Source organism: Triturus cristatus, chromosome 1_1, assembly GCF_964204655.1.
Source record: "Triturus cristatus chromosome 1_1, aTriCri1.1, whole genome shotgun sequence".
Classification (NCBI taxonomy): Eukaryota; Metazoa; Chordata; class Amphibia; order Caudata; family Salamandridae; genus Triturus; species Triturus cristatus.
In genome coordinates, this window is record NC_140579.1 from 883,306,391 (window position 1) to 883,450,569 (window position 144,179).

The following is a 144,179-nucleotide window of genomic DNA, read 5'->3' on the forward strand; positions in this document are numbered from 1 at the left end:
TGGATGTGGTTGTGGACGTGGTGGATGTTGCTGTGGTCATGGTGGATGTGGCTGTGGACATGGTGGATGTGGCTGTGGACGTGGTGGTGGAGGTGTTGGACGTGGTGGTGGTGGTGGTGAACGTGGTGGTGGCTGTGGACGTGGTGGTGGTGGACATGGCGGTGGTGGTGGACATGGCGGTGGTGGTGGACGTGGAGGTGGTGGTGGATGTGGTGGTGGACATGGTGGAGGACGTGGTGGTTGTGGATGTGGCGGTGGACGTGGTACTGTTGGACGTAGTGGTGGACATGGTTGTGGATGTGGTGGACACAGTGGTGGTGGATTTGGTGGACATGGTGGTGGATGTGGTGGTGGATATGGATGTGGTGGTGGTGGACATGGTGGTGGATATGGTTTTGGATGTGGTGGTGGACATGGTGGTGGTTGTGGACATGGTGGACATGGTGGTGGTGGATGTAATGGTGGTGGAGGATGTGGTGGTGGACATGGTGGGCGTGGTGGTGTATGTGGCTGTGGAAATGGTGGTGAACGTGGTGGTGGTGGACATGGCGGTGGTGGTGGACATGGTGGTGGATGTGGTGGTGGACGTGGTGGCAGCTGTGGATGTGGTGGTGGTGGACGTGGCGGTGGTGGACGTGGTGGTGGTGGACGTGGTGGATGTGGTGGTGGATGTTGTGGTGGTGGACATGGTGGTGGACATGGTGGTGGATGTAGTGGTGGTGGACATGGTGGTGGATATGGTGGTGGTGGACGTGGTGGTGATGGACATGGTGGATGTGGTGATGGTGGACATGGTGGTCGATGTGATGGTGGTGGACATGGTGGTGGTGGACATGGTGGTGGTGGACATGGTGGTGGTGGATGTGGTTGTGAACGTGGTGTTGGATGTGGCTGTGGACATGGTGTTGGTGGTGGACGTGGTGTGGTGGTGGTCGTGGTGGTGGACGTGGTCATGGTGTTTTACATGGTGGTGGACCTGTTGGTGGACGTGTTGGTGGTGGACGTGGTGGTGGACATGGTGGTGGACATGGTGGTGGTGGACATGGTGGTGGTGGACATGGTTGTGGTGGTGGTGGATATGGTTGTGGTGGACATGGTCATGGTGGATGTGGTGGATATGGTGGTGGTGGACGTGATGGTGGCGGATGTGGTGGTGAACGTGGTGGACGTGGTAGTGGTGGACGTGGTGGTGGACATGGTTGTGGATGTGGTGGACATGGTGGTGGATGTGGTGGTGGTTGTGCTGTTGGTGGGCGTGGTGGTAGAGGACATGGTAGTGGTGGACATGGTGGTGGTGGACATGGTGGATGTGGTGGACATGGTGGTGGATATGGTTTTGGATGTGGAGGTTGATGTGGCTGTGGACATTGTGGCTGTGGATGTGGTGGTGGTGTTCATGGTGGTGGTGGAGGACGTGGTGGTGGTGGTGGTGGATGTGGTGGTGGTGGTGGTAGACATGGTAATTGTGGATGTGGTGGTGGATGTGGCTGTGGACATGGATGTGGTGGACGTGGTGATGATGGCTGTGGTGGACATGGTGGTGGTTGTGGACGTGGTGGACATGGTGGTGGATGTGATGGCAGTGGACGTGGGGGTGGACATGGTGGTGGACGTGGTGGATGTGGTTGTGGACGTGGTGGATGTTGCTGTGGTCATGGTGGATGTGGCTGTGGACATGGTGGATGTGGCTGTGGATGTGGTGGTGGAGGTGTTGGACGTGGTGGTGGTGGTGGTGAACGTGGTGGTGGCTGTGGACGTGGTGGTGGTGGACATGGCGGTGGTGGTGGACATGGCGGTGGTGGTGGACGTGGCGGTGGTGGTGGATGTGGTGGTGGACATGGTGGAGGACGTGGTGGTTGTGGATGTGGCGGTGGACGTGGTAGTGGTGGACGTGGTGGTGGACATGGTTGTGGATGTGGTGGACACAGTGGTGGTGGATTTGGTGGACATGGTGGTGGATGTGGTGGTGGACATGGATGTGGTGGTGGACATGGTGGTGGATATGGTTTTGGATGTGGTGGTGGACATGGTGGTGGCTGTGGATGTGGTGGTGTTCACGGTGGTGGTGGTGGATGTGGTGCTGGTGGTGGACGTGGTGGTGGACATGGTAATTGTGGATGTGGTGGTGGATGTGGTGGATGTGGTGATGGTGATGTGGTGGTGGTTGTGGACGTGGTGGACATGGTGGTGGTGGATGTAATGGTGGTGGTGGAGGATGTGGTGGTGGACATGGTGGGCGTGGTGGTGTATGTGGCTGTGGAAATGGTGGTGAACGTGGTGGTGGTGGACATGGCGGTGGTGGTGGACATGGTGGTGGATGTGGTGGTGGACGTGGTGGCGGCTGTGGATGTGGTGGTGGTGGACGTGGCGGTGGTGGACATGGCGGTGGTGGACGTGGTGGACGTGGTGGTGGATGTTGTGGTGGTGGACATGGTGGTGGATGTGGTGGTGGTGGACATGGTGGTGGATGTGGTGGTGGTGGATGTGGTGGTGATGGACATGGTGGATGTGGTGATGGTGGATGTGGTGGTCGATGTGGTGGTGGTGGACATGGTGGTGGTGGACATGGTGGTGGTGGACATGGTGGTGGTGGATGTGGTTGTTAACGTGGTGTTGGATGTGGCTGTGGACATGGTGTTGGTGGTGGACGTGGTGTGGTGGTGGTCGTGGTGGTGGACGTGGTCATGGTGGTTTACATGGTGGTGGACCTGTTGGTGGACATGTTGGTGGTGGACGTGGTGGTGGACATGGTGGTGGACGTGGTGGTGGTGGACATGGTGGTGGTGGACATGGTTGTGGTGGTGGTGGATATGGTCATGGTGGTGGTGGACATGGTCATGGTGGATGTGGTGGATATGGTGGTGGTGGACGTGATGGTGGCGGACGTGGTGGTGAATGTGGTGGACGTGGTAGTGGTGGACGTGGTGGTGGACATGGTTGTGGATGTGGTGGACATGGTGGTGGATGTGGTGGTGGTTGTGCTGTTGGTGGGCGTGGTGGAGGAGGACATGGTAGTGGTGGACATGGTGGTGGTGGACATGGTGGATGTGGTGGACATGGTGGTGGATATGGTTTTGGATGTGGTGGTTGATGTGGCTGTGGACATGGTGGCTGTTGATGTGGTGGTGGTGTTCAGGGTGGTGGTGGAGGACGTGGTGGTGGTGGTGGATGTGATGGTGGTGGTGGTAGACATGTTAATTGTGGATGTGGTGGTGGATGTAGATGTGGCTATGGACATGGATGTGGTGGACGTGGTGATGGTGGCTGTGGTGGACATGGTGGTGGTTGTGGACGTGGTGGACATGGTGGTGGATGTGATGGCAGTGGACGTGGGGGTGGACATGGTGGTGGACGTGGTGGATGTGGTTGTGGACGTAGTGGATGTTGCTGTGGACATGGTGGATGTGGCTGTGGACATGGTGGATGTGGCTGTGGACGTGGTGGTGGAGGTGTTGGATGTGGTGGTGGTGAACGTGGTGGTGGCTGTGGACGTGGTGGTGGTGGACATGGCGGTGGTGGTAGACATGGTGGTGGTGGTGGACGTGGCGGTGGTGGTGGACATGGTGGTGGACATGGTGGTGGACGTGGTGGTTGTGGTGGTGGATGTGGTAGTGGTGGACGTGGTGGTGGACATGGTTGTGGATGTGGTGGACACGGTGGTGGTGGATTTGGTGGACATGGTGGTGGATGTGGTAGTGGACATGGATGTGGTGGTGGTGGACATGGTGGTGGATATGGTTTTGGATGTGGTGGTGGACATGGTGGTGGCTGTGGATGTGGTGGTGTTCATGGTGGTGGTGGTGGATGTGGTGCTGGTGGTGGACGTGGTGGTGGACATGGTAATTGTGGATGTGGTGGTGGATGTGGTGGATGTGGTGATGGTGATGTGGTGGTGGTTGTGGACGTGGTGGACATGGTGGTGGTGGATGTAATGGTAGTGGTGGAGGACGTGGTGGTGGACATGGTGGGCGTGGTGGTGAATGTGGCTGTGGAAATGGTGGTGAACGTGGTGGTGGTGGACATGGCGGTGGTGGTGGACATGGTGGTGGTGGACATGGTGGTGGATGTGGTGGTGGACGTGGTGGTGGCTGTGGATGTGGTGGTGGTGGACGTGGCGGTGGTGGACGTGGTGGTGGATGTTGTGGTGGTGGACATGGTGGTGGATGTGGTGGTGGTGGACATGGTGGTGGATGTGGTGATTGTGGACGTGGTGGTGATGGACATGGTGGATGTGGTGATGGTGGACGTGGTGGTCGATGTGGTGATGGTGGACGTGGTGGTGGAGGACATGGTGGTGGTGGTGGACATTGTTGTGGAGGACATGGTTCTAGGCATGGTGGTTGTGGACATGATGGTGGTATATGTGGTGGTGGTTCTGGATGTGGTAGTGGTGGACATGGTGGAGATGGTGGTGGACGACATGGTGGTGGATGTGGTGGACATGGTGGTGGTGGACATGGCGGTGGTGGTGGTGGACGTGGTGGTGGTGGACATGGTGGATGTGGTGATGGTGGTGGTGGATGTGGTGATGGTGGAGGTGGATGTGGTGATGGTGGACATGGTGGTAGAGGACGTGGTGGTGGTGGTGGACATGGTGGTGGATATGGTGGTGGAATACATGGTTCTGGACGTGGTGGTTGTGGACAAGGTGGTGGATGTGGTTGTGGATGTGGTGGTGGAGGTGGAAATGGTGGTGGATGTGGAAATGGTGGTGGATGTGGAAATGGTGGTGGATGTGGTGGTGGTGGACATGGTGGGCGGTGGACATGGCGGTGGTGGTGGACATGGTGGTGGTGGACATGGTGGTGGTGGACATGGCGGTGGTGGTGGACGTGGTGGTGTTGGACTTGGTAGTGGCAGACATAGTAGTGGTGGATGTGGTGGTGGACATGGTGGTGGTGGATATGGTTGTGGTGGATGTGATTGTGGACATCGTGGTAGATGTGGCTGTGGACATGGTGGTGGCTGTGGACGTGGTGGTGGACGTGGTGGATGTGGTGGTGGACGTGGTGGTGGTGGATGTGATGGTGGTGGACATGGTGGTGGTGGACATGGTGGATGTGGTGGACATGGTGGTGGTGGATGTGGTGGACATGGTGGTGGTGGATGTGGTGGACATAGTGGTGGTGGAGGATGTGGTGGTGGTTGTGCTGTTGGTGGACGTGGTGGTGGACATGATGGTGGATGTGGTGGTTGTGGACATGGTGGTGGTGGACATGGTGGATGTGGTGGTGGTGGACATGGTTTTGGACGTGGTGGTGGATGTGGACTTGGTGGTGGTGGAAGTGGTGGTGGTGGATGTGATGGTGGACGTAGTGGACATGGTAATTGTGGATGTGGTGGTGGATGTGGCTGTGGACATGGTTGATGTGGTGTTGGACGTGGTGGTGGTGGTGGATGTGGTGATGGTTGTGGACGTGGTGGACATGGTGGACGTATTGGTGGTGGTGGACATGGTGGTGGACGTGGGGGTGGACATGGTGGATGTGGTGGTGGTGGATGTGGTTGTGGACGTGGTGGTGGCTGTGGTTGTGGAAATGGTGATGGTGGATGTGGTGGACGTGGTGGTGATGAACAAGAGACCAGGGACAGTCTTGCAAAGGAACACTTACCCTCTACAACTGATGCTGCGCTTCAGATTCCGGTAGTCGGCTGGCTACCTCGAGTTGGTGACCTGGTCTGTGAGAAGGTGGAGAACAAGAAAGAGCTCGGCCCCTCTTATCGTGCTCCAGTACCAGTGCTTGGTGTGCAGGGTACACGAACAGTCATTTTGCCTCTACTTCCTGGTCGCAAGGATAACAGGTACATCTCCATTGACAATGTCAAACTACAGCGAGTGGCCGATTCTTCTTAGTATGACTCCAGCGGTCTCTTGTCCAGCGATGCTGAGAAATTCGGTTTTGGCTCCGGCAAATACCAACAGGCCTGACATTGCCATCGAGATGCATACAGTTACTAATCCTTTGTTGCCGCCACCGGCTGGTGGTCGATCTGAAGATGCTGAGTATGGTTATCCCACCGATGTATCGTTGCCTGGTTTACCATCAACTGCAGTTGACCAGTCACGATTTTCATTTGATACTAACTCTATGACTTCCAGTCCCCCATCGAAAGTTTCTATTTTTCGGTCGAGCCTAGAACAGCGCATGCGCTGTTGCTCGACATTTAGTATACGGGTTTCCAAAGTGCTACCTACCAGACCTTGCTGGCCTAGCGCTTGCGTTCACGCGCGCAGCCACCAATCACTGCTGCGCGTGCACCACTCGTGTGCTAGACACACAGCGCGTCCCGTCCTCGCGATCGCTTTCGCTGTGATCGCGATTTCTTTCGCCTTCACGGCCGCGCGGCCGTTACTTTTACGGCCGCGCGGACAATGCTTGTTTATTCATTAATTCGGAGCTCAGAATAAATATACTTATATTTTTAATTTTACCCACCGGATAATGTGACATCATGTTTCAGTGTTTGTGAGAGAAGTGCAAGCAGTGACGTCCTATAACAGCTCTCGAATGCTTTGGATATTTCTGTTCTGTGATGATTTATAGTGAAAGGAAGCGGACCTGACTAGATTAGAAACACTGCTCACGTTTGGTATGAGATTAAGGTACGCACTTCATTTGTAAAGCGCCACAATACTGCTGTGTGTTGTAGGCGCTTCACAAGCGGCATGCTTTATCTTTAACTTGCAGTTTCAACACTGCATCTCACTGTGGGGTGCCTTCCCTCCCACCACCAAAGAAATGCCTGTAATGCAGCAGAAACAGCCCTCTGGTGGTCTAACAATGCTCCGCACAGGTCTTCTGGAACTTTGCTCCCATTCACGTTATAAACCCTCCCCCACCCTCCCAGCACAAACTCAGCAAAAACACTCCTCCAGTGGTCTGTTCATGCTCCAAGCAGCCCTCCTAAAACGTGGCTCCCAAGCTCTACCATCTGCTTCACCCGGTCCGCAGATAGTCAGCTGCTTTGATGGGTGTCTTTATGTCACTTTAACAATCATTTCCACCCCTCGAGGACACTGTATGCTCAAATGAAAAAGCTGCTCAAAAAATCCTAATCTTCTTTAATGGGTTACGGGCGCGTTTTAGGCAACAGGGAGGTTTAAAATCCCCTTTACTTTCTGATAAAATACCAGGTCCCTCCCCCACCTGATCCCTTCCATTTCACTCTCCAGAGATTGGATCTGGAGCAGGAAAGAACACGCTAACCCCCCTCTTCATTACCCTGGCGGGGGGGGCAACCCACTCCCCACAGGTTACTCACCTCCCAAAAGGGGCTGCAGTGGAGCCCCTTTGGACCGCCTGCCTCCCAAACCCCATAATTCTGCTGATAAACACAGTATTACCACTTCAATTTATTTAAAAAGAGATCTGAAGGAGAATAACAAAAGCAATCAGTGGAGATGGAAGGTGGGAGGAGGTCTTCAGTATTTGTGTGGAGCCTTCGTGAAAGTGCCTGTCACAAGATGCACTTCTCACAGTCTTTTGTCATGGGTAGAATGCGAGTGAGGACTAATTTAGGGCTATGTTGGTAATTAGCACCTGTATCACGCCCAGACAGGTATTAGTGCAGCATCGCGATGCCATTATTTAGTGCACATTATCACTTCCAAGCGTTTGTCATAATTGCAGTGTGCTTCGGGTTTGTTCTCTTGTGGCCAGCCAAGCAAAAACCATGCTCAGCTAAGGCCTCCTGGAACTTCACTCCCCGTCGCATCTTCAGCCTGGAACTTTGCTCCAGGCTGTACCATCTGCCTCACCCAGTGCGCAACTAGTCGGCTGCAAAAGACATTCATTACAACATTACGGTAAAGTTTTATGGTCTGTAGCTAGAGGGACAGAACATTAATATGCGTAGCAACACTCTGAAGTGGAATTTCCCTGCCTGAGTTGAGAGCGCGGAGTAACACGCCTATCATAAGTGACATGCAGCGAGAAGCGCTCCTTCGGAATAGGGATAACGTGCAGAGAAATATGTCTGCTGTCTGCGAAGGTTAATGAGCTGATGCAGAACATGTGTCTGGAATTAAAGTTAGTATCTAGTACTCCGAGCTATCAAACTGTCAAGGAATGTTGTGCACAAAATGTAATGCTTATTCTCTTCTGTTTTCTCCCTTGCCACTCTTCCTTGGCCCTCTTTCATTTTTGTATCCACAACGTTACTTCTCTCTCTCTGTCTTTCTCTGTCGCACACACTGTTATCTTCCCTTGTCCCTAAAGCAAACCCAAAACCATTGCTCATTTTAACAAGCATTTGTAATGCAATAAGTCTCACATTTACGCAAGTTTAAGCTATTGGCATTGTAAATGACAATGCTTTTTATTTATCTGTTTTAAAAACCAAAACCTAAATAAAAGGCATTGTCACCTACAATGCCAATAGCTCAAACTCAAGTAAATGCGAGACCTATTGCATTGCAAATGCTTGTTGTTACTTGGTTTAAGAGACATTTTTTAATTGCCCCCTGGACTTACATTTGGCTGTTGCTCATAAATATCTTTTTGTTTATATCCATTGGATTTGTGGTGATATTTTTTCGTCTTGTAAATGAACACTATCTCACCGAAAGATCTGCAATTAGACTAGTTGATGGAACTTTGGCCCCCCCACTCCTCATCGCACATCATGAAAAGGGACCAGACATTTTTGAATATTACTGCCTGGCCTGTGTTGGATGGGATTGTGTGGGATGCTGTTAGATTCCAAATTCATGGTCCCACAGAAGTGATTAATGTCCCAAATGTACTTCGTGTTTCTATGGGAGATGTTGTGAAACAAAACATCCGCTCTGATGATTGGGACGTCCAGGCCATAGAGGCACAGTTTTCTGATCTAAAATATTATGCTGCCTTTGATGCTGAAGATTTGTATTTAGACACAGCTAATTATGGGGAGCTATTTTGCTACCAACACTATGGTAATCACTTCTTACATTAAGCCAATACATTTAGAAATTTTGTTAATTACACGCAATGGGAACATTGTCCGGCGCCAATTGAAGGCAGCTCTAAAAACTTTAGTGAACAAATTTACATATTTTACGGATTTCAGTGCATTTAACCCTGAAGCATTTTATTTTAAATTCGCTGCGGAGCCAGCTTCTAAAGTTAGACTGACTTCTACTAAATTGTTATATTCCAAATCCTTTATGGATCAGTTGACTATAAGGGGTTATGAGCTGTGGAAAGATACCATTGATCTTAAATCACTTTGGGGTTCTAAACCATAGCAGGCACAAGGAACTGAGGCTCTGCATCGTGCTTGCCTTATCCCAAACCACATGTTATTTTTTAATTCTACCATTTTTCCAACCACCTGCTTTGGATTGGCTACTTCTAAAAAGATTAATTTCCCCTCCATTCCTGATCTGGGTGCTTACCCAAAGTGGGATAATCACACAGATCTTTCTCTTGAGGCATTGCAGTCATATATTACTAATACATCCTTCAACATTTCTAATTTAAATCGTGAAGGTTGGTTGATATGGCAGAAGAGCTCAGATTCCTGTCAACATCGTTTTCTGAGTCTATACCCTGGTTATACACAGGTTAGGGTGGACCCACGCTTGGACTCTTCCCATTCGGTTACTACCTATTCTGTAGGGAAGTTATGTCAGACCTGGCTGCAACATTCCACCTTGGCATCTGTTAAACTTCATTTATCAAAATTGCATGACAAAATTGATTTGAATGATTTTGTTAAGGGTCCTGTGGGTGGCAGGTCCAAAAGATGGGTATATGCTATTTATAACGAAGTTCGGAAATTATCGTAAATTGAAGCGGCCTCCTGATTGAGAGCTATTGATCAAGCAAATTTGGAAAAGCGCTAGCTGTTATCGATAATAGCATTAACACCTTTTCTTCCAGAATTTACACATTAGATAATATCGTTTCATCTGTTGTGGATATTGTACAGGATGATATGTCTGTTTTATCTCATGGCCAAAATCAATTGCGTTCTATAATGCAGTTTGCATGGACTTTGCAAACGTTAAAGGCTGGGAAAGTTCCCTGGACTACATGAATACATCCTCTTTATTCCTGCTGTTTAATCTGACTGCAAAACAACAGTTCATGTCCATGAAAGATGCTATATACTCATAATTGCATATTGAAAAGTTGGAACCTTTGCCTTTCTCTGTGGCCGAATTGAACTCTGCAGTGTGGCTTATCCACGGGTTAATCACCTTGCCGTTTCCTTTGTTTAAGTTCAGTTCCTGTATGAAACATTATGCGCTAGGCAGGTATGAACAATTGGGTACTGCTTTTCTGCATGAGGTTTGGTCACTCTCATTTACATACAGATGCATGAGAGAAGGTAAAGAGGTTTATTTGAAAGGTGAGGACTGCACTTCCACACCTGATCACTCAGTAGTCTGTAGGCACATCCAATTGCATGGTGCATGCAACATTCAGGCACCGAATTTAGCTTGCATTCTGAAAGGGATTCCTGTGCCAGCCATTACGCCCACTTTTACATTGTTAGCTAACGGTAGTTATTTGCTTTTAAATAATGAGGCTTGCTGCGGGATGCTAGTGGGAATTCCCTGCATTGTGACTGTCTCACAACGAGTAGTCTGCTGCAAAAATGTCCTTTTCCCGCCCCCGCATGGGAGGCTGGATGTATCCATCTCGCCTTCCATCCCAACCTTGAAAGCAGAGTTCAACAAGATGAGCAGAATAAGGGCTCTATTGTCTCAAAAAGAAGTCGCTCTGACTTCCTCCCGTGAAACATTTGTCCTTCATGTAGCAAACACCCGCACCGAGGTGCATGCACTTTTGAATACTGATCTCCCCTTCATTTCGGTGCTCTAATTCACACTATATTCAATGCCTCGTCAACAACTGGCTTGGCTCATTTTTTAAAGTTGTGGGCTCCGGCCTCGTGACCTCTTTCCAAACAATTTTTGGTGTGATACCGGCATTTTTTCATTCTATTTTTTCCAGCATCTTCGGCGGGCTCACGTTGATTCTTGCCCTCGCGGCTGGTGTGCTCCTGTTGGTCTGCTTGCTGCGCAATGGCTGCACAATATGTGCCACACGTCAGCCTTCCCCGGCTGCTCCATCTTCGTAACCGGATGCTTAAATTTTATGGGACGTTGCCACTAGCCACCTTAAGCATAGCCTATGGATTGTCCTTCCGGTTTTCTTACTTTACTTGCGTGCAACCTGTTTTTCATTGCATAGATTGTCCCTTCGAATGGGCTCTGGATTTGTGCCTGTCGAACTCTGTGTCTCCTGCCCCGGATTTTGATCGACTGATTAGTCCCTTAGTGGCTCATGAGTTGGACTGTTCTGGTATCAGGATTATGGCCTGTGGAGCGGCACATGGAGTCCTAGGGAATTGGGACATCTATACGGCAGCGTATGACTTCTTGGGGAGAAGTTACATTAAAAGAACACGCAAGTTGCCCTCTGATTGTGCTAGAGGCTCCAGTTATCGAGGAACACGTATGTTCATTTACTTTGTTAGACTGGATGGCGGACACTTTTACCGATCATTATAATGACTTCCTCTTGGAGGCTGTCGCTACTTATTGTGCTTACACGTTGATGGATTGACTTGGAAGTCGACCAGCTTCCGTTATTTACACCTTTTTTATTTTTTTGGAACTTTTTTTCCTCTTCTTTTTTTGACTCGCTATTTAGGCTCTGCTGAGCCTTTGCGAGATATTACGTCAAGCGTTTTTTCTTTTTTTTTCTTTTTTCCATTTTTTACGCTGATTTTTTTAACTTTCACAGCCATTTATATGGATTTGCAATACATGCTCTTGGTTCTGTCACCGTTAAACTTGAACTCTGCGTTCCTGAATTGTATCCCTATTTGTTCGTGGTCCGATCAAGGGGGGGTGTAGTGGAGACGGAAGTCCAGGTACACACATTGCTATGTTAGCATAAGCGTCTTAGAAGTTAAAACGCCATCTTGCCACTTTTGCTGCTTTTGCACATGACACTGCTGATAGATGTTATTATATGAAATCTGCTTGCTTGCCTTTTCTTCACATGAGAACGGTCAGTTGTTCACATCCCTAGATGTCCACCGCGACCTTGGTCTGAACATTGTGTGCAAACACAGTCAGGGCCAACAAACAATGTATGCTTTTGAATTCAGGTTGATCGGCCCACGCTCTAGCCATAACACGCACACAGCTGCAAATATCTGAAATTCGAGCGCCTTTAATATTGCAGTTTGCATGCATGAGATATGCACTTTGGAGAAGACTTTTTCCAGACACGGAGCAAAGTTGATCCTGTGATGTGATTCACCTAAGCTGATATTTACGGTATGGGGTTCCCCATTCAAGCCTAGAGACCTTCTATTAGTCTAATAATACTAGCTTACTGGTGAAGGGAGAGTGGTTGTGTTCCACTATCATTTGTAACAAGATTTCTCCCTTCATTTTCTATGGTATTGTAACAATGCTGATGGTTTTATTCTTAATCATTTGTCTGCTTATGTTAGTCAAAGTACTGCATCTTAGGACACGTAGTTTATAAAGTAAACATTGTAAACTTTACTGTGTCTCTGATTACTCTTGTTGTGGACTGATATGAAAATAATAACGAACAGGTATTTCTGATTCCCACCATTCCTGAGAGTACTCTAAGTCGCATGTTCTGCGTTGTCTAATCACTGGTAGCTTCGAAAGGATACGGAGAGCGAATGAGACACTGATGCTAGTCGGATAGGGGTTCTGGGTACTGAGGTGAGTTTTTGGTACACCGCAATTCACTGAGTTCCTGGTTTCCTGCGCATAGTTCTGTGTATGAGCAGAATCCCTGCAACAGGACATGGTGGTGGACCTGGTGGTGGTGGTGGACCTGGTGGTGGTGGATGTGGTTGTGGACATGGTGGTGGATGTGGCTGTGGACATGGTGGTGGTGGACGTGGTGGTGGTGGACGTGGTGGTGGACCTGTTGGTGGTGGACGTGGTGGTGGTTGTGGAAGTGGTGGTAGTTGTGGATGTGGTTGTGAATGTGTGGTGGTGGTTGTGGACATGGTGGACGTGGTGGTGGTGGACGTGGATATGGTGGTTTTGGATGTGGTGGTGGGCGTGGTGGTGGTGGACATGATGGTGGTGGATGTGGTGATCATGGATGTGGTGATCATGGATGTCGTGGTGGTGGTGGATGTGGTGATGGTGGTGGACGTGGTGGATGTGGTGGTGGTGGATGTGGTGGTGGACATGGTGGACATTGTGGTGGTGGATGTGCTGGTGGTGGTGGAGGACATGGTGGTGGATGTGGTTGTGGACGTGGTGGTGGATGTGGCTGTGGACGTGGTGGTGGTGGACGTGGTGGTGGTGGACATGATGGGGACATGGTGGTGGTGGATGTGGTCATGGTTGTGGTGGTGGACGTGGTGGAGGTGGACACAGTGGTGGTTGTGGATGTGGTGGTGGGCGTGGTGGTGGACATGGTTGTGGTGTTGGTGGACGATATAGTGGTGGTGGATGTGGTAGTGGCAGACTTGGTGGTGGTGGATGTGGTGGACGTGGTGGTGGATGTGGTGGTGAATGTGGCTGTGGAAATGGTGGTGGACGTGGTGGTAGTTGTGGATGTGGTGGTGGTTGTGGACATAGTGATGGACATGGTGGTGGAGGATGTGGTGGTGGATGTGGTGGTGGTGGACATGGTGGTGGTGGAGGACATGGTGGTGGTGGACGAGGTGGTGGTGGACATGGTGGTGGTTGTGGACGTGGTGGTGGAAATGGTGGTTGTGGAGGTGGTGGTGGACATGGTGGTTGTGGTGGTGGTGGACGTGGTAGTGGCGGTGGACATGGTGGATGTGGAGGTGGTGGAGGACATGGTGGATGTGGTGCCTGTGGATGTGTTGGTGGTAGACGTGGTGGTGGTAGAGAACATGGTGGTGGTGGTGGTGGACATGGTGGACGTGGTGGTAGTGGAGGACATGGTTGTGGTGGAGGACATGGTGGTGGTGGAGGACATGGTGGTGGTGGAGGACATGGTGGTGGTGGAGGACATGGTGGTGAGGAGGACATGGTGGTGGAGGATGTGGTGGGGGTGGAGGATGTGGTGGTGGTGGAGGACATGGTGATGGTGGAGGATGTGGTGGTGGTGGATGTGGTGGTGGCTGTGGATGTGGTGGTGGACATGGTGTTGGTAGTGGACGTGGTAGTGGTGGTGGACATGGTGGTGGTGGACATGGTGGTGGATGTGATGGTGTTCATGGTGGACGTGGTGGTGGTGGTGGCCCTGGTGTTCGTGGTGGACATGGTGGTGGATGTGGTCGTGGTGGATGTGGTGGTGGCGGACGTGGTGTTGTCAGACATGGTGGTGGATATGGTGGTGGTGGACGTGGTGGTGGACATGCTGGTGGTGGTATACGTGGTGGTGGTGGACGTGGTGGTGATGGAGGACATGGTGGTCATGGTGGACATGCTGGTGGTGGTGGAGGACCTAGTGGGCGTGGTGCTGGTGGTGGACCTGTTGGTGGATGTGGTTGTGGACATGATGGTGGATGTGGCTGTGGACGTGGTGGTGGACATGGTGGTGGATGTGTTGGTGGATGTGGTGGTGGTGGACATGCTGGTGGTGGTGGTGTACGTGGTGGTGGACATGGTGGTGGTGGATGTGGTGGTGGTGGACATGGTGGTGGTGGTGGACGTGGTGGTGATGGATGTGGTGGTGGAGAACATGGTGGTGGGCGTGGTGGTGGACCTGGTGGTGGTGAATGTAGTTGTGGACATGGTGGTGGTGGACATGGTGGTGTACATGGTGGTGATGGATGTGGTGGTGGAAGACATGGTGGGCGTGGTGGACATGGTAGTGGGCGTGGTGGTGGACCTGGTGGTGGTGGACCTGGTGGTGGTGGATGTGGTTGTGGACATGGTGGTGGATGAGGCTGTGGACATGGTGGTGGTGGTGGTGGACATGGTGGTGGTGGTGGACATGGTGGTGGTTGTGGATGTGGTGGTGGTTGTGGATGTGTGGTGGTGGTTGTGGACATGGTGGACGTGGTGGTGGTGGACGTGGTGGTGGACATGGTGGTAGTGGTGGACGTGCTGGTGGACATGGTGCTGATGGTGGATGTGCTGATGGATGTGCTGGATGTGGTGGTGGTGGTGGACATGGTGGTGGTGGACGTGGTGGTGGACATGGTTGTGGACATGGTGGTGGTTGTGGATGTGGTGGTGGTGGACATGGTGGTGGACTTAGTGGTGGACATGGTGATCATGGATGTGGTGGTGGATGGGGTGGTTGTGGACGTGGTGGTGGATGTGGCTGTGGACGTGGTGGTAGTGGTGAATGTGGTGGTGGTGGACATGGTTGTGGTGTTGGTGGATGATGTGGTGTCGGATGTGGTGGTGGTGGATGTGGTGGTGGTGGATGTGGTAGTGGTAGACATGGTAGTGGCAGACATGGTAGTGGTGGATGTGGTGGTGGTGGTGGTGGACGTGGTGGTGGTGGATGTGGTGGTGGATGTGGCTGTGGAAATGGTGGTGGTGGACGTGGTGGTGGACATGGTGGTGGAGGATGTGGTGGTGGTGGATGTGGCTGTGGAAATGGTGGTGGTGGACGTGGTGGTGGAGGACGTGGTGGTGGAAGTGGTGCTAGTGGACATGGTGGTGGTGGACATGGTGGTGGTTGTGGTGGTGGTGGTTGTGGACGTGGTAGTGGTGGTGGACATGGTAGTGGACATGGTGGTGGTGGATGTGGTGGTGGTGGACATGGTGGTGGATGTGATGGTGGATGTGGTGGACGTGGTGGTGGACATGGTGTTCGTGGTGGACGTGGTGGCAGTGGATGTGATGGAGGAAATGGTGGTGGTGGAGGACGTGGTGGTGGTGGAGGACGTGGTGGTGGTGGACATGATGATGGTGGACATGGTGGTTGTGGACGTGGTGGTGAATGTGGTGGTGGATGTGGCTGTGGACATGGTGGATGTGGTGGTGGACTTGGTAGTGGTGGTAGTGGAGGACGTGGTGGTGGTGGATATGGTGGTGGACGTGGTGGTGGATGTGGTGGTGGATGTGATGGACGTGGTGGACGTGGTGGTGGACATGGTGTTTGTGGTGGACGTGGTGGTGGTGGATGTGGTGGTGGCAGACGTGGTGGTGGTGGACATGGTGGGGGACGTGGTAGTGGACATGGTGGATATTGTTGTGGACATGGTGGCTGTGGTGGTGGTGGCGGACATGGTGGTGGACATGGTGGTGGTGGATGTGGTTGTGGACATGGTGGTGGACATGGTGGTTGTGGATGTGGTGGTGGTGGTGGACGTGGTCGTGGACATGGTGGTGGTGGACATGGTGGAGGACGTGGTGGTGGACTTGGTGATGGTGAACATGGTGGTGGTGGATGTGGTGGTGTTTGTGGACTTGCTGGTGGATGTGGTGGTTGACATGCTGGTGGTGGACATGGTGGAGGACATGGTGGTGGTGGTGGACATGGTGGTGGCAGACATGGTAGTGGTGGTGGACGCGGTGGTGGTTGTGGATGTCGCTGTGGACAAGGTGGTGGTGGATGTGGTGGTGGTTGTGGACATGGTGGTGGTGGTGGACATGGTGGTGGATGTGGTTGTGGACATGGTGGATGTGTTATTGGACCTGGTGGTGGTGGATGTGGTGGACATGGTGGTGGACCTGGTGGTGGACCTGGTGGTGGTGGTGGACATGGTGGTGGTGGAGGACATGGTGGTGGTGGAGGACATGGTGGTGGAGGACATGGTGGTGGTGGAGGACATGGTGGTGGTGGAGGATGTGGTGGTGGTGGAGGACATGGTGATGGTGGAGGATGTGGTGGTGGTGGATGTGGTGGTGGACATGGTGTTGGTGGTGGACGTGGTGGTGGACATGGTGGATGTGGTGGTGGTGGACATGGTGGTGGTGGATGTGATGGTGTTCGTGGTGGACGTGGTGGTGGTGGCCCTGATGTTCGTGGTGGATGTGGTGGTGGTGGATGTGGTGGTGGCGGACATGGTGGTGGCGGACGTGGTGGTGTTGGATGTGGTGGTGTCGTACGTGGTGGTGTCGGACATGGTGGTGTCGGACATGGTGGTGGATATGGTGGTGGTGGACATGGTGGTGGTGGACGTGGTGGTGGTGGACTTGGTGGTGGACCTGGTGGTGGTGGATGTGGTTGTGGACGTGATGGTGGATGTGGCTGTGGACGTAGTGGTGGACATGGTTGTGGATGTGTTGGTGGACATGGTGATGGTGGTGTATGTGGTGGTGGTGTACGTGGTGGTGGTGGTGGTGGACATGGTGGTAGTGGACGTGGTGGTGGTGGACGTGTTGGTGGGCGTGGTGGTGATGGATGTGGTGGTGGAGGACATGGTGGTTGTGGTATACATGGTGGTGGGCGTGGTGGTGGACCCGGTGGTGGTGGATGTGGTTGTGGACATGGTGGTGGACATGGTGGTGTACGTGGTGGTGGTGGTGGTGGTGGTGGAGGACATGGTGGGCATGGTGGACATGGTGGTGGGCGTGGTGGTGGACCTGGTGGTGGTGGATGTGGTTATGGTCATGGTGGTGGTGGACATGGTGGTGTATGTGGTGGTGGTGGTGGATGTGGTGGTGGAGGCCATGGTGGGCATGGTGGACACGGTGGTGGGCGTGGTGGTGGACCTGGTGGTGGTGGATGTGGTTGTGGACATGGTGGTGGATGAGGCTGTGGACATGGTGGTGGTGGACATGGTGGTGGTAGTGGACATGGTGGTGGTGGTGGACATGGTGGTGGTTGTGGATGTGGTGGTGGTTGTGGATGTGTGGTGGTGGTTGTGGACATGGTGGACGTGGTGGTGGTGGACGTGGTGGTGGACATGGTGGTAGTGGTGGACGTGCTCGTGTACATGGTGCTGATGGTGGATGTGCTGGATGTGGTGGTGGTGGTGGACGTGATGGTGGTGGACATGGTGGTGGTGGACGTGGTGGTGGACATGGTCGTGGTTGTGGACATGGTGGTGGTTGTGGATGTGGTGGTGGTGGTGGTGGACGTGGTGGTGGACTTAGTGGTGGACGTGGTGATCATGGATGTGGTGGTCATGGATGTGGTGGTGGATGTGGTGGTTGTGGACATGGACGTGGATGTGGCTGTGGACATGGTGGTGGTTGTGAATGTGGTGGTGGACATGGTGGTGGATGTGGTGGTGGTGGACATGGTTGTGGTGTTGGTGGACGATGTGGTGTCGGATGTGGTGGTGGTGGATGTGGGGGTTGTGGATGTGGTAGTGGCGGACATGGTGGTGGTGGACATGGTAGTGGCAGACATGGTAGTGGTGGATGTGGTGGTGTCGGTGGACGTGGTGGTGGTGGATGTGGTGGTGGATGTGGAAATGGTGGTGGTGGACATGGTGGTGGACATGGTGGTGGAGGACGTGGTGGTGGAGGACGTGGTGGTGATGGATGTGGCTGTGGAAATGGTGGTGGTGGACATGGTGGACTAGGTGGTGGAGGACGTGGTGGTGGAGGACATGGTGGTGGTGGACGTGGTGCTAGTGGACATGGTGGTGGTGGACATGGTCGGGGTTGTGGATGTGGTGGTGGTGGTTGTGGATGTGGTAGTGGTGGTGGACATGGTAGTGGACATGGTGGTGGTGGACATGGTGGTGGATGTGGTGGTGGTGGACATGGTGGATGTGATGGTGGATGTGGTGGACGTGGTGGTGGACGTGGTGGACGTGGTGGCTGTGGATGTGATGGAGGAAATGGTGGTGGTTGAGGACATGGTGGTGGTGGCGGACGTTGTGGTGGGGGACATGGTGATGGTGGACATGGTGGTTGTGGACTTGGTGGTGGACGTGGTGGTGGATGTGGCTGTTGACATGGTAGATGTGGTGGTGGACTTGGTAGTGGTGGTGGTGGATGTGGTGGACTTCTGTAGTGATCAAGTCCACTCAGTTGAGATGGTTTAAGGAGGTTTTATTGGTGATGGTACAGGATCACAGGAAGATTAGAAGTAGACCAGATAAAGACCCCACCAGGAGCAGCCAGCAGGCAGCTCAGCCCAGTCAACTGTCATTACTCACTGCAGATTCCCAACATTCTGACAGCATCATCACATTAACATTCCACTGGTGGTAGACTGGCAATGCATTAGCATTAGCAGGATATAACATATCCTCCTTTCTTATACGGGAAAACATAAAGCCAGAAACATAAGAGAAGAACTTGAGAAAGTGAAAGCAAAACAACCATCAAAAGAAGAGCAGTATGAGCACAACCATTACAAGAAGAGCAAACAAGAGGGAAATCAAAGAACAGAGAAGAAAAGACATAGAAACCATCCTCCCTTCTTACACAAAAGCGAAGAAGAGTCAACTTAAGAGAAAAGGACAACAAAAAGCACAAAAGACTTCCTCCAAACGCACCCACTGGCCAGAACAGGAATGAAATGGGGCTGAAAATGGAAAACAAACAGTACACAGGCAGCGACGAATGCAGAGGAAGAAAACACGACAGAAAAACAAAGGGTCAAAAAACTCGAATACATGGGTGAGAACCCACGACTAATCTCTAGGGATAGAGATGAGTAGTGCACAAAACTGGAAATACTCACCATACATATAAGTGTAAGGACAAACTTTGTGTTGAAAAACGACACCGTGCACTGTACTAATGTAACTGCGATAAAACAGCACATATGAGTAGGTACTCATGACAAATTCCCAACAACGATAGGAATATTTGGGTAAGAACCCATAGTAATGCAAAAAGGACTGTAACCTTTGCATGAATCATGACAAATTCCCAACAACGATAGGAATATTTGGGTAAGAACCCATAGTAATGCAAAAAGGACTGTAACCTTTGCATGAATTCCCTGTAAAAGGGTAGAACTGACAGTGTTCAGATCGGAACCCGCACTTGTGCAATAAGACTATAACCTTTGCATGGGTCCTCTGTGAGAGGGAACCAGAATAGTGCACACTTGAAAATTGTATAAACGTAAAACAATCTTCTCCTTCTAAAACTTCAACATACGCTAAAAACACAGGTTCTCATAAGTTCAACATATCACCATCAAACTAGATCTATAATTGGAAAGTTGTTCAAGACCTATACGACACAATGTATAAAGCAGGCTTAACCAGGGTAGTGAGCGATCCCTCACCCGAGTAGTGTGAACGGAGCACACCCCAAACTGCGCATCCAGATATCAAACCTGTAAAGCAAACAGTCAAGAATAGTAACATGTAGCCCCTGTATAGCCCCACAAAAAAAATGGCAAAAACACACCAGGTGGAGAAATGTCATTAAAGATGTGTCCCAAAACCTTCAAATTTGAAAGCGGCAGTTGACACTGAAAACATCAGGTCAAAAGAAACAAAAAAAATGACCAAAAATCAAAGTTAAAAACAATGATAAATCTCACCTGACGTTGCCCATCGTAGTACTGCAGTAGAAATGCCCTAAACAAGCGCTGCCACCCAACAACAGACACCCAACCAAAATGATGGGAAATTCTTACAACAGTAGCTTGTCCTGAGACTCTGTGCTAAATCCAGAACTCTCCGTCATCCACAGCAGACAAAATGACTTTTGTGCAAGATGAGTGTGGGGTCTCTATCCCTGTAGTATGAAAGGACAAAATGTACCAAATAAATGAACGTTGGTAAGAGGGTATCCCCAAACCTAGTGTTGACTAGAGGCTCTGTAGACATTCGTTGTATAGGAAGAACATCTGTAATACGTAGACAGCATTGAGACAGGCTGTTGGAACAGCATGAACAGACTATTTGGGACGCTGTAGGAAAAGCAATAACAATTCTTTTGAGATTCTATGGACCAGCAATAACAGACCTTTTGAGATTCTATAGAAACAGCAATAACAGACCTTTTTAGATTCTGTGGAGAGTACATCACAAGAAACCTAGAAAAGCATAAAATATCCATTAGAACGACGTAGATGGGTGACCCACCCACTACCAACACATGGGACTTAAACCCATAAGAAACGACGTAGATGGGACTAACACCCACTGGAAACACATGGGACTTGTACCCATAAAAACAAGGTAGGTGGGACTAACACCCACTACAAACACGTGGGACGTGTACCCATACGAACCACAAACACATGGGACTTGTACCCATAAGAACCAGGTGGAACTAACACCCACCACAAACACATGGGAATTGTACCCAAAAGAACAAGGTAGGTGGGACCTACACCCACTACAACCACATGGGACTTGTACCCATTTGAACATAAGTGAAAGTACTGCACAATAAAAAAAAATGCGTAGGAACCCATGATATAGTGTGCAAAAATAATACCCATGAGGTGATTTCATGTGCACTGAACAGATGGGAAAGTGACCCATGTGACACCCAGTGTGGAGGTAAAAATGTTGTGCACCGTAGAGATGAGACTGAAACCCAAGAACACAAATATAAATGCAAAAGGGACTGCCACCCTTGCATATGTCCCCGAAGGAAAACAGACTAGAATTGTATACTCCATAGACACCCTATGTAGGGTAAAAACATCCCCTTTGGCCAGTCACCCCAAAGGTCAAGTAATATACAATGCACAAAAAAAACTAACAACCATTAAAACATTGCAAGCACAAGATAATGTACAATAGGCTACACGCTGTTAAAAACAATAAAATAAAATAAATAAAGTAGTCACCGTAGTCATTTGAATGAAGGGAGACACGTAGCGTATGCGTGTGAGTAGTTCTAAGTCCAAAAGATGCATGAAACCACAAGTTCGTTAGATTACACTTTCCGTGTAAAAGAATTCTACATGAGCCTAAGCTATAATAACAAAAAAAAAATGTTACAGGTGTACCTGCCAATGCAATGGTGTTGAACAGGCAGTCGAAAGACTCCAAGGAACAAGGAAATTTCACGCTGCTCAGAAAACGCCGACCGGAAGCCAACGGGAACTTGAGCATTGCTGGAGGACAACTCACACAAGTGCTCTATAATGAAGTTTGTCGTTGCCCTCTTGACCTCGGGAGAGGACAAGAGATTGTACATTGCAGATGCGTGGACTGAAACCACACAACGCGTGAACTAGATAGATGTGCACTGAAACAGAGGTGAAACATAAAAAAATAAAAAAAAATAAAACACCTCATAGAGAGGTCAGCGTTGTGTACCAGTAGGAGGACAAAACCCTTGTAATACACCTCTAGAGAAGGTATATAGATTGTGCACGATTTTACACTGTGTAGTAAGTTCAAAGGTGTGCACTGTGACCATATTAATTCACTTGTTGAATATAGCTCACTAGAAATTAATACGTCATTGAGCAATGACATGCCATGCACTAGAAATGGAAAACCTAGTAAACTGTAAACGAAAATAACATCTTAATACATTTGCCAATGAAGCTTTGAGTTTAAAATGTGAGACATAGACACTAGATGGCAGCATAGGTCAAAAAATTAAAGCTGCGTAAACACAAGATATTGACAGACAGTATTGTACATTCCTAAACTGCACTTGATGAAGCAACAAAGCAATGAAAATGTTTTGAGTCACCAGGAAGAAAAAAATAGCACACTGAAATGTCGTTAACACATCGTCGATCCAAAAATCCTCACAACAGTGTGCAGTACGTTTCAAGAATGTTCACCTCCAGACAACATAAAAAAAAATATTATTTGGTAAATCGTGTGAATTCCATCCGACCCTGACGAACCAAAGGTGGAAATACCTCGTAGTCAATTCACCCCCTGGCAGACTTGTAAATAGACCGGTGACATGCTGGAGGCACATAAAACTTTATACTGGAAATTCCCGTTGTTTAAAGTGAGAGAATCGGAGAATACCTTGCAGTCTGCAGCATGAAACGTAAATCAGCTAAGATGGCGGCACGTATTCAACGCGGAGCAGGATGGCTCACCGCACGTCCTTGCTGCAGAGCGTCCCTCATCAGCTGCCAATTATGACGTAGGAAGAGGTCCGAAGATTATGCCAAGCAGGTAAGATCGCGTGCACAAGAACGAATGCGCGCTCTTTCTTTTTTTAAAAAAAAACAAAAAAAAATAATGTTAAACTGCCCAATGAAGCAATGGCTTACCAGAGGCCCATCGATGCAAATAAAAACATGGCTAACCTCCCAAAAATTAAGCATTTCCATAGGCAGCGCAGGGTAAAACACGGGGAAGACGAAAATAATGACACTCCCCCCATAGCGCTTGAAAGTTGCTCCTCAGCATGTCAGGCAGTAACACAAGGACAGAAAAGTTTCTCTCACCCAACTTGAAGTTCATCACAGGGAATTAGTAGCTCTACTCACACGGAGAGTTCTTGATAGAGTTGAAGCGCTCAAGCTTTACCAGAGGAGATGAGATTAATTCCATTAATACCATTGTGAAATGAGGTTGCCGCTTTTGAAATTTGAAACGCCACACAACAGGTATAAAATATTTCCCTCGCAGCAAACAACCATTGGTAGAAACAAATTTGAATGCGCTCTGCTCTGATTTCCGCGTATGTCCCCACACTTACTACATTTAAAAAAAAAATGTCACACATCCAATTCCACAGAAAGGCAATGTTGAGCCTAACAGACAACACTGGAGGCACAAACTGAGATAGCCACTGGTTACCTTAGTCAATGAAACACTGTGAATTGTTTCTGAGGCAATGTAGACATAAGTAGTTGCAGCGTGACTTTGTAAGCAATAGTTGAGAAGTAATTTCTTGTGGCACATGTAGAAAACTTTGATAATGAATTACAGCATGCTTGGAAAAGAGATATCTGGTGAAAAGCAGGACAGCAAACAAAGCTTTTGAGACAGGAACTGGCACTTGTGATGCTGTAGGAACAGCAAGCAGAGGCAGGAGCTGGTTATAGACTTGAGCTGGCACTTAGACGTAGAGTGTAGATGTAGGTAGGCTTACCCTCTGAAGGCACAGCACAGAAAAAAAAAACGTAGTAAAGTGTCAGGCTTACCCATGTTGAAGGCATAGCAGTTTCCCAGACGTAGGAAAGCTTGAAGTAGGCTTACCCTCACATGAAGGCACAGCACAAGACGTGTAGCAATAGCTCTGGAGAGTAGACGCCCAAGACTGAATGGGCAGCTGCAGAAGTAGAACTCCCAGACGCTTTTCCTCACAGGAACAACTGGCAGACTGGTAGTAGTGGGCGACCGATGGGAGGTCACTGGTGGGGTCAGGATGCCAGTTGAGATAACTTGAGTTGAGTTGCTGGAGGTTGATGTATTCTTGAAGTTGCTTGAAGTTGAAGTTGCTTGAGGTGACAGAAGTAGGTTCTTTAAGTTTAAAATCGTCGCCAAAATCCTGTAGTGATCAAGTCCACTCAGTTGAGATGGTTTAAGGAGGTTTTATAGGTGATGGTACAGGATCACAGGAAGATTAGAAGTAGACCAGATAAAGACCCCACCAGGAGCAGCCAGCAGGCAGCTCAGCCCAGTCAACTGCCATTACTCACTGCAGATTCCCAACATTCTGACAGCATCATCACATTAACATTCCACTGGTGGTAGACTGGCAATGCATTAGCATTAGCAGGATATAACAACGTGGTGGTGGACATGGTGTTTGTGGTGGACATGGTGGTGGTAGATGTGGTGGCGGACGTGGTGGTGGTGGACATGGTGGTGGACGTGGTAGTGGACATGGTGGTGGATATTGTGGACATGGTGGCTGTGGTGGTGGTGGTGGACATGGTGGACGTGGTGGTGATGGATGTGGTCGTGGACATGGTGGTTGTGGATGTGGTGGTGGTGGTGGTGGATGTGGTGGTGGTCGTGGACATGGTGGTGGTGGACATGGTGGAGGACGTGGTGATGGACTTGGTGATGGTGAACATGGTGGTGGTGGATGTGGTGGTGGACGTGCTGGTGGATGTGGTGGTTGACATGCTGGTGGTGGACATGGTGGAGGACATGGTGGTGGTGGTGGACATGGTGGTGGTGGACGTGGTGGTGGTGGTGGACGTGGTGGTGGTGATGGACATGGTGGTGGTGGACGTGGTGGTGGTGGACGTGGTAGTGGCAGTGGTGGATGTGGTAGTGTCAGACATGGTAGTGGTGGTGGATGTGGTGGTGGTTGTGGATGTCGCTGTGGACAAGGTGGTGGTGGATGTGGTGGTGGTTGTGGACATGGTGGTAGACATGGTGGTGGATGTGGTTGTGGACATGGTGGATGTGTTAGTGGACATGGTGGTGGTGGACATGGTGGTGGACCTGGTGGTGGTGGACGTGGTAGTGGCAGATGTGGTAGTGGCAGACCTGGTGGTGGTGGACCTGGTGGTGGTGGACCTGGTGTTGGTGGTGGACATGGTGCTGGTGGATGTGGTGGTGGTGGTGGAGGATGTGGTGTTGGATGTTCTGGTGGTGGATGTGGTGGTTGACCTGGTGGTTGACCTGTTGGTGGAGGACATGGTGGTGGACGTGGTGGACATGGTGGATGTGGTGGTGGATGTGGCTGTGGAAATGGTGGTGGTGGTGGACGTGGTGGTGGTGGACGTGGTGGTGGTGGACACGTGGTGGATGTGGTGGTGGTGGACGTGGTGGTGGAGGACGTGGTGGTGAAGGATGTGGTGGTGGGCGTGGCGGTTTACGTGGTGGTGGTGGATGTGGTTGTGGACATGGTGGATGTGGTGGTGGCAGCTGTGGACGTGGTGGTGGTGGCGGCTGTGGACAATGTGGTGGTGGTGGACGTGGTGGTGGACATGGTAGACATGGTGGTGGTGGTTGTGGACGTGGTGGTGGTGGACATGGTGGTGGTCGTGGACGTGGTGGTGGACGTGGTGGTGGTGGACATGGTGGTGGTGGTGGACATGGTGGTGGTGGACGTGGTGGCGGTTGTGGTCATGGTAGTGGTGGACATGGTGTTGGAGGATGTAGTGGTGGTGAACGTGGTGGATGTGATGATGGTGGACGTGGTGGATGTGATGATGGTGGACATGGTCGTGGTTGTGGACGTGGTGGTGGATGTGGTGGTGGTGGACATGGTAGGGGTAGTGGTGGATGTAGTGGTGGTGGAAGTGGTGGTGGTGGAGAATGTGGTGGAGGACGTGGTGGAGGACGTGGTAGTGGTGGTGGTGGACGTGGTGGTGGTGGACGTGGTGGTAGACGTGGTGAAGGACTTGGTGGTGGTTGACGTAGTGGTGGTGGTGGAGGACATGGTGGTGGTTGTGGACGTGGTGGTGGTGGACGTGGTGGTGGTGGTGGACGTGGTGGTGAACATGGTGGTGATGGTGGACATGGTGGTGGTGGACGTGGGGGTGGTGGACGTGGTGGTGAAAATGGTGGTGGACATGGTGGACGTGGTGGTGGTGGACATGCTAGGTGATGGTGGACGTGGTGGTGGTGGTAGAAGACGTGGTGGTAGACATGTCGGACGTGGTAGTGGTGGTGAACATGGTGGTGGACGTGGTAGTGGTGGTGGACGTGGTGTTCAAATAGCTAGCACATTTGCTGTTAGGATTCATACAGAATGGTGATACAGGACATTATCTTCAACAAAACTTCCACAGTATGAGTGAAATATCAGATGCTATTTAAAAAGACACATACAAATGAAACGTATTTCAAATATTTTGACTGAAAATTAAGGGCTTTCACTTTTAATTTCCCCAAAGGAAATTGATTAAATAGTGCTGTCAGTAATAAAGTTAAATCGGGAAATCAGGGAGATGAGTTATCTGCAAGGTGACAAAACAAGGAATGCGCGCGAGAGAGAGGGGGAGCAAGAGGTGAGCCCGGGAGTGGTGCATGCATGCAGTCTGCTCATTTTCAAGCACTGCACTCGTGCTTGTGGCGCGCCCCTGCTTGCTCCATCCCGCAAGGTGGATGCCGCCACAAGCACGAGTGTGTGCTTGAAAATGAGCAGAGCGACGGCTAAAGGCCCTCCTATGCAGCGCATGCACGCTGCGTAGGCAAGACCTGAAAAGATGTGGAAGATCAACTAACATCACATAATACTAACTATCACCTACAATCTGTTTTTGCAAGGGATGCAGCACAGAAGCTTCAACCTTTACAATCCACAATGCCATAACTCAGAATATTGGTCAGTGTCTGTCACCTTTTTCATCTCAATGTATTTTCCCCATGGATTCCACTGACCAATGTTTGCTTTGCCTGTGTCTGGAGACCCACATATGCTACAGTGGAGCGGTTGTCAGTTAGTTGACCTCTTTCCTCACCAACTGCAAACATCTGGTCAGGATGGGCACAAACAAACCCTTCCAACCCAACCCCAGTCACTTGTGGTGTGCATAGGGGTATAAGATTTGCTCCTACACTTTTGAACTTGTAGTTGGAGCCACTGAGAAATCTATATGGGAAATTGGCCAGAGTGCCAAAGACACCCTCAACTATCGGGAAATAAACTCTGTCAAACATTTGTTGACTGTTAAGGGTTGTTTGAAAATTTCTTCAGACTCCTCACCAAGAAAACTGATTTCATTCTTATTCGGAGAAACCATTAATAAATAATTTAACAAGAAATAGCTGAATGAATTGGTGTGACTGCTTCAACCCCTCTTTTAGCAATGGAGTAAAGTTAATATATCTGATCACTCCCTCTCATCCTTAAAATGGACTACACTGAAACACCAGCTAAAACCACACTACTTTCCATTTTTTTTTAAAAACAGAGATACCTTCCCTGACACTACCTTATTTTTGCCTAGTGGTCAAAGTTCTAGTATAGGGAATGCTGCCTTCTCAAGAGTCCCCATTTCCACCACACTTTCTCCTCTTTTTTGTTATCTTGCTTTCCATAACAGATTGGTGTCTGGTACCAGAATATTTGATCATATCACTTAAGTACTACCTATAAGAACCTCAGTGCCTCCACCCTGAGGCCAAAATGAAGTGTACACTAGCCAGCATAATGTTCAAACCTATTCACTGTGCCCTGTCCTATTACCTTCAACGCATCTTAAAATTATTAGAAGTAAATAAACGCCTAGAAATAAACATGCACCCAGGCTCAAGTTAAAAAAAACTGAAATCCACGCAGGTGTCAAGAACACCTTTTCATGTTTTGTAAAATTCAGAAAACATTCCTATTCAAAGGCCACTTTAGTAGGGAACCAGTAAACTCCTGGACATTCAATACGGTCTTATTGCTTTTGGGTCATTAACCTACCCTCTATCCACTACTGTTGTACCTCAATGACATGCTGCACTGCGTCTTACACCCTCCACTATGCCCCTTATCATCCTCCTTTCCCCCAGCACCACTAGAGACTTAAGTCCCTATCACCTCTGCCTTCCACAGTCAGACCAGTCTTAAAGAAGAATATTCTAATTGCCCAAGTAAACTGTTTTAGGAACCAGTTAAATGAGACCAAACGCAGATCTGTACATTTTTGTTCCAAATGTTTAACCAGTTATACACACAACTGACTAAACAAAAAATCAGAACAGACAAATGTGACAAACCTGCCAACAAAATAACTTCTATCAGATCGGAGTTTTGCTCATCTGATACAAAAATCTCCATGACCAAGAAAGCAAATGCATCATTGATCAATTTCAATCCATTATTATAGGATTCAGTCAAAGATACTTAACAACACGAAGCCATGATGTGAAACCAACCCAATTCCTCCAGCTCTAGCATAAAAAAATCAAGTCAGACGAATATACCAGATATACTAAGATTCTTCAACTTATCTCATCCCCTGAACAAGTCACAGTTCCTTGGTCCCTTAAAAATTTGAAATGTCAGACATCTGCTCCAAAACTGCCAGTGGATCAAAATCGCCTGGAAATGTTTTCTTCCTATTTCAGGGCTAGACTTTTTCATGAATCTCTTAAGCAGTATGGCCTCTCAGTTCAAACAATTGTTCGAAGTGTACTACCTCCTTGGTGACTTTCAATTAGGTTTAAACTCGAACTATTACACCAAAACCTCCAGGGGCAACTGTGTCATCCGCCCTAAACTATTTTCGAAAAGGCGAGCACTACTTATTAATTCTATCAGGCTTACAGCTCTGTCTTAGACATGGTGGATCATGAAATCCTCCTACGTACATTCAGACAGTCTTATGAATGCTACATCTCGAAGAAATGTAAGTCTTTACAAGTTGACAAAACTGTCCACGGAGATAATACCATTCAATCTTGTCTTCCTGTCTATCCAAAATACAAGAAAGGCTGAAAGGTAGACACTTTAACCTTAATGACCTTAAAATGGAACTTCGACTCCCCTCACCAAACCCAGTTTTCCACATGAATGAGAACTGGAATAATGCAGTTCAGTTAGCGGGTTTCATACTCAAATTGCCACCTCTCTAGCTGTGTACTAGACCAAACATAATTTTGAAGGGCAAATTAAAAATTCTGCCAAGGGGACGTTTTTCCAGCTTACACTACTTCGTAACTATAAGCATTTCAATCAGTATATTTTCATAGCTATGGCTCTCTCTGTTCTTGCCTGGTGTTTGCTTCTACAGATCGATTTAAGTCCACATACATTGTCAAGTCTGGTCGACAATTTGTTGTATTCTATCTATTGCATATCTCTATGTTTGCTTTTACCCACTCAATGCCCTTCTAGTGGAATGCTTCTGCACTATGATGTACTACGGAATGTTGGGTGCTGGTTGAAGATAAACCACAGTTGTGATGGGGCTGAGCTGCCTGCTGGCTGCTCCTGGTGGGGCTTATTCCAGGATACTTAACATCTTACAATAAATCCTCTTGAAATACCTCAACCTGTCTGGACTACATTACTACATCTTTTTGGCGACGAGTTGATCTTACCTACGTTGGCTACTAATGGAATTCAAGTTTCAAGAAAGCAACTAAAGAAGTCAAGTTTCAAGACGGCTAGAGATTCAAACCTCATCAAATATCAAGCAAAGACTCTGGCTTCAGAGCCCCACCAGTGACCATCACACCGGTCGCCCCAACCTGCGCATGCCAGATTCTTTTTCAACATTTCATCAACAACTTCAACTTCAAAGAATATTTTCACTTTTTCAACGATCCAACTATTTCAAGAGGGAAGTTAAAGCAGAGATTTATTTCTACAATCTATGCTGTATTTTCAACTGCTGTGGATGTGCCAGATCCCACTTCACAAGCTTGTCTCAATTAATGGATTTTTTTTTTTTTTTTCAATCACCGCACAAAAACATTGTGGGTCTATTGATGGTCTGCCTTCAAGCGCCTTTCTATATCAAAGCAATCCCTGTGCGTTTTATTCAACTTCAAGTGGCCACATCCTCTCTATCTGAGCCATGTGTCAAAAAAATCTATATCAACTGTGTGGCATCTACAATTTACATGCATCTGGTAAAATATTCAAGACTCAAGGAACATTTACATTAATTAAGCTGTGGTATCTACAAACAAGTAAATCAACGCCCAGTGGATGCCCAGATACTACAGCTGCCTACATTGAGTAACGCGTTAAAATATTCAAGTCTCAAGGAACAGTGACATTAATCAAGCTGCAAACGGACTAATGAAACTCAATTTAATCATATTCAGCCCAGCTGTTGCTATTCGGTGTTCCTCTTTTGCTGTTATGAGAAAATCGGCAATGTGAGCTGTGGTATTCGAACTCGTCCGATTTAACCGTGAGTCAATTGCTGATCTGCCTCTATCTGTATGTGCGTGGCCTCACTCACCGTTTGTCAGTTGGGCGATCCTTTTGTCAGCTGGGCGATCCTTCTTCGACGCTGTCGTTTTTAGACTGATGACGTCGTCGAATCTCAAAGTATTCTTCCTACGAGCCTGTCATCGATCCTCTGTGACGTTTGTTTCTCCTGGGTGCTCTGGATGTTTTGGTGCATATTTGTGCCTCTAGCCACCCGGCGCAACGTGATCGACGTGCCGCCATTTTATGACTGTCGATTGTCAGTACATTTGCTAGTTCTCTATTCCCACCTTGCCAGCCACGTTTTCGTCATTTGAGTTGGTTTAAATAAAGTTATTTCAAGTTTTTTTTTTTCTGTCAGCAGATCTTTCGTGGGAGCAAAAAATTTACATGCTCTGTCTGTCATTTTGACTGCTCGTGGATGTCCATGAGGATGGAGGTTTGAGCTCAGTCGGGTGACAGTCTATATGTCCTATCAACATTTTACGTAAGTCCAACTTGAAGTTATTTCTGTATTCTAATGGGCAAAACATTCTTGGAAAGTTTATCGAAGCACAAGGATTTTTAAATAACAACTGTCACTTGTTTGCATTGGAGGTGGTGTTTTTTACTGGAACTATCTTTGAGCACGGAGACCTATCAATTTCTGGTTTCAACACGAAAACAGTATCAAGCAGTAACGAGTTCGATTTAGGTTTTTCAATTATTTCAAGAGTGCCATCTAGTGGTTGTTTTTTGTAATTCTTTTGTAAATAATTTTGCAGTTGTCTGAGACTGTCACAGTTTGATCAGCTTGTGCACAACGAAGATACAAGTCTCTTATTTCGTCAATGTACTCAAGTTCAACTGCTATATTTATTTTGTTTGCTTCTATTAAGACAGCTCGAGTTCTATGTCAACTAAGTTTCTAAGGAGCGTGTTGATCTGTATCTATGTTTTTTGGGTGCACATTCAAGCTTTCGATCACACGTCTAGTCTAGCATGATTTTGGTGTTTTTGTTTTAAAGTGTCTGCTTGGTGGTATTGATGTATTTCTATTTTTGTTAATGGGGTGTTTATATTTATGACCCTAGTGACATGCTCTCAAGAAATCGATTGTTCAATATTTTTTTTTTTTTGATCAAAATACTTGCAGGTTCACTGTGATATATTAATGCACTGTTTACGTTCCATTTACAGTTTGCATGTTTCCAGGTTTTCAAAAATTCAATTTCTCAATTTTTCTCTAGTTTTCAATTTGTGCATGGAAAGTTTCCTGTACAGAGTTGCATGGTTAACTTTAACATGCGTGCAGCATTCCCTGTAGGAATTGCACATATCAATTTATGTACTCAATTTTCAAGGTATATGCATGCGTCCAGTATTTCTGGGTAAGAAATGTGTCTCTATCGATTTATCAATTTGCATGTGTTCTAGTTGTTTTCAAAAGGGCAACATTTCAATGTTTATCAATGTATATGCATGCATCCAGTATTTCTGGGTAAGAAATGTGTTTCTCTATCGATTCATCAATTTGCATGTATTCTAGTTGTTTTCAAAGGGCAACATTTCAATGGTTTTCAATTTGATTGAGGTTGTCAATATGTGTTGTTGCTTCCTTTCAATTATTCAATGTTTTTCAATGTTTTCAAGGTTGTCGATTTGGGGTTTAACCCTCTCAAGGTTTCAATGGAATTTCTATCGAGCCGCGTTTTTTCAATGTGTAGTCATTACGAGGTTGTCTCTGTATGGGTTATATCTCTTTCAAATGTTCAATAATATTCAATCTAATTTTTTAATGCTGTTTCACAGGGCGGTGTGAAGGATCTATTGCTTATTCTTCTGCCTCTCTGTTTTATATCTTTCTACTCTCTTTCTCGTTGAATGAAGAAGGGAATAAGAGTACTTATTTGTGTTTGTACCTTTAGGTGGTTTTCTCTAAGTCTTTCTTTCTTCCGGTTCTTTTTGTGTATTCGTTGGAGAAGGGAAGAAGAGTACCTATCCTCCCAGTCTAACTATTCTTTTTGTTCCTTTTATGTGTTGGTTTGATGATGGACTAATAGTGCCTTATTTTTGTGTTTGTACTTTTTCGGTTTCACTTCTCAAGTTTTATTGTTCTATTTTCTGCATTCTGTATTGCATTGTGTTCTCAGAGAAGGAATGTGTCTGATTTTATTCTATCATTTCTTTTCTGTATTTTCTGCATGCTGTGCATTGGCTTCTGTCACATCTGTCTGGCCAGTGGGTGTGATAGAGGCTAATGATTGGTACGCTTTCTCCTTCAGGTGTTTCTATGTTTCTATGTTTAGTTTTCTGTTGTGGAAGGAAAGGAGGTATGTTGTATTCTATCTATTGCATATCTCTATGTTTGCTTTTACCCACTCAATGCCCTTCTAGTGGAATGCTTCTGCACTATGATGTACTACGGAATGTTGGGTGCTGGTTGAAGATAAACCACAGTTGTGATGGGGCTGAGCTGCCTGCTGGCTGCTCCTGGTGGGGCTTATTCCAGGATACTTAACATCTTACAATAAATCCTCTTGAAATACCTCAACCTGTCTGGACTACATTACTACACAATTTCAATCCAATATTGTAGGATTCAGACATAGAGACTTAACAGACTTAACTACTGTGAAACCAACCCATTTTCTCCAGCTGTAGTATAACAAAATCAGTCATACAAAGATACCAAATACACTAGAATTCAGCAACTCATCTCATCCTTTGAACAAGTCACAGTTCTGGGCCCCTTAAAAATTGGAACAGTTGGAATAACATTACTTGTATTGATCAGACTGTGTTACAAGGATGTTTTGTCCTTCAACGCCTGTGTTGACCTTGTGCTTAGTAACAAAGAGAAATATCCATAGTTTTTTCAGTTATTTGTAACCCACTTTGAATTTTTTTTAAAGTTCTGCTTTCCAGTCACAGTGATCTAATTATTGATCAACCATAAGAACAGCTCAGATGCATCTTTGTTTTAGGACAACATCGGCACTTTTCCATCCACTGTGCTGCTTTATGTGACAGTTGTCTGTGTTCCAGATTAAACCAATATTGTGTTCGACAAAATAGTGGTGGTGGAAGGACGTTTAATCTATTGTCCTGTAATAAAGCTGCACACAGGCGATTTAATTTACTGTTCAGTTGTGACTTAAAAGTTGATGATTGTGACTAAATGTTTTCAAAATAGTAACAAGGGCTCTGTCTACCTCATAGATATCTTGATCTTAATACTGAAGCCCTTTACACTTTTTGCGGTTCTGTCCTCATTGCATAGGCTTGTCACTAGAGAAGCTGTGTCATGATGAGAGATCTTCTTCTAGTTATGGAAGTTCCTGACATCATTGCTGACAGTCCTTTCATTGTTACACAGTGTCATGCCAGGATTAGAAAAGGTGCATAGCAAAGAGTTGTATCTCAATTGAGTGGTGTCCTTTCCTTCTCGCAAATTTTCGTCTTATCACCAAGTTGCGCTCTGAGAGTGTCATACCTATTATTTCATTTCCTCTTCTAACTGATGCTGTCCTCTGTCTGGTCCTCAGGCATCAGGGCCAGTGGAACACTCTCAGCGCGAACTATTCACTGCAGTGCTGCAAACCAAGCTGGACAAGAATGGAGAGTAAAGTAAGTGAATGTGTCTGGGTCCTCAGCTTCTTTACATTTCAGGAAATTTCTTTCCAGCCTCTTGAGGTTTATAAATATCTTTCTCTGTTATCCCTTTCAAGATCCCAGTCCTACATGTCATGTCTATAATCCCCTACTTTCTATCTCCTCCCTCTTTAAAACCCATGTTTGCTTGTGCCTCTCTAGCTCTTCACCCTCTACCTCCTGCTCTTCTAAATCCATAACCCGCTTTCTTGACTTTAATGAGCTTAGGTCTTTCTCTCCTCCCTTGTCCCTCTCTATTTCTCTTTCTTGTGCCTCTCTAGAACTTGGGCTCTGTTTATTCTGCCTCTTTTCCTCCTAGCCACTTCATAGTTAGTCTCTAGATCTCAATCTCTTTATCTGTGATATTTCTCAAGCCATAGCCATGTGTGTCCTACCTTACTTGATCCCAAGCGCTCAGTCTCATTCCTTTTTAGATTCCAGGGTCGTACTGTCTGCCGCTATCTGGAGACTTTTGTTTGAATACCTTTCTGTATCCCTGATTCTCCCTCGCATGCTTTTATAGATCTAAACCATTTATTTTGCCTAACTAGACCCCTGCCCCTTCTAACCTACTGCTGTATTGCAAGTCCTCTTTTTCGTACTTTTCTATATCCCCTAACCTTCATCAACGTTCTGTGGCCTGCCTGTAAATATTGTCGCACATTTGCCTCTTCTTTCCAGACCCAGACCTTTATAGAAACATGATGAATGATATTGTGTAAAACCCTTGATTCTTTTCTCTTTAGACATGGCCTAGCTGCTGGTGGCACACAATATGGACCCCTCACAGATCTTCCTGATTGGTCCTTCGTAGGTGAGTAGCATGACCTTCAGCCTGTTGTTATTGAAAACATTTACGCAGTGCATCAATATGCATGTAAGTCTAGCCTAGGAGGTCCTTTTCACAACCGTGTGTACCTTCCTTTGGATGTATTCCTGAAGAAAGATCTATTGAGCGATCACCTATTTCTGGTGTGTATAACCATATTTGTTTATGTATCCAGGAGATAAATTGCCTTCGAACATAAATTATTTAGCCAATTGGTTGTATCATGTTCTTTTTTTTTTCTCCATAATTGCTTCAACAATCACAATAATTTGCAATTTTGGTTCTCTTTCTAAATCTTGCGATCCCTTCTGACTCAACATTAGTTATATGTATAATTACATCCCAATAGACTGCATGGGCTGCAATATGCCACCACTGGCAGATCATTGAAGCCAAAATTTAGTTTTTCATTTAGGCACAGCATATGTGATAGAATTTGTGCCCTGGATTATTACATTTGGTCTGTAGCCTTAACTGCTAGGTTCCCTCTGTGTTACCCCGTTTTGGCATTGGGCATTTGAAGGGTACTACTAACGAGCGAACCTTCTTCCTTTAGATTATGACCTGATCCTGACTAAATGATAGCACTGTGATGTTAGAGGGCACTATTGTAATAAAATGGTGGTTAATCTAGTAGATTTATGTGAGATCAAAGTACTATCCTCACATACAATCGTGGTTAAGAAGGAGCCTCATCACCAAAGTGTGCTCTGTGCCAACCTATGTTTTGTGAACAATAGGCGCTTTATCAGTGTCTCCAACAAATCCATAATAGACTTAAGTGTGGGGCTTTACTATAAAGTAAAACAAACGAAAGAACAAGATGTATATCATATCAATGGCCTTCTGGTTGGAAACCCTGATCTAATGTAACGCCCAAAGGGATTGGAATATTGTCATCTGCTTTACCACATTTTCTCAGTAACTGTACATTGGTGAAGCTGAGAGTAGCAGAATTAATTTGTCTATTTACTGTTCACTTTTGATGTGATATACTCATTGTTCTTTTGTTCGTAAATGTCTGAGTACTAAACCCCTACATGCCAGTGCATGGGTACACGTTGACAGTTTTCACAATTCATGTGTTTTGGCATAGATGGGAGGCCAGCTTCACCATGGAAAGGACAGGTGCGCAGAAAATTGGAGCGGGAGGAATTTGCTGTAAGTATGTGATAAATTATCTGCAAAGCAATCTCTTGGGTGCTCTTTCTGTCACTACTTCTCTTAGGTCTTGGCTCACTCCTTTTTTTCCAACGTGTGATTATCTTGTTACCTTTTGGTGTAGCGAGGAACTTCTCAGTTGTCGGCAAAAGATTTGCCTACATGCCCCATACTAGCGGACTCATTCCTGTTTCCTACATTTAGTAGAGGATCCCCCATCCACCTCATTTCCATTAATCGTCCGAGACTGTGAACGGTTCCATGCTTAGTTTAAGGGAGAGCATCTCCCTGAGAAGTGATTAACCTTCTTCTTGTTACGGTCAGACCACTCTCTTCTTTGTTGTTTTTTCTTGATGTAGGTACAGGCGGTTTTAGCTCTCTAATGCTGAAACCTTTGACCCAGATGAAAAGCACTGAGTGTTTATGAGGATCACGGCAGCTTCTTTTGTATCCAACCAATAAAACCCCGAGTAGAATAAACGAAAAATATTTCACCAAATGTCATTTCCGTTTAGGTTGTGCCCAGCCTGGGAATGTTACTGGTGGGTGGTGCTCTGTGTGAGAAAGTGGCTCTGTATATACTGTTCCCAAATAGGTACAGGGTGTACAGAGTCCACAGTCCCCAGAGGTTTGGCAGAGGTTAAAGTTAGATATAACCTTACTCTCTAAAGTGGTAGCTTGGTCGAGCAGTAAGACGGTATCGGAGGACAGTGTAAAGCATTTGTTGCACACACTCAGTCAGCAAATGGTCTCACACACTCAATAACTGAACTCTAGGCCAATGGTTTATATATAAAAATATATGCTTGTTTTATTTTAGAACCAACAATAGGGATTAAAATATACTTTCTCAGAATGAGATGCTTTATATAAATACTTTTGCAATATGCAATTGGCTTTTGTAGAAAGTTACAAGTGGTTGCAATAGGCAACACAATTTTAATCATAATAATGCATTGAGTTCAATGGAAGTTTCAAGTTATTTGCAATAGATTACTTTTAGGATTACTTTTGGGATTCCAAGACTGGATCCTAGATTCAGTCCTGGGTCAGTACTTAGAAACAAGTGATAGAAGTCGACTTAGTTACTGTTATGATTTTTAGACAATATTTTGCTTTTTTTAAAGTTGACACTTAAAAAATATTTCGTAGAAAACAGTCAATGATTCCTTATGGAAGAAAATTCAAGTTGCAGGTATAGTATGTTCTCGTTACTTTTGTAATCCAGTACTGGGTGCCTAGACTCAGTACTGGGACCTTTATCCAAAACAGGTAAGTAATTACGTTTTCACAATTTATACGATTTTTAAAGAACATTTAAAGTTTGCCGAAATCGACACAGAAGAAATTTCACAGAAAAACAGTCAATGGTTTCCTAAGGAAGAAAATTGGGTTACTGGTGAGTACGGTTATGAATATTTTTCAGTGTCCGTGCTGGGCACCAAGATCCAGCACTGGGAGCTCACCTAAAAGCAGGTGAGTATTTTCGTTTTCGTTGCTCGGCTGATTTTTGGTGAATATTTTAAGTTTTGAAAAGTCCACACTTAAAAGAAATTTCAGGAAAAAATAGTCACTGTTACCCTATGAAGAAAATTGAGTTATCGACTTTCAGGTAAGTACTCGACTGGCAAAGTTAAGGTTCTGGGCACAGACTCAGGGGTCTCCCAGGGTCAGGTAGGTACAGTTGTTACACCCTCAGCGGCACAGAGGCAGCCGAGTGCAGAGGGAGTTAGGCCCAATGTTATCCTATGGGAGGCAGGAGGGCCTTGGTTGGTGGCTGCTGACTAGCAGGCCACGCAGCTGTGGGAGCTGGGCTCCTGGTCAATTGCTCAGGGCAAATGGGGAAGTAGATAGGTGCAAAGGTTACACTACCAGGGCCACTCGGGCGGCTGGGTGCAGGGTGCTTTTGAGCCTTCGGGCACTCAATTGATTTCAATGGGAAAGCTCCGGTTTAGAAAAAGACTGCAAGCTCAGGGACGAAGATTCTTCAGGTGCCACCACCACTTCGAAAGGTAAGTTGGGTAGTTGGAGGATAGGTAGGTACCCAGGAGTTGGGCACAGGGGGCCGTGGGGCGCCAGGTGCAGGGGTGCCTTTTGGTGTCGGGAAATCTTTCCCTCTGTTGATCGCGGTTGGGGGGGTACCTGGTTCTGAGGCTGCAGGCGTCGTCAGGAGCATCGAGGGAAGTCCTTGGGTGCCGGACTCGGGGTCACAGTCGCCGTGGGGTCATCCTCGTGGTCTTTGTTCACTCCGGCACAGGCCAGGCTTGGCGGGTGCAGAGTGTGTAGGGTTTGCGGTTCCTGGCTGATGCCAGGGATTAGAAGCTGATTTTGAGTAGAGCCTCTACTCATGGGAGTCCCAGGTGCTTAGAGCCAAAAGGTAGCCAGGTCCTCTGGGGTTTGAGAGGTAGCTGGCCACAAGAGATGCCGGGTTGGAGCAGGAGCAGGTTCAAGGGTCGACAGTCCGGTAGGGCTCGGGCCAAAGCAGTTGGTGTCTTCCTCTTCTTAGCAGCTGCAGGGCAGGTCTTCTTTCTTCTTGCTCTTCTTTGTATTTCGGAATCTGGAATCTTGGGAAGGAAGGTTCAGGGTTCCCCTAAATACTAGATTTAGGGGTGATACAGGTAGGTGAAGGGCAGGGACCAATGGTTCCCTGTCCTGGGGTGGGTACACCCTCTATCCTGCCTCTCTCCTGTGGGAGGGGGGCAGTAGCCTAGTCCTGATTGGGCAGGGCTTCCCATCTTCAAGATGGCGAGAGCCTGGAGATGTGCTTCACCTCGCCTCCTCCAGCTGAGGGGTGGGGTTGGCAGGCTGGCACATCCCCTGTCCTTATTTGGGGTTTCCGGCAAGGCTTCCCTCCAGAGTGGGAGCTGCCAGTGGTCTGGGAAGCTCACAGAGGTGGCATGCATTTGAAGCTTCCCCCTGACCATCCTGGGGGAGGAGATCTAGCACCTCGCCCAGGATGTGCATTGTCGCAGGCCCAGGAGAGCAGGGGCTCTCCTACCCAGGGGTCCAGCCACATGTCTGTTGTGTGGCAGCCTAGGCAGCCTCCCAGACCAGACGTGGAGTGTAGGTTAAGTTTCAGGGGGCATCTCTAAGATGCTCTCTGGGGTGCTTGGTACATTAAATCCCACACTGGCATCAGTGCGGGTTTAATGTGCTGAGAAGTTTGATACCAAACTTCTCAGTCTTCAGTGTTGCCATTATGGTGCTGTGGAGTTCGTGTTTGACGAGCTCTCAGCACCATGTACTCTTAAATAGCAGCACTGCACTTACAGTGCCCAGGAATGGGCCTGGGTACTGTAGGGGCACAGGGCTCATGCTCCTGTGCCCACACCACTGGCATAGGGCACCAAGCTAGAGGGGTGGCTGATGTTTCCCATGGCAGTGTAGGTGGTGGGCATGGCACACAGGGATGTGTGCCATGTCGACCCTTTGTTGTGTCTTGTACCCAGACACCCAGCCTGCAAGGGCAGTGTGAATGTGTTAGGGTACAGGGCCTCTAAGGGTGGCACAATGAGTGCTACATCCCTTAAAAGCCTTCCCTGGTCAAAAGGCCCTGGGTACCTAGGGTACCATTTACCAGGGGCTGACATGTGGCCAGGGTTTGCCAATTTGGATTTTAGGTTTTTAGGGAAGGAGCATAGGCCCTGGGCACCTGATTGGCAGGAGTCCAGGGCACACTCAGTTAAAGTACATTCACCAATTCAGCAAAAAGTGGGGGCATACCATGTGTAGGAGAGTAGGATCTGCAGTTATGTTGCCCCCACTTTTTTTCTGATGTTTACACTGGTTTCTGGCTATAGACTGGCTGGGTCCCTGCTAATCAGGGCCCCAGTCTCTCTGTTCTCTCTAAACAATTTGGAGTGCATATTAGATGCACTAGTGATTGGATACTGTGGTACCTTATGAGCCCCTAGTATATGGTACCTTAGGTACCAAGGGCATAGGTACTTCACAGGCCTACCAGGGGCTGAAGCATGTATTATGCCACCCCTGGGAAGCAGACTAAATCTGACACCACAGGCCTGCTACTGCAGCCTGGGTGAGGTAGTGTTAGCACTCCTCACTGAGATATAGGTTCCCTATATCTCACCTTACCCACAGATATATACCTATCAGTCACCCCTAAGGCAGGCCCTATCAATCCTGAGGGCAGGGTGCTTGGTTCACAATGGGAGGGGGTGCCTCTGCATGAGACGGGCCCCTCTGCAGCTGGCAGTGTCTATTCTCTGTGGCTGTTTGTGGATGCGGTTAAACCATATACTCTTAAGTGCATTATAACCTGGCGGTAAATGCTAACTTTGGAATGGCTGCATCAAAACATGTCGTGTTTGGTGTCAAATGCCTTGGAATCATAGTATGCTCCCACCCTTCTAGAGGGATAGACATGTACCTACTGTGGAAACACGGTAGTAATCTGAAAGAGCCTGGCATCACAAAATGGATGCCGCCAGCACAGACACTGGTCTGCCCTCCTCCTGCTGACTGAAACTCGCAGTGGAGGAGGCTCAACAATAGGCTTCCTGTCACAGGGAGGTGTAACCACCTTCCAGACAGGATTTAGTGTATTGGGGCTGGGTGGGTGCACTCCTAGAGTGCTTTGAAGTCCTGCACTGGGGGAGCAGTAGGCTCCTCTGTGCATATGCCAGCTCAAACCGGTTCAGGGGCTACCTGCCCCTGCTCTGCGCGAAACTGGACAAAGGGAAGTGGGTGTAACCACCCACTCCCCTAACCCTCCCAGAGGAGTGGTCATAGAGCTAGTCCCTCCCTTTCCTTTAGTATAAGATAGGGAAACCTTGCCATTGCAAACTAGACATCCCTGGACAACGCTCTACAAGAAGAATCCTGGACCTTCGATGTTCCGCTACCTTTGGAAGACTGAAGAATCTCCCTTGGAGTCAAGGAGTGACTCCCCTGCTTGGCAGGCACCAAAACTTTGAATCAACGGTGGCAAACTTTCTCCGCTCCCGCCAGAGTACGAAGTCCCTGCAGCCCCGGAAGTGGATTTCCTGACTTCTCGACGGCCATTGTGAGTCCCCAGGAAAACTGAGGCGAGTGGACCCCACGAGTTACGAGGAACAGCAATACCCGAGTACCGTGCACTATTGTCGAGTGCAACCCCTTCACGACGCTCTACGAACTTGTGCATTGGACCACGTGTGGTCCGAGCCTCCAGCAGGATTTCCCTCGAAAATCAGAGGCCTACCTCATCCCGAGTGACCGTGGGCTCCTGTGAAGTGAATCCTCACGAGGCATCTTTGCGATCCCTTGTTGGTTGACTGGTGGGTCCCCTGAAGACTTATTCATCAAACCAAAGGGCTCCCCTGGTTGCTCCAGGCCTGCCCTGACTTACCCTCGCTGGGTGAGTCCCTCAGACCTTGCTGGTCTGCACCGCTGACTTTCTTCACATTCCACGAGACTTGCTGTTGCCAAGGCTTGTTGGCTCCAATCCGGTTGCCGACACCTCAGTAAACTGCAGACTTCGTGGGACACTCAGAATCCAGCTCCTGGTCATCGTCGACGCCTCCTGGACCTCGTGGCTGAAGAGTCAAGACATCCGTGAATCACCTGAAATCACCCGACTACCGTGGACATCCATCTTCCTGGCCCCGGGTCACTGGCAAGTGACTGTGAACACTGTCCCTTTTGCTTTCAGGTCTTCCTTCTTCTGAATCCAGCCTTGGATTCCACCAGACACTTCTCCAGTCTTCACAAGCAGCAAATCTTCTTCGGCTTCCATTGAAAACGACGACGCGACCCAACACCAAAAGACACCTATGCACCCGGCTTCCCTGGGTGAGGTAACTCGTGCACTCCGGTGCTCCTGTGGGTGTTGGCCCTTGAAGTACTTACCTTGTAAGTGGCTTGTAGACTCTTCCGAAGTACCCTAAAACTTTAAAAATCCAACCGCGACTTGCTCCATTGAAATCAATAGGGAACCCGCGGCTGTGTTCTCACACTGCACGCGTCTCCCGTGGTTCCTTTACTTACCTGCCTTGGGTGGATTAGTGAGGCTCAGCGATTCTAAAGGTCCTAGGCCTTGTCCCCTTGCAAGTCGACATTCCTAAACCTCTTGTTTGAGGCATATGAGCTGCAGATCACACACTAAGGATAAGATCGCCATCTGGTGTTGGGCTCGGATGATTGCAGGTTGTTGTTGTCTTCGGAAGAAGTCTTTGGTCACGAGATAGGTGACTCCTCCTCTGGACAATAGTGCGCATGGGCATCCACTCCATCCTCAGATTGTTTTTTTCCGCCATTGGGTTCGGATGAACTTTTTTCCGCTCCAGCAGAAAACTTCTAGCAATCACACCAACTCTCAAAATTTGAAAACTCGACGTCGAAATCCACATCGGACCGGATCCGGACGCGGCTGATGGAAAGGACACCCTTTAAAAAATGCCCCCAATGTGGAGCAAAGTTTCCTCATAGTGATCACCACGAGGTCTGTAATTTGTGCCTTTCACCGGGAAACAACCTTTACAACGCAACTATTACATCGCACTACACTTACAACGCAGGCATTACAACACAACATCCTTTACAACGCATGACACTACAATGCATACCATTACAACGCATACCATTACAACGCAGACACTACATCGCATGTCACTACAACGCAGGCATTACAACGCATACCATTACAACGCATACCATTACAATGCATACCATCCAACACTTACCCTACTGTTGCACCCCCTGGAGTTAGAATAGTAATTTTGACCCCTATACTATCCAACACTTACCCTACTGTTGCACCCCCTGGAGTTAGAATAGTAATTTTTACCCCTATACTATCCAACACTTACCCTACTGTTGCACCCCCTGGAGTTAGAATAGTAATTTTTACCCCTATACTATCCAACACTTACCCTACTGTTGCACCCCCTGGAGTTAGAATAGTAATTTTTACCCCTATACTATCCAACACTTACCCTACTGTTGCACCCCCTGGAGTTAGAATAGTAAGTTTTTACCCCTATACTATCCAACACTTACCCTACTGTTGCACCCCCTGGAGTAAGAATAGCAATTTTTACCCCTATACTATCCAACACTTACCCTACTGTTGCACCCCCTGGAGTAAGAATAGTAATTTTTACCCCTATACTATCCAATACTTACCTTAAATGCAATTTAACATTATGTGTTGTAATGGTATGCGTTGTAAAGGTAGTATGCGATGTAATGGAATGCGTTGTAAAGGTAGTTTTAAAAAATGCGTTGTAGTGTCATGCGATGTAATGGAATGCGTTGTAGTGGATGTTGCGTTGTAAAAATTGCGTTGTAAGTGCATGCGTTGTAAAAGTGTGCGTTGTAACGTCATACATCCCTTTCACCAGACCACAACGAATCCAGCTGTCCAGCCTGCGCCGCATTCCGTTCGAAGAAAACTATCCGGGACCGAAGAGCTCGACGCCATATCATGGCCAAGCTGGTTCCGTAACCAGAAGACATCTTTGAACAGGATGTCCCTGATGACGACTCCGAAGATCTCCAGATCGTGTCCGAGGCCGATGACTCTGATCCGGGGCAGCCTGTGAGTACCAGCCCCCCTACCCCAACACCACCCAAAAAGAAATTGGCCAAAACTCTGCCAGCTGGGCCCAGTCGCGATCCAAAATCGTCTTCAGAAGCCCCGCCCTCGGGCCCGGCTCCGAAGAAAAGTAAGCCTGCAGGTGGCTCGGGCTCGAGCAAACCTCATGTTATTGTGCCTATAATACCTTCGGCACCGAAGCAGGCTCCGAGACTGAAATCTCCATCGGCCCCGAAACGTCACTCGGCACCGACGTTTCCACCGGCACCGAAACGTTCTTCGGCGCCGAGGTCTCCACCGAAAGGCTCGTCGGCACCGAAAGACTCGTCGGCACCGAAAGGTCCTTCGGCACCGAAAGGTTCTTCGGCACCGAAAAATCCACCGGATCTGAAAAGTTCTTCGGCAACCAAACCATCCTCGGTGCCAAAACAAATCCATAAAGAACATAAATCAAAATCAGAACCAAAAAAGTCGGCGCCAAAGCCGCCTTCGGACAGTGAGGAACTCTTTCGGCCAGATCCAAAGCAAAAACGGATTTACATAAATCCGAAAACTGACCATGTCACAGCGGTGCCCTACAAGAAAAGGAAGCTGGACACAACACCTCCTCCAGCACCTCCAAAGAAGAAGGACTGTGCCACTTCACCCATACATCCTTCCTCTCCTACACTACCTCCTATTCCATCCCCCCCACCCCCACCGCCTTCACCTCTACCATCTCCTTCTCACACACCACCTCCACAGGATGATGATATTTTAGGGGGAGGGGGAGACCCAGATTTCTTTAATGATCCCACTGATCCTACTGATCCCTTTACACTCCCGGACACAGCACCAGTAGATGACTGGACTTACCCTATGCCTGATATGCCTGACCCCACTCCATACCCCTCAAAACCCTCCCCTCCTGATGACCATTTAGGGTTTGGTCAGCTTATAAACAGAGCGGCATTGTTTCATGGCGTCACCATGCACACCGACACTCCTGAGGAGGATTTTCTCCTCGACACTTTTGAGCAGTCGCAAAAGACAGTTCACATTCTACCCATGATTAAGGGAGTGATAAAGCACGCCAATGAGGTTTTTAAAGACTCTGTTAGGGCCAGGGTTCTCAACCCCCGAATAGAAAAAAAATACAGACCGGCGCCACAAGATCCTGCGTACATCAAGGCGCAACTCCCCTTAGACTCACTAGTCGTATCAAATGCCAGAAAGCGGGCGAACTCCCAAACAACCGGAGACACGCCGCCCCCAGACAAAGAGTCTAAACTCTTGGAGGCTTCCGGCAAAACGGTTGCTGCACAAGCTGCTAACCACTGGCGTATTGCCAATACACAAGCCCTATTGGCTCGTTATGATAGAGCTCATTATGATCAACTAGAGGATCTTTTGCAACACCTGCCTGATCCATACAAATCACAGGCCACTGACCTCATCCAAGAGGGCAAACTAATATCAAATGCCTCCATTAAATGTGCATTAGACGCAGCGGACACCGCCTCTAGGGCAGTCAACACAAGTGTATTGCTTAGACGCCACGCATGGCTGCGCATTTCCGGCTTCAAGCCGGAAGTACAAACCACCATTCTTGCTCAACCCTTTAATCAGGAGCAACTATTCGGACCAGCAGTAGACACTGCCCTAGAAAAAATGAAGAAAGATAATGAGACTGCCAAATCAATGGGAGCATTGCAGTCTACTCAACCCAGAGGCTCCTTTCGTCGCTCCTTTTATAGAGGAGCTTCCAAAAATGTGGGAACAGACAACTCTTCCACCTTCAAAACATCAGGTCAAACATCCCCTAACAGAGGATATTTTAGAGGAGGTTATCGGGGAAACAATACTAAAGGCCGAGGACGGGGCAACAACAACAACACCCGCACCTCTCCAGCCACTAAACAGTGACTTGCCACCACTCCCCCCAGACCATTCCACTCCGGTCGGAGGAAGACTTCAACAGTTCCTACCTGTCTGGAATTCCATCACAACAGACAGGCGGGTAAGACAAATTGTCCAATCTGGCTACTGCCTCGAACTTATAAACCCACCCCCAAACATACCACCCAGGCACCGTCCCATGACGTCTCACCATCTCACGCTCCTCAAACAAGAAATACAGTCATTGCTTCAAAAACACGCAATAGAACCTGTTCCACTACAACATCAGGGCACAGGAGTATATTCCCTATACTTCCTCATTCCCAAGAAGGACAAAACCTTAAGACCCATACTGGACCTTAGACTACTAAACCAGTACATACAATCGGATCATTTCCACATGATCACTCTCCAACAGGTCCTTCCATTACTTCAACAAGGAGACTTCCTTGCCACATTAGACCTCAAGGATGCATATTTTCACATCCCTATGCATCCCGCTCACAGGAAGTATCTACGATTCGTGGTAGACGGTCAGCACTATCAGTTTACAGTTCTCCCATTCGGAGTAACAACCGCACCCAGGGTATTCACCAAATGCTTAGCAGTTGTGGCAGCATATCTCAGAAGACAACAAATCCATGTCTTCCCCTATCTGGACGATTGGCTCATAAAAGCCAATACTCTAGACAAATGCGTTCTCCACACTCACCGCACTATTCAAACCCTACACGACCTGGGATTTTCAATCAACTACCCGAAATCTCAACTACAACCCTCCCATCTACATCAATACCTGGGAGCCACCATAGACACATCCAAGGCCATAGCTTATCCCAGCACAGCCAGGATAGCCAACATACAAAGTCTCATCAAAAAATTTCAAACACAACACTCTCTCCCCGCAAGAGTGTTCATGCAACTCTTAGGCATGATGGCGTCATGCATCTCCATAGTACCCCACGCACGACTTCAAATGCGTCCCTTACAGGAATGTCTAGCACAACAGTGGAACCAGGCCCACGGACAACTTACCAATCTGGTGTTGGTGGACAGCTGCTCTCTTCGCTCGCTGAAGTGGTGGAACACCATCAACCTGTCCAAAGGGCGGCCGTTCTTAGAGCCTCTCCAACAAGTTGTGCTGACCACCGACGCATCTCTCACAGGGTGGGGAGCCCACCTCCTTCAACACACCACTCAGGGCAGGTGGACCACTCAACAAAAACAGCTCCACATCAATCACCTAGAACTTCTAGCGGTGTTCCTAGCACTGAAATCCTTCCAAGTGCATCTGCAAAACAAGACTGTCCTCATCCGCACGGACAACATGACCACAATGTATTACATACAGAAACAAGGAGGGACACATTCTCTACAACTGTCCCAACTTGCGCTACAAATCTGGAGATGGGCAATTTCCCTAAACATCTACCTGCTAGCAGAACACCTCCCAGGGTTCAGAACCAGGTGGCCGACCTCTTAAGTCGCCACACACAGCAGATACACGAATGGGAATTACACCCCAAAGTCTTACTCCCATTCTTCCAAAAGTGGGGACAACCAGACATAGACCTGTTCGCCACACAAGAAAACGCAAAATGCCCAGCCTTCGCCGCCAGGTTCCCACAGCCACGGTCAAAGGGCAATGCAATATGGATGAACTGGTCAGGCAGATTTGCGTATGCTTTTCCGCCTCTCCCACTCATTCCATTTGTGGTACGCAAACTGAAACAACAGTCTCTAACACTCATCCTAGTAGCTCCCACTTGGGCACGTCAACCCTGGTTCACCACACTTTTGGAACTATCACTAGTTCCACATCAAAAACTGCGTCTCTCCCCGGATCTTTTAACCCAGAACCATGGAGAAATCAGACACCCAGATCCTCAAACACTGAACTTGGCAATCTGGCTCCTGAAGTCTTAGAGTTCGGGTACCTCCACCTTCCTCCAGACTGTATGAATATCATTAAAGAAGCCAGAAGACCAACTACTAGGGCATGCTATGCTGCAAAATGGAAACGATTTGCCATTTACAGCGCTAACGATGACATACAACCACTGGATGCTTCCATCCAAAACATCATTTGCTATTTACTACACTTGCAAAGATGCAATTTAGCGTATTCCTCTATACGTCTACATCTAGCGGCATTAGCAGCCTATTTGCAAAATAGACAGCACCTGTCCCTCTTTAAGGTGCCAGCCATTAAAGCATTTATGGAGGGTCTCAAAAGAATTATTCCTCCAAGGTTACCACCTTTCCCGGTGTGGAACCTTAATATTGTTCTAACAAGGCTCATGGGTCCCCCATTTGAACCAATGCACAAATGCGAACTGCAGTTCCTAACATGGAAAGTGGCTTTCCTCATCGCAATCACATCCCTGCGAAGAGTAAGTGAAATACAAGCCTTAACTCTCGAAGAACCCTTCCTACAACTACATCGTAACAAAGTGGTTCTTAGGACGAATCCAAAATTCCTCCCTAAAGTCATCTCCCCTTTCCACCTAAACCAGTCAGTCGAACTGCCAGTCTTCTTCCCTAATCCAGACTCAGTAGCTGAGAGGGCACTTCATACCTTAGATGTTAAGAGAGCCTTGCTTTATTACATCGACAGAACCAAACCTTTTCGGAAAACCAAGCAACTGTTTGTTGCTTTCGCTCCACCACATAGGTCCACCACATAAAGGCAACCCTATTTCCAAATCAGGTATCGCCAGGTGGATAGCCAAATGTATCCAAATATGTTACCAAAAAGCTAAACGTACTCTTACCGTTCCCCCTAGGGCGCACTCCACGCGTAAAATAGGGGCTTCTATGGCATTCTTAGGGAACATCCCCTTAGAAGACATTTGCAAAGCAGCCACATGGTCTACTACACACACCTTCACTAAGCATTACTGTGTTGATGTGCAATCCAAACAACAAGCTTCAGTAGGCCAAGCTGTCCTAAAAACTCTATTACAAACTGCTGCAACGGATACAGGTGACCACCGCTAGGGGAGACACTGCTATATAGTCTATCCTTAGTGTGTGATCTGCAGCTCATATGCCTCGAACGGAATATGCTACTTACCAGTATGCATCTGTTCTTGGCATGTAGAGTTGCAGAGCCACACACGCCCACCCGCCTCCCCGGGACCTGTATCTGTTCCAGCATTGTCTTAATTAGACACTACACATGGACATCCTTTCTCTTTACTTCTCATACACTCCATCATTTCCCATAATGGCGAAAAACAATCTTAGGATGGAGTGGATACCCATGCGCACTGTTGTCCAAAGGAGGAGTCACCTATCTCGTGACCAAAGACTTCTTCCGAAGACAACAACAACCTGCAATCATCCGAGCCCAACACCAGATGGCGACCTTATCCTTGGTGTGTGGCTCTGCAGCTCTACATGCCAAGAACAGATGCATACTGGTAAGTTGCATATTCCTTTTAGTATATGGTCTGGTACGCCCCTAGGGCCCCACCCATATAAGTGCTTAATTTGTTGTGAAACATTGATTTGTGCATATTTTCCTGACTTCTAATCTCATAAAGAGATTAGTAGAGTGTGTCTAGAAATAAATACACATATATTTTAAATACCTGTGTTATGTCCTTACATTTGGTAATTCAAGAGATTATAAGGTAAAACAAGCTGCTTTACATTCCTCTGAGACTTAGCCTGAAGGCTGCTCTCCACAGCTACCACTAGGATAGCTTTCTTTAAAAGGTTGTCTTAAACCTATCTACCATAAGAGTCGAATTGAACTGGTGCAAGGTGGCCACTTTAACTAGTGACCAGCATATGCCAGGCCAACTTCTCACACCATGCAAGAAAGATGGCACTTTCACACAACCGCACCCCCCCCCACCCCCCACCCTAAACGAAAGGTGATAAGACTAACCTTGCCCTATGGAGTCTTAATTGTCTAAGTGGAAGAACCTGGAAAGTCCATCTGCATTGGCATGGACAGTCCCTGGTCTGTGTTCCACTTCAAAGTCCATTCCCTGTAGGGAGATGGACCACCTTAGTAGTTTTAGATTTCCCCCTTTCATCTGCATTAGCCATCTGAGAGGTCTGTGGTCAGTTTAAACCAGGAAGTGAGTACCAAACAAGTATGGCCTCAACTTCTTCAGGGACCAAACCACAGCAAAGGCCTCCCTCTCAATGGCACTCCAACACTGCTCTCTGGGGAGTAGCCTCCTGCTTATAAAAGCAACACGTTGGTCTTGGCCTTCATCATTGGTCTGGGATAGGACCGCTCCTATCCTGAGCTCAGAGGCATCAGTCTGCACTATGAACTGCTTGGCATAATCTGGAGCTTTTAGAATTGGTGCTGAGCACATTGCTTCTTTCAGGGTGTCAACAGCCTTTTGGCAACTAACTGTCCAGTTAAACTTCTTGTGCATCTTCTTGTAGGTGAGTTCTGTGAGGGGGGTCACAATGGACCCATATCCCTTCACACACCTCCTGTAGTACCCAGTCAAGCCAAGGAATGCCCTGACTTGGGTCTGGGTTGTTGGAGCTATCCAGTCCAGGATGGCCTGGATCTTGGGTTGTAAGGGTTGTACCTGGCCTCCACCTACAAGGTGGCCCAAGTACACCACAGTGCCCTGCCCTATCTGGCATTTGTATACCTTGATAGTGAGATCTGCATTTTGCAGAGCCACAAAAAACCTTCCCAAGGTGGATCAGGTGATCCTGCCAGGTGGAGCTAAAGACAGCAATTTCATCAAGATAAGCTGCCCTAAAGGACTCCAGCCCAGCCAGGACATGGTTCACCAACCTCTGGAAGGTGGCAGGGGCATTCTTTAACCCAAAGGGCATCACAGTAAACTGATAATGCCCATCAGGGGCGGAGAATGCTGTCTTTTCTTTTGCTCCTGGGGCCATGCCAATCTGCCAGTACCCTGCAGTTAAGTCAAAGGTACTGAGGAATTGGGATGCGCCTAATTTATCTATTAGCTCATCCGCTCTTGGAGTAGGGTGAGCATCTGTCTTGGTGACAGAGTTGAGCCCTCTATAGTCCACACAGAACCTCATCTCTCTCTTTTCACCTTGTTGATGAGGTTGGAGGACCAGAACCACTTGGCTAGCCCAGGGGCTCTCAGAGGGTTCAATGACTCGTAACTCCAGCATCTTGCTGACCTCAGCTTTGATGCTTTCCTTGACTTGGTCTGACTGGCGATTAGATTTTGTTCTTGACAGGTGCACTGTCACCAGTGTCCACATCATGGGTACACCAGTTTGTCAGACCAGGGGTCAGGGAAAAGAGGCTAGCATACTGTTGCAAGACTTGCTTGCAGTCAGTCTGCTGTTGGGTAGAGAGGGTGTCTGAAAAGACCACACCATCTACTGACCCATCTTGTGGGCTGTAGGAGAGGAGGTCATGGAGAGGTTCACTCTCTGCTTCCTGTTCCTCATCAGTCACCATCAGCATGATGATGTCAGCCCTGTCATTGTAGAGCTTAAGGCGGTTCACATGGATAACACTTTTGGGTGTCCTAGTGCCCCGGTCAACTAAATAGGTGACCTCACTCTTTCTTTCTAGGATAGGGTAAGGGCCACTCCATTTATCTTGGAGCGCCCTTGGTGCCACTGGCTCCAAAACCCACACCTGTTGCCCAGGTTGAAATTCAACCAGTGCAGCTTTTTGGTCATACCAGTGCTTCTGGCGCTCCTGGCTGGCCTCAAGGTTCTTGGATGCTTTCTCCATGTACTCAGCCATTCTGGACCTTAGGCCAAGCACATAGTCCACTATGTCTTGTTTGGACTCTTGAAGAGGCCTCTCCCAGCCCTCTTTTACAAGACAAAGTGGTCCCCTCACAGGATGACCAAACAGAAGTTCAAAGGGTGAGAAACCTACTCCCTTCTGTGGTACTTCCCTGTAAGCGAAAAGCAGGCATGGTAACACGACATCCCATCTCCTTTTGAGTTTTTCAGGGAGACCCATGATCATACCTTTCAATGTCTTGTTGAATCTCTCAACAAGGCCATTGGTTTGTGGATGGTAGGGTGTAGTAAACTTGTACTGCACTCCACACTACTTCCACATGTGTGTCAGGTAAGCAGACATGAAGTTGGAACCTCTGTTTGAAACCACCTCCTTAGGAAACCCTACCCTGGTGAAGACACCCAGGAGGGCCTTGGCTACTGCAGGAGCTGTAGTAGTCCTAGGTGTAATTGCTTCAGGGTACCTAGTAGCATGCTCCACTACTACTAGAATAAATGTGTTCCCTGAGGCTGTGGGAGGTTCAAGTGGACCCACAATGTCCACTCCTACCCTTTCAATGGGTACTCCCCCCACTGGTAGTGGGATGAGGGGGGCCTTTGGGTGGCCACCTGTCTTGCCACTGGCTTGACAGGTAACACAGGAGCTGATAAACTCCTTCACCTTTTGGAGCATCTGGGGCCAGTAAAAGTGACTCACTAGCCTTTCCCAAGTTTTGGATTGCCCCAGATGTCCAGCTAGGGGGATGTCATGAGCCAAAGTTAGGAGGAACTCCCTGTAATTCTGTGGCGCTACCACCTTCCTGGTGGCTCCAGGAGTGGGGTTTCCTGCCTCATCATACAGTAATCCCTCTTCCCAATAAGCTCTGTGGGTACCACTGACATCTCCCTTTGCTTCTGAAACAGCTTGCTGTCTCAGGCTTTCAAGAGTGGGACAGTCTCGCTGACCCTGGCACAGCTATTCCCTAGAGGGTCCCCCTGGGCCCAAGAGTTTAACCTGGTAAGGGTCAAGCTCCATGGGCTCAGTTCCCTCAGGGGTATCCAAATCCTCTCCCTGTGGAGAGGGGTCCTGAATGTTTAGCTGTACATAAGCTGGTTCCCCAGTCTTCTTCCCTTTTCTCTTGGTTGGTTGGGTCATTATTTCAGGCTCCAGACCTACTTTTTCACCCTTCCTCTTGCTCTGTGCTCTGGTTTGATGGCTCAGTGGACTAATGCGTCTACTGCAGGGGCCTGTGTTCGACCTCATGGTCACAGGTTCAAATCCCGGCGGGTCCACTCATCCTTTCATCCATCTGAGGTCGATAAAATGAGTACCATTGAGTTGGGTAACAACAAACATCTGTTATTCAGCGCCAAGATACCCGTAGTGGTGAACGTGCGCTTTACAAATACACGTGTTATGTTATGTTACACGTGTTATGGTTTGCACACACACCAATTCAGGGATGCCCAGCACGGCTGCATGGGCCTTTAGCTCAACCTCAGCCCAGGCTGAGGTTTCCAGATCATTTCTGAGCAGACAGGCAGCTGGCAACTTTGGAGAGACCACTACCTGTTTCAGGCCAGTAAACCCCCCCCCCCCCCCCCCCTCCAGCCTAATGTCACCATGGCCATGGGGTGACTAGTGGTGACACTGTCAGCATTGGTGACTGGGTAAGACTTCCCAATCAAATATTGCTCAGGGGAAACCAGTGTGTCTCTCACCATAGTGACACAGGAACCTGTATCCCTCAGAGCTTCTACCCTAGTTCCATTCACCCAGGGGAACTGCAAATATTTCTTTAAGTTGGGTGGCCACACAGCTACAGTGGCAAACTCCACTTCCCCCAGTGAGACTAGACTTGCTTCAGTGTGTTCCCAGATTTGCTCAGGGTACACTTCTGATCCCATCTGTATGCTTGCTGCCCCAGGAGTAGCTGTACTGGGTGCCTTAGGGGCTTTGTTGTGGGGGCAAGACTTATCTACAGTTAGGTGTCCTGACCTCTTACAGTTATTACACCAGGCATTTAAGGGATCAAAGTTCTTCCCCCTATAGGGTTGAGGCACATAGGGAGTAGTTTGGGTCCCACCCCCCTGAACAGGTCTTGGGGCCCTCTGGAAGACTCAGACTTTTTATCTTGGGGATTCTCACCACCTTTCCCCTGGGGAGGCTTTGTGACCACTTTCTTTTGGTCACCCCCAGTGGCTGTCCTTGTCACCCTAGTCTTGACCCAGTGGTCTGCCTTCTTTCCCAATTCTTGGTGAGAAATTCGACCTAGGTCTACCAGATGCTGATACAACTTTTAATTTGTGCAGTTACTCAATATATGTTCCTTCATGAATAAATTTTACAATCCAGTAAAATCCTGCACACCATGTCCAGCTAACCAACCATCCAGTGTCTTTACTGAGAAGTCTACAAAGTCAATCCAGGACTGGGTCTGGGTTTTGTGAGCCCCCCTGAATCTCATTCTATACTCCTCAGTAGTGAATCCAAATCCCTCAATCAGAGTCTTACTCATGAGGTCATAGGATCCTGCTTCTGGCCCAGAGAGGGTCAGAAGCCTGTCTCTGCAGTTACCATTGAACAGTTCCCACAGGAGTGCCCCCCAGAGAGGTTTTTTTACTCTTCTTATTTCACAAGCCCTCTCAAAGGCTGTGAACCATTTGGTGATGTCATCGCCTTCCTCAAATTTAGGGACAATCCCTTTGGGGATTTTAGGATCAGAAGTTTCCTCCCTATCCTTGTTTTTATTATTGCTGCCACCATTGATGGGTGCTAAACCCATCTCTCTCCTTTCTTTTTCTAGAGCCAGGAGCCTGGACTCTAGCTCTAATCTTTTGGCCAGCCTTTCTAAAAGGCTGTCCTCTTCACTGGTGGGTCCCCCAGTGATCACTCTGGTACCAGAGTCACCTGTGTGACCTCTAGGTCCCCAGATGGTAATTCTTGGATTGAAGGGTATGGGGGCCCTCTCCTCCCTAAAGAATAGTGTGGGGGCGTTATTATCCACCTCCTCTTCTTCCCTTTCCTCATCTGACTGGCCATCACCATGTTCAGATGGGTGGTCCTTAGCATACTCAGCCAAGAGCTCCTGGAGCCCTAGTTTGGTTGGATGCAGGCCCATTGGTATATTTTTAAGTTTGCATAGGGACCTCAATTCCTTGAAAGACAAGTGTAAGTAAGGTGTGAGGTCGAGCTCCTCCACCAGGTCCATGTTATTATTTTCACTAATAGCTGAGTTTGTTTGTCATTCTAACCTGACAGTTCTAATCCTCTACCCTGACTATAGTGACTTTTATTCTTCTAAAATTCTAATGGGACTTAAGCAAGGCCCTAGCAAGACTTTTAGTATTTTGGAAAAGACCAATCAGAATTCTAAAGGCAATTTTAAAAGTTCTGTCATGTGATGAGATGGTAACTAAGTAGTCCAACAAATGCAAGTTTGTATCCCACCGCTGATCCACCAATGTGAGAAAGTGGCTCTGTATATACTGTTCCCAAATAGGTACAGGGTGTACAGAGTCCACAGTCCCCAGAGGTTTAGCAGAGGTTAAAGTTAGATATAACCTTACTCTCTAAAGTGGTAGCTTGGTCGAGCAGTAAGGCAGTATCGGAGGACAGTGTAAAGCATTTGTTGCACACACTCAGTCAGCAAATGGTCTCACACACTCAATAACTGAACTCTAGGCCAATGGTTTATATATAAAAAATATATGCTTGTTTTATTTTAGAACCAACAGTAGGTATTAAAATATACTTTCTCAGAATGAGATGCTTTATATAAATTCTTTTTCAATATGCAATTGGCTTTTGTAGAAAGTTACAAGTGGTTGCAATAGGCAACACAATTTTAAACACAATCATGCATTGAGTTCAATGGAAGTTTCAAGTTATTTGCAACAGATTACTTTTAGGATTACTTTTGGGATTCCAGGACTGGATACTAGATTCAGTCCTGGGTCAGTACTTAGAAAAAAGTGATAGAAGTCGACTTAGTTACTGTTATGATTTTTAGACAATATATTGCTATTTTAAAAGTTGACACTTAAAAAATATTTCCTAGAAAACAGTCAATGATTCCCTATGGAAGAAAATTCAAGTTGAAGGTATAGTATGTTCTCGTTACTTTTGTAATCCAGTACTGGGTGCCTAGACTCAGTACTGGGCCCTTTATCCAAAACAGGTAAGTAATTGCGTTTTCACAATTTATACGATTTCTAAAGAATATTTAAAGTTTGCTGAAATCGACACACAAGAAATTTCACAGAAAAACAGTCAATGGTATCCTATGGAAGAAAATTGGGTTACTGGTAAGTACGGTTGTGAATATTTTTCAGGGTCAGTGCTGGGCACCAAGATCCAGCACTGGGAGCTCACCTAAAAGCAGGTGAGTATTTTCGTTTTCGTTACTCGGCTGATTTTTGGAGAATATTATAAGTTTTGAAAAGTCCACACTTTCAGGAAAAACCAGTCAATGTTACCCTATGGAGAAAATTGAGTTACCGGCTTTCAGGTAAGTACTCGACTGGCAAAGTTAAGGTTCTGGGCACATACTCAGGGTTCTCCCAGGGTCAGGTAGAACCCTCAGCGGCACAGGGGCAGCCGGGTGCAGAGTGAGTTAGGCCCAAGGTTATCCTATGGAAGGCAGGGGGGCCTTGGTTGGTGGCTGCTGACTAGCAGGCCAAGTGGCTGTGGGAGCTGGGCTCCTGGTCACTTGCTCAGGGCAAATGGGGAAGTAGATGGGTACACTGCCAGGGCCACTCGGGCGGCTGGTTGCAGGGTGCTTTTGAGCCTTCGGGCACTCAATTGACTTCAATGGGAAAGCTACGGTTTAGAAAAAGACTGCAAGCTCGGGGACGAAGATTCTTCAGGTGCCACCACCACGCCTCGAAGCCATAGGTATCAGAGACCTTGCTCTTGAGTGGTTCCGGTCTTTCCTGACGGACAGATCTTTCCGGGTCTCAGCTCCCCCTTTTATCTCCCAGCGTCACCCCATAGAGCAAGGTGTACCGCAGGGATCGGCGCTCAGCCCGTCCCTATTCAATCTTTATGTCCAGCCTCTCGCTGAAATAGCAAAAGAATGGGACCTTACGCTGGTGTCGTACGCTGACGACACCCAGCTGGTTATCTCCCTGACTGAAGGCCCCTCGATTTCAGCTACGAAATTCAAGAACGGATTGGAGGCAGTCGCACGTTGGATGTCACACAACTGCCTCCAGCTGAACGCTGGTAAAACAGAGGTGTTGCTCTTAGGCAAAAACCCCGACTATTGGACTGAGCATTGGTGGCCGTCCGCATTGGGCCCCATTCCCCCCCCCTAAAAACGTGGTGAAAAACCTAGGTGTCTGGGTGGACGCCTCTCTTAACTTTCAGACCCACACTAAGAAATTGGCTGCTACTTGTGTGGGCCTGCTGAGGAGCCTTCATCCGATTCTTGGCTTTTTTGACCACTGTACGCGCCAACCGATAGTCCAGTCTACCATTTTGGCTCGACTGGACTACGCCAATGTCCTATTCTTAGGCATTAATAAAGCTGAGATGGCGCGGCTACAACGGATACAAAACTCTGCTGCCAGGGCCGTTGTAGGCCTCCCCCGCAGATGCTCTGCAAGAAACACCATCCAGAAACTTCACTGGCTGCGTATGGAAGCCCGAGTTCAATTTAAGGCTCTCACTACTGTTTTTAAAATTCTTAAAACTGACTGTCCCGGACTCTTACGTCCACTTTTAGAGCCTTACATCCCCCAGCGTGCTCTACGCTCCTCGGGTCAATATCTGGTTGTAACTCCCCGCATAAGACTAAGCAGAATAGGTGGCCGTTCTTTCAGAGTTTTGGGGGCAAGGCTCTGGAACTCCCTGCCTCCCCACATTCGCTCCATGACCAACCTGCTGGCCTTTCGTAAAGCGATTAAAACTCTTTTATTCTCCCCATCATAATCTTCATTAGTCCTTCTTTTTCCTCCCCCTCCCCTCAGGTTACTGTTATGGTTCAGCGCCGGGACGCCTCGTTGCTGGGGCAGCTGTTCGCGCTTAATAAAATATAATAACATAACATAACATAACTTCGAGAGGTAAGTTGGGTAGTTGGAGGATAGGTAGGTACCCAGGAGTTGGGCACAGGGGGCGCCGGGTACAGGGGTGCCTTTTGGTGTCGGGAAATCTTACCCTCTGTTGATCGCGGTTGGGGGGGTACCTGGTTCTGAGGCTGCAGGCGTCGTCAGGAGCGTCGAGGGAAGTCCTTGGGTGCCGAACTCGGGGTCACAGTCGCCGTGGGGTCGTCCTCGTGGTCTTTGTTCACTCCGGCACAGGCCAGACTTGGCGGGTGCAGAGTGTGTAGGGTTTGCGGTTCCGGGCTGATGCCAGGGATTAGAAGCTGATTTTGAGTAGAGCCTCTACTCATGGGAGTCCCAGGTGCTTAGAGCCAAAAGGTTGCCAGGTCCTCCAGGGTTTGTGAGGTTGCTGGCCACAAGAGATGACGGGTTGGAGCAGGTTCGAGGGTCGGCAGGCCGGTAGGGCTGGGGCCAAAGCAGTTGGTGTCTTCCTCTTCTTAGAAGCTGCAGGGCAGGTCTTCTTTCTTCTTGCTCTTCTTTGTATTTTGGAATCTGGGGAACGAAGGTTCAGGGTGCCCCTAAATACTAGATTTAGGGGCGTTACAGGTAGGTGAAGGGCATGGACCAATGGGTCCCTGTCCTGGGTGGGTACACCCCCTATCCTGCCTCTCTCCTGTGGGAGGGGGGCAGTAGCCAAGTCCTGATTGGGCAGGACTTCCCATCTTCAAGATGGTGAGAGCCCGGAGATGTGCTTCACCTCGCCTCCCCCACCTGTGGGGTGGGGTTGGCAGGCTGGCACATCCCCTGTCCTTATTTGGGGTTTCTGGCCAGGCTTCACGCCAGAGTGGGGGCTGCCAGTGGCCTGGGAAGCTCAGAGGCGGCATGCCTTTGAAGCTTCCCCCTGCCCATCCTGGGGGAGGAGATCTAGCACCTCGCCCAGGATGTGCATTGTTGCAGGCCCAGGAGAGCAGGTGCTCTCCTACCCAGGGGTCCAGCAACATGTCTGGTGTGTGGCAGCCTCCCAGACCAGACGAGGATTGTAGGTTAGGTTTCAGGGGGCATCTCTAAGAAGTCCTCTGGGGTGCTTGGTACATTAAATCCCACACTGGCATCAGTGCGGGTTTAATGTGCTGAGAAGTTTGATACCAAACTTCTCAGTCTTCAGTGTTGCCATTATGGTGCTGTGGAGTTCGTGTTTGACGAGCTCTCAGCACCATGTACTCTTAAATGGCAGCACTGCACTTACAGGGCCCAGGAATGGACCTGGGTACTGTAGGGGCACAGGACTTATGCTCCTGTGCCCACACCACTGGCATAGAGCACCCAGCTAGAGGGGTGGCTGATGTATGCCAGGGCAGTGTAGGTGGTGGGCATGGCACACAGGGATGTGTGCCATGTCGACTCTTTGTTTTGTCTTGTACCCAGACACTCAGCCTGTAAGGGCAGTGTGTGTGTGTGTTAGGGTACAGGGTCTCTAAGGGTGGCACAATGAGTGCTGCAGCCCTTAGAGGCCTTCCCTGGTCACAAGACCCTGGGTACCTAGGGTACCATTTACCAGGGGCTGACATGTGGCCAGGGTTTGCCAATTTGGGTTTTAGGTTTTTAGGGAAGGAACATAGGCCCTGGGCACCTGATTGACTGAGTGTGCCCTGGACTCTTGCCAAAGTACATTCAGCAATTCAGCAAACAGTGGGGGCATGCCATGCAAGAAAGATGGCACTTTCTCACACTCTGCATCTGTTAGTGGAATAAATTACCTGGTCGAGGTGGATTCTTAGCAGGGCACTAACACAACAGTCTTTGTTCCGCACTGTAAGGGTATAATCCTGTAACTCTTATCCATTTTATTATGTTTATACCAGTGCATATTATTTTTCTGTAAACTACAGGACATTTCTGAAATACAGATAGGACTTGGGAATGCTGGGTAAAATTTCAGGCACAGGAGAGGAGGAGATTGAAGGGCACCATCTCTGCCTACTGCCTGCTGCATGGAATAAAAGGGGAATTAAGACCTGATAGCAATTCAATCATTGGCTGTTTGGGCTTAAGCTTTCAACAATACAGGGGTTGTACTATTAGAAGTTGCAGCCCAGATGAGAGGTGTAGTCACTGTCTCTTAAACATTATAGCAACACTGCCAATATGTGCCAGTGCTCTCTCCCTATGCAAGTATAGTAGCTGTGAAGTCCCATTGCAATTCCAAAACGTATTCGGTAGGGTGTCCATGGATCTATGTGTTATGCTCTTTCTTTTACTGAGCCATTTTAATATAATCGGAATCTGAGACCTAGCCGTCAGTCTTTGAAATGCCCCCTGTGACTTCGCTCATGCCCAAATCTTCTATAACTGTGCACAACAAGCAGAATTAACCTAAGCGGGCTCTGGTGTTCAATGCCAGAGATACAGGCTGTGAAGAAAAAACAACAGGTAGTCAGAAGTAAGTTTACAAAACAGGGGAGGTGGGGGGTCCTGCATGAACCGATTCATTTACATACCTAATGGAGTAATAAACAATTTAAAAGGAAAGACAGTCCTGCTTCGCCATATATGGTTCAGGCATTGGTATTAGCACCCCTATGGTGCAAATACTGGCAATTGTAAATCATACTTTGACAAAGGTGTATCTGCCTTGCAAATTACTTGTCTGACCCTAAATGCATCTAATGAAACAACCCTAAAATATCATGCGAGCCTTTAAGCAACTAGCCTGGCTACTCTTGCCAAGCAAAAGTGAGGTCATTAAAGCATTCTAATGCGAAGAGCCATGCAGCAGTACATGATTCTTTTACTTTCGAACCAGTGTGCGTCTGTTCTGCTCAGATTAATACGGAGTTGGGCTGAATGCACATTCATTCCTTTCATTTCTGCAGGAACTGGCAGTATGTGTGACTACTGTGGCACTAAATGTGTAGCAGCCCTGTAAACAGGTAACGTTTATGCCACGCTGCCCACTAGTCTGCATCATACTTGACCAAGAGGGCAAGAAACTCCTAATGTACTAGGAGTAGATGGGCTTCTGTGTGTGCGCTTCTTTTTGTAGCACTGGGCTTGGATAGTATAGACTCCAGCTCAACAGGACATCTCAAAAGGGGTGCATTCAATTGTTTAAATGTCCTGGTCAAGTTTATTCTGTCCATAAGAGATGTACAGTGGTGACCAGCACACCGGACCAAATTACGATTCTGCTTTTATCTATTTAAAGTTAAAAATAAATCAGAACTAGAAATAAATTTTGCCTGCCACGAACTTGTTGCAACTCTAACAATACAGGCAAAGTGGACTGGACGTTTAGCTGAAGAGAATGTTTTTTACAGTACTTTAATACTTTTGTAACATGGTTCCAATGCGATTGATCTTGTGAGATTATTCCAAACTGCACTCCCAAGATTAGAGAACAAACTGCCATTATGATCAGACAGAAAAGTAGCAGAGCAAGCCTCATATTCTCTGCCAATTTTCAAGCCTGGGAAAAATCGGTTGCCACTTCCGCAGAGCAGTTATTAGTATAACTCCAGAATGTTGGCATTTCTCATATTAAGAGATTTTCTGTTGGCAACCACATACAGGGACCTTGGCCCTTGCATTGTGAGATCTTGAGTTCACACCTGTGCAGACTTTCACAGCTCCCATGTTGCGAGGTAAATCGAGGACTACTTGGTATTAACAGCTAAGAACGAATCCGAGGACCCATACAAGCCTGCCAAAATTTGCAAGCCAACAGGATAACTCCGATGGATAAGTCCTTGAATTTCAGTGATGGAAAGAAGACACCAAATATAAGTTAGTTATGTGAGATCCCTGAGTGACACAGTAATTCACCAATCATGGTGAGGCTTAGTAGCGGCCCATTTTAAGCAGTATGGTGCAGTTGAATAAGAGAAAAAAAGAAACCACTTTCCATGAATGCTCATCTCTCTCTCTGTTTTTTTCCATTCTGCCTTTCCAAACTTGACACTATTGAAAGCTGTAAAAAAAGATCAAAAAGCTGAGTATTGTCAGATTACCGTAGTCAACTATATAGTTGTCATCCACTGTGATTCGCAATGTAGACTACTGCTTGGTGACTTAACAATGGGTTGATACGAATCTAGCTGTTGTTATAGCTGACCACATACTACTGTATCCAGACATTTGCAGGCAGGTGATCAATTGGCTGATAGTTATCTGGGGTGCTGGGGTCCAGGGAGAGCCTTAGCCTTAACATTTTAGCAAAGGTATAGTGACAGCCTTTTTCAGGGAGTCGGATGAGCTACTGGCCGAGAGGTGCAGAGATCACAATGTACTAGTGGCCAGTGGGTATTTTTGTAACGGGCTTTCTACCCAGTCTGAAGTATGGGTTTTAAATTTAGGAGGTAGAGGACTTTAAATGATGTGGAGTAACCAAAGGGGACAAAGTGAGATACCATATCAATCAATTGGGTGGTTTTAAGCGTGCTACTCACCCTTGGGGGTCTCAAGACGCTGGGGGGGTGGGGGTGGTGGAAACAACTCTGGTTAGTCGAAGAGCCAGGTCTTGAGGGTCTTTCTGAAGATGTGCAGGGTGGGGTTGCGTCTGATGTTGATCGGAAGCTTGTTCCAGGTCTTGGTCGTGATGTAGGCAAAGGTTCTTCCACTCATTTGTTCTCTGCAGATGCGCGGGGGATCGGCAAGGGAGAGGAAGGCTGATCGGAGATTCCTCTTGGGTACGTGGAAGGATATTCTATTGTTGAGATATTTGGGTCCGGTGTTGTGTAGGCATTTGTAGGTGGGGGATATATTGAAAGATACTCTCTTCTCAACAGGGAGCCAGTGGAGGTTCCGCAGGACAAGTCTGGCTGCGATATTCTGTATGGTCTGGAGTTTGCGGAGCAACGACTTGTTGATTGCGGCATAGAGGGAGTTTCCGTAGTCCAGTCTGCTGGTTATGAATGCGTGGGTGACTGTCTTCCTTGATTCGTGGACGCAGAGGGTGTTGAAGCAGCTGGAGGTGACGGTGCTGACCTGTCGGGTCATGGAGAGAGAGGAGTTGAGTACGATGCCAAGGTATCTTGTACCATATCTTATAATGCAATTTAGTTGTAAAGAAAGCTTCAGTCTAGTCACAGAAGCATGGTCAATAATTTGCAAGAGTAGTCCCATGTTGGGGGTGTAGAAGGTACCACATTGTTCAAAATGACTGTTTTGATTGAAAACCGATCTTAATATTAAAGGACAACGTCTTGGAGTCAAAAATGGTCCTATGATCAATCCTAGGATAACCCGAATGCATCATCATTTTTAAGACCGAGCCTACCAGACATTTGCTTACGACTTCTTTTGGGTGTTCCGAAAGCCTCCCTGGGAATGCATTTATCCCATTACTTACTATTGGCTTTGAAACTCATAGTTGCTTGCTTTCTGTTTGCTGGCTTTATTTGCTTTAGGCTGTCCAGCTGTAGTTCACCCCTCCTGTGAACATTCATTGTTTACTGTATCCTTCCGAGTACTCGCTATCTGTAACCAGGCCTTAATCTGGTTCTTTGCTTGTCACATTTTCTGTGCATTCAAAGACAAAAGTCGAATGTCCGGCTCTGTCTTCCAAGGGAACTTTGTGTTTCCTTTTGTGTCTCTGACTTCAAAATGAGAGAATTTATTTGACAAGCCTGCTGAATACCCATGTGAGAGGAGAGGGTGTAGGATGTTATTGTTTTAAGCACACAACAAAATTTAACTGTGCTAATGTTTCAGAAACAAATATTTGAATATGATCAAAACACATCAGTACCCTAGATTATGACATTTCCACACATTATAGTTTGTGCACAGTAAATTGAGTGTCAGTAGAATCATAATTGAAAATGCGTTGTCTATAATGCCAGTGCATTACAGAACCATGCATACTCCACACTACGCCACTACACAACACGCTACTACATAACACACTACTTCACAACACTCTACTTCACTTCGTGCCCTTCCACTCTATGCCACGCCACTCCATTCTATGACAATCCACTCTGACATGTTACTCCACACTACGCCTTTACACTCTAAGACAAAGTACGACACGTCACTCGACTCCACGCCACTCTACTCTATTCCCCTTCACTCACCCCACTCCATCTACCCCACTCCACTCGTCTACCCCAATACACTCCACTCTAATCATCCCCGCTCCACTTTAATCAACCCCACTCACTCAATCTACCCCAATTTAACCCACTCAACCCCACTCCATTCTAACATAGTCTACCCACAATCCCTCCCACTCCAATCAACCCCACCCAGTCTACCCCACTCCACCCAAATCTACCCCAATTCAATTGACCCGACTCCAATCTGTCCCACTCTTCCCCACAACAATATACCAATATACACCAATCCACCCATTCCAGTCTACTTCACTGTTCCCCTATCGCCCCTTCTCCCCTCTACTCCAATCTATCTCCCTCCCCCTCAATCTACCCCATTCCACTCTACTCCAATCTACCCCACTCAATCTACCCCGATTTAACCCACTCCACTCAACTGCAGTCTAACCCAGTCTACCCCAATCCATCCCACTCCAATCTACCCCACCCCACTCATCCCACCCCAGTCTACCCCAACCTACCCACCCCAATCTACCCTGATTCAAACTACCCCATATTCAATTGATCTCACTCCAATCTGTTCCACTCTCCCCCACTCCAGTCTACCTCGGTCCACCCACTCCAGTTTACCTCACCATTCCCCAATCTACCCCACTCCCCTCTACCCCAATCTATTCCCCTCCACCACAATCTATTCCCCTCCACCACAATCTGACCCACTCTACTCCAATCTACCCTACCACGATCTACCCCATTCCACTCTACCCCACTTCAAGCTATGCCAATCTACCCCACACCACTATTTTTTAGTCATGCTGAACAGCAGCCACACTGGTGTACAACATGGCTAAAATACATTGCCAAACACAATAGCTCTTCCGTAGGCGAGACCTATTGCCTTTGCCAATGCTTATTTTTCAAAGTTGTTTGCCATTTAGCCTCCAGTTAGCGGATGTCCTGTTCAAAAATAGCTCAGCCTTTTTTTTTTGCATGTCTTAATTCTTGTGCATTAGTGTAGTTAGTATATTGACTGTACCTCAGATATAAGATAGGGTGCATGTACTGAATCGTACTTTGAAACTGAATCTTTAAAGTTTTCTATAAAGATAGAAGGGAAACTAAGTTGACCATTTTCGTATTTTGATTCCACTTAAACAATTTTGAGGGCATGGGGTTTGACACGGAGCAAGCTAGATTGTGGGCGAAATAAATTGCCTCATATTCAAACCAACTGGAGTGCTTTAGCTAAACTACATTTCGGCATTTTAGAGAACCAACATATGCCACTCATTACTATTAAGCAACTGGAAAGAAGTAAAGTTTTTTCAGACATTCTATTTAACACAACCGTCTTTTAATCTGCTAGATAAATATGTAAATAAAGTCTCCAGCCACCAGAAGCTGGTTGTCACACTGTATGATATCCAAAAGATAGACTGTAAACTTCATTGCAGAGACCTTATCATGAATGGCCAGTGGGGGTCATACACTACTGTCACTTTCAGTGAAAGAATAAACGACTTTATATTAACTTTAAAAGAGGGCAGTTGGAAAGTGATATAGAGACTTGCAGACTTAATTTGCAGTTATGTGCACCAACCTCTCAGTCTATTAAAAAGACTGACTTTCCTAAAGATCAGATAACCTAAACTTTGCCTTCGATTAGCTTTCACTTAGTCACACATGTTCACCCTCCTCTTTCTTACCCATGTTGCTGCTGCTTCCCTTGTCCTTTGCTCCATGGGCAGTGCTTCTCCTGCTCTGCTGCAAACTGCGTCAGGACCTACTCCTCCGCTCGGAATTATTTTCCCTACTCAGTGACCCTTTTTGGGTCCAGTTCAACCCCTTTTCTGTGCTCTTACAGTTCCCCTCACCACTTCTTTCATGACATCCTTTTATTTTACTTAGGCCAGTGGGGAACTCACTTCAGTGTATTCCTGAAGCTCACTCACGAGAGGTGAAGATCTCTAAGTGAGATGAGATCTTCAGATAAGAGTCTATGTTTGAAACAATACTTAGTTTCAAATTAGTTTTGTGTGTGCGATATGTATGTCTGCCTGTTGTAAGCGAATGTTACTATAACCTTATGTGAGAAGTTGGCCTTGCATATGCTGGTCACTACTTATAGTGGCCACCTTGCACCAGTCCAATTCGACTCTTATGGTAGATAGGTTTAAGACAACCTTTTAAAGAAAGCTATCCTAGTGGTAGCTGTGGAGAGCAGCCTTCAGGTTAAGTCCCAGAGGAATGTAAAGCAACTTGTTTTACCTTATAATCTCTTGAATCACTAAATGAAAGGACACCACACAGGTATATATATAAAATATATATGTATTTATTACTAGACACACTCTACTAATCTCTTTATGAGATTAGAAGTCAAGGACATATGCACAAATCAACATTTCACAACAAATTAAGCACTTATATGGCTGGGGCCCTAGGGGCGTACCAGACCATATACTAAACAAGCATTTACAATGCAATGGTCTCGGCATTGTTAAAGTTAGAGCTATTGGCATTGCGCATGACATTATTTTTGTTTATGTTTTTGTTTTTAAAACATTTAAAGAAACGGCATTGTTATTTACAATGTCAATAGCTTAATCACTCTCAAATGCGAGACCTATTGCATTTGCACCTACACACAGAGCCACACACACAAAGCCACCCGTAAAAAACAGTAAAGGTCTCAAGGCGCTGAGTGGGGGTGGGGAGGTCTGTGGTTAAGTGTTGTGGGTACGATTACAAGATGGTAGCCTGACTGTTACATGCCACTCTTGAAAGTTTTAACGGCCTTTTGGCATTGACTCTGTAAATATTTAATATGTATTTGTGTAACCTTAATCTCTTTAACTTTTCTAAATATGTAATCTGTAATGAATATGTAACTTAAAAATATGTAACTCTTGTCATGAGTACCGTAGTAGCTATACGTATTGTCACCTATTACTCAGAATTTCAAATGTAACGCTCTTTGCTCTATTGTAAAGCGTTGGGACACCTTTGGGTAATGTCAGCGTTGTGTAAAAACGCATAATTAAATGGCAGTCCCAGATCTTTAAAAAAATGAACGCAGACAAGGATTTGTAATTTTAGTTCACTTAATTTCATCCATTTGAACTAAAAGACCTAAAAAACAATCAATCGAAATAGAAAAGTACTAGACTGGAGCATTGCGTCCATGGTGACGAGGAGGCATCAGCTAAGAGTAAGTGATGGTTGGCAGTCATGGATAGACAAGGACTCCTCCTACGAGTTGGCATCCCGTGGATTTCACATTGTGGGCAGCAGAAGCACGGGGGAGTCTTAACAGCCCCCCCTCACCAATGCATCAGTTTTTGCACTCTCTGGTTCATCAACCAGCTTTGAACTCGCTCATTCATTAATTTTCACAGAACACGGCGAAACACTTTATTTTTATTTGCAGTTTTAAACAGCGAACTAGGCCCAATGGCATTGGAGCACTTTACATATGCACCAGATGACTTTACACAAGGTCAGATTCACTATTAATGTGTTTAAGGCGAGATTAGGTGATTTGTCCAGAATCACAGGATGCTGAGCCAACGCCGGGACTCTGAAGGTGATTCCAAAGTCGATAGCTCTAGCCGTTAGCCCACATCTCCTCCCACATGGGTCAATTAGAGAGCTCTGACAGCGAAAGCAGTTAAATTATCTTTATGCAAGTAGAACACCACATTAATGTTTTCCTAACAAATGCCAAAGGGGTGGGGGCGGCTTTGTGCTATTATGCAAGCACCCCCTATCTCGCCTCTTTTATTCCACGCATGGTGTGGTCTACTCCAGAGCAGCCCGAGTGGGAGATCAGTGCCCCCCTACATAGACAACCCTAAGCCCACACATACGCACCACGACCCCCACTCATCTGCCACCTCTCCAAACCCCAGGCTGTCCATACATATGGACCGAGGGCCTTCCTTCCCCTGTCACCCTGCCTTGCCCTCTGTTCAGGGGGTGCAGCTCTGCACTCCTCTAGCACGGCACCCTCTTTTTTTTTTTCTTTTCAGATTTATATAGTGCATACTCGACACAAAGGTATTGCAGCGCTTCACATGAGCACCAGTTTAGAGCGTACATTTCTATAGTTGCATTTGTTTCCTCGTTGCACTACTTAACCCCCACTAATCCCCCGGTACTGCAGAACTTCAGAGAGCACGAGCACCAGCTGGGCCGTGTACGGGGTACCATGGTGGACGGGGATGACGCCATGAACACCACCATCTTTCTCTGAGGTCAAGCAGAAATGCCTCAGAGAAACGCAGCGTCATTTTCGGATTCGGGGGCCTGTTTTTCTTTCTGTCCTCTTCCCATTGGCTGGAATGTTTACATTCCAGAGGAGAGAAAGAAACAAAAAAACACACCCCCGAATCCGAAAAAGACGGGGCTTAAATGGACAGACGCCCCTCTCCTCCAATGGCTGGCCTCCGTTTAGGAAGCCAGCCAATGGAGAAGAGGGGCGGGTTCAAGCCCCACACTAAGAAACATAAGATCTCGCCGGCGAGACTGCGCAAGCGCAGCCTACGCAGGTCGAGACCTAACAATGAAAGGCTAACAAATTATCACAATCTGGGCACAAGTCTGAGATGGAAACGGGCTGCACTCCCACCAACATTTTTAAGAAATTACAGCTGTTTACCTTGGCTGATGGAGGCCTCACTATGGTATGCCCTGGCGCTGGTCGTGTGCATCTACAAACATTTCCTTGCAATGCGGCTACAGAGTATGTTAACACCCCATTCCACTGTCAGCACCCACTGTGAGAATGGCTCAACAGGAAGCTGTAACTAAATCGCTTATCTGTGAAGGGGTGAGAAGAACACATCATTAGCCCTTCCATCTAACGGGCATGCGAAGTGAGTTTGGGCTTGGAAGCCGGTGAAACACCAAAATCGCATTACTGCAAGAAATTCGCTTTAAAGACACATTTACGTATTGGAAAGAGGTTTATAAATGGTTTCAAACAGGCCAGCACTCGTTTAAGCTGCCAGTTAGTGTCATTTCGAAGCCAAGTACTCAATTTCGAAACATACACGGGACATAAAAAAAGTTTTTTTAAAAGCCAACATTAGTTGGCATTTTTGTGGTAGAACTCCTGATTTTTAAAACGTACATAGAGTGACGGGGCCACACAGAACAGTAATAAAAGTGCTCACTTTAGTTATACCTTCATATGCCTATGATAAGAAATATTGGGGGGATAGGGAGTAACCGGCATTGATGGGTATGAGCACGTGAATGTTGCCGAGGAAAGGGGGCGTTACGTGATGGTGGGACGCGTTACACTCAAGATAGACCATTACTCGCAATGGAGGAGTTTCCGTTACATGCTATTGAATTATGGCGTGAAGAGATGTATGAACTGGGCTCCTTATCTGCAGAGATCAGCGTAGTTCGCTACAGAACCGAAGGCATAAGGTCAGCAACGTGAGACATTGTATCGCCCCGGGAAATGACAGATCGTAGCAGGGCGAAACTATAATTTTCTCCTATGATTTGGTAGGAGTGTTTACCTGCAGCCCGGTAACTCCTCCTGCATCCCTCCCGCAGCTCCCGGCTCCATATCTCCGTCGGGCTCAGCGAGCTCCAGAAAAGAGCGACACCTTTCCCACCTTTATAGCCTTTGATGAGTGGGAGGGGCTACTCTGCACTAAAAGCCGGCCCGAGGACAAGTTATGTATTGTGGAAGAGGCGTGGTCCAGGATGCTAATAACGTGGTGAATACATTCGATCCTCATGGCAATTAGACGACTATGGAGCACGTCTATTGGCCAGGGGGCGGGTGACAAGAAAAACCGGAGCCCCAGGCTCTTACCTTTACAGATCTGACTGCCTGGGAGACATTGCATTTGGAAAGCATCCACCTGAAGATAGGCGATGGAAACAGTAGAAGGACTTTTCGGTGTACACCCAGAGAAATAGAAGATGGAAAGTAGGGAATCGAGCACCCGTTCTTATAGAAGGAGCCCTGGGGTTCTTCAGCTCATTGTGTGTTCCCAGTCTGCAGAGCATGCTGACCAACGAAGCCGGTTTTAATTTGAGAGAACACGCTTTATTGTAAAGATTGATGACTTTGTAGCCGAAAATAAACACATATTGTCTGTGCTGCCTGCAACCAAAAATAGATTTCGAGGAGTTACCCGGTACTGCAGAACTTCAGAGGGGACGAGCACCAGCTGGGCCGTGTACGGGGTACCATGGTGGACGGGGATGACGCCATGAACACCACCATCTTTCTCCGAGGTCAAGCAGAAATGCCTCGGAGAAACGCAGCGTCATTTTCGGATTCGGGGGAGTGTTTTTCTTTCTCTCCTCTTCCCATTGGCTGGAATGTTTACATTCCAGAGGAGAGAAAGAAACTTAAAAAACACGCCCCCGAATCCGAAAAAGACGGGGCTTAAATGGACAGACGCCCCTCTCCTCCAATGGCTGGCCTCCGTTTAGGAAGCCAGCCAATGGAGAAGAGGGGCGGGTTCAAGCCCCACTACTGAAAAACATTAAATCTCGCAAGCGAGACTGCGCAAGCGCAGCCTTCGCTAGCCGAGACCTAAAAAGAGGTATAAGAAGAACGACTTGAGAAGGGAGAAGGCCTAAGGTCTTCAGAAGCGCTGGGGCCTCACTAATCCACCCAAGGCAGGTAAGTAAAGGTCCCACGGGAGACGCATGCAGTGTGAGAACACAGCCGCGGATCCCAATAGACTTCAATGGAGCAAGTCACGGTTGGAATTTTAAAGTTTTCGGATACTTCGGGAGAGTCTACAAGCAAGTCACTTACAGGGTAAGTAGTTCTAGAGCCAACACACACAGGAGCACCGGAGTACTCGACTTACCTCACCCAGGGAAGCCGGGTGCATCAGTGTCTTTTGGTGTCGGGTCGCAGCGTTGTTTTAAATGGGAGCCAAAGAAGACTTGCTGCTTGCGAAGATAGGAGAAGTGTCCGGTGGAATCCAAGGCTGGATTCTGAAGAAAGAAGACCTGACAGCAGTGGAGACAGTGTTCAAAGTCACTAGCCAGTGACCCGGGGCCAGGAAGCTTGATGCCCACAGATGTCGGGTGATTTCAGGTGATCACGGGTGTCTTGACTCTTCAGCCACGAGGTCCAGGAGGCGTCGACGATAGATTCCGAGTGTCCCACGAAGTCTGCAGCTTACTGAGGTGTCGGCAACCGGATTGGAGCCAACAAGCCTTGGCAACAGGAAGTCTCGTGGATTGTGATGAAAGTCAGCGGTGCAGACCAGCAAGGTCTGAGGGACTCACCCAGCGAGGGTAAGTCAGGGCAGGCCTGGAGCAACCAGGAGAGCCCTTTGGTTCTGTGGAAAAGTCTTCAGGGGACCCACAAGCCAACCGGCAAGGGATCTCGAAGATGCCTCGTGAGGATTCACTTCACAGGACCCCACGGTCACTCGGGATGAGGTAGGCCTCTGATTTTCAAGGGAAATCCTGCTGGAGGCTTGGGCCACTCGTGGTTCAAAGCACAAGTTCGTAGAACGTCATGAAGGGGTTGCACTCAACAATAGTGCACGGTACCCGGGTATTGCTGTTCCTCGTCACTCGTGGGGTCCACTCGCCTCCGCTTCGCTGGGGACTCACAATGGCCGTCGAGAAGTCAGGAAATCCACTTCCAGGGCTGCAGGGACTTCGGACTCCAGCGGGAGCGGGAACATTTGCGACCATTGATGCAAAGTTTTGGTGCCTGCCAAGCAGGGGAGTCACTCCTTGACTCCAAGGGAGATTCTAAAGTCTTCCAAAGGTAGTGGAATGTCGAAGGTCCAGGATTCTTCTTCAGAGCGTCGTCCAGGGATATCTAGTTTGCAATGGCAAGGCTTCCCTAACTTATACTAGAAGGAAGGGAGGGACTAGCTCTATGACCACTCCTATGGGAGGGTCAGGGGAGTGGGTGGCTACACCCACTTCCCTTTGTCCAGTTTCGCGCCAGAGCAGGGGCTGGTAGCACGGACCTCTGACTACTTCAGAATCATTTATGGTGCCCTTATCAAGGAGGCATTAATGTCAAACGAAGTAATTTGGAATCGCTACGTTAGCAATATTGGCTCCTCTCGAGACTGACTCACAACAATACAGACAATTGCCCTACTGTGGAGTGAACATCCATTCTCACGCATGCCCTGACGAAGTTCAATTTCTGAACGAAACGGGTTGGCTGAGACTGTCCTTACATTTCTGTTGGATAATCATAATAAAGACTTTTTCTATTGAAAGAAAACTGACCACTTGGTGTGACATAAAATAACAATCTGGTAGTGCACCGCTCTGATTTTCTTCTAGCCCCTGAACCGGTTTGAGCTGGCATATGCACAGAGGAGCCTACTGCTCCCCCCGTGCAGGACTTCAAAGCACTCTAGGAGTGCACCCACCCAGCCCCAATACACTAAATCCTGTCTGGAAGGTGGTTACACCTCCCTGTGACAGGATACCTATTGTTGCACCTCCTCCACTGCGAGTTTCGGTCAGCAGCAGGAGGGCAGCCCAGTGTCTGTACTGGTGGCATCCATTTTGTGATGCCAGGGCTCTTCAGGATTCTACTGTGTTTCCACAGTAGGTACATGTCTATCCCTCTAGAAGGGTGGGATCATACTCCCACACCAGTTACTGGTGTGGGGGTATGATTCCAAAGCGTTTGACACCGAACACAACATGATTTGATGCAGCCATCCCAGAGTTAGCATTTACCGCGAGGTTATAATGCACTTAAGAGTATATGGTTTAACCACATCCACAAACAGCCACAGAGAATGGACTCTGTTGTGAGCTGCAGAGGGGCCCTGCTCAGGTAGAGGCACCCCCTCACATGGAAACCAAGCACCCTGCCCTCAGGATTGATAGGGCCTGCCTTAGGGGTGACTGATAGGTTTATATGTGTGGGTAAGGTGAGATATAGGGAACCTATACCTCAGTGAGGAGTGCTAACACTACCTCACCCAGGCTGCAGTAGCAGGCCTGTGGTGTCAGATTTAGTCTACTTCCCAGGGGTGGCATAATACATGCTTCAGCCCCTGGTAGGGCTGTGAAGTACCTATGCCCTTGGTACCCAAGGTACCATATACTAGGAGCTCATAAGGTACCACAGTATCCAATCACTAGTGCATCTAATATGCACTCCAAGTTGTTTAGAGAGAACAGAGAGGCTGGGGCCCTGATTAGCAGGGACCCAGCCAGACTATAGCCAGAAACCAGTGTAAACATCAGAAAAAAAGTGGGGGCAACATAAGTGCAGATCCTACTCTCTTACACCTTACATTGGTAGATGTCAACATTGTTCCAGCAAAGTATCAAATGAGACATTTATCTGGAGAAGTGTACCTTTTTTGTTGGATGGTCTATTCCCAACATTGCTATGTTAATCTAAGGGTAGCCTCTAATATATGTACATACAGAACAGTGTAAGTATTGTATGACATGCAGAGACTTCTTTATTTACAGGGGTACAACAGTTAAAGGACACGTATACAAAAAATATTTGTATCTTCTACAGTATGTTTAAATACCTAAACTATTAGTATTAACAATACTCCATTTTGTTTTGCAGCTACCTGCATGTTACAATAATAGACGTATTTGATTTAATGCAGGAAAATGGGAATATTCAAGATCTCCGAAAGTGTAGATTTTTTGAAGTGCCCTTCTTACCTAATACTTAGTGAATTAACTTCTCTAGCAATACTAAGCTTTAATGTGACTACGTTCAGCTTGTCTCTTAATCTTTTAATAAATTTTTTTTTTTTAAACCGAATAAGTCAGTTTTGCAAATGGAATACCAAATCATAGAGGAGATGAAGGAAACTGGTAGAAAACAATACTTAAGAAATTCCACCATGATTAGACTGTATATGCTGCAACAGTCTAAGATGGGCATGGACTAATGTATCGTATATAGGAGTTGGAGAGAGCAACAAAGGGGTAGGGAGAGACAGGGTTCTCGGGGTACATGTTGAGGGTAAATGTGTAGATTTCATCATATTGGAGCTGTGAGGGATAGAATATAGTACATAAGGGATACAAGGCTGGAGCCAGGGTGAATAAATAGGAAATAGTTCTGTTTGTGTGTCAGGGAGGCTTCTGCGATTCTTCTTCGATGCGATTGGTCGTTTTCTGGTCAGAAGTAAGTCTTGTTCGCGACATTAACTCGTGGAGGCCATATCAGGTTCAAGAGAGCATGACATAAATCCGACACTATGACTTTGCTTTGAGTTCTGTTGCCTTTTGCATATTGAGTTCCACCATGTGGTGAAGGGTTGAGTCTTGGCAGCTTTGCGACTTGCAGAGATTTTCTGAAGTACAACAGCATTCAATGGGTATAGTGGTTTTGTTTTACTCTTATTTGCAGCCTAGCCAGCATCCTTGAGTGATAAATTAGTTTTTGGTGAGAAAATATTTGGGATATATTTTGAAATCCTATTCCAATAGTTAAGTTTTAGAAGGAAGAACAGCATATGTGTTCAGTGTTAGAGGTTCCATCTTGCCGATTTCAGTAAAAGTCATTGTCGGATCGGCCGGCTTTGTAGAGTTTTCTGGGAGATCACAAAGCCCTATCTAGAATGAAGTTGGTCAGTTTTGTGATTGAAACTAATTTAGGCAAAAGATACAATTGATGGAATGCTGGACAATGCAAACATTCACCCCCAGTCACAAGGATCTGGGTTTAATCCATCATTCTTTTGCTCACCAAACCACCCCAGTTTGGACCCAGCCATATGCAAATCAGTCTTGACCCTGTTACTTATCGGAACAATCCAGCCCGAACTGCCAAGCCAGGTCCTCCCTGGACTGGAAACAAGCATCCTGGGACCGGTTTCATGGCATCACCCTTCATCAGCCAGGCTAGCTTGAATCCAGTGGTGTAGTGAGCACGGGACCCACATCTGGGCATACCCTTCCCACCCGGGGGGACATATGCAAAAGAAACCATTGATGGATGGAATGCTGGACAATGCAAACATTCACCCTCAGTCACAAGGATCTGGGTTTAATCCATCATCATTTTGCTCACCACACCACCCCAGTTTGGATCCAGCCATTTGCAAATCAGTCTTGACCCTGTTCCTTATCGGAATAGTCCAGCCCGAACTGCCAAGCCAGGTCCTCCCTGGACCGGAAACGAGCATCCTGGGACCGGTTACAGGGCATCACCCTTCATCAGCCAGGCTAGCTTGAATCTAATTTAGAGCATTTGCTGGCTGTTTTCCAGACTAGTTTCTGGTTCCCTTAACCTTTAACTTATTGCAGGTTTAGTGTGAAGAATAGAAAGAAGCATAATGTATTTAATAAATTGTGCACAATCTGTAAGACCGGTTACATGCTGTTCAGGTTGCATGAGAACAGAGAAAGAAAGGAGGCCCAAGCTTCCAAACTACTGAATGGTATCTCTTTGCTTTGGCCTCGTCTTCAGATGTTAGTTAATAACCTAAGTTTTGGAGTTCTTGTGAGCAGCACATTGAAGTTCCCTCTTATTCGGCTCCCGTTTACCAAACTGAAGCTCAGTCTTTTCCTCTGCCTTGAGGCTCTGTCTTCACTGTTCCTTGTAGAGGTATTCTTTGTGTACAAGAACAACACAACCATCCTGCATGTGCCCAAGCAACAGTGTGATGTCCATTCTTTATTTATTTTTTTGTTACAGAGTTTTATATAGCATGAAGTTAAAGAGAAGGTATCGGGTATCAGAGCGCTTTACATAGCACCAGTTGCGTTACACGAGGACGCATTTTTTTGTTAGGCACGGGGAGATTAAGTGATTTGCCCAGAATCACAGGATGTTCAGCGTCGTTGCTGAGACTCGAACCCAGTTCCCCAGATTCGAGGTCGACCGCCCTAGCCATTAGGCCAACTCCTCCCACTGTGCCTGCTGGTTACTGTATGGATAGCAATTTCTCAAAATTTTTATCTGCTTAAGGCCCATATCACAGAGTTGCAGAATCGGCAGAAAATGAGTTGATTCAAACACACTCTTACCCGCTGCTTGCGAATAATAGTTGTCACTCTTGTTATCTCAGATCCTCTGCACTCCTTCAGTCAGTCTGTATTTGACAGGCAGCAACTGAAAGTGCAGTTATTGTGCCTACTGGTCGGCACACTGCCAAGGTTTGCTCGCTTTCTCTTATAGTGGGCTGTCTCCCTTATCTGAAAGAAACACGTTAGTTAGATTCCTCACTTTAGAATATCCCCAGGCGTCAGGCTGGATCCAGAAAGATTTTTCGTCAGCAATAGCCCTTGCTCGTCGCTAGGCGTCGTCTGCGGCTCCGCGTCCGTCGTCGGCGTCGTGATCACCGGGATGACGTCGTCGGAGTACTTAGACTCCGCCCTCGCGCGCTGACGTCAGTTCTTCTTTTTTCCGCGCCAGTAAGCGCCAATCCAGGAAGAGCATACCCTTTTACTCATTTTTTGACTAAACGTTTTCGAACTCTTTTGGTTCCATTCTTCGTCGACCTCGACTCTGGTGCCGATAGGGATGCCTGGCTTCAAAGCTTGTGACACCTGTAACCGACTGATGTCAGTCACAGATCACCACCGCCGGTGCCTCTATTGCCTTGGAGCCGACCACGATGCCGAGTGGTGCCTTGACGTCGAAGGCTAGGCGGGAGCGGTCCCGCAAGCTGCTCGAGTTCCGGCAGTCGGCTCAAGGTCCCGGTCGAGGAGGAGGTCGAGGGACCGGTCGCGGAGCCGCAGCCATCACCGCTTGTCGTGGTCGAAGTCTTCGTGATCCGGTAAGTCGAAGCATAGCAAGAAGTCGAAGAGGCGACATCGCTCTTCGGACTCCCCTCGCCCGTCGCGTGACTCGGCTGAGGGTTCGGGTGGCACCACCCGCGTGGCTCCGTCGGAGCCGCTGGAGTCCCGTCCGACCCCATACCCTCAGGTCCCTGGGTCTGACGCGACTCCGCCGGAGGTCAGGGACTTCCTTGCGGCCATGAGGAACCTGGCTCCACCGTCGGTGCCTGCCGGCGTGCCTTCAGGCCCCGCAGGCTCGACTGGGAGGCCTAGCAAGCCGGTGGCTCCGGCCCCGACGCCGTCATCTACTCCAGTCCCGACGCCGCAGGTCCCCGGGGGATCCAGGCCTGGATCCCATTCGGCGCCGGTCGACCTCACGACCCCTCCGCCGGCGCCGACTCCTCTGGTGCCGCCTTCGGACGACGCCGTTCCCCAATTTAGTCCCGGCCCGGCGTCGGAGCGGCACCGCATTCGACGCCGATGGGTGACAGATTCATCTTCTGCCCGGCTCCGATCCTTCCACCTGTATACTAGGAATCGGATGACGGTGATGACTGGGAGGGGTCTGAGGACCCTCTGGCCCGGCAGGGCCAGTTATCTCAGGACTGGGCAGACGAACTGGGGGATGTTAGTGGTCTTGACACCTCCCCTGACACTGGCTTCATCTCTTCTCCGACTGTGGCTTCGGAGGAAGGTGCTACATTTTCTGTGGTGCTGCGCAAGGCGGCCGAAGCCCTTGGGCTAGAGTTGCCTGCAGTGGGCGTGAGGACTAATCTCCTCACTGAAGTGCTTCAACCGTCAGCAAACTCCTCGGAGCCTCTGCTGCAGTTCAATGAAGCACTAAGTGACATTCTGAAGGGCACCTGGTCCAAGCCCTCCACAGTTCCTCCTGTGGACCGGAACGTGGCCCGGCGCCACCGCCCTGCACTGGGCGACCCCGGTTTTCTGTCCATGCACCCCACGCCTGAGAGCCTGGTTATCCAGGCCTCTACCTCCCAGACCTCCTTCCCGTCCGCTCCCCCGGATCGGGCATCCAAAAGGTTGGAACAGTTTGGGAAGAAACTGTTCTCCTCCCTTAGTTTGGGGTTGCAGTCTATCAACACCGCGTGCCTTTTGGACCGTTACTCCCACTCCCTGTGGGATACGGTGGAGGACGTGCTGCCCCAATGTCCGGAGGAGGCCCGGACACGGCTCGCCCAGGCTCTTGCCGAGGGGCGGGATGCGGCACGGCATGCTATCCGATGTGGACTGGACACAACGGACTCGCTAGGCAGGGCAATGGCGACCACGGTGGCGATTCGTCGCCACGCCTGGCTGAGGTCCACGAGTTTCTCCGGGGATGTCCAGGGCACCCTCATGGACATGCCCTTCGATGGCAGTCGCCTTTTTCTGGCGACAAAGCGGATAGTGCGCTGGAGCGCTTTAAGGACTCCAGGGCTACGGCCAAGTACTTGGGCCTCTCGGCCCCGCACCTGCAAACTTCTGCTTTTATCCCTTTCGTGGCCAGGGAAGGGGCGCCCCCTCACGTCGATCTAGCCACAGGCTGCAGAACCAACTTCAACGCGGTCGCGGACGTGGATTCCGCTGAGGCGGAGCAGGGGGGACAACGAGCCGGTCCGTCCACATCTACCCCAGCAGCATCCCCCTCAAAGCCCTCCTAGTCCGAGCTTTCAGGCCCATTCCACACCAGTGGGAGGCAGAGTTCGCCATCACCTGCTCCACTGGCGTACCATCACATCGGACAGGTGGGTGCTGCAAATCGTCCGAAGGGGCTACTCCCTCCCCTTCGAGGCGACCCCTCCAGCCATGCCACCGCAGTGCCACCGGATTTCGGGGGATCACTTGCAACTTCTGCAGGAGGAGGTTACGGCCCTCTTGGCCAAGGGGGCCATCGAGCGCGTACCTGGTCCAGAAGTAGGTCGTGGTTGTTATTCCCACTACTTTCTGGTTCCCAAGAAGAGCAAAGGGGCCCTACGCCCTATCTTGGACCTCAGGAGCATCAACACCTTCCTCCGGAAGGAGAAGTTCAAGATGCTCACCTTAGCTCAGGTTCTGGCTGCCCTAGACCCTGAAGACTAGATGGTAGCGTTGGATTTGCAGGACGCTTATTTCCACATCCCCGTCCTGCCGGCCCACCGGCGTTACCTGCGGTTCACGGTGGGCCAAGAGCATTTTCAGTTTACCGTGCTCCCCTTCGGCCTCACCAGTGCCCCTCGGGTGGCCACGAAAGTGATGGCGGTGGTCGCAGCTCATCTGCGCAGATTAAGGGTTCCAGTCTTCCCCCTATCTCGACGACTGGTTGTTGAAGGCGGGCTCGCCCCAGGCAGTCGTCTCCCACCTCCAGACTACGGCCGACCTCTTGCATTTGCTGGGGTTCTCCATCAATGTGCCGAAGTCGCATCTGAGTCCCTCCCAGAAGCTCCTCTTCATCGGAGCGGTTCTGGACTCGGCGCAGTTCCGGGCCTATCCTCCGGAACAGCGGGTCCGGGATATTCAGGCTCTGATTCCCATCTTTCGGCCTCTATCCCGGGTTTCGGTCAGGTTGGTGCTGCGGCTTCTGGGTCTGATGGCCTCCTGCATCCTGTTGGTGCATCACGCCAGATGGCGGATGCGGGCTCTGCAGTGGGACCTGAAGTTTCAGTGGACCCAGCATCGGGGCAACCTGTCCGACCATGTCTTGATCTCGGAGGGCACTGCAAGACAGTTGCAGTGGTGGCTCACCGACCGCGATTGGGTCAGTGGCAGATCCCTCTCCCTACCCCAACTGGAGCACGTAGTAGTGACGGATGCGTCCCTCCTGGGATGGGGGTGCCACATGGGAGAGGCGGAGATCAGAGGCCTCTGGTCTCCGGCGGAGTCCCGGCTCCATATCAACCTTCTGGAGCTGAGGGCAATCCGACTTGCACTGAAGGCATTCCTCCCCTCTGTCCGGGGAAGTGTAGTGCAGGTGATAACGGACAACACCACCGCCATGTGGTACTGCAACAAACAGGGCGGGGTGGGGTCGTGGGCCCTTTGTCAGGAGGCTTTGCGCCTCTAAACATGGCTGGAACATCAGGGCATCACTCTGGTGGTTCAACATCTGGCGGGCTCTCTGAACGCCAGAGCAGACGAACTCAGCCGCCGGTGCATGATGGATCACGAATGGCGTCTGAACTCGAACGTGGTGCAAGGCCTCTTTCGGCAGTGGGGAGAGCCTTGGTTAGATCTATTCGCCACCGAAGAGAATGCGCAATGTCAGCAGTTCTGCGCGTTGGAGTTTCCAAGGCGGCACTCGCTTCGAGATGCTTTTCGTCGCGAGTGGAGTTGCGGTCTGTTGTACGCCTTTCCGCCTATACCACTTCTGGCCAGAGTGCTGAAGAAGATCAGGCGCGACCGGGCCTAAGTCATCCTGGTGGCTCCGGATTGGGCACGAAGATACTGGTATCCTGAGCTACTCAGTCTGTCGATCGATCCCCCGATACGACTGCCTCTTCAGGAGGACCTACTGTCGCAGCAGCAGGGGACGGTCCTCCAACCGAACCTGTCCAGCCTCCACCTCCATACGTGGAGATTGAGCGGCGGCAGTTGATGCCATTTGACTTGCCTCCTGAAGTCTGTAATGTTATTCTGGCAGCCAGGCGTCCCTCCACAAAATCAGTGTACGCCTGTAGGTGGAACAGATTTGTGGCATGGTGCACAGCAAAGGCTGTGGATCCCCTTTCGGCCCCTCTTTCTGAGGTTCTCCTCTTTCTTCTTTCTATGGCCCAGCAGGGCTCTGCTCTGGGCACCCTTAAACGATATCTTTCAGCTATTTCTGCTTTCTTACGGCTTCCTGAGCAGCCTTCTCTTTTCAAATCCCCTGTCGTTTCTCGATTCTTTAAGGGCATTATTCACATGTTTCCTCCTGTCCCTTTCGTAATGCCTCAGTGGGATTTGAATCTGGTATTGACGTTTCTAATGTGCGCTCCCTTTGAGCCACTTCATAATTGTCCCCTTCGTCTGTTGACGCTTAAAACTGCTTTCCTGGTTGCCATCACCTCTGCTAGGAGGGTGAGTGAGCTCCAGGCTCTCTCTTCTAAACCTCCTTTCCTTTCTGTCCATCCGGACAAAGTTGTTCTCAGGACTCGTCCTACCTTTCTCCCTAAGGTGGTGACTGCCTTTCACATCGGACAGTCTGTTACGCTGCCCACCTTCTTTCCGCCTCCGCATCCCTCGAAAGAGGAAGAAAGGCTCCACCGTCTGGACCCAAAACGAGCGCTGTCCTTCTATCTGGACCGCACCAAACAGTTCCGGGCGGACGACCAACTCTTGGTTGGCTACGTGGGCGCTAAGAAGGGGCGGGCGGTGCACATGCGAACCATCTCTCGGTGGGTTGTTTTGTACATCAAGGTCTGTTACTCCTTAGCTAAAAAGAAACCTCCTGTAGGGCTGAGGGCCCATTCCACTCGGGCTACAGCGGCGACCACTGCCCTGGGCCGGGGAGTCCCCTTGCAGGACATTTGTCAGGCAGCAACGTGGGCTTCGCTGCACACGTTTGCCAAACACTATTGCCTGGACAGCCAAGTCCGGAGAGACGGGTTCTTTGGCCGTTCTGTTCTCCAGGACTTTCTGGTGTGATCTTGGTTCGCAGGCCCACCACCGGGGTTGGTATTGCTGGGGTATCTATTCTAAGGTGAGGAATCTAACTAACGAGTTTCTTTCAGATGAACAAGTTACTTACCTTCGGTAACGATATATCTGTAAGAAACATTAGTTAGTTAGATTCCTCACTGACCCACCCATCCTCCCCGTTCTGCGAACCGATATCTAGGGTTGAGGTCATCCCTTTCAGGGCCTTAGAATTTTTTGGCACCAGTGTCGGTCTCTTGCATGGCTCTGTGTTCCTGGCGCGGAAAGCTATGTACAAGAACTGACGTCAGCACGCAAGGGCGGCGTCTAAGTACTCCAACGTCATTCCGGTGATCACGACGACGGACGCGGAGCTGCAGACGACGACACCTAGCGACGCGCAAGGGTATTGCTGACGAAAAATCTTTCCGGATCCAGCCTGACGCCTGGGGATATTCTAAGGTGAGGAATCTAACTAACTAATGTTTCTTACAGATATATCGTTACTGAAGGTAAGTAACTTGTTCTTTAGGTCTCGCCTACGCAGCGCGCATGCGTTGCATTGGAGGACCTTTAGCCATCGCTCTGCTCTTTTTAGAAGCACACACTCGTGCTTGTGGCGGCATCCAGCTTGCGGGAGCGCGCAGGGGCGCGCCACAAGCACGAGTGCAGTGCTTCCAAAAAGAGCAGACTGCGCACGCACCACTCCCGGGCTCGCGCATGTTTTACTGTTTGTCCTCTTTGATTGCACCGCTAATACTCACTGCCTAGTCACTGTCTGCCGTTCTTAATGCAGTTACAACGCTCATTGTGCTTCCCTGGACAGCTCTAAAGTCGCCTTACTAATTCTCCCTTTGTTTCTGTGTTAGCAGTTAGTGCTCAGCATCTTTTTTCCTGTCTGACATCTTTGAGAGCAGTTGTCTTCTCCGTTATGGTAGAAGAGAACGGTCCAGAGATCCTGGGTCTGGATAGGAATCCCTAGAGTTTTGGAGGAGTTTTGCTCAAGGCTCTGGACCTTATCAGCCTCAAAAGGAACAAGTGAGGAGAGGGTTGTGAACATGTGTTCCTCCTTTCCAAAGGAATATGTATTTGGAAAGGAGGAACACATGCTCACAACCCTCGCCTCACTTGTCTTCTCCATACACACCCTTTTCTGTGATCTCAATAATATCCTTGTAGTCTCTCGCTCTGTGCTCCTGCACACACACTCGCTCTGTGCTCCTGCAGTCTCTTGCTCTGTGCTCTTGCAGTCTCTCTTTCTCTCTCTGTGCTGCTGTACTCTCTCTCACTCTGCGCTCCTGCAGTCTCTCGCTCTGTGTTCCTGCAGTCTCTCGCTCTGTGTTCTTGCAGTCTCTCGTTCTGTGCTCCTTCACACTCTCTCTGTGCTCCTTCACTCTCTCTGCGCTCCTTCACACTCTCTGCGCTCCTTCACACTCTCTCTCTGCGCTCCTTCACACTCTCTCTCTGCGCTCCTTCTCTCTCTCTGCGCTCCTTCACTCTCTCTCTCTCTCTCACTCTGCGCTCCTGCACTCTCTCTCGCTCTGCGCCCCTGCAGTCTCGTCGATGTCTGCCTGGACTCCCTTTCACTGGTACATTTATGATTGTCGCCCTGTAGCAGAGAAACAGGTTACTCTTTAGGGTCAACCTTTATGAAAATGTTTTGGATCTCAGCCGGTTTATTCGTGTTTTTATTATTCTTTGAGGATCTCCTATGTGAAAAAGTTACTTGAATTCAGCCTATATCCTTTGGAATAGGTTGCCCTTCGGGGATTTCGGGGACCGCATGGTTTTCAGTCCAAACCTAACATCAGAGGAGTTATTCCCCTTTGAGGCCCACACAAACTCACTGCACGCAGCAGTTCCACAGTCTTACTCCTGGGAAACATTACTCCTTTAGAACTGCTTTGTACTTGGGGAAAGTTGTTGTTCTCCACAAGCACCTGGGATCTCACCCTTTGGGTACACCCAGCTGTCCCAACACATTGTGGGTCACAGCCTGTCTCCTGTGAATAGATTATTTAATCAAGACCACCTGCATTCAGTGAATGTAGTTGATCTTTGTTCATGGTGTTTCCTGTGCTCCACAGGAGCCACAATACCCAAATTTGTGGTGGGGCTCCAGTTCATATGAGCAGTTCCATGTGAGGACGAAATGATAAGCGTGCCCCGCCCAGTGTCTTTACACGCAAACATGATGGTGCATGGAAAAGCCTGTGCGATGAAAGAACTCGCCCCAAATCAAGATCCATAACTAAACAATGTATTTATTAATTTTGTGTTGTGCCATACAACCAGTACTCCAGAACTCCATAAACAGAGACCAAGTCCTAAAAATAGATGAGGGAAAAATTAGCATTGGCAATGTGCATCACTGCCACTTCATCTTAAGGAGGACAGTCACAACCTTATTGCGCCCTCTATTACAGTAATCGATGAGATAAAATCTTAGCAATGTGTATTATATCTGCATTAAATATACGTTTACTGTGCCTACTTTCATTTATAAATCATGTACAAGAGTATTGTGATCATGTTTTGTTTTATTGATGCCCTAAAGAGGCTTCTGATTTGACCACTAGAAAAAATAAACTATTGCTTCTGTGCCTGACAGTGTTCACCCTCTGCCTCCCACGAGCATGCCCTTCCCTTTCTCTTCTCTGCTGGCTCAGCCCACATTCTGACTCCCATCCCCACACTCGCTTGAAGGCGTATCTCACACCTCTCCTCCTGTCCTTTCTGTGACTGTCATGACCCACCTCCCTGTCTGTTCCTCCCTCCCCTGCCTGCCATGCTTTCTTTCACTCTAGCTTTGCATGGCTCCCTCCCTGCCTGTGCCTCTTCCTTCATGCCTAGCGTCCCTAGTAAAGCACTGGAGAAAAAAAGTGTTATAGACCTTGTGTCTAACACTTAAGAAAAGTGGGTATTAATTCGGTGAATGGAAATATTTAACTTACAACTATTAACAAGCATTGGCATAGCCAATAGGTATCGCCTTTGGGACCTTATAAGTGTTTACCCATGCAACTGTTGTTGTTGCACCAAGGATATTGTGCTGCATAACTAAATACTTATAAGGTCCCAAAGGCGAGACCTATTGGCTATGCCAATGCTTGTTCTAATCTTGACAGTTTTCCATAAATTTACAAGCGGCTTAGCCAGTTAGTTAATTTTGCTCTCTCGGCTCTGGCTTACATATTTGTTTTGTGGTCCTCCTTTCAAAAATCAAGTCCCTGGTTCTTCTTTGTGTTTCTGTGCTTCAGAAAAAGCAAAATAGCCAGAATATGATCCTGCTACCCTCCGTAAGTGAACCTCATAGTGAATGAATGAATGAAATGACATTTATATAGCGCATGGCTACCAGGGAGCATCCCAGCGCTGGAACTGTTATTGGACCAGACGACTACTTAGAGAAATAGCCAGGTTTTTAACTGTTTCCGGAACGCAAGATGATTTGATTCCCTACACAAATGCAAAGGTAGGGAGTTCCAGAGTCTGGTGGCATTATACGAAAAAAAGCTGCCACCACTTCTGGCCTTCTTAATCCTAGGGACCACCACCAGATGGAGATCATCTGAGCAGAGCTGTCTATTCGCCCTATAAGGGCAAATCATGTCCTTTTTGATCGGTGGACAGCTCCCTCCCAGAGACTTATGGGTGACACAAAGGGCCTTAAAATTGATTCTCTCCTGCACTGGGAGCCAATGGAGAATGCAGCGCAGGCCTTGCAGACCAACAATTTGAAGTTCCCATAAGCAGCCTTGCCGCACAGTTTTGTACAATCTGCAGTTTCGCAACTACTGAGATCGGGGCACATAAATATAGGGTGTTGCCAAAATCTATTCTAGATAGAATGAGTGTCTGAATCAGCAGGTTTTTTGGCTTGAAAGGGAAGGAAGGGGAGCACTTTGCGGAGCATTCTGAGCAGGCCAAAGCAGGAAGCAACAGCCTTCCTGGCATGAGCTTTAAGGCTGAGGTCCTGATCTAGCCAAACACCCAGACTTTTTAACTCGGTTTTAGGGGCCGGCACCGGGCCCATACAGGCTGGCCACATTGTGCTTGCTTAGAAACTTAAGAGGGTTGCCAAAAACCATGAGCTCGGTCTTTTCGCCGTTTAATTTTAGATGTGACAGACTCATCCACTTGGCAACTTCCTCGAGACAGGAGTGGAGGATATTGGACGACTGGTCAGCGTGGTTTAAGGCTACGACCAGTTGGGTGTCATCAGCGTATGTTACTATATGGATCCCGAAGGGGGATACAATATCCGCCAACGGAGTCATATAGACATTAAAAAGAGTGGGGCTCAACAATGATCCCTGAAGGACACCACACTTTAGAGGGATAGGTTTTGAAGTGGCTTTGCCTTCGAATACCTGGAAGAATCTTTCTTCTAAAAAATATTGCAGCCATAATAAGTCTTAGCCGGTCCCCCCTACACTCCTAAGACGGTGGACCAGAATTCGATGGTTCACCGTATCGAAGGCTGCGCTCAAGTTAAGGAGAATTATGCCTGATGAGCCTCCTGAGTCAAGAATCTGGATTCTTCAACCACAGCTAGCAAGGCAGTTTCGGTGCCTTGACGTGGGCGAAAGCCCGTTTGGAAGGGGTGGAGAAGATCATGAGATTCAAGGAACGAGGAGAGCGAGAGGTTAACATATTTTTCCGCAATCTTACTAATTCCAGGAAGGAGCGAAATGGGGCGATAGTTGCCCAGATCGACAGAGTCCATGTTAGGCTTTTTCAGCAGTGCTTTCACCATTGCCCTTTTCCGCTTCAGAGGAACCGTACCCGTGGAAAGTGAGGCATTGATCAGGTCAATGATAATAGGGGCAACAGTCTCCGCTACCAGTTTCATGTAGTTAAGTGGAGCTGGGTCTATTGGTGACCCGCTTCTGATTGATGTCAGGATGGCTTGAAATGGTTCGTTGGTCAATGGGGAGAAGGCCTCCAAGGAATGTTCACTTTTATACGGGCTGAAATCCACATGCTCGATCATCATGTCGCTATCCTTTGAGGGAATGCACTGGAGAATATTTTGGACTTTAGTAGAGATATACTCAGCATGTTCATTGCAGCGGTAAGAAATGTCCGGTGTGGCGGGTGGGGGGGGGGACTTTAAGCAAATTTTTTGCAATGTGAAAGGTTTCTCTTGGAGAATTGGCGGCTAACAAGATCTTTTCCTCATAATTGGAGGCCTGGGCTCTTTTTATTTCAGCCTTATACGTTCTAATTACCGCCCTATACTCCAATTTCTTATTGGGGGAGAAATATTTCCTCCAAACCCTTTCCATCTTTTTGCATTGCTGTTTTGAATTACGTAGTTTGGGGGAGAACCAGGCAGACTTGTTGGGTCCATATTTCTTATGGATCAATTTTTTGGGAAGCACCAAATTAAGTGATCCCTCAATCCAGTCGCAGAATCTTTCATTAGCTGGGACTGGATTGGAATCAGGGTTGGGCTTGGTCTTTTTAAGTTCTTGAATCTACCTGTCTAGGGGAAGTTTAGACCAGGGGCGAGTTAGGGTTCGAATAGGCTGAATTAGAGCTGTGGTGGTTAATGGAGATCAGAGTCAGGGATCAAAAAATGGTCCGACCACAGAAGTGGAATGGGTTCCTTCCCCTTTAAATCGCCCAAGAGAAAATATGGTCGAGGAGATGCCCTTTGACGTGGGTCACATGCAGGACCTTCTGTGACAGCTGATAGGCCGTGAGATCTCGAGCTAATTCTGTTGCGATCAAAGCAGAGGGATCGTCAAAGTGCAAATTAAAGTCTCCGAAGAGAGTAAAATTAGCAGCAATGCTAGCTATATTGACAACTGTTTATAATACGGATTTACTAAATTGTCCAATCCACCCAGGGGGTGATAAATTAAAATACCTTCGAAGGATAGGGTAGGGGTAAATTCTTTTGAAAAATGAACATTCTCGCAGTCTGATAGCGGGCTGCCATACAGGCAGCAGATCAGATAATCTTTATAAATGACAGCTATACCACCACCCTTGCCTATCGTTCTATGTAACAAACAGGACTTCAGGGTCTAAGTCTTTTAAAAGAATCAAAATCTCTGCTGTGTGCTTAGGCAGAGATCTGCAGTTTAGCAGGAATAAGTTATATAATTTCCGTGAAGGGGTGGAGAAACCGAGGTTGGAGAAAATTGAAAAACAGCCATCATGAAGGTCATTGAGCGAGATAGAGTGGGCACATTTTGGCCCTAGTACCCTATTTAACTGTTGAAGCTGCGAGCTAGTGTAGTGATAGTGGTCTGGAGAAGAAGGAACAGGGGTTCTGGCCCCTGGGCCCGGTCGGGCGCAGACGGGTGCAGACGGGCTTGCCTTTGGCACGCCTACAGCATGCCCGCTGCGCGGACGCCTCATCTGGTGCCTTCATAGACGTCAGCCGTACATCGGGTTCCAGCCACTAGAGGGCTGACTAGACGGTTGCAAAGTGCGAGTGCAAGAAAAGAAAAAGGGATGCCCACTACTCCTGAGCTTTGAACACAGCTCACCCAGTCAGCAATACAATAAAAACGTTTTTAAAACTATATAGCAGCAAAACAGGTAAAAACAATCGGGCTTCCACGAGGGCTCTCAATTACATCCATTTTAATAACTAGCCTTTGATCGCCTGAGCCTTCCAAAATCTGAAGAACAGGGCCTGTCAACAACCAGAAACACTCAAACTATGACCCAGAATAAAAGTGTATGGTAAATTTTCTGCTACTATAGCCGATCGCTCAACGTACCCTGCACGACCATGAGCTGGCCATGATTGCAGCTTACATGAAACAACCATCAAGTGTCTTATCTGCGTTCCTCTCCACGTTTTCCTTTGTGATTGAAAGCCTCCTCCTTGGTGCGATCTCATTTGCCTTTGTCATTTATGGCCTCCTGCAACTTACTCTGCTTTCTCGCAAAACTACTTTCCTCCTTAGCAAAAGATTATGTGCATTGCAAGACTTGTGCTCCTTGAAGTTCTATGCTATTTTTCATCACTAAAAGGTGGGCCAAATCTCTCTTTTACTTTCTGCACTAAATCCTTTTGGAGCTTCATCTTATTGAAAAGATGCATCTTCTTGTCTTCGTCACTCTTCTTCTTGCCTGGCTGCTAAGGCTCCCAAAAACCTGGACATGAATCAGCCATGAACTTCTACCTATACTAGATGTCAACTTTCAGGGTTGTTCGTCTTCCGTTTATTGGCGCATATAAAGATCCAGAGCCAATGAGCAGCCATATCATCTCTACACTGAAACCCTATAGTTAAGCTCCCCACTGCTGCACATAACTTGCAACAATACACCAATCTCGATTTTGCCTGTCATAAATCCATTTTACATGGGAAGGTACAATCAACCAACCAAAAGAACTAATGGTTCTCTCTACACACACACATCCCTCTCACACTCATTACACTCTCACTGCTTCCTTTAGAAATGTGTTTTGTCATTACTCTTTTGCCTATAGGAATCTATTCCACTCAGTATATGAGGTAGCCAGGCTTTAGGATTAAAATGTTATCTTTATGCTGTTTCAAGTTCTTCTGTTCTCCATTTAACAGTACCCACTTCAGCCCTACAAGCTCCTGGCTATTCCGCAACCAATTCTTGAAGAGACTATCTGGGCAGGGCGCATTGTATGTGAGATAGTCTTCATGTATGTGCAGTGCACAGTGTTTACAGATTTGCACAGCAATTTCTGATCTCACCACCTGAAAATGGGCAAGAGCCTAGGTGTTCACCAATCACCAATTGGCAAATGTAATGTTTCCTTTATAAGTAATTCATAGGGTGTTAAGAAATGTTTCTGCGGTATGCAGATTCTAGATCCTCTTTTTAGGCATGACTTTCGACAGCACAGCTATCAAACCGACCTATTGATAATTATATGCAAAAAGTGGACTTTGGTTGCACCCCTTTCCTCCAACGGCTTTCTTCAACGACTTCCTTTCAGTCTTTGGCTTGAAACATTGTGAATCACGTTTTGGCTGAGCACAATGGAATATTAATCTCTAACATGATGCTATTGGCTGTGTGGATGTGTCTTTCCACCTCCACTTCAGTGCTTGCATAAAACTGCATGAGGGTCTACTTCACAGCTATATCCTCCTCTGTATGCTCTTGCTGGCTCCCTCCTGTAAGCCTTGCTATAAAGTGCTATGGCTGCATGCATAAGTACATTAAATAGACCCAAACCTATTGGCTTTGCTTGTTTATATAAAGGTGGTACACGGCCTGGAAAGGTCCCAGTGGTATATTCTGTTGTAATCGCTGGTCATGTTTTGTAAGTCCCAGGAGATATAAAGCTATAAGGTTTGTTTCATATATGAGGGTGGAACAGACATAGGTGAAACGTCCCAAGTTCTGTGTAAATCCTGTTCCTGTTTCCTCTACATAAATGATGCTTGGGCTGTTGAAACTATAGGTGTATTTTCTCAAGATCCTATTTCTGTGTAATGGTTATATTGGGCTCGGTGAGGAGAGTTTAGGTTATAGTCTGTGCATATCTTAGGCCCGCTTTTCTTATATATAGATGGTACCGGATTTGATGAAGTGAGTCTAGGGATGTATTCTATGTCGAACTGAGTACCCTTCCATATATATAGGATATACAGCACCTGGAATGAGGAGGGGCATATTTGATACTGATGCTGTGTTTTGTGATGCTGTACAGGGGCTGGTAAAGTGGGGGGCACTTGTTCGTTCTACACTGAACTTGACCAATGTATAGTTCACCACTCCTTTCCTTTTTCTTTTCCAGCGCCGTGTGGTGATGTTAAGTGAGGAAATTGATAGAGGAATTCACACCTGGGAACAGAAGCAGCAACAGCTGTTGGCAAAAGAAGAGGAGAAGCGAAAACATCTTTTGCGTAATAAAAGACCACAATAGATAAAGTATCTCTTTCACTGGCTGGGGCCTCTGTTTCCTTATTAGTCTGCACTATTATTACAAGGATGAGCATGCACTCAGGGATTTTAAGCCATCTGTTTATGGGAGGGAAGGGTAGCCTGCATTTCAGCTGAGGGGGGTCATTGAGGGGTGAAAGTTCAAGCACACTTTTTAAAGTTTTGGTGAAGTACAAAGTCTGTGTGTGTAACGTAGATGATCTATCCTACTTTAGCGGTACAAAAAGGGGTGGTGATGGACGGAGCATCAGAACCAATCAAACACTCACACCCAGTCAACAGATCTGGGTTTGATCCATCACCGTTTTTTAGCCCACTCTGCCACCCCAGTTCAGACATGGCCATATGCAAATCAGTCTGACCCTGTGCCTCATGGGAACAGTCCAGCCCGAACTGCCAAGCCATGCCTTCCCTGGACCGGAAACAAGCTTCCTAGGACCGGTTTCTGGCATTTCAGCCGTCTTCAGCCAGGCTTGCTTGAATCCAGTGGCAAAGTGAGCAAGGGACTCACGTCTGAGCATACCCTGCCAACTTATGGCGAACAAAGCGGTACAAAAAGGGGTGGTGATGGACGGAGCATCAGAACCAATCAAACACTCACACCCAGTCAACAGATCTGGGTTTGATCCATCACCGTTTTTTAGCCCACTCTGCCACCCCAGTTCAGACATGGCCATATGCAAATCAGTCTGACCCTGTGCCTCATGGGAACAGTCCAGCCCGAACTGCCAAGCCATGCCTTCCCTGGACCGGAAACAAGCTTCCTAGGACCGGTTTCTGGCATTTCAGCCGTCTTCAGCCAGGCTTGCTTGAATCCAGTGGCAAAGTGAGCAAGGGACTCACGTCTGAGCATACCCTGCCAACTTATGGCGAACAAAGCGGTACAAAAAGGGGTGGTGATGGACGGAGCATCAGAACCAATCAAACACTCACACCCAGTCAACAGATCTGGGTTTGATCCATCACCGTTTTTTAGCCCACTCTGCCACCCCAGTTCAGACATGGCCATATGCAAATCAGTCTGACCCTGTGCCTCATGGGAACAGTCCAGCCCGAACTGCCAAGCCATGCCTTCCCTGGACCGGAAACAAGCTTCCTAGGACCGGTTTCTGGCATTTCAGCCGTCTTCAGCCAGGCTTGCTTGAATCCAGTGGCAAAGTGAGCAAGGGACTCACGTCTGAGTATACCCTGCCAACTTATGGCGAACAAAGCGATACAAAAAGGGGTGGTGATGGACGGAGCATCAGAACCAATCAAACACTCACACCCAGTCAACAGATCTGGGTTTGATCCATCACCGTTTTTTAGCCCACTCTGCCACCCCAGTTCAGACATGGCCATATGCAAATCAGTCTGACCCTGTGCCTCATGGGAACAGTCCAGCCCGAACTGCCAAGCCATGCCTTCCCTGGACCGGAAACAAGCTTCCTAGGACCGGTTTCTGGCATTTCAGCCGTCTTCAGCCAGGCTTGCTTGAATCCAGTGGCAAAGTGAGCAAGGGACTCACGTCTGAGCATACCCTGCCAACTTATGGCGAACAAAGCGGTACAAAAAGGGGTGGTGATGGACGGAGCATCAGAACCAATCAAACACTCACACCCAGTCAACAGATCTGGGTTTGATCCATCACCGTTTTTTAGCCCACTCTGCCACCCCAGTTCAGACATGGCCATATGCAAATCAGTCTGACCCTGTGCCTCATGGGAACAGTCCAGCCCGAACTGCCAAGCCATGCCTTCCCTGGACCGGAAACAAGCTTCCTAGGACCGGTTTCTGGCATTTCAGCCGTCTTCAGCCAGGCTTGCTTGAATCCAGTGGCAAAGTGAGCAAGGGACTCACGTCTGAGCATACCCTGCCAACTTATGGCGAACAAAGCGGTACAAAAAGGGGTGGTGATGGACGGAGCATCAGAACCAATCAAACACTCACACCCAGTCAACAGATCTGGGTTTGATCCATCACCGTTTTTTAGCCCACTCTGCCACCCCAGTTCAGACATGGCCATATGCAAATCAGTCTGACCCTGTGCCTCATGGGAACAGTCCAGCCCGAACTGCCAAGCCATGCCTTCCCTGGACCGGAAACAAGCTTCCTAGGACCGGTTTCTGGCATTTCAGCCGTCTTCAGCCAGGCTTGCTTGAATCCAGTGGCAAAGTGAGCAAGGGACTCACGTCTGAGCATACCCTGCCAACTTATGGCGAACAAAGCGGTACAAAAAGGGGTGGTGATGGACGGAGCATCAGAACCAATCAAACACTCACACCCAGTCAACAGATCTGGGTTTGATCCATCACCGTTTTTTAGCCCACTCTGCCACCCCAGTTCAGACATGGCCATATGCAAATCAGTCTGACCCTGTGCCTCATGGGAACAGTCCAGCCCGAACTGCCAAGCCATGCCTTCCCTGGACCGGAAACAAGCTTCCTAGGACCGGTTTCTGGCATTTCAGCCGTCTTCAGCCAGGCTTGCTTGAATCCAGTGGCAAAGTGAGCAAGGGACTCACGTCTGAGCATACCCTGCCAACTTATGGCGAACAAAGCGGTACAAAAAGGGGTGGTGATGGACGGAGCATCAGAACCAATCAAACACTCACACCCAGTCAACAGATCTGGTGTGAGAAGTTGGCCTGGTATAGGATGCTCACTAGTTAAAGTGATCACCTTGTACCATGCCAAGCAACCCTTATGGTGTGGTTGTAAGTCAACCTTTTCGGACTAGCTGCCCTAGTGGTAGCGTAGGCTAAGCAGTCTTTGAGGCTAACTCGTGAAGCGTGTTAAGCCAGCTGTTTTACCAAATGCAACCCCCTTTTATACCAATGAAAGGACACCACACAGATATATATTCAAAATATATATGTATTTATTTCTCAAAGTAACCCCTAGTCTCTTTATGAGCACAGGAGCACAAATCGTCAAACAAGATTATCACAGAATACACAGAAGTTGCACGTTATATGGATAGGCCCTGGTGGCCACTCAAACCATATACTAAAATAGTGGTATAAGTACCACGAACAGAAAAGGGAAAAGGCCTAGGGCCTCTAGAATCGCTGGGCCTACAAGGAGCTAACGTCAGTTAGTGACCAGGAGGTCCACGGGTGGCGTGTGCAGAGCAAATAGTCACACGCGTGCTCCCATAGGTTTCAATGGGTGCGTAAAAAGTACAAAGTTACTGCAAAGAGGATCTTCCGGATGGACTAGGAACTCAAGATTTGGAACACAGGCACTAGAGATGTAATACTACACTTGGGCACAGGTGTGCCAGCTTTACCTCACCCACAGGAAGCGGGTGCATAGGCCTCGAAGTGCGTCGGGTTTCTTCTATCTGTTCCGTGGAGCTTGAAGACAAAGATGCTGCAGGCGGTCGGTCCGGGAGAGGTGCAGTGGATCCAAGAGTGGATCGGAGATGTTGAAGACCTGTAAGCAGAGGGGACAGTGTTCACAGTCACTAGCCAGTGACCAGCGTGGCACCAGGTGGGTACCAGGCAATGTCGGGTGCAAACAGGTGATGAGGGGTAGCTTGTCTCCGCAGCCACGTGGTCCCTGAAGGTCGACGACGTCCAGGAGTCGGCTCACGAGCTGTCCCACGCAGGCTCTCGCTGTTGGCGGTCTCGGCGACTTGATCGAAGCAAACAAGCCTTGGCAAAAGCACTTGTAGGAGGATTCGGAAATCAGCTGTTGGTTCTGACCAGCAAGGTCAGAGGGATTGCTCCTTTGGAGGGGAGCAAGGGCCAGTCTGGAGCAACCAGACCAGCAGTGTATTTCGTAGAGTTCGTCGCCAAGATGGCCACTAGCCAGCGGGCCAGCAACCGGTTAGGCGCGTCGAGTGGCAAAATGCAGAAGGGCCCCACGCAGATCGTGGAGATGCTGGAGGGCTCACCTTTGGTGCAGATGCTGCTCGGGTGTTGGGCTTCTCAGATCCCAAAGCACAACTTGGAGGAAGCCTCGGTTGTTGCACTTGTCAGCTTGTCGTAGTCGTTCCAAGATGGCTGGCTCCACGTGTCTCGGTGCCTCCACGGGTCTCCTCTTTTCAGGGACTGTGGATCGGGCGGTGAGAGGTCTGGAGGTCCAGGTCTTGTCAGTCTCTGGGCTCGGGCTCCGACGGGAGGCGGCGGCAAAGCAGACGTTGATTCGCTGGATGGTGCTTGCGTTAGCAAGGTGGTCACTCCCTGACCACAGGGGAGATTTCCTTCAGTCTTCTGTGCAGCAGAATGTCGAAGTTCCCGTCTTCTTCTTAGTTTCAAGTTGATTCCAGGATGTCTGAAGTCTTAGGACACAGCTCCTACCTTTAAGCGGATTCTAGGGGCCGGACTACCTGCTAGGTCCCTCCCTATGGGTGGGACCAGGAAGGGGGGTGGTTACACCCCCAATCCTTTGTCCAGCTCGCCCCAGGCCCGGGACTGGCGTGCCCCAGGACCGGTTTGAACTGGCATATGCACCGAGGCTCCTTGTGAGCCACAGGCATGTCTGGTTTCTTTCAAGCCCTACCTGACCAATACACAAAATCCTGTCTGGGGTGGTGCACGCACCTCCCCTGGCAGGAAACCCTTTGTCCACACCTCCCAAGCTGGAAGGACTCCCAGCAGCAGGAGGGCAGACTTGTGTCTGTGGTGGCAGCATCCACTTTGTGGAGCTGAGGCTATGTCTGATTTTACCCGGGTTTCAGGTACTGTACATGTCGTGTCCCTCTAGAAGGGTGGAATGCTAACCCCGTCGCCAGAATTGGCGAGGGGTTAGTATTCCAATTCGTATGACACCTTACTCGACATGTTTTGATAAAGCCAAACCAAAGATAGCATTTAACCGCAAGGTTCATAATGCACTTAAGAGTATATGGTATGACGATATCTGGAAACAGTAGAAGGAAGTTGTTCCGACCACTGCAGACAGGCTCAGCTCATGCCAGAGCACCATCTCACATGGAACCAAGCACTCTGCCTTCAGGATTGTTAAGGCCTGCCATAGGAGTGACTTATAGGTTACCAGGTGTCCCATTTAAGGTTAGGTCTAGGTATACTACACCTAAGTAAGAGGTGATTACACCAACTTACCCCAGCTGAGTGATCAGCCAGTTGTGTCAGATTGTTAGGCCAAGCCTGGGGTGGCATAATACATGCTTCAGCCCCTGGCAGGCCTTGGGTACACCAATGCCCTGGGTACCTAGTGTACACTGGTACAGGGGCTGACAGGGTGATCCACTTCCAATTGGTTATGCACCTAGGGTGCATAGTTTTAATTTAGTAGAGAGAACAGCAGGCTGGGGGTCTGATTGGCAGGCCCACAGCCTCAATATGTCAAAAACCAGTGAAGCAAAAAGCAAAAATTTGGGGTGACCATAGGATAGCAGACCCTACTCTCCTACACAACCCCCCCCAAACGCTGGGACATTAAACTAGCCTTGACCAGTCTCGTCTTCATGTCCTAAGTGGAAGTACCTGGAGAGACCATCTGCATTCCCATGGTCAGTACCTGGCCGGTGCTCCACTGTAAAGTCCATCCCCTGTAGGGAAATGGACCACCTAAGCAGTTTGGGGTTTTCACCCTTCATCTGATTTAGCCACAAGAGGGGCTTATGGTCGGTCTGAATCTTGAAGTGAGTGCCAAACAAGTATGGCCTCAGCTTCTTCAGGGCCCACACCACAGCAAAGGCCTCCCTCTCAATAGCTGACCAATTCTTCTCTCTGGGGGTCAACCTTCTGCTAATAAAAGCAATGGGTTGGTCTTGACCATCTACATTAAGTTGTGACAGCACAGCTCCCACACCCAACTCAGAAGCATCTGTTTGGACAATAAACTCTTTGGAGTAGTCAGGACTTTTCAGGATAGGTGCAGAGCACATGGCCTTCTTCAGGTCATCAAATGCCTTTTGACAGCTTACTGTCCACTGAACCTTTTTGGGCATCTTCTTGGATGTCAGATCATTAAGAGGAGTCACAATGGACCCATAGTTCTTAACAAACTTCCTGTAGTACCCAGTCAAGCCCAAGAAAGCTCGAACTTGAGTCTGGGTGGTTGGAGGGGACCAGTCCTTGATGGATTGTATCTTACTCTCCAGTGGTTGAACTTGGCCTCCACCTACAAGGTGGCCCAAATATACAACCTTACTCTGCCCTATCTGGCACTTAGTAGCCTTGATAGTGAGGCCTGCCCTCTGCAGGGCCTCAAGAGCCTTCTTCAGGTGGATCAGGTGATCCTCCCAGGTGGAGCTAAAGACAGCAATGTCATCAAGATATGCTGCACAAAAGTCATCCAACCCAGTAAGGACTTGGTTCACCAGCCTTTGGAAGGTGGCAGGTGCATTCTTCAGACCAAAGGGCATCACCACAAACTGGTAGTGCCCACCTGGGGTTGAGAATGCTGTTTTGGCCTTAGACTCCTCAGCTAATCTGATTTGCCAATAGCCAGCTGTTAAGTCAAATGTGCTCAAAAACTTTGCAGAAGCTAGTTTGTCTATGAGCTCATCTGCCCTTGGAATAGGGTGTGCATCTGTCCTGGTGACAGCATTGAGTCCTCTGTAATCCACACAGAACCTCATCTCTCTCTTGCCATCTTTGGTGTGAGGTTTGGGGACCAGAACCACTGGGCTAGCCCAGGGGCTCTCTGAGGGTTCAATGACACCTAATTCCAGCATTTTATGTACCTCAGCCTTTATACAGTCCCTGACGTGGTCAGGTTGTCTGTAAAGTTTGTTCTTTACAGGCAGACTGTCACCAGTGTCCACAACATGGGTACACCAGTCAGTTTGACTAGGTATCAAGGAAAACATATGTGAAAAGGATTGTAGAACCTGTCTACATTCAGTCTGCTGATGGGCAGTGAGGTTGCCTCCAAGGGTCACTCCTTCAACTGAGCCATCTTCAGGGTTCTGAGACAACAGGTCTGGGAGAGGGTCACTCTCTTCCTCCTGTCCCTCATCTGTAGCCATGAGCAAGCCCATGTCTGCCCTGTCAACATATGCTTTAAGCCTGTTAACATGGAGTACCCGGTGGGGACTCCTGGGAGTTCCTAGGTCCACCAAGTAGGTGACCTCTCCCTTCTTTTCCAGGATTGTATGGGGTCCAGACCATTTGTCTTGGAGTGCTGCTGGGGCCACTGGCTCCAACACCCATACCTTCTGTCCTGGCTGATACTCAACCAAGACAGCCTTTTGGTCATGCCAAGCTTTCTGTAAGGCCTGGCTTGCCTCAAGGTTTTTGGATGCCTTCTCCATATACTCAGCCATCCTGGAGCGGAGACCAAGTACATAGTCCACTATGTCTAGTTTAGGCTTTTTGAGAGGTAACTCCCATCCTTCCTTCACCAAACACAGTGGGCCTCTCACAGGGTGCCCAAACAACAATTCAAAGGGGCTGTAGCCAACTCCTTTTTGTGGGACCTCTCTGTAAGCAAACAGAAGGCAGGGTAGAAGGATGTCCCATCTTCGCCTGAGCTTTTCAGGTAATCCTTTGATCATACCCTTTAGGGTCTTGTTGAATCTCTCAACAAGCCCATTGCATTGTGGGTGATAAGGGGTGGTGAACTTGTAGTTGACACCACATTCCTTCCACATAGCTGTCAAGTATCCTGACATAAAGTTGGTACCTCTGTCAGATACTACCTCCTTAGGAAACCCCACTCTGGAGAATACTCCCAGCAGGGCCCTGGCCACAACAGGTGCTGTAGTGGTCCTAAGGGGAATTGCCTCTGGATACCTGGTGGCATGATCCACTACCAACAGTATAAATCTGTGCCCAGATGCAGTGGGAGGATCCATGGGACCCACTATGTCTATTCCCACTCTTTCAAAGGGGACCCCCACCACAGGTAGTGGTATTAGGGGGGCCTTTGTTGTGCCACCTGATTTGCCACTGGCTTGGCAGGTGACACAGGAGCGACAAAACTCCTTTGTATCTTCATTCATATGAGGCCAGTGAAAGTGAGGGACAAGCCTGTCCCAAGTCTTGTTCTGGCCTAAGTGTCCTGCTAAAGGAATGTCATGGGCCAAGGTAAGAAGGAAGCCCCTAAATTGCAGAGGTATGACCAACCTCCTGGTAGCACCAGGCTTGGGGTCTCTAGCCTCTGAATAAAGGAGCCCTTCATCCCAATACACTTTATGGGTACCTTGAGCATTCCCAGCAGCCTCAGCAGCAGCCAGCTGTCTGAGGGGTTCAAGAGAGGGACAGGATAACTGAGCCTGCCTCAAGTCAGCCCTTGAAGGTCCCCCTGTCCCCAGAAACTCAACCTGATCAGGTTCAAGCTCTTCAGGGACAGTTCCTTCAGGGTCCTCTAGATCAGCTTCCTGGGAAGGCTGATCATCACTCTGAGGCAGGGGGGAAGGCACAGCCTTGACCCTCCTGTTCTTCTTCTTGGTAGGTGCTTGGTCCATTGTTCCAGGATCCAAGACCTGAGGTTCAGTGAGGCACTTTTTGGCCTGTGACCTGGTCACAGCAAGGACATGTGATGATATACCTAACATCTCTGCATGAGTCCTGTACTCCACTTCTGACCATAGAGAACTCTCTAGGTCATTGCCCAACAAACATTCTACTGGGAGGTCTGCACTAACCACAACCCTTTTGAGGCCAGTTACCCCTCCCCATGAGAAGTTAACAACTGCCACACTGTGTGAAGTAGTGGCATTGCTGGCATTGGTCACCAGGTAGTTCTCACCTGGTATGTACTGTCCAGGGTCCACAAAGCCTGGTGTCACCATAGTGACACTGGCACATGTGTCCCTGTAGGCCTGAGCCACTTTGTCATTAATTAAAGGAGTCTGTCTGTACTTGCCCAGGTTACTGGGGCTCACAGTCAGGGACAAATCAATGTCCCCATCACAGATCAAGACTGCCTGTGTGAGGGTTCTGTCTAAGTCAGAATCTCCTTCAGTTCCCATAGTGATTCCCACTACACCCTTTGTCTGGGGACCAACACTGCTAACAGTAGTACTGGGAGCAGGTGCCTTAGGGGCAACAGTGTTGGGGGCTCCACCCTTTTTGCAATCACTAGTCCAGTGAGTTGTATTTTTACAATGATTGCACCAGGGTTTCTTCTGACCTTCTTTCTTCTTCTTGGACTGTTGGGACCCACCCTCCTTAGCAGTAGTTTGGGGCCCTGTTGAAGACTTCTGGTCTTTAGGTTTCTGATCTCCACCCTTTTGGTCTGTTTTCTTCTGATCACCCCCTTGGCCCTGGTTCTGGTTCTTTTGCTTAACCCTGGTTCTGACCCATTTGTCTGCCTTCTTTCCCAATTCTTGGGGAGAGGTCAGATCAGAGTCAACCAAGTGTTGATGCAGTTGCTGGTTTTGACAGTTATTTAAAATCTGTTCTCTCATCATCAAATTATACAATCCTGTAAAATCAGATACCTTACTTCCCAGCAACCAACCCTCCAAAGCCTTAGTGGCACATTCAACATATTCAGACCAGTCCTGAGTCTGTGTCTTTGGGGTGTCTCTGAACATTAACCTGTACTGTTCAGTGGTTAAGCCTAACCCATCTACCAGAACACTCTTCAGGACTCTGTAGTTTCTGACATCCTCTTCTCTAACAGTGAGGAGTCTGTCTCTGCCTCTTCCTTCAAAGGAGAGCCAGAGGATTGCTGCCCACTGGTCTTCAGGAACCTGCTGTACTTTGCAGGCTCTCTCAAGAGCAGTTATCCATTTGTGGATGTCATCCCCACTTTTGTAGGGGGGCACAACCTTAGACAGGTTCCTATTGTCAAAGACCCTATCTTTGTCCTTAGGGACAATGCTGCCACCAGTGGGTATAGACCCACTCTCTCTAGGTTGCCTAGCCTTGTTCAGTTTTTCTTCCATCAGGGCTACTTCTAGCTCCTGCTTCCTGATCCTCAGCTGGGCTTCCTGCATTCTGGCCTCATGTTCCCTCCTCTGAGGGGTGGTCATCCTTTTCCTGGAGTGACCTTGAGAGCCTCTAGAGCCATGAGAAGCATTGGAGTCACCTGAGCGATTCCTTTGCCTCCCAAGCCCTGTGTTAAGTCCACTGGGGAGATCCAATGGGGTGAACCCATTGTCAGTCCCCAATAGCCTTAGTTTAGCTGGGCCAAGTATAATACTTGGCACTGGGCTAGTTCTCCCTTCATCATCACTACTTTCTGTATCCTCACCACTTTCCTCCCCTGTAGTATGGTTCTCATCTAAGGGATGGCTATTGGAGCTGGGTACCTCTGTAGTATCTTCAGAAGGGGGGCCTCCTGTTCCTGACCCTAAGGGGGCTAACTGGGAAGCTTTCTTGAGTGCTCTCTGATCCTCATCATTCTGTAAGAGCTCTCTGAGCTCAGCAGAGTTTGGGTTCTTGGGCTGTTTAAGGCCTCTAAGAGTTGCCAAATGCCTGAGCTCATTCTGATTAAGGGTAGCAAAGCTGGATGTTGCCCTCTGGGGGTCACTCTCAACAGAGATGGGTACAGTGGACCCCTCTGCCCCGGCCATTGCTCTTAAGTGTGGGTGGATGTGTTGCAATCTACCTACACTTGGGTTTACCTACTAAACCTATCTAGTAGTTGTAGTCAGGGTGTGCTACTCCCTTTGCTCTACAACAACTAAGTTCAGTAGAACTTATGTATATCTAATCTTGTTTTATATGTACCTACAGGTACCTATGTGATCTTTCAATTGGTAACCAAGAGATTACAATGGTAAAACACAGCAAGCTCAAATCCAACCGCTGCTCACCAATGTGAGAAGTTGGCCTGGTATATGATGCTCACTAGTTAAAGTGATCACCTTGTACCATGCCAAGCAACCCTTATGGTGTGGTTGTAAGTCAACCTTTTCGGACTAGCTGCCCTAGTGGTAGCGTAGGCTAAGCAGTCTTTGAGGCTAACTCGTGAAGCGTGTTAAGCCAGCTGTTTTACCAAATGCAACCCCCTTTTATACCAATGAAAGGACACCACACAGATATATATTCAAAATATATATGTATTTATTTCTCAAAGTAACCCCTAGTCTCTTTATGAGCACAGGAGCACAAATCGTCAAACAAGATTATCACAGAATACACAGAAGTTGCACGTTATATGGATAGGCCCTGGTGGCCACTCAAACCATATACTAAAATAGTGGTATAAGTACCACGAACAGAAAAGGGAAAAGGCCTAGGGCCTCTAGAATCGCTGGGCCTACAAGGAGCTAACGTCAGTTAGTGACCAGGAGGTCCACGGGTGGCGTGTGCAGAGCAAATAGTCACACGCGTGCTCCCATAGGTTTCAATGGGTGCGTAAAAAGTACAAAGTTACTGCAAAGAGGATCTTCCGGATGGACTAGGAACTCAAGATTTGGAACACAGGCACTAGAGATGTAATACTACACTTGGGCACAGGTGTGCCAGCTTTACCTCACCCACAGGAAGCGGGTGCATAGGCCTCGAAGTGCGTCGGGTTTCTTCTATCTGTTCCGTGGAGCTTGAAGACAAAGATGCTGCAGGCGGTCGGTCCGGGAGAGGTGCAGTGGATCCAAGAGTGGATCGGAGATGTTGAAGACCTGTAAGCAGAGGGGACAGTGTTCACAGTCACTAGCCAGTGACCAGCGTGGCACCAGGTGGGTACCAGGCAATGTCGGGTGCAAACAGGTGATGAGGGGTAGCTTGTCTCCGCAGCCACGTGGTCCCTGAAGGTCGACGACGTCCAGGAGTCGGCTCACGAGCTGTCCCACGCAGGCTCTCGCTGTTGGCGGTCTCGGCGACTTGATCGAAGCAAACAAGCCTTGGCAAAAGCACTTGTAGGAGGATTCGGAAATCAGCTGTTGGTTCTGACCAGCAAGGTCAGAGGGATTGCTCCTTTGGAGGGGAGCAAGGGCCAGTCTGGAGCAACCAGACCAGCAGTGTATTTCGTAGAGTTCGTCGCCAAGATGGCCACTAGCCAGCGGGCCAGCAACCGGTTAGGCGCGTCGAGTGGCAAAATGCAGAAGGGCCCCACGCAGATCGTGGAGATGCTGGAGGGCTCACCTTTGGTGCAGATGCTGCTCGGGTGTTGGGCTTCTCAGATCCCAAAGCACAACTTGGAGGAAGCCTCGGTTGTTGCACTTGTCAGCTTGTCGTAGTCGTTCCAAGATGGCTGGCTCCACGTGTCTCGGTGCCTCCACGGGTCTCCTCTTTTCAGGGACTGTGGATCGGGCGGTGAGAGGTCTGGAGGTCCAGGTCTTGTCAGTCTCTGGGCTCGGGCTCCGACGGGAGGCGGCGGCAAAGCAGACGTTGATTCGCTGGATGGTGCTTGCGTTAGCAAGGTGGTCACTCCCTGACCACAGGGGAGATTTCCTTCAGTCTTCTGTGCAGCAGAATGTCGAAGTTCCCGTCTTCTTCTTAGTTTCAAGTTGATTCCAGGATGTCTGAAGTCTTAGGACACAGCTCCTACCTTTAAGCGGATTCTAGGGGCCGGACTACCTGCTAGGTCCCTCCCTATGGGTGGGACCAGGAAGGGGGGTGGTTACACCCCCAATCCTTTGTCCAGCTCGCCCCAGGCCCGGGACTGGCGTGCCCCAGGACCGGTTTGAACTGGCATATGCACCGAGGCTCCTTGTGAGCCACAGGCATGTCTGGTTTCTTTCAAGCCCTACCTGACCAATACACAAAATCCTGTCTGGGGTGGTGCACGCACCTCCCCTGGCAGGAAACCCTTTGTCCACACCTCCCAAGCTGGAAGGACTCCCAGCAGCAGGAGGGCAGACTTGTGTCTGTGGTGGCAGCATCCACTTTGTGGAGCTGAGGCTATGTCTGATTTTACCCGGGTTTCAGGTACTGTACATGTCGTGTCCCTCTAGAAGGGTGGAATGCTAACCCCGTCGCCAGAATTGGCGAGGGGTTAGTATTCCAATTCGTATGACACCTTACTCGACATGTTTTGATAAAGCCAAACCAAAGATAGCATTTAACCGCGAGGTTCATAATGCACTTAAGAGTATATGGTATGACGATATCTGGAAACAGTAGAAGGAAGTTGTTCCGACCACTGCAGACAGGCTCAGCTCATGCCAGAGCACCATCTCACATGGAACCAAGCACTCTGCCTTCAGGATTGTTAAGGCCTGCCATAGGAGTGACTTATAGGTTACCAGGTGTCCCATTTAAGGTTAGGTCTAGGTATACTACACCTAAGTAAGAGGTGATTACACCAACTTACCCCAGCTGAGTGATCAGCCAGTTGTGTCAGATTGTTAGGCCAAGCCTGGGGTGGCATAATACATGCTTCAGCCCCTGGCAGGCCTTGGGTACACCAATGCCCTGGGTACCTAGTGTACACTGGTACAGGGGCTGACAGGGTGATCCACTTCCAATTGGTTATGCACCTAGGGTGCATAGTTTTAATTTAGTAGAGAGAACAGCAGGCTGGGGGTCTGATTGGCAGGCCCACAGCCTCAATATGTCAAAAACCAGTGAAGCAAAAAGCAAAAATTTGGGGTGACCATAGGATAGCAGACCCTACTCTCCTACATCTGGGTTTGATCCATCACCGTTTTTTAGCCCACTCTGCCACCCCAGTTCAGACATGGCCATATGCAAATCAGTCTGACCCTGTGCCTCATGGGAACAGTCCAGCCCGAACTGCCAAGCCATGCCTTCCCTGGACCGGAAACAAGCTTCCTAGGACCGGTTTCTGGCATTTCAGCCGTCTTCAGCCAGGCTTGCTTGAATCCAGTGGCAAAGTGAGCAAGGGACTCACGTCTGAGCATACCCTGCCAACTTATGGCGAACAAAGCGGTACAAAAAGGGGTGGTGATGGACGGAGCATCAGAACCAATCAAACACTCACACCCAGTCAACAGATCTGGGTTTGATCCATCACCGTTTTTTAGCCCACTCTGCCACCCCAGTTCAGACATGGCCATATGCAAATCAGTCTGACCCTGTGCCTCATGGGAACAGTCCAGCCCGAACTGCCAAGCCATGCCTTCCCTGGACCGGAAACAAGCTTCCTAGGACCGGTTTCTGGCATTTCAGCCGTCTTCAGCCAGGCTTGCTTGAATCCAGTGGCAAAGTGAGCAAGGGACTCACGTCTGAGCATACCCTGCCAACTTATGGCGAACAAAGCGGTACAAAAAGGGGTGGTGATGGACGGAGCATCAGAACCAATCAAACACTCACACCCAGTCAACAGATCTGGGTTTGATCCATCACGGTTTTTTAGCCCACTCTGCCACCCCAGTTCAGACATGGCCATATGCAAATCAGTCTGACCCTGTGCCTCATGGGAACAGTCCAGCCCGAACTGCCAAGCCATGCCTTCCCTGGACCGGAAACAAGCTTCCTAGGACCAGTTTCTGGCATTTCAGCCGTCTTCAGCCAGGCTTGCTTGAATCCAGTGGCAAAGTGAGCAAGGGACTCACGTCTGAGCATACCCTGCCAACTTATGGCGAACAAAGCGGTACAAAAAGGGGTGGTGATGGACGGAGCATCAGAACCAATCAAACACTCACACCCAGTCAACAGATCTGGGTTTGATCCATCACGGTTTTTTAGCCCACTCTGCCACCCCAGTTCAGACATGGCCATATGCAAATCAGTCTGACCCTGTGCCTCATGGGAACAGTCCAGCCCGAACTGCCAAGCCATGCCTTCCCTGGACCGGAAACAAGCTTCCTAGGACCGGTTTCTGGCATTTCAGCCGTCTTCAGCCAGGCTTGCTTGAATCCAGTGGCAAAGTGAGCAAGGGACTCACGTCTGAGCATACCCTGCCAACTTATGGCGAACAAAGCGGTACAAAAAGGGGTGGTGATGGACGGAGCATCAGAACCAATCAAACACTCACACCCAGTCAACAGATCTGGGTTTGATCCATCACCGTTTTTTAGCCCACTCTGCCACCCCAGTTCAGACATGGCCATATGCAAATCAGTCTGACCCTGTGCCTCATGGGAACAGTCCAGCCCGAACTGCCAAGCCATGCCTTCCCTGGACCGGAAACAAGCTTCCTAGGACCGGTTTCTGGCATTTCAGCCGTCTTCAGCCAGGCTTGCTTGAATCCAGTGGCAAAGTGAGCAAGGGACTCACGTCTGAGCATACCCTGCCAACTTATGGCGAACAAAGCGGTACAAAAAGGGGTGGTGATGGACGGAGCATCAGAACCAATCAAACACTCACACCCAGTCAACAGATCTGGGTTTGATCCATCACCGTTTTTTAGCCCACTCTGCCACCCCAGTTCAGACATGGCCATATGCAAATCAGTCTGACCCTGTGCCTCATGGGAACAGTCCAGCCCGAACTGCCAAGCCATGCCTTCCCTGGACCGGAAACAAGCTTCCTAGGACCGGTTTCTGGCATTTCAGCCGTCTTCAGCCAGGCTTGCTTGAATCCAGTGGCAAAGTGAGCAAGGGACTCACGTCTGAGCATACCCTGCCAACTTATGGCGAACAAAGCGGTACAAAAAGGGATGGTGATGGACGGAGCATCAGAACCAATCAAACACTCACACCCAGTCAACAGATCTGGGTTTGATCCATCACCGTTTTTTAGCCCACTCTGCCACCCCAGTTCAGACATGGCCATATGCAAATCAGTCTGACCCTGTGCCTCATGGGAACAGTCCAGCCCGAACTGCCAAGCCATGCCTTCCCTGGACCGGAAACAAGCTTCCTAGGACTGGTTTCTGGCATTTCAGCCGTCTTCAGCCAGGCTTGCTTGAATCCAGTGGCAAAGTGAGCAAGGGACTCACGTCTGAGCATACCCTGCCAACTTATGGCGAACAAAGCGGTACAAAAAGGGGTGGTGATGGACGGAGCATCAGAACCAATCAAACACTCACACCCAGTCAACAGATCTGGGTTTGATCCATCACCGTTTTTTAGCCCACTCTGCCACCCCAGTTCAGACATGGCCATATGCAAATCAGTCTGACCCTGTGCCTCATGGGAACAGTCCAGCCCGAACTGCCAAGCCATGCCTTCCCTGGACCGGAAACAAGCTTCCTAGGACCGGTTTCTGGCATTTCAGCCGTCTTCAGCCAGGCTTGCTTGAATCCAGTGGCAAAGTGAGCAAGGGACTCACGTCTGAGCATACCCTGCCAACTTATGGCGAACAAAGCGGTACAAAAAGGGGTGGTGATGGACGGAGCATCAGAACCAATCAAACACTCACACCCAGTCAACAGATCTGGGTTTGATCCATCACGGTTTTTTAGCCCACTCTGCCACCCCAGTTCAGACATGGCCATATGCAAATCAGTCTGACCCTGTGCCTCATGGGAACAGTCCAGCCCGAACTGCCAAGCCATGCCTTCCCTGGACCGGAAACAAGCTTCCTAGGACCGGTTTCTGGCATTTCAGCCGTCTTCAGCCAGGCTTGCTTGAATCCAGTGGCAAAGTGAGCAAGGGACTCACGTCTGAGCATACCCTGCCAACTTATGGCGAACAAAGCGGTACAAAAAGGGGTGGTGATGGACGGAGCATCAGAACCAATCAAACACTCACACCCAGTCAACAGATCTGGGTTTGATCCATCACCGTTTTTTAGCCCACTCTGCCACCCCAGTTCAGACATGGCCATATGCAAATCAGTCTGACCCTGTGCCTCATGGGAACAGTCCAGCCCGAACTGCCAAGCCATGCCTTCCCTGGACCGGAAACAAGCTTCCTAGGACCGGTTTCTGGCATTTCAGCCGTCTTCAGCCAGGCTTGCTTGAATCCAGTGGCAAAGTGAGCAAGGGACTCACGTCTGAGCATACCCTGCCAACTTATGGCGAACAAAGCGGTACAAAAAGGGGTGGTGATGGACGGAGCATCAGAACCAATCAAACACTCACACCCAGTCAACAGATCTGGGTTTGATCCATCACCGTTTTTTAGCCCACTCTGCCACCCCAGTTCAGACATGGCCATATGCAAATCAGTCTGACCCTGTGCCTCATGGGAACAGTCCAGCCCGAACTGCCAAGCCATGCCTTCCCTGGACCGGAAACAAGCTTCCTAGGACCGGTTTCTGGCATTTCAGCCGTCTTCAGCCAGGCTTGCTTGAATCCAGTGGCAAAGTGAGCAAGGGACTCACGTCTGAGCATACCCTGCCAACTTATGGCGAACAAAGCGGTACAAAAAGGGGTGGTGATGGACGGAGCATCAGAACCAATCAAACACTCACACCCAGTCAACAGATCTGGGTTTGATCCATCACCGTTTTTTAGCCCACTCTGCCACCCCAGTTCAGACATGGCCATATGCAAATCAGTCTGACCCTGTGCCTCATGGGAACAGTCCAGCCCGAACTGCCAAGCCATGCCTTCCCTGGACCGGAAACAAGCTTCCTAGGACTGGTTTCTGGCATTTCAGCCGTCTTCAGCCAGGCTTGCTTGAATCCAGTGGCAAAGTGAGCAAGGGACTCACGTCTGAGCATACCCTGCCAACTTATGGCGAACAAAGCGGTACAAAAAGGGGTGGTGATGGACGGAGCATCAGAACCAATCAAACACTCACACCCAGTCAACAGATCTGGGTTTGATCCATCACCGTTTTTTAGCCCACTCTGCCACCCCAGTTCAGACATGGCCATATGCAAATCAGTCTGACCCTGTGCCTCATGGGAACAGTCCAGCCCGAACTGCCAAGCCATGCCTTCCCTGGACCGGAAACAAGCTTCCTAGGACCGGTTTCTGGCATTTCAGCCGTCTTCAGCCAGGCTTGCTTGAATCCAGTGGCAAAGTGAGCAAGGGACTCACGTCTGAGCATACCCTGCCAACTTATGGCGAACAAAGCGGTACAAAAAGGGGTGGTGATGAACGGAGCATCAGAACCAATCAAACACTCACACCCAGTCAACAGATCTGGGTTTGATCCATCACCGTTTTTTAGCCCACTCTGCCACCCCAGTTCAGACATGGCCATATGCAAATCAGTCCGACCCTGTGCCTCATGGGAACAGTCCAGCCCGAACTGCCAAGCCATGCCTTCCCTGGACCGGAAACAAGCTTCCTAGGACCGGTTTCTGGCATTTCAGCCGTCTTCAGCCAGGCTTGCTTGAATCCAGTGGCAAAGTGAGCAAGGGACTCACGTCTGAGCATACCCTGCCAACTTATGGCGAACAAAGCGGTACAAAAAGGGGTGGTGATGGACGGAGCATCAGAACCAATCAAACACTCACACCCAGTCAACAGATCTGGGTTTGATCCATCACCGTTTTTTAGCCCACTCTGCCACCCCAGTTCAGACATGGCCATATGCAAATCAGTCTGACCCTGTGCCTCATGGGAACAGTCCAGCCCGAACTGCCAAGGCATGCCTTCCCTGGACCGGAAACAAGCTTCCTAGGACCGGTTTCTGGCATTTCAGCCGTCTTCAGCCAGGCTTGCTTGAATCCAGTGGCAAAGTGAGCAAGGGACTCACGTCTGAGCATACCCTGCCAACTTATGGCGAACAAAGCGGTACAAAAAGGGGTGGTGATGGACGGAGCATCAGAACCAATCAAACACTCACACCCAGTCAACAGATCTGGGTTTGATCCATCACCGTTTTTTAGCCCACTCTGCCACCCCAGTTCAGACATGGCCATATGCAAATCAGTCTGACCCTGTGCCTCATGGGAACAGTCCAGCCCGAACTGCCAAGCCATGCCTTCCCTGGACCGGAAACAAGCTTCCTAGGACCGGTTTCTGGCATTTCAGCCGTCTTCAGCCAGGCTTGCTTGAATCCAGTGGCAAAGTGAGCAAGGGACTCACGTCTGAGCATACCCTGCCAACTTATGGCGAACAAAGCGGTACAAAAAGGGGTGGTGATGGACGGAGCATCAGAACCAATCAAACACTCACACCCAGTCAACAGATCTGGGTTTGATCCATCACCGGTTTTTTAGCCCACTCTGCCACCCCAGTTCAGACGTGGCCATATGCAAATCAGTCTGACCCTGTGCCTCATGGGAACAGTCCAGCCCGAACTGCCAAGCCATGCCTTCCCTGGACCGGAAACAAGCTTCCTAGGACTGGTTTCTGGCATTTCAGCCGTCTTCAGCCAGGCTTGCTTGAATCCAGTGGCAAAGTGAGCAAGGGACTCACGTCTGAGCATACCCTGCCAACTTATGGCGAACAAAGCGGTACAAAAAGGGGTGGTGATGGACGGAGCATCAGAACCAATCAAACACTCACACCCAGTCAACAGATCTGGGTTTGATCCATCACCGTTTTTTAGCCCACTCTGCCACCCCAGTTCAGACATGGCCATATGCAAATCAGTCTGACCCTGTGCCTCATGGGAACAGTCCAGCCCGAACTGCCAAGCCATGCCTTCCCTGGACCGGAAACAAGCTTCCTAGGACCGGTTTCTGGCATTTCAGCCGTCTTCAGCCAGGCTTGCTTGAATCCAGTGGCAAAGTGAGCAAGGGACTCACGTCTGAGCATACCCTGCCAACTTATGGCGAACAAAGCGGTACAAAAAGGGGTGGTGATGAACGGAGCATCAGAACCAATCAAACACTCACACCCAGTCAACAGATCTGGGTTTGATCCATCACCGTTTTTTAGCCCACTCTGCCACCCCAGTTCAGACATGGCCATATGCAAATCAGTCCGACCCTGTGCCTCATGGGAACAGTCCAGCCCGAACTGCCAAGCCATGCCTTCCCTGGACCGGAAACAAGCTTCCTAGGACCGGTTTCTGGCATTTCAGCCGTCTTCAGCCAGGCTTGCTTGAATCCAGTGGCAAAGTGAGCAAGGGACTCACGTCTGAGCATACCCTGCCAACTTATGGCGAACAAAGCGGTACAAAAAGGGGTGGTGATGGACGGAGCATCAGAACCAATCAAACACTCACACCCAGTCAACAGATCTGGGTTTGATCCATCACCGTTTTTTAGCCCACTCTGCCACCCCAGTTCAGACATGGCCATATGCAAATCAGTCTGACCCTGTGCCTCATGGGAACAGTCCAGCCCGAACTGCCAAGCCATGCCTTCCCTGGACCGGAAACAAGCTTCCTAGGACCGGTTTCTGGCATTTCAGCCGTCTTCAGCCAGGCTTGCTTGAATCCAGTGGCAAAGTGAGCAAGGGACTCACGTCTGAGCATACCCTGCCAACTTATGGCGAACAAAGCGGTACAAAAAGGGGTGGTGATGGACGGAGCATCAGAACCAATCAAACACTCACACCCAGTCAACAGATCTGGGTTTGATCCATCACCGTTTTTTAGCCCACTCTGCCACCCCAGTTCAGACATGGCCATATGCAAATCAGTCTGACCCTGTGCCTCATGGGAACAGTCCAGCCCGAACTGCCAAGCCATGCCTTCCCTGGACCGGAAACAAGCTTCCTAGGACCGGTTTCTGGCATTTCAGCCGTCTTCAGCCAGGCTTGCTTGAATCCAGTGGCAAAGTGAGCAAGGGACTCACGTCTGAGCATACCCTGCCAACTTATGGCGAACAAAGCGGTACAAAAAGGGGTGGTGATGGACGGAGCATCAGAACCAATCAAACACTCACACCCAGTCAACAGATCTGGGTTTGATCCATCACCGTTTTTTAGCCCACTCTGCCACCCCAGTTCAGACATGGCCATATGCAAATCAGTCTGACCCTGTGCCTCATGGGAACAGTCCAGCCCGAACTGCCAAGCCATGCCTTCCCTGGACCGGAAACAAGCTTCCTAGGACCGGTTTCTGGCATTTCAGCCGTCTTCAGCCAGGCTTGCTTGAATCCAGTGGCAAAGTGAGCAAGGGACTCACGTCTGAGCATACCCTGCCAACTTATGGCGAACAAAGCGGTACAAAAAGGGGTGGTGATGGACGGAGCATCAGAACCAATCAAACACTCACACCCAGTCAACAGATCTGGGTTTGATCCATCACCGTTTTTTAGCCCACTCTGCCACCCCAGTTCAGACATGGCCATATGCAAATCAGTCTGACCCTGTGCCTCATGGGAACAGTCCAGCCCGAACTGCCAAGCCATGCCTTCCCTGGACCGGAAACAAGCTTCCTAGGACCGGTTTCTGGCATTTCAGCCGTCTGCAGCCAGGCTTTCCTACTTTAGGGCTGAGGCATCCGGGTGGGCTGTTGCTGAATATTAGAAAATGTGATTCTGATGTTGAGTATAAAGTAGGTCTATTCCAGGTGAGGTATTAGGAAGTCCTGTCTTTGTGTTGGATGAGAGTGGCAGAGGCCTGAGTAGTGCTGTCTATCAGTTGGCTTTTGGTCCGGTTTGCCAGTTCTATAAAACATGCATTTAGTGGGCTATGGCTCTGCCCTGAGGAGTATATTTCCCTCGCACTTCAAGCTATTGACTTGTACCATTCCGCCTTCCAAAAAGTGGTTCCATTGCAATACATGATGAATTACCTTACATCAGATAAGTACACTTAGGGCCTGATTATGAGTCTGGCTGTCTGAGGACCGATAGACTTGCAGTGGCGGTCCAGCTACTGCCGCACCAGCGGTCCAACCGCCCCATTACAACTTGGGCGGCCAGACCGCTATGGGTCCGCCGATCCTGCCAGGGAACCGCGTTCTCTGGCAGTAGTGTGGCGGTCTTGAGGATGTAATATGATTGGCGTGACTGCAACGATGCCGCCAATCATATTATGAGTTTTTTCTCCGCCACGGTTTTCATGGCAGTTCAGCCTCCGTGAAAACCGTGACAGAGAGGAAACATGCTTCACCCAGCAGTGATGCCGTTCGCTGTGGATTAGTAAATGTATAGCTTCTATACAGATCTCAGTAATATCCTTCGGATAATCTGTCTATTTTTGTCCGATCTAGCAGAGTGAAACCATCCATTGCATGGATTGCTTTGCCAAGCTACTGCCCCTTCTCCCTGTTTATTAGCTCTGCCACCAACCTTCAGGTCTGATCTCCTCAATCATTTGGTATCACCGTATACACAATAATCATGTTTCCCTAATTGCTCAGATGCTTTAATCTACCCGGAGCGTACATCTGTGCAGAAACAAGAGGCTACATGTTTGACAGTATTGCTAAGGAAAAATAACCTATGTTAAATGCAAAAAATGATTATTCTCTGGAAAGACTTATTTCAGTGAGCAACCATTATGTGTCCTCCTAACCTTATGGTTTACATGGGGCTCAGAATTGGCTCCGATAAAAATATAGATGTGTTTTCAAGATGAGAAGAAGGGTGTTTTCTGGTTCGCCTGCCTCTTGCTCAGGAAATTGCTTAATTCTCGTTGTTTGTGTGATGAAGAGCACAGTGTGTCATTTGGCATAGAGGCAGAACCCTTCATCCACAACTAAACAGCATAGTCTCATGCAAATAGCATGATCTCATATATATATATAGTTAGATAGATATATATATAGATATTACCTACTGGCGGTCACCAGTAGGTAGTTCTAGTTAGGACCTATTATCCATAGAAATCCGCAAAATTCTATTTGGAATAACTTTGGCGCCGGTTGATGAATCTTCGCGAAATTTTCAAAACTCATGGCCCGCTCTGGTCTGCTCCTATCCTGAAAGTCTCGGGGTGATTCGTCAAGCGGGGGCCAAGAAAAATGGGGGGTCCCAAAACATGTTTTCCCCATGCAATTTTCCATAGGGACATTTAGTCGCAGCTACAGCCCGAACTGCTGAACGGAATTACACCAAATTTGGTAGAAAGGTAGACCTTGGTTCAGAGTCGTGCCTTTTGCTTAAATGGTGTAAATCCGTTCAGTAGTTCCTGAGAAAATCAAAATCACACATATCTGGGCGGAGCCTAACCACACATCTCATCGTGAGATCTGATTGGCTGTCAGCACTTCATTCAAGAAGTGTTGGCAGCCATCTTGGGACCAATATACATGATAGCACCTCATTAAAAAGCATTGCAGTTAATAGAAGGTTTTAAGACTTTAGTTACATTATAAATCATTTGTTGATGGTACCATACTCATTTTAGGAATTGTGGTGTGTTCTAAGGTGATTTTATCATGTGAAAAAGCCTTCTGCTGGGATGTCATGAATCATGTTTGAGAGAAAAACATTTTCTCATGCTTTTCCCACAGAGGTTTGGAAGGTGATCTATAAGCAAAACTGAGAGCATATTTTCTGTAAATTCACATTATCTTTCTCAGTCATGTGAGAATGAAGTCTGACATTCTCAGTAAAACATGTACATCCAACAAGGGCAGAGACTGTCAGTTGATTCCTTTGTGTTCTACTGCAGCTTTCCAGAGTTTTCTAAAGAACAACTAGAGCGCTAACAGTCCTACTTATGACAAACGTATGGCACACCTGAAGCCATCTTGATTGGAATAAAGTGGTAACTCTTAAAACATTTAATTTAAAAAGGAACAAAATGAGGGGGTTCATTTTGCCATAGAAAGTATGATTAGTGCTGCAGCAAGAAAAATTAGGGCACATTTTGAGTGACTTCTCAAATCCTCTTCTATTTCATTAAAAAATTCTGACATGCAGACTGAAACATGCACTTTCAATACCAGCAGGAGACATCCCTGGTGAGCAGTAGCTTTACTACAGTGATCTAATGAGCAACAAGAGTGCTAACATTCTGAATTTATGGCAAATGTGTGACACATCTGAATGCCTTCTTGATGGAATCAAAGTAAAAAACTGAAAGTATTCCTACTGAGGAGACTGTAGTAAATGAGGAAATTGGGAAGCTTCATAACAAATAAGTCTCCCAAGATGGCCACCAGAGACAAAAGAGCCCAAATGTAGCACAAATATCACCCAGATGTAGCCCAAGTATAGCCCAATGACAGAATGTCCCAGAGTGTTCTAAAGAACAACTAGAGCGCTAACAGTCTTACTTATTACAAAAGTATGGCACACCTGATGATCTTGATTGGAATAAAGTGGTAACACTTAAAACATTTAATTTGCAAAGGAACAAAACGAGGGGGTTCATTTTGCCATATAAATTATGATTAGTGCCGCAGAAAGAAAAGTTAGGGCACATTTTAACTTCTCAAATCCTCTTCTATAACATTAAAAAAATTCTGACATGCAGACTGAAACGTGCACTTGGAATACCAGCAGCAGAATTCCCTGGTAAGCAGTAGCTTTACTACAGTGATCTTATGAGCAACTAGAGTGCTAACATTCGGAATTTATGGCAAATGTGTGACACATCTGAATGCCTTCTTGATGGAACCAAAGTAAACAAGTATTGAAAATGCAATAGGTCTTGCCCTCGTTTAAGTTAAAGCAATTCTGTTTGTAATTGGGTGGCTTTTTAGCTTTGCTTTTATTAGTGTTTTTCAAACTTTCATGTACATAACATGCATATATATGCATATATGTATGCATGCATTTATATTTGTAATTATATAGATATGCAGATTATATATATGTTTATATATATATGTATATATATATATACACATATATAAATGAATATATATGTGCATATGTGTGCATGTAGAGAGAGGTGTAGAGGTAGAGAGTAGTAGAGAGAGAGGTAGAGAATAGTAGAGAGAGGTAGAGTGAGGTAGAGAGTAGAGAGTGAGTAATAGAGAGTAGAGAGTGAGTACTAGAGAGTAGTAGAGAGAGTAGCAGAGTGAGTAGTAGAGAGTGAGTAGTAGAGAGTGAGTGGCAGAGAAAATAGTAGAGAGTAGTAGAGAGTGAGTAGTAGAGTAGTATAGAGTAGTAGAGAGTGAGTAGTAGAAGGAGAGTAGTAGAGAGAGAGCAGTAGAGAGTTAGTAGAGAGTAGTAGAGAGTAGTGGAGTAGTAGAGTGAGTAGTAGAGTGTAGTAGAGTGTGTAGTACAGAGTGAGAAGTTGAGAGAGTAGTGGAGAGTGAGTAATAGAGTGAGTAGTAGAGAGTAGTGGAGAGTGATCAGTAGAGAGCGAGTAATAGAGAGCGAGTAGTAGAGTGAGTGGTAGAGAGTAGTAGACTAGTAGAGAGTGAGTAGTGGAGAGTAGTAGAGAGCGAGTAGTAGAGAGCGAATTGTAGAGAGAGAGTAGTAGAGTGAGTACTAGAGAGTGAGAAGTAGAGAGTAGTCAGTCACTGTCAGTCAGATCTTGTCAGTCAATCAATGTCAGTGTCTCAGTGTCAGTCAATCAGTGTCAGTCAGTCAGTGTCAGTCATTGTCAGGCAGTCATTGTCAGGCAGTCAGTGTCAGTCAATCAGTGTCAGTCAGTGTCAATCTGTCAGTGTCAGCTATAGCAGCTCTGCTGACCTAGTTCTTAGGCTCTAAAGCAACTCTGCTGACCTGGTTCTATGGCTCTCGAGCAGCTCTGCTGACCTGGTTCTCTGGCTCTAAAGCAGCTCTGCTGACCTGGTTCTCTGGCTCTAAAGCAGCTCTGCTGGCCTGGTTCTCTGGCTCTAAAGCAGCTCTGCTGACCTGGTTCTCTCCCTCTAAAGCATCTCTGCTGACCTGGTTTCTCTGGCTCTACAGCAGCTCTGCTGACCTGGTTGTCTAGCTCTAGAGCAGCTCTGCGGACCTAGTTCTTAGACTCTAGAGCAGCTCTGCTGACCTGGTTCTCTGGCTCTACAACAGCTCTGCTGGCCTGGTTCTCTGGTTCTAGAGCAGCTCTGCTGACCTGGTCCCTAGGCTCTAAAGCAGCTCTGCTGACCTGGTTCTCTCCCTCTAAAGCAGCTCTGCTGACCTGGTTCTCTTGCTCTAAAACAGCTCTACTGACCTGGTTTCTCTGGCTCTAGAGCAGATCTGCTGACCTGGTTTCTCTGGCTCTACAGCAGCTCTGCTGACCTGGCTCTCAGCCTCTAGAGCAGCTCTGCTGACCTGGGTCTCTGGCTCTAAAGCATTTCTGCTGACCTGGTTCTCTGGTTCTAGAACAGCTCTGCTGACCTGGTTCTCTGGCTCTAAAGCAGCTCTGCTGACCTGGTTCTCTCCCTCTAAATCAGCTCTGCTGACCTGGTTCTCTGCCTCTAGAGCAGCTCTGCTGACCTGGTTCTATGGCTCTAAAGCAACTCTGCTGACCTGGTTCTCTGGCTCTAGAGCAGCTCTCCTGGCCTGGTTCTCTGCCTCTAAAGCAGCACTGCTGACCTGGTTCTCTGCCTCTAGAGCACCTGATCTGGTTCTATGGCTCTAAAGCAGCTCTGCTGACCTGGTTCTATGGCTCTATAGCAGCTCTGCTGACCTGGTTCTGTAGTGAGGGCTGCGATTTAGATACATTGCTAGGTTGGCATAAGCGCGTTAGATGTTAGAAAGCCATCTTGCCACTTTTGCTGCCTTTGCACACAACACTGCAGATACATGTTTTTATTTAAAAACTCCTTGCTCGCCTTTTTCTTCACATGAGAACTGTCTGTTGTTCACATCCCTGGACGTGCGCTGCGACCTTGGTCTGAACATTGTGTAAAGAAACAGTCTGGGTCGCCAGACAATGCATGTTTTTGAGTTCAGGTTGATCGGCCCACTATTTAGCCATAACACACACGCAGCTGCAAATACCTGAAAGTCGAGTGCTTTTAATATTGCAGACTGCATGCTTTACACACATTCTGAAGAAGAGCTTTCCCAGGAGCAGAGCACACCTGATCCTGTGATGTGATCCAACTAAGCTGATATTTACGGTATGGGGTGCCCCATTCAAGCCTAGAGACCTTCTACTAGTCTAATAATATTAGTTTACTAGCGAAAGGAAGGTGGCTGTATTCCACTGTTATTTATACTATGATTTCTCCTTTCATTTTCTATGGTATTGTAACAATGCTGATGGTTTTAATTATAATCATTTGTCTGCTTATGTTAGCCAAAGTACTGCATCTTAGGGCACGTAGTTTATAAAATAAACCTTTTAAACTTTACCGTGTCACTGATTATTCTTGTTGTGGACTGATATGAGAATAATTACGAACAGGTATTTCTGATTCCCTCCATTCCTGAGAGTACTCTAAGTCGCTTGTTCTGGGTTGTCTATACATTGGGACCTCCGAGAAAATACGGATAACGAATGGGACACTGATGCTGGTCGGATAGGGGTTCTGGGTTCTGAGGTGAGTTTTTGGTACACCACAATTCACTGAGGTCCTGGTTTCCTGCGCATAGTTCTGTGCTTGAGCAGAATCCCTGCAACAGTTCTGCTGACCTGGTTCTCCTCCTCTAAAGAGCTCTGCTGACCTGGTTCTCTGGCTCTAAAGCAGTTCTGCTGACCCGGTTCTATGGCTCCAGAGCAGCTCTGCTGACCTGGTTCTCTCCCTCTAAAGCAGCTCTGTTGACCTGGTTTCTCTGGCTCTACAGCAGCTTTGCTCTGCTGACATGGGTCTCTGGCTCTAGATCTGCTGACCTGCTTCTTAGGCTCTAGAGCCGCTCTGCTGGCCTGGTTCTCCGGCTCTACAACGGCTCTGCTGACCTGGTTTCTCTGGCTCTACAGCACCTTTGCTGACCTGGTTCTCTGCACTCACGATGGACGCACCCGACTTTGTGAAAATATATTTAAAACTAATATGTTTATTATAAGTACAAATATGTTATTTTTATGACTATCTTAGACAATCTCTTGCCCTAATATGTATATTAAAGACACATACACATAATTTGAGATGACATCAGTGATGTCATCAGTGATGTCACTGACCATGTCATTAATGATGCAATATGTGACATCATCAGCAGTGCATTGCGGGCGCACGAGTTATAGTTAGCAGAACTAACAATAACGGAGGAATTTCTATGGTTTTGTACGAGCGAAATGGCCAGCTAACTATAAAACCCCTGAAACCTACGTTTTTTTCTGTGAATTTCTAAGGTTTTTTAAATGCTAATTTCTAACTATAACGTCTCTGAAACCTGTGGTTTTTTCAGTGAATATATATATATACACATACATATATACACATATATATATATTGTTGGAAAACGAGGCAGCATCTGTGAGGCCTGCACAAATAACATGACTACATTTGTCCTTCACTGGGAACCAAACACTCAATTGTAGCACCCGACTCTCAGAGGGGTAGCGTTGCAGAGCAGTCTGAGGCTTACTCAAGGGAGGTGGTGTGGGCTAGTAATCGCCATTTGCAGGTGTGCAAAAATAACACTCAATAATTGATTGTCCAGTCTGTACTTTGCTTTATAAAAGTAAGAGTACATTTATTAAACACACACACTACTCAATACTATGCACCAATTTACAAATATACATAAGCTGTTGGAATTACTTTGTGACATTGCATAACATCTCCACCCCTCCCTCAGGGGGGTGGGGTCTAGTACCACCACTCCCATGTATGCACATCATCTTGCCCCCCAATGCAGTTGGTTGAACATAGCCTGGGGCGAGGGCCCGGCGCACTAGCATCATCCCAGTGGCGACCCCCCACCCATTATCTCTGCAAGCATTTAAAATAGGTAACCCTGCCTTGGTGACATATAACCCTAACTGAGCATGTCCTACTGACCATAAAGTATGCACCTCTATATCTTAAGGGTAGCAGTCTGGTGTCTTCACCTAAGTGCAGCAGCAAGAATACATGTTTAAGCACACTTTAGAATGACAGTACTTAGCACAGTTGTTGATCATTAGAATGCATTGCAATGACAACCCCTTAAGGAAACTTATTGGTGGTCTGTTCTTCTTTATGCTGTGGGAGGCTGCGTTGTTCCTGCATCCCCCTGCACCTCTTTTCACACATGAGGGTGATCCCCTCCTCTGGGGGCCACCAGGCACCAAAAACTATGTTCTCCCTATGCCTTGCAAGGCATTATGGGGCGCTTCAGGCTCCATATGCATAATAGATGAGCAGCTCTCCCGCTGTGCCGGGGAGAGCCGCCCTGGTGATGCCGGCGGCTTCGCCGCATCTTCCCCCTTCGATGGGGTGCCCGGTCCCACCCGGACCCCAAGGTGATGGTAGGTGGCTCGGGGAGCCCACCCCCGGCCGCTCCTTCAGGTTTCTGAGGCCCGGTCACACCCAGGCCCCTCGCACCTCCCTCTTCATGTTCAGGGTTCCGGTCCCACCCGAGACCCCCGCATGCCTCCGTGATGGAGGGCAGCCCACCCCCGGCTGCCCCCGCCGGCTCCTCGCCCGGCCAGCACCCTTGCGTGCTGCCGCGGGAGCCGTCACGACTCTTCTCGTCAGCCTGCGGGCAAACACGCAGTGTCCGCCCTGGAGTGGTTCTTCGGGGGGAGTGTGACGGCACTTCCCCCCCACCTCCTCCACCCGCGGGGCCCGGGGATGGTGTCCCGGGCCCCCGAATATCTTTGGGGGGGTGCGACAGCGCTCCCCCTCAATCCGCATGGTGGGGGCCAGGGTGGGCTCCTGGCGCCCCGCCTAGGGCCACCTTCACGGGGAGAGCGACGGCGCTCCCCGTCTTCATTTTTCGGCGGGGCCAGGGTGGGCTCCTGGCACCCCGCAGGGGTACCTTTACAGGGTGCGCAACGGTGCACCTCGACTTTCCTTTCTTGGGGGGGCAGACCCCGGGACCTGACCCACCCCGGGGGCAGTTTCAAGACCGGCAGCGGAGCCCCTCGTGCTTCGTCGTCGGCCCCATCAAAGGTCGCCTACCTTTTTGGGGGGCATATCTCAGCCCCCAGCGGTCCGATCTTCTCTATTTTCGCATCCTCTTGCTCCTGGTGGCGCCCCCCACCTCCCCAGCCACCGGGAGCACTCTCCTTCGCCCTCCGGGTCTCAAAGAGGGTGCATTCTGCAGAGAGCGGTCTTCACTGGCTCCCTGCGCCAGCCTTTCGCCTGGCTCTCCTCCTCGGCCTCCCTTCGCAGAGGCCCCTGCTTTTGCGCACAGGTCCAGGGCTTTTCTTCTGGTGCCGATAGGGTCCTGGGGGCAGTCAGGGGGTCTCTCCTTCTAACTGCCCATTGCGCCAGGCTCCAGCACCTTCAGCCTCAGCAGACCACACCCCAGAGAGAGCTTCTCTTCCTAGGCAAGCACTTTTTAAAATTTGAGTAGGGGGCTGGCAGGAAGTCTCTGTTGGTCCTATCAAACAGTGACACATCACTTCCCTGCCCCCTCCTTGTCCAGCCTCTCGGCTTGTTCAAAATGGCGTCGACCAGGGTCTCTGGCCACATGTCTCTGAAGCCCCTTTCCCCCACGCTGCCTTCTCTCCTTGGTGCAGCCTGGTGCCTGGCACCCAGTGACAGCTACTAATGGATGAGCCTGTAGCCCCACCCATCTTCTCTTCGTGGAGAGGAGGCCCTAGCTTGTGGAAGAAAGGTTATCAATCCATCCAGCTGAGGTCAGACTCAGCCTGGGTCTGGTCATGACTGGCTCAGAGAAATATGACTGTTCTGGATGACCCACAAGCAGTACAAATATGACTTTGGACTCTGCAGAATACTTCTTTTCGCATCCGCTTCAGTGCACTTGAGTGTGTGTCTGGAATCTGTAGGCCCAATGAAAGTTAATCTAGCTGATGGGCTCCACATTCCCATAGGGGAATAATGAAGTATAAAAACAGTAAGACACACTGACTTTCCCTGGCATGTTTCTTTCCAGTGTATAAATCCTATTCCATGTCACCACCCAATACTGCATAAGTCCTGCCACACCATTCACTTTGTAGCTGCTCTTGGACTGCGCACGCTAGGAATCTCACCTGCGCAGCCCGTACACGTGTGCACACGCATGTACACATGTGTCTGCATGTAACCAGCCCGGTGTCCCTTACTCCAGCTGCTGCGCAGTGGCCTGGTCAAGCCAGGGGGACACCAGTAAAATCCCCATGCAGTCTCTTACATCCTGAGTTCACTGTGGGTGAGTCCCAACTTATGAGGCTCCCCCACGGTAAAAGCTCAACAATTAGGTGCTCAAAAAGCGAAAAATCCGGGCGGCCCATAGTGTCAGAACCACCTTCTAACATATATATTATAGGGTGAGGCCTAGATGACAAAAGAAATTCAACTATTCATTAAATAAATAAGTATATTTAGTGATTTGTGTCTCAGCAGGTAGCACTGGGATTGTCTTTAGACGGAACCCCCACTACATGGGCACAATGTAATGTGAAGTTTTGCACTTGGCTCTCATCACTTCTATGAATTAGTAATTGGGATAAAAGTGCAGTGGGCCTTACCAGGAAAGACCTCAGCTTGCGCAACAGAAAGTGCAAAACACATCCCATTCTTCACCCCCCCACCATCTCCTAAATGAAAGTGCTCAGGAAGAATGTATTCACAGCCCCTGATAGCAAAGTCTTCATTGAAATTCGAAAGCTAGCGCTGTCCCCATAGTCCTCATCTAAGTTTCAGGATCTCCAGCGACCAGAATGTATGCAATACACTTCCAGTGTCTGGGAAGCTGTTCTCCTCCATTTTATGCCTTGGTAAACCAGGGGCAGCAAAAATGAAACTCCCTGATTTCAGTACTCAGTCATACACACAGAATTCCACTACTACACATGTGTTAGATGCATATTATGCATACACAAAGTCGCAACAAACACAGGATGTCAACATAAGATTCTGGGCTATCACATAGACACATAACTGTACACGAGAGGAGCCAGTAGGTCTGGTCAGCTTCAGAAGATCCTAAAGCGTGATATGCTGGAACCACTGCCTCACGTGCTCATACCCAAGACAGGAGCAGTAGTCCTTTGTCCATCCTGAGGGTACACTCGGTGCACCCCACTAGATCTCAGATGGGATCCAGGCCTTTGCATTATCAGGGATAGATCTATGCACCTGTGCCCACAACACTTAAGCGTGATGCCAGAGCCACAATAAGTCTGGATGGATACCAGATACAAATTCAGGGTGGGCTACACGCCTTTATTCCATACCGGGGTCTTCTACATCAAAATATTAATCAAATCCAGTGACTGATAGACTGTCGCTGGATTCTAGTGCCTATCGAATAGTTAGTACAGCACTATTTCACATGCAAACAGTTGTTTTTCTCTCTACGGTTTTTCATGCCACTATACTCCAAAGCCCTGCATGAAAATCTGAACTTGACTTAAGACTTCGGATTATTCACTCTTCTTTCTTTGTTTTGAAAATTCCTCTGCATATCTCTTGTCTTTGAGGATAGTCTACTTAAAAGTCGTATGCCTGTCTTCCTTAATCTCCTTTATTATCTTTCTGCAAATTGCCTACACCTCACTTCATAGATCATGACCTCTTCGTCTTTGGACCCATATCCATGCAACTTAAAAACATCCGGTCTCCTCTAGCCTAGCTATTCATCCGATCCTACAAACAATGTGCAAGAGCTCCGAGCCCCAACTAATGAACACACCTAACTCCTAATAATCTAATCGACCACAAAGAAACTGAAGAAAATGCATGGTTTGATTTCTTGAGAGCACACAACTAATCCCAATTAACCAACAGTTATCAATAAAAACTGGATACATAGCAGATCTTCCTTTCCAAAGTAGCGTGTTACTGCTGTAAAGTGCTTCAATACTTCGCCTGGGTTAGTAAGTGCTTTATAAATCCAATTACAGTATACTACTGGACTGCTTCTTGGTTCTGATCCTGTCATCTACATTGTCCTTCAAAATGTATTGGGTTCCACATCTTACAACTCTCCCTCCAGTCTTGTAAAAGTGTTTGCTAAATCCCTCCTAACTCAAAGTGATAGACTAACACTCCTCTCTAATGGTGACCTTAAAGTCCTCCCATACCAGACGTGAGGAGTCCACTGAACCCACATTTGGAAAGAAATAGTCTTGTAGGACATCTGCAAGAGATTTCCTAACCGACACGACGGGTAATGAGCTGAGCAGTGTTCACTTAATTCTCTTCCATAGGAGAACCTATTCACTTTTGGTAGAACAGGATATGAAACAGACCTGTCTGATTAGTCAATTTCTTCAAACATATCTATATGTATGGATTGGAGAAAAAGCAAAAATCTGTTTGGGAATAGAAGTTATGCAGAGGTGAGAAAAACGTGTAACCCTTTTATCCCGATAGTTTGCCCTCCAGAGTTTGACCAAACTAACCTAAACATCACTTTTCGAGTGGATGTGAGCATTCTCCCAAATGGCCTTGTTAATACCTGGGAGCTGTCTAACATTCTGTCTAATACACAGTTGGAGGCCCCCAGCCAAATGATCTTCTAGTCTACGCAGCGTAACAAAATGTCAGCAATTTGGGTTAAAAATTTCACACAGTCTGTATTGAGGAACATAGGTGTTAAAGAACAGTAAGTACTTTTCTTACCATACAGTGATTACACAACCCCAAGATGCCTCCCTCAGTGGAACATATGTACTCAGCAATATCAATACACTCCAGGCAGAGTTACTCCGGGCCTGATGTACAAAACACAGCTTGCACCATAGTTTTGAGACCAGTGTGGAATTTTGTGTTGCGACCTAGGAGTTATTAGGCTTCACAAAATTCCGTATTCTCACTGTTGTAATTGCCGTCTTATGTTCTTCCACCACTTGTATGGAACAGGCTAATTTTCTGCTCTATACATCAGTTTTTAGGGTTTTGAGGCCACTTTAGTTAAACTCCATCTCACCTGACCAAATGTTCATCAGTCCAGTCGCAAGCATCTTTTGGGTCTAGTAAGAAGCAGGATTTCTCATCAGCTAGTCAGGCCAGCCTGGAAAAGGAGCATATATCAGAGTTTGAGTTCCCCCTGTGTCTCTTGACCTGAAAAGTTGACTTCTGCTGCTAAGCCACCACTGTATAGCCTGGAACTATCATGACCTTGATGTTGGCGATCTTGAAGCAACTTGCTTGTCTAGAGCATTGTAAAATTGTGTTCTCTGTTAAGTAAAATGTTTTGAAATTTGATAAAATAAAGGAAATAGTTACAAAATTTTGTGAGATTTGGACTTCCTGGTGCAGCTCCTTACGTACAACAATTTTGGAATCTGTCGAACAGTGGCACTAAACAGCGACAAGTGCTGGAGGAATTGCGCACAGGACATCTATACTATTAGTGACTAATACGTTAGGTGCAGACTGGATAGACCGTCGCCTGGCTTTATTTTTGTGTTCTATCTCCATACGAGATTTCTTGCCCCCCCCCACCCGTCACATTCTTAGGTTTACCCATTTTGTTGTTTAGCGCAAGGTCAGCACCATGATACAGTATGTCCATATATGTATATATCAGTCAGTTTAAACGTAACATTGAAATTAAAAAAAGACACAAGATTCACCGATAATAGTTATATCAAGTAACTATTTGTCATCAGGGATGTAATTTCAGATGTCATCAATGATGTCATAGAACATTCATGAGTTATGTAATATGTGAGGTCATAAGCAGTGCATGGCATTGACAGGAGTTATATAATTACTTGAAATAACAATTACTAGTGAACTTCAGTGTTTTTTTAAAGTTTAAAACGATGTTTAAACTGACATTTTCACCTAACTTTAATGCCACTTGAACCTTTTTTTCAGTGAAGTTCAATTTTTTTTTTACATATAGTAATTAAATACCATATGTAACTATGCCAACCCCCTGCCGCATGGGGTTGTTTACATGGTCTTGCCGCAGCCAACCCCACCAAACACACATGGCCTTCAACCATTCACGGCATGAGGTTGGTCACATGGCCCGGCCTGTGGCCAGGCCCTGCACCCAACCCTTCGCAGACAGCCAACACCCCATGGCACAAGAGCTTCAGTCGTGTGTGGCGTGGGGTTTTCTGCAGGCCCTGGCCTCTAGGCCAGAGTCCCTGTGTTCTGTAATGGTGACCGCAACATCTTTCCTCATTTTTTGGCCAGACAAGCACTTCAGTGTTGGCTTTCATCTCCTATCGCTGTGGTAAAGGCTGTGACTGAAAGGAAGAGAAGGCCCCTGTAGGAGAGTAGGATCTGCTTCACATGGTTACTCCCACTTTTTGCTGGTGTTTCACTGTTTTTCGACTTTAGTCTGGCTGGGGGCCTGCTATTCAGGACCCCAGCCTAGCTGCTTCCTCTCTAAATTGATTGCATGTACTTTAGGTACACTCTAGATTGGATTCTGGGGCACCCTTGTGAGTCCCTAGTATATGGTATACTATGTACCCAGGGCATAGGTACTCCAGAGGCCAACCGGGGGCTGAAGCATGTATTATGCCACCCCTGGAAAGCCCTCCAAAATGACACCACAGGTCTGCTACTGCAGCCTGGGTAAGGTGGTGCATGCACCCCTTACAGAGGTATAGGTTCACTATACCTCACCTCTTACTGCACATAGTAACCTATCAGTCACCCCTATGGCAGGCCTTATCAATCCTGAAGGCAGGGTGCTTGGTTATATGTGAGAGCGTGGCCCAGGCATGAGCTGAGCCCCTCTGCATCCTTCGAATCTCTAATCCGGGGTTGTCAGTGGTGCAGCCTGACCATATACTCTTAAGTGCTTTATATCTAAAACGATTAATGCTAACTTTGGACTGGCTGCATGGAAACATGTAGTGTCTGGTGTCAAACACCTTGGAATCATACCCCCACATCAATTCCTGATGTGAGAATATGATCCCACCCTTTTAGAGGGAGAGACATGGCAGTACTGGTATACCCGGTAGAAACTTAACAGAGCCCTGGCATCACAAAATGGATGCTGCAGCCACAGACACGGGTCTGACCTCCTGCTGCTGACCGAAACTCCGGCAGGGGAGACCTGGACAATAGGTTTCCTGTCACAGGGAGGTGTAACCACCTCCCAGACAGGCGTATGTGTATTGGGGCTGGGTGGGAGTGCTCCAGCGCTGAATACCAAAAATCCCCTCGCTACGTCACAGACCACAGATCTTCTTCAACAACCAACATTCATTCACTCATTCACTGGTGGGGCCCATAACACCAATCATTCATTCTACTTTTAGATCAATGGTCCTCGAGAGAGAGAGAGAAGGGAAATTCTTTTCTCTTCTTTCCATGCGCTGGAAACTATGGGAGGAAGATTTTCACCAATCACCTGATGAGTAATAACAAATTCACCTATTCATCCCTACCTCACCAGGGTCTCAATACCTTTATAACCTTGCAGTTCCTCCCATGCTATTGGCCATGGATCAGCTTAGTTGCTGGGTAGAGCGACACTTAATTCTTCTGATCAATATACATCAAAACACTTCAAATAATAACCCGACACAGTTCTTGAAGAAATTAAAATGTTTATCTAATTAAAGCATAAGGAAATCATAAAGCATTCAATATTTTTGGTTCGCATATTTACCTAATCTGGCTAAATGGCGTCCTCTATGTCAAATTCAGATCTTTTGTCTCTATGCCCATAATTCGATCAATCAGTTCGTAAATTAATTGGGCATCTGATCAGTCCATCAGAGTCTCTGGCAAGCAGCTGTCCAGCAGTGTCACCGTCCTCTCAGTCAGCATAACGTCAGGAAATCAGGTAAAGCACGACAAAAGACGGTACCTACCCTCTCTAGTCTACTTCTTTTTTAGTAAAATCAACGATAAAATGTTACAATACATGTTTTAGAACAAATCCGATTGGTTGAACCAGGATCATTCTTCCTGATTCTCATACATTCAATGTTGCATTAGATGTAGTTCTCAATTTATTAATGACATTGTAACAGTTTCTAGTCCATTCAAGGCATGTTGATTCCCATGCAGGTTTGTGTCCATGGTGTCATCAATTATAACAGTTCTTAGTTTATGGAAGTTCATTGTTTGAGGATTGGCACTCCTCCCGGTGCGTCCTTCACGAGTACAGTCTGCCTGGGGTCAGGACGAGGTTATTGTTGCTCATCTTTTAGCGCAGGCGCACTTCACTCAGTGACTTATGTATCTCGTCTGTCCGTCAAAATAGAGATGGCAGCCATTTTGTGGCCACTCCACAAAAGTCAACTTAAGCAAAGAGACACAAAACGTAATTAATGCATTGAAATGACTATTAAAATGTTATTCCCTCACTAAACCCTCTATGTGTGTGTATTTATCTAGCAAAAGCAACACGCATTGCGGTTTTATACTCACAATTTAAAGCACAATTCACAAATCACATCACAAAAGCAACATATAATATACAAATTCTAAATATCTGACATTAGTATGCGTACGAAAATTAATTTACGTATCAATCAGGCCATGCAAATGCGATTCCCACGTATATTTACTAATTAGTAATGTTGATTAATCAAACACAGCAAACCATTAATATTATTAATGTTAGTCAGTTATTCATTTTATTTCTAAATGATAATATGGAGGAGGTATACGATTCTTAGGGAAAACCTCGCTCCAGCAATCCCCCCTTTGGTGATTTTATCACCACAAAACACCCAAATTTAGTACCCTTTTACGAAAACTTGAAATTACTTCTTACTCATAGCTCAAAATTCAGTTTCTTCATATTCATCTCTTTTTGCTTTCTTATACATACTGTCTTTCCACTCATCTAAGGCTATCTCTTCAAAATCCTTTTCTGGATCTTTTCATTTTCTCTTAAGTTTATCTCTTTTTATTTTATTATTTGTTATCTTTTTCCTGCAACACATACACCGTAATCTTATCACTAATACTGCAACTATCACACATGTTAATGGAAAAAAGAATTTTACCTATAACAGTACTACCTATTTTAGCTAAGAAATTTTTAATAGCAGCTATTTTCTTTCCCATTCTTGTCCATACATCTTCAACCTCCAGTGGTACAAGTTCATCGTGCAATTCAGTAATATTTTTAATGTAAGCCTTTAGATCTTTACTTTCGTCTGGAATGTAAGTGCAACAATGTTGAACTTTCAGCATTCCACAGACTCCACCCTCTTTTGCCAAAAGAATGTCAAGGGCAAGTCGATTTTGCATTACCATAGCACGCATGGCAACCATTTCAGTATTAACCAATAAAAATCCATGAGCAGTGCTTGTTGACAAGCGATCCACTACTGTAGATAATCTTCTGATTTTATTTGCATTCAGAGTTATTCCCACTGCCGGTATCAATGCACAAAAGATGTCACCCACAATTTCTGCCCAAGATTCTCTCTTTCTACGCACTAAATGACTATTTAAACTATTTACACCCTCTTCTCTGTCCATGTGAAAGATTTTTGGAAATACCAGGCCTACATAACATGTGCCATACCAATGGTCTGGCAAACGATAATATGCCCTGTTCCCACAGATAAAATATATTCCAGGAAATACTGGATCTCTTCCACCTTTGAATCCCCATCCACCCATGATTCGGTATGTATCATGGCACTCACTATTACCTACAAACAGGTTATCATATGCAGTTTGATTTCTTCTTATACAAAGTTTTCCTTTCTGAGGTCTATCTAAAGCTATTGTTGGCGTTGACTCTCCTTTTGTCAGGTGTTTCTCCATTTCTATGTCCCAAGCTGTTTTCTCAACCTTTCTACTGATATTTTTTTGTGCATCTTATGCCTTCTTTCCTCAACCATATTTAAAAATGTCTTTTCTTCTTTCTGCAAACTGCATGTCAAATTATATTTAAACACAGCTTCTAATGTTAGTTCACTAGTCTCTAAGAAAAATTCACCTAAAACTTTAGCAGCTCTCACCTTATTTAGCTTATTATTAGCAGGCACTAATGCCAAAATGTTATCTACATCTGAAAAATAATACTCTAATTTCCCTAACTCATAAAATAAGCTAGCTATTACACTACATGTTATTCCATATGTAGCTGGAAGGTGATAAGTCACTCCCTCTGCCACAGACGCAGGTAACTGCATGCAGACGTAGCAGTCCCTTACATCCATAGTCTTTACATATTCATACAATAATTTTGAAAATACATTATTAGAAAAATCGTTAATAGACCTATCTTTATGCAAATGAATGTTTGTTTCTACAGTCGGTACTACCTTTGAAATTTTACCTATGTTAGTTTTGTTTTGACCATTTCCTTCTATCGTATCTATTGTGACTTTATATGATATTACAAGAGCTAGGATGCTCCATAAAAGCATTAATAATCCTGTACAACAGCAACATGTTTTACACCATCTTTTCATGAATGTACATCTACTTTTACTACCATCTGTGTTAGCCATTTTTACTAAATAGACCGTGTCTTTTGACTTAGCCTCTTCTACTTTGTGACTAGTTTCTACCCCAAAGCTTCTAAGCTTCTACTTAGTTCCACTAGTTTTCTACTTCTTCTCTTTTGTTATCGTTCTCCACATCAACAGCTTCTTCGATTATTCAGTTTGGCATCTCATCGTCCTTTGCCTCCTTCTCCCAATCAGGATACAGAATTTCCTGAATCTCCACTTCTTCTTCTCCAATGTCGGACAAGAGAACTCTCAGGATTTCTGATTCTTCTTCTTCTTTAACCACTTTCAGTAAAGCCTCCTCTGGATTTCCTTGACTGTCTGCCTCTTGGGATTCTTCAGGCAGAGCCACATACATCCATTCCGGTGACTTATACTTCTGGTTAGGTTTTCTTGTTCTTCCAGACCCCTTTGTTACGACTGTTTCTTCCTCCTTTGATTTTTCCTGACTCGTGACTTCATTCACTTGTTCAGCTCTTGGTGATTTCACTCGGGACAATCGATATCTTAGTCTCTTTATTTTGTTCAGCCAAACTTCTGGTTTTACAGTTCTTCTCAATTTACTTTCTTTGACATTCTTTTCATTCTTTTCTTCTCTCCAAGCTCTCTTTCTCAGAACTCGACCTTCAGGTATTTCGTTCTCACTCTCTTCTGATTCTGTCCCAACTTGCTTTTCCTTTTCACCAGTTTCTTTATCCACCACTTGTTCTGGTTTCCCTACTTCTTTCCCTCCTCGGATCTCTGACACGCAATCTTCCTGCTGACTACTTGTCCCTTCACCTAGCTGGATGTTGCAGTTCCCTACACCTCCTCGGGGGTATTCTGCAATCTGTCCCTCTCTCTCTGTAACTGTCCTTTCTTCATTCAAATCTATTAATTCAGGTGGAATTTCTCTCAATTTTTCATCTGGAATTTGTTCTTTTTGACTTTCTTTTACTGCTTCTTCTTTGTCTTTTCCTTCCTTCTTTTTAGGTTCTTTTCTAGGACCTTTCTTTCTCTGCTCGTCTTCAGAATCTGAGCTGTCAGAAATCTGCAATCTTCCTCTCAGAGAGACACTTCTGGGGACCAGAATCTGTTTTGGTTCGTTTTCCCCTCTTTCAGGATTTTCACGTGTTTTTGGTTCTTTGTGATCTGATTCAGTACTTGACTCTGATTCGTCATAGTACTCTTTCTCCTTGCAATCCACTGGATTTGGTATTCTCAAGGTATGGCTGGCATGGATCCAGTTTTTCAGTCCGGCACACTTCACAGCTGTTGTCGTGGTCAGAATGACTTGTCTTGGTTTTCCCCACCTGGGAACCAAACAGTTTCTTCTTCTGTGGACCTTTATCCTCACCCAATCTCCTGGGCTTAGATCATGGGCTTGCTTCTTTTCAATGGTGGTGGCATCCGCTCCAACCTGATGAAACACAGAATGAACTGCGTCAGCCAGGCCTTTACAGTACTCAAACACCATGTCATCAGAAATCGTCATCAGTTTGTTGACTGGTATGTAAGCATGCCTCATCGCACGTCCCATAATTATTTCATGAGGACTTAACCCTGTAGTTCTATCTGGGGTTGCACGTATGGTCATCAAAACTAGAGGCAAGACATCAGGCCATTTCATTCCTGTGGCTAAACACATTTTCCCAATTCTGTTTTTGATTGTACCATTCATTTGCTCAACCACACCAGAAGCCTCTGGTCGGTAGGCACAGTGCAGTTTCTGTTGTACATTTAATGCTTCACTGACCAATTTCACAATCTCATTATAGAAATGCCCTCCTCTGTCTGATTCAAGGGTCACTGGGAACCCGAACCTGGGGATGAATTCTCTCAAAAGCAGCTTTGCTACTGTCAATCCATCATTTCTCCTTGTCGGGTATGCTTCTACCCACCTGGAGAATAGGCAGACTACGACCAGAACGTACCTTAATCTGTTACATGTTGGCATCACAATGAAATCTATTTGCATTCTGGTAAAAGGCCCTCCTTCTCGGCCTATAGTTCCTAGGCTCACCACTGTCTTTCTCCCAGGATTGTACTGCTGACAAATTAAACATCTCTGACATAGGCTCTCTGATATAATTCTGAATTTTGGGTTGTACCAGGTCTGCTTAAACGACCTGATCATAGTATCTCTCCCTATGTGTCCCTGGCCATGATACATCCGTGTCATGGTAGACAACATGCTATCAGGCATGACTGGTCTTCCATCTCGATAGACCCACACATGATCCTTTTCCCTTGGTGCACATCCTGCTTTTACCCACTGCCTTGTTTCCTCCTATCCTGCTTCCTCCTGCAATTGCCTCACTTCTTCCCATGTCCCTACAACGTTAGTAAACATTAAGGAATAGGAAGTCATTTCTTTCTCCTTTGCCCGATTGACTGAATAATGATTTCTGGCACAGGGCACAGTACTGTGCCATGTCATTGGCATAACGGTTGCCGACAGTAACATAATCCTCCCCTTGGTTATGGGCAGCACATTTCACCACATCCAATTGTTTAGGCAGCTGTATCGCCTCAATCAACTTTTCAACCACTTCAGCATTCTTTATAGGAGTTCCACTTGAGGTTAGGAAACCTCTTTGTAGCCACAACTGGCCAAAATCGTGGACAATTAAAAGCCATACTGGCTGTCAGTTATCACAGTCACTCTCACACCTTTCCCAATTTTGCATGCTCGAGTCAGAGCCACTAATTCTGCTACTTGGGCAGATTTTACTCCCTTTAGATAGGATGCTTCCATCACTGCTGAAACCGTGCACACTGCATATGCTGCACTCAACACCCCATCTTCTGTTCTCAAACATGACCCATCAACAAACATTACATATTCATTTTCTGCCAAAGGTACATCTTTTATGTCTGGTCGTGGTTTCGTACAATACTCAAGCACATCCAAACAATCATGATCTGCTTCATCTCTCACTTCCACATTCTCACCATCTGGTAACAACGTTGCTGGATTCACATTCACACATCTTGCAAGGCTCACATTCATTGCACCTAATATGACTTTCTCATACTTAGTCAGCCGACTATGTGTCATATACTGAGTACGACTCCTTGTTAAAAGAATCGCCACATCATGCGGTACAAACACTTTCAAAGGATATCCCATCACGATTCCTTCACTCTGCTCCAAACTTCGACATGTTGCAGCTACTGCTTTCAGACAACCAGGTAAGCCTACAGCTACTGGATCAAGCATCGATGAATAATATGCAATCGGTCTCGTCAATCTTCCATGCTTCTGGATTAACACAGAAAGTGCACATCCATTTCTTTCACTGCAATATAACTCAAATTCTTTTTCATAATCGGGCATACCCAATGCTGGGGCCTCACACAATCCATCTTTCAATCGTTTGAATGCTGCTAATTCTTCCTTGTTCAATTCGAGGGGATCTTTTACATCACTCCTTGTTAGCCGTACCAGAGGTTTTGCAATCAGTGAAAAGTTGCTGATCCACTGGCGGCAGTACCCTACCATTCCCAGAAACATTCTCACTTCTCTTTGAGTCATGGGGGCTCTCATTCCTTTTATGATTCTGATTCTGTCTATTGTTATTTTCATCAATCCTTTTTCAATGTTATGTCCCAAATACTGTACTTCTTTCTTACAATACTGCAGTTTGGCTGGGGACACTTTTAGTCCTCCATCTGCCAGGTGATTTAGTAAAGCTATAGTGTCTACTTCACAAGCTTCACGAGTTTTCGACTCCACAAGGAGGTCGTCGATATACTGCACTAGTACTGAACTCTCGGGCATTTGCAGACTTTCTAATGACTTTTTCAACAAATGATTAAATATTGAGGGGCTTTCTGTATACCCCTGTGGGATTCGGCACCATGCCAAATACGGTCTCCAAACCGAAATGCAAAAATTTGCTGACTGTTGTGATGCAATGGAATGGAAAAGAACGCATGGCACAAATCAATTACCGTATACCATTCTGCATCATGGGGAATCTGGTACAAAATCACTGATGGATTTGGTACAATGGGACAACATGGTACAACAATTTTTTTTACCTTTCTCAGGTCTTGCACTATTCTGAATTTTCCATTTGGCTTTTTCAGGCCCATTATGGGTGAGTTACATGGACTGCTCATTATCTCTCTCAGAATTCCTTGCTTGATCATTTTCTCAATTATTGGAGTTACTCCTTCAATTATTGACAATTATTTCAGGTGTCAATCTATACTGAGGAATGTTTGGATAACTTACTCCATCTTTGACAGTAATTTTTACGGGGTCTACGTTTCTCATTAGCCCTACATCTTCTCCGGTGAAATCCCAAACCTCTCCTTTTACAGACCGTTTCAATTCTCTGGGCAGTTCATCTGGATTAAATACTGCATATGTTCCAATATTCTCACATTCTCTGTTAGCTATGGTCATTTTATACAATACATCCTCATCTGGTGTTTCAAAAGCTATTCCATCTGGAGTACAAAATATAGTGCAGTTCATCTTGCACAGCAGGTCCCTACCTAAAAAGTTCACAGGACTGGTGTCACACACCACAAATCGGTGCATTTCAGAAAATTTCCCTATACTAACCTTTACGGGTTCTGTAAGGTATGTTTTTAACTGTTGGTTAGATACACCAACTACTTGGATTGTTTCATCCGAAAGAGGAAGATTCTTAACATCAGCTGATCTAACAGTAGATCGAGTAGCGCCAGTGTCCACTAGGAAAATAATGTTATCATCATTAATCTTCCCATCTACAAATGGTCCTGTCTGGTCTACTTCTAGAGTTGCGCCAAGTACGCACTCTTCTTCCTCCCTTCGGCACCGTCAATAATCCATTTCTGAATCACTCTCATCATGTTGCAGCCAATACTGCGAAACAGTGCGAGCGCGTGATGGTTTATTTACCTGTTCTGCATTGTAGAATCCCGATTCTTTACTATACTTCTGTGAGTTTCTGTTCTGTGGAAAAGGTGGTTTTGGCACCTGATTCTGGGAAGTAACCACCTGCTGCTGTTGCTGCAGTTGACCACCCACCTCTTTCTGCACCTGTGGATTCAACGATCATTTTTCATTATTAGTATTTGGAGGGTTCTTACACTCGGATTTCCAATGCCCTAACTCACCGCAATTGTGACATGGGAATTTCTTTTTGGCTTCTTCTATATTACCTTTCCCTTTCCCTGTACCAAATCTTGGTCTTACTCCTGGATTGTTCGCTTGCTCTACCAACTGAGCTTCCTGTCGTTCGGCTACCTTTACCTGTGCCCACATTGCATTTTCTTTCAGTTTTCGCTGTTTTGCCTCAATCTCATCGCTGAAATATTTTGCATGTCTCAAAACTTCATCTATTTTCTTATTTTGCCAATCAACTGTATGCTGCTTTATCATATCACCAATTTCTGGGCGTAAACCATATACAAACCTGTATACGAAATGACTCAAATCTTTATCACTCAGGTTCTCATCTCCACTGAAAAGCCTGAATTAGTCTCTCATAATATGCATGTACTGACTCCTTGCTTTCCTGTTGGGTTCTGTCAATTTTTACCCAATCAGTCTCTTTAGGGGGTACCTTATTTTTCAGAAATGCCATAACCTGCTCATATTTCTTCATTACCTCTGGGTCGGGAGCTCCCGTCTTAAGGTCCATGGGATACTCTTGAGTGGGCCAATTTATCATCAGCTTGCACTCTGTCCACAAATCTGCTGGTACTATTATATCGAATAGACTATTCAAATCTATCCATAATACCTTTGCCAATTTTACAAATCTGTCTACCTGCCGGTACCACTCGACGGGCTTTTCGCGTAGTGGAGGGAAATCATTTGTGAAAGAGAAAATGTCCTGTCTTGTCCATGGAACATGAACATATCCTCCCCCTGGAATCTCTCTCATGGGGTATTCTGTCGTTACCTTTTCTTTCTCTCTAACGGGAAATGCTGAAACTGTCTTTTCTGTGATATTATCACGTCTTCTACACCACTTACTTCTCCATCTGTCAACATCTCCCTATTTTCTCAACAAACCAAGTATGTCCTTAATTTGACTTATCCTTCCTGTGGTATTCATGTTCTCTATATCTTTCTCAGTGAAATCAACTCGATAATATTTTTGCAGTGCTTTTACTCTGTCAAAATCTATTCCCATTTCATTTGCAATTTCCTTTAATCTTTCATGCAGGTTTTTCGCTCTCCAGGTTGCACTCTTGCAGAGAAACAACAATTCCTTATCCTGGTAGTTTTTCAATTTTTCAGTAGGGATAGTTCCTACTATTAATTCTTCTAATACCATTCGTAATTTGGCCATATCTATTGACTGGGATTCTTGATCCTTTTTCTGTAACTCTCTGAGCCATTCGCTTAATTCTTCTACGGAAGGTCCTACTGGATTATCTACATTATTTTGTTCTGGGGCCTTTTGTGGTTCTAATAATGTTTCCATTGTCATTCTGCTCTTTTCAGCGTAGATTTGATTTACAAATGGATTACTTGAAACGTTCGGTTCAAACATATTTATTGTCGGTCCCCACGGATTGTCAATTTGACTCCGTTCAGCATTTTCAATTATATTTTGGCTTCTGTACGGCACTGTCAAACAATGTTCAGTATCCTTCTGTTTCTCAAAAATGGGCATTACTGGACCTATCGTTACTGGAACTGTTACAGTTTCTAGATTCTTGGTCAATTCTCTTATTTTCTCGGTTAATTCTAGGGTAGTTTTGGCCAATTCTACTGAATTCTCACCATTTACCCGACTTTCTGTCTGTTTTTCTATCTCTCTTGCAGGGTTACTTTTCCCTAGTTCTGGTGACATGGTCTCTGTTTTAATTATTCGTAATGTTTCTCTCATTGGGGCACTTGGTGACAATTCTTCTGGTTCTGGTCGATACGATGGTGGGTTTTTGTAAAACACCTCATCAAGAACATCATCTTCTGATTCATTCACTTCATACCCACCAAAATCTACATTACGCCTTTTCTCAGTGCATTTTCTCCCTTCATTCTCTCCTACCATTCTCACAGGGTACATACCCTCAGTCATACTTGCATTCCGCCACCTTTTCATCCTGTCTTCATGTGTCTCATGTCCGTATGATCTACCGAACATGTATCGATAACCCCTACCACTTCTCTGTTTTTCTCGTTCATGCATTTCGTCTTCCCATTCCGTCAATGCCTCAAACTGCATCGGTCTAGGTCTTGGTTCTAAGTCCATCATTTTGTCTCTGAGATTTCTCAAAACGGCCAAATTAAAAGAACCATGTTCTGGAAACGCCAGGACTCCATCGTCCTTGGTGTATTTTACCCAATTATCTAACCAAATACAAGTATGATACCCATATTTCGCAATCATTGTTGATGCAGGTGTTTTCGGTGGAGGAAGTAACTGTCCTTCCCTAGTCTCAACTACCTTATCTTTCTTGAACCACCTTTTAATTTTCCCAAACCACGATTTCTTCTTTTCTAGTGGTTGGTAATACATTTTCCCGATTTCCGTGTACCGTTTAGTCTTCTTACAATGGTATCGCTATTCTGTCCACTCACAGCGCGACTCTTACTAACGCACCAATCAGGAGCGTCTACGTCACTATCACAATCCTCCAGTCTCAGCGCGACTCACACTAACGCACCAATCAGGGAGCGTTTACGTCACTCTGTATTCCTCCACTCCTAGCGCGGCTTTACACTAACGCACCAATCCAGAGCGTTTTACGCCTCCAACCTACTGTCCAATCCCAGCGCGGTCGTTATGACGTCAGCAGCCGCTGCGGCAGATCGCTCTGCTCTCGTCTACCCCTCCTTTACAAGACCGCTCCGTGAACTTTTACTGCAACTTTTACGATTCGATTAGTAACAACATGAAAACACCTCCATTGTCTAATTCGCTAGCCATAGAACAGCAAAGGACCTTTCTCACGAGAATTCCGTCTTTCTCGAGAACAGCGCTTACCTCTGTCCTACTACGGAAACGTTACTTTTGTTGATAAAGTAGCACATCCCTCTACTTCACCATTCTAGAAAGCATTAGCTAATTGTTTCTCTGGTATTTTAGAAATAACCTAGAGTTTCGCAATCAACCCGAATGCCTTTACATTCACACTCATTCATACAAGAAAATGTAGTACATATGCACAGAATCCTGTCTTTCCCGAGAACAGCAAACAGTCTGTCCTACTACAGAATTATGACACTCGTTAACAAAGCAGTGCTTCCCTCTACTTTGTCCTTCTAACAAGCTCAGAGAACACCTGCTACCTTTTCAGTGATCAGCGTTATCGGTATGCCAATTGGTTTCCTGGTACTTAAAAAACAAAATTTCACAGGTAACCTTTGCTATCATACACACTTCTCTCACACCGAGAATATTTCTAATGGCAACACACGACGATGCCGCCGAATCGAACCCAGACAATACGCCGTGCAACTTCACTTGTCACACGTTTTCCCTGTGTCCCTACAGGGCTACAACAATCCCGTCTTTCCCAAGAGCAGCATCTACCTCTGCTCTACTACGGAACTGTTACAAACTTCCGACTTCCTACATCCCAGAAGCCGTGCAAACAACATATAACTTGACGCGACTCAACATAGATTGTTAGTACATAAACCAATACCAATCAATAATCAATAGGCTATTTACAAACAATCGTCACTAAACCCAAAACAATAGCTAACCATCATTCTGCTACCAGAAAAACTGCTCCAGCGCTGAATACCAAAAATCCCCTCGCTACGTCACAGACCACAGATCTTCTTCAACAACCAACATTCATCCACTCATTCACTGGTGGGGGCCCATAACACCAATCATTCATTCTACTTTTAGATCAATGGTCCTCGAGATAGAGAGAGAAGGGAAATTCTTTTCTCTTCTTTCCATGCGCTGGAAACTATGGGAGGAAGATTTTCACCAATCACCTGATGAGTAATAACAAATTCACCTGTTCATCCCTACCTCACCAGGGTCTCAATACCTTTATAACCTTGCAGTTCCTCCCATGCTATTGGCCATGGATCAGCTTAGTTGCTGGGTAGAGCGACACTTAATTCTTCTAATCAATATACATCAAAACACTTCAAATAATAACCCGACACAGTTCTTAAAGAAATTAAAATGTTTATTGTGAGAAGTTGGCCTGGCATATGCTGTCTCCTAGTTATAGGGACACCTTGCACCAGTCCAATTTGACTCTTATTGATGATAGGTTTAAGACAACCTTTAAAGAAAGCTATCCTAGTCTTGAAGGAGTGTTAAGCTTATTGTTTTACCATAATGACCTCTTGAATAACCAAATGAAAGAGTAGCCCACACAAGTATATATATAAAATATATGTATTTATTCTAGACAGAATCCCACAGTCTCGTTATGAAGCTGTGGCAAAGTTACAATATCAAACAAGCATTGATAGACACAATAAATAGCACTATTAACATTGGGCCCCAGGGGGGGACCAAACCATATACTAAAAAAGTGGTATAAGAACCACAACAATTCTACAGGCAATGCCTAGGGCATTCAGGATCGCTGGCCCCTTAAGAATCCACCCCAGGTTATGAGAAAGGGGACCCACGAGAGGCGCGTGCAGTGCAAGTAGCTATCGGGATCTCTATTACAGCCTATGGAGAATGTCGCGGTTGGAAATAAACAGTTTAAAAATACTTCTAGCAGGAGTACAAAGTTAAAACATCAGACTTAAGCTTTTGAAGAGCCCACTACCACGAGAGTACCAAGGTACCACTGTTACCTGCCCCAGGGAAGCCGGGTGCATAGGTCGTTTCTGCTGTCGGGTCGTGGGCTGATTTTCAATGGGAAAATAGTCAAAAGTTCTGCTAGCCAAAAGCGTCGATGATGCCGTGAAGATCAAAGATGTGAAGATTGCAGAGAAGAACCTGAAAGCAGAGGGGACAGAGTCTGGGTCACGGCAAAGTGACCAGGAGGCTCAAAGCAAAGAGCCCTTCGATGTCGTGTGATTCAGGTGGAAAGTGGTGTAGCTTGGATCTGCAGCCACGGGCTCCGGGAGGCTTCAAGGAAGGCCAGCTTCAGGAGGGCAACTGTCCCACGTTGGATGAGGGTTGCTGCGGTGTTAGTGTCCGGATCGAATCCACTAAGCCTTGGTAACTGCAACCCACGAAGAATAAACAAATCGGCTACAGTGCAGACCCACGAGGTCTGGGAGAGGTCTCCTTCAAGGAGACTGTAGAGCAGGCCTGGAGCAACCAGGGGAATTCTTGATTGTAAAGATAGACCTCCGCTAGGGCCCACAAGTTGAGAGACAAGGGACTGCAGGAGGCGGCAATTTGGCATGCGTAAAAGGGCACCCACGGGCCACCGGAGGGGGCTAGGGTACTGGTCTTTGGCACAGTTTCTGTAGAGTGGTTGGCTCAAAAACGGGCCAAAGCACAACTTCCCCACTGGTCAGGGTCATGTGCTACGCAAGAGGTGGCCGGTGTCCTGGGGTATTGGGGATCTCGGCACCCACGTGGTCCATGGTGCCCAAACTCGTTGAGCACACTCACTGACCTCTGGGATGCGCTGGAAACCCACCTCAAGGGTTCTGGAAGTCGTCAAATTTCGTGAGAGCAGCGAGGTTCCAACCAGGTCGCTTGCAGGGTTTCAGGTGCCTGCCAAGCAGGGAGATAACTCCTTTATCCCAAGGGAGATTTCTTCCGTCAGCTGGGCAGCAGCAAGTCGAAGGTCAAGACTGTAAAGTTCAAGATTAATCTGAGGCTCTGGGGCCACGTTATTCACCTTTATCCCCAAGATTAGGGGAGTGTCCAGAGTAGTGTCCACCAATGAGAGGTGAGGCGGGAAAGGGTGGCTACACCCTCTCCCCTTTGTGTGTTTCCCGCCTGGGCGAGGGGCAGGATGCCCCTGAACCGGTTCCAAGCGGTGTATGCAGAATGAGGCTTCTGCAGCTGCCTACGTGCAACTCTGAAAGGACATTTGGTGCACCCACCCTGTTCCAATCCACATTATCTTGTCTGGGGAGATGCTAGCACCTCCCTGCCACAGGAGCCCTATTGTCCAGCTGGCGAGGCTGGGGTTTTCCCCAGCAACAGCCAGCCAGGGTCGTGTAGGTGGCGGGTAGTAGCCATTTTGTACTGCTTGAGCACTTTTAAATTGGTGTCTAAATTCTGCCGCTTTTCCCATATCGCCCCTCTAGCAGGGGGGAATCGTACCCTCATGCCCATGGCTGGACTGGGGGTATGATTCCTACATGTTTGACACCAAACACGATATGGTTCTGTGTAGCCATTCTCAAGTTATCAAGCTATCGCGATAGACTTATAATGCGGTTAAGAGTATATGGTATGGCTACACTACAAACAACCCAGCAATGATTTTACGAGGGTTGCAGAGAGGCCCTACTCATGTAGGGGTCCCCCCTCACACATACCTCAGCACCCTGCCTTGTAGGATTACCAAGGCCTGCTATAGGGGTGACCTATGAGAGTATATGTGTTGTAATGGGGTGGGATATAGGGTACCTATATCCCTGTAAGGGGTGCTAGCACCACCTTACCCAGACTACAGTAGTGGTCTGGTGGTGTTAGTTTGTATGGCTGTCCCAGGGTGGCACAATAAGTGCTGCAGCCCTGGTAGGCCTACTGAGGGACCCATGCCCTGGGTACCTAGGGTACCATCTACAAGGGACTGTCAGGACATCCTCAGCATCCAATTGGTTTGTACCTAGGGTACTTCACATAAGTTTTAGGGAGAAAGCAGATAGGCTGGGGTCCTGGATAGCAGGATTCCAGCCAGACTAGTCAAAAACCACTCAAATACCAGGCAAAAAGTTGGGGGCAACCATTAGTCAGATTCCACCTTCCTACATTTATCTAATTAAAGCATAAGGAAATCATAAAGCATTCAATATTTTTGGTTCGCATATTTACCTAATCTAGCTAAATGGCGTCCTCTATGTCAAATTCAGATCTTTTGTCTCTATGCTCATAAATCGATCAATCAGTTCGTAAATTAATTGGGCATCTGATCAGTCCATCAGAGTATCTGGCAAGCAGCTGTCCAGCAGTGTCACCGTCCTCTCCGTCAGCATAACGTCAGGAAATCAGGTAAAGCACGACAAAAGATGGTACCTACCCTCTCTAGTCTACTTCTTTTATAGTAAAATCAACGATAAAATGTTACAATACATGTTTTAGAACAAATCCGATTGGTTGAACCAGGATCATTCTTCCTGATTCTCATACATTCAATGTTGCATTAGATGTAGTTCTCAATTTATTAATGACATTGTAACAGTTTCTAGTCCATTCAAGGCATGTTGATTCCCATGCAGGTTTGTGTCCATGGTGTCATCAATTATAACAGTTCTTAGTTTATGGAAGTTCATTGTTTGAGGATTGGCACTCCTCCCGGTGCGTCCTTCACGAGTACAGTCTGCCTGGGGTCAGGACGAGGTTATTGTTGCTCATCTTTTAGCGCAGGCGCACATCACTCAGTGACTTATGTATCTCGTCTGTCCGTCAAAATAGAGATGGAAGCCATTTTGTGGCCACTCCATAAAGGTCAACTTAAGCAAAGAGACACAAAACGTAATTAATGCATAGAAATGACTATTAAAATGTTATTCCCTCACTAAACCCTCTATGTGTGTGTATTTATCTAGCAAAAGCAACACGCATTGCGGTTTTATACTCACAATTTAAAGCACAATTCACAAATCACATCACAAAAGCAACATATAATATACAAATTCTAAATATCTGACATTAGTATGCGTACGAAAATTAATTTACGTATCAATCAGGCCATGCAAATACGATTCCCACGTATATGTACTAATTAGTAATGTTGATTAATCAAACACAGCAAACCATTAATACTATTAATGTTAGTCAGTTATTCATTTTAATTCTAAATGATAATATGGAGGAGGTATACGATTCTTAGGGAAAACCTCGCTCCAGCAATCCCCCCTTTGGTGATTTTATCACCACAAAACACCCAAATTTAGTACCCTTTTACGAAAACTTGAAATGACTTCTTACTCATAGCTCAAAATTCAGTTTCTTCATATTCATCTCTTTTTGCTTTCTTATACATACTGTCTTTCCACTCATCTAAGGCTATCTCTTCAAAATCCTTTTCTGGATCTTTTCATTTTCTCTTAAGTTTATCTCTTTTTATTTTATTATTTGTTTTCTTTTTCCTGCAACACATACACCCTAATCTTATCACTAATACTGCAACTATCACACATGTTAATGGAAAAAAGAATTTTACCTATAACAGTACTACCTATTTTAGCTAAGAAATTTTTAATAGCAGCTATTTTCTTTCCCATTCTTGTCCATACATCTTCAACCTCCAGTGGTACAAGTTCATCGTGCAATTCAGTAATATTTTTAATGTAAGCCTTTAGATCTTTACTTTCGTCTGAAATGTAAGTGCAACAATGTTGAACTTTCAGCATTCCACAGACTCCACCCTCTTTTGCCAAAAGAATGTCAAGGGCAAGTCGATTTTGCATTACCATAGCACGCATGGCAACCATTTCAGTATTAACCAATAAAAATCCATGAGCAGTGCTTGTTGACAAGCGATCCACTACTGTAGATAATCTTCTGATTTTATTTGCATTCAGAGTTATTCCCACTGCCGGTATCAATGCACAAAAGATGTCACCCACAATTTCTGCCCAAGATTCTCTCTTTCTACGCACTAAATGACTATTTAAACTATTTACACCCTCTTCTCTGTCCATGTGAAAGATTTTTGGAAATACCAGGCCTACATAACATGTGCCATACCAATGGTCTGGCAAACGATAATATGCCCTGTTCCCACAGATAAAATATATTCCAGGAAATACTGGATCTCTTCCACCTTTGAATCCCCATCCACCCATGATTCGGTATGTATCATGGCACTTACTATTACCTACAAACAGGTTATCATATGCAGTTTGATTTCTTCTTATACAAAGTTTTCCTTTCTGAGGTCTATCTAAAGCTATTGTTGGCGTTGACTCTCCTTTTGTCAGGTGTTTCTCCATTTCTATGTCCCAAGCTGTTTTCTCAACCTTTTCTTCTGATATTTTTTTGTGCATCTTATGCCTTCTTTCCTCAACCATATTTAAAAATGTCTTTTCTTCTTTCTGCAAACTGCATGTCAAATTATATTTAAACACAGCTTCTAATGTTAGTTCACTAGTCTCTAAGAAAAATTCACTTAAAACTTTAGCAGCTCTCACCTTATTTCGCTTATTATTAGCAGGCACTAATGCCAAAATGTTATCTACATCTGAAAAATAATACTCTAATTTCCCTAACTCATAACATAAGCTAGCTATTACACTACATGTTATTCCATATGTAGCTGGAAGGTGATAAGTCACTCCCTCTGCCACTGACGCAGGTAACTGCATGCAGACGTAGCAGTCCCTTACATCCATAGTCTTTACATATTCATACAATAATTTTGAAAATACATTATTAGAAAAATCGTTAATAGACCTATCTTTATGCAAATGAATGTTTGTTTCTACAGTCGGTACTACCTTTGAAATTTTACCTATGTTAGTTTTGTTTTGACCATTTCCTTCTATCGTATCTATTGTGACTTTAAATTATATTACAAGAGCTAGGATGCTCCATAAAAGCATTAATAATCCTGTACAACAGCAACATGTTTTACACCATCTTTTCATGAATGTACATCTACGTTTACTACTATCTGTGTTAGCCATTTTTACTAAATAGACCGTGTCTTTTGACTTAGCCTCTTCTACTTTGTGACCAGTTTCTACCCCAAAGCTTCTAAGCTTCTACTTAGTTCCACTAGTTTTCTTCTTCTTCTCTTTTGTTATCGTTCTCCACATCAACAGCTTCTTCGATTATTCAGTTTGGCATCTCATCGTCCTTTGCCTCCTTCTCCCAATCAGGATACAGAATTTCCTGAATCTCCACTTCTTCTTCTCCAATGTCGGACAAGAGAACTCTCAGGATTTCTGATTCTTCTTCTTCTTTAACCACTTTCAGTAAAGCCTCCTCTGGATTTCCTTGACTGTCTGCCTCTTGGGATTCTTCAGGCAGAGCCACATACATCCATTCCGGCGACTTATACTTCTGGTTAGGTTTTCTTGTTCTTCCAGACCCCTTTGTTACGACTGTTTCTTCCTCCTTTGATTTTTCCTGACTCGTGACTTCATTCACTTGTTCAGCTCTTGGTGATTTCACTCGGGACAATCGATATCTTAGTCTCTTTATTTTGTTCAGCCAAACTTCTGGTTTTACAGTTCTTCTCAATTTACTTTCTTTGACATTCTTTTCATTCTTTTCTTCTCTCCAAGCTCTCTTTCTCAGAACTCGACCTTCAGGTATTTCTTTCTCACTCTCTTCTGATTCTGTCCCAACTTGCTTTTCCTTTTCACCAGTTTCTTTATCCACCACTTGTTCTGGTTTCCCTACTTCTTTCCCTCCTCGGATCTCTGACACGCAATCTTCCTGCTGACTACTTGTCCCTTCACCTAGCTGGATGTTGCAGTTCCCTACACCTCCTCGGGGGTATTCCGCAATCTGTCCCTCTCTCTCTGTAACTGTCCTTTCTTCATTCAAATCTATTAATTCAGGTGGAATTTCTCTCAATTTTTCATCTGGAATTTGTTCTTTTTGACTTTCTTTTACTGCTTCTTCTTTGTCTTTTCCTTCCTTCTTTTTAGGTTCTTTTCTAGGACCTTTCTTTCTCTGCTCGTCTTCAGAATCTGAGCTGTCAGAAATCTGCAATCTTCTTCTCAGAGAGACACTTCTGGGGACCAGAATCTGTTTTGGTTCGTTTTCCCCTCTTTCAGGATTTTCACGTGTTTTTGGTTCTTTGTGATCTGATTCAGTACTTGACTCTGATTCGTCATAGTACTCTTTCTCCTTGC

At 47.4% G+C, this 144,179-nt stretch overlaps 1 protein-coding gene across 1 annotated transcript; it reads left to right on the forward strand.

The window, feature by feature from the left end:
* Positions 1–34,016: 34,016 nt before the first annotated feature.
* On the forward strand, positions 34,017–89,574 carry LOC146871240 (large ribosomal subunit protein mL52-like). Its single transcript, XM_085646338.1, has 4 exons — positions 34,017–34,123; positions 34,894–34,961; positions 36,073–36,137; positions 89,446–89,574. The coding sequence occupies exons 1-4, from the start codon at positions 34,017–34,019 to the stop codon at positions 89,572–89,574; spliced, it is 369 nt and encodes a 122-aa protein (XP_085502464.1).
* Positions 89,575–144,179: the final 54,605 nt, after the last annotated feature.

What these genes read in the sequence shown, in the direction of transcription:
- LOC146871240 (XM_085646338.1), top strand. Translation starts at nt 34,017, where the DNA reads ATGCTGTCCTCTGTCTGGTCCTCAGGCATCAGGGCCAGTGGAACACTC. An exon ending in TCCTGATTGGTCCTTCGTAG is followed by an intron (nt 34,962 to 36,072) that starts GTGAGTAGCATG and finishes GTTTTGGCATAG; the next exon opens with ATGGGAGGCCAGCTTCACCA. An exon ending in TGGAGCGGGAGGAATTTGCT is followed by an intron (nt 36,138 to 89,445) that starts GTAAGTATGTGA and finishes TTTCTTTTCCAG; the next exon opens with CGCCGTGTGGTGATGTTAAG.